At 46.0% G+C, this 144,179-nt stretch overlaps 1 protein-coding gene and 2 pseudogenes across 2 annotated transcripts; 2 read left to right on the top strand and 1 right to left on the bottom strand.

Moving 5' to 3' along the window:
* Window positions 1–316: 316 nt before the first annotated feature.
* On the top strand, window positions 317–3,204 carry LOC147970542 (uncharacterized; annotated as a pseudogene).
* A 21,613-nt stretch (window positions 3,205–24,817) lies between these two features.
* On the bottom strand, window positions 24,818–38,386 carry LOC125508119 (disease resistance protein RGA5-like; annotated as a pseudogene). The gene is made up of 4 exons (XR_015604097.1): window positions 38,114–38,386; window positions 35,960–36,859; window positions 26,607–28,614; window positions 24,818–24,997 (listed from the first exon to the last, which is right to left on the bottom strand). The product of XR_015604097.1 is annotated as a disease resistance protein RGA5-like (transcript).
* A 1,822-nt stretch (window positions 38,387–40,208) lies between these two features.
* LOC147970541 (protein FAR1-RELATED SEQUENCE 5-like) lies at window positions 40,209–114,242 on the top strand. Its single transcript, XM_087523477.1, has 7 exons — window positions 40,209–40,769; window positions 58,988–59,227; window positions 80,155–80,300; window positions 80,581–80,829; window positions 80,930–81,028; window positions 113,635–113,790; window positions 114,174–114,242. Exons 1-7 carry the CDS (start codon window positions 40,244–40,246, stop codon window positions 114,240–114,242), a joined length of 1,485 nt encoding a protein of 494 aa, XP_087379603.1. The 5' UTR covers window positions 40,209–40,243.
* Window positions 114,243–144,179: the final 29,937 nt, after the last annotated feature.

Below are 144,179 nucleotides of genomic sequence, written 5' to 3'. Positions count from 1 at the left end.
AGGGGGTGGGCGCCCCCACCCTTGTGGCTAGGGTGTGGGCCCCCTGCTACTGATTCTTTCGCCAATATTTTTTATTAATTCCAAAACAACGTCAGTCCAGGTTAGTTCCATTCAAATCATGCAAGTTAGAGTCCAAAACAAGGGCAAAAGAGTTTGGAAAAGTAGATACGTTGGAGACGTATCAGCGACCGAGAAGAAGCTAGCGCTCGAAGAGAAGAGGGCCTTGATTGAAGAGAAGAAGGCAATAATTAAGGAGAAGAAGGCTGGGCTCGAATAAAAGAAGGTGAAGATCATAGCCGATGCGGAGGACGCCAAGATGTTGTCCTTGAAGGTGGAGTCTTTGGATGCCGACGGAAGAATGATCGTGCAAGTCGTCCGCTACAATATGTTGCAGCGACAGAAAGATGAGCTGGAGGCGGCGGAGAAGGAGGCGAAGGCTACATACACGGCAGCGATGACACCTTGAGCATGGAGGAGGCTCGGATCGCCGGTCCTGCAGGACAAAAAATCTCAATTTTGTGCATGGACTGTCGGGCTGAAATTCTTCCATGATCCGGGTCGGGCATGTAAAAAACTTAAACATATTTGCCTCTTTTTGGTTGTGGTCGGGCATGTGATCCTACGCGCTCTATGGATCAAATAAGATTTGAGTTCCAATTTTTCTTTTACTAACGGACATATACATTGGATTGCCGGCTCCCGCATCAATGTTAGCAGACTGATCCCCTATTCGCGGACAGATGCCGAAGCAAATTTGTGGGTCATCGTTGAACATGCCCTGATAACCGGATTGTGATCGGGCATGTGATCCGGCGCACGCTATGGAACAGACAAGATTTGAATTTCAAATTGTCTTTTACTCATGGACATATACATGGTAGCATTGGATGGCCAGCTCCCGCATCAATGTTAGTGGACTAATCCCTTGTCCGCCGACGGATGCCGAAGCAAATTTGCGGGTCATCATTGAACATGCCCTGATAACCGGATTGTGATCGTGCATGTGATCCAGTGCGCGCTATGGATCAAACAAGATTTGAATTTCAAATTGACAGACATATACATGATAACATTGGATGGCCGGCTCATGTGTCAATGGTAACGGACTGATCTCCTGTCCGCGGACAGATGCCGAAGCAAATTTGTTGGTCATCGTTAAACATGCCCCTGATAACCGGATTCGAACAAGCAGAGCTATGGCATGCTTGCCAAGCCAAGGTTGTTGCATCATTGCAGAATAAAAGGAACCAAGTGAAACAGAAAAGCAGCGGGTTTTCTGCGTTGCGCAAATCATCGTGTTCTTGAGTGTTAGCAGTTGCTAGTCTAGGATGCATGGCCATGCACGTCATGCACATCCTCCACCTCTCACAGGTCGCCTCGCCTCCCACTCTCTCTCATGCGCTACGGCGCCCTGTACATGTACGGCTCCTATATATTGAGATCAATGCAATGAGAGCACCACAAGGTGCATTTTCCCTCGCGTACATGGTATCAGAGGCCAGTTCAGGTCCCTCTTCCGCTGCCTCTCTCTAACTGCACCCCATGGTGAACCCCACCCCACCTCCTCCTCCACCTCCTCCACCTCCCCCACCTCCTCCTTCCTCGCACGTCACCGGCGGTGCGCCGGCCACGCCTGCTACCCCAGTTCGCCCTTCTCCCGTGAGCCAGTCCCTGCTCACCCCATCCGTGTTCTCTCGCGGCACTGTCGGGCATCCGCTCTTCGTCCCGGACCCCGGTGCCTCCACCTCCTCGGCACCACCGCTGCAGTCCCCGCTTGCGGCGGTGTTCATCAACCAACATGTGCCGCTGGTGCTCTCCCTCAACCCCCCCAACTTCTCCCAATGGCGAACCTTGTCTGAGGTCATGTTCCAGAAGTACGACGTCCAGGAGCATCTCGCCGGAGCGCAGCGCGCCGCGGACCCTGCATGGGCTCAGGACGATGCACACATCGTCTCGTGGCTCTACAACAGGGTGAGCCCCAACATCTTTGGGCTCATCCATCGCCGCGGCGCCACCGCTGCTGAAGTCTGGTCCGCCATCTGCATCCTCTTCCTCGAGAACGCGGAGCATCAGATCGTCTTCCTCTCCACCGACTACCGTCGCATCGAGCAGGGATCCTCCTCCATCGTTGCCTACTTCGCGCGCCTCAAGGAGTGCGCCGATCTCCTCGCCGACCTCGGCACGGCCGTCTCCGATCGTGATCAGGTGCTGAACATGTTTCGCGGACTGTACTCGCGTTTCTGCTATGCCATTCCCATCCTCACCATGGAGACACCATTCCCCACCTTCCTCCGGTGTCACGCCTTATTCATGCTTGAGGAAAGCCGTTAGACGGATGAGCACCCCACTGAGACTGCCCTCCACGCGGCTCGTGTGCCGGCACAGCCCAACCACGGTGGGGGCAGCGGCAACAACTCCAACGGGCGCGACAACAACAACCACGATGGGCGTGGCCGGGGCAGAGGCCGGTCCAGCGGGTCGGGCGGCGGCTAGTCCTCCAACTCCGGCGGGGGCGCCGCTGCGCCTCGGCCTCCTGCACCAGCGCCTTGGACCGGCATGGTTCACGCATGGCCGATGCCCTGCCGTTCGCACGCTCCTGGTTCGGGCATTCTTGGCCCGCGCCCAAGCGGGGTCCAGCCCTTCGCCAGCGCCGCGTCCCACTACGCCGAGGTACCCAGCTCTGCTCCACCCATCATCTGGCACCCCGGTGTCGTCCCCGCACACCCCCTGTACGAAGCTCCTACCGGTGCTCCCACTGGCGCTCCCGCCGGCAGTCCCGTGGGCGACGTTCCACCCAACTCCACTGGCGGCGCTGCGTGGGACCAGACTGCGCTGGTCTACGCTCTCAACAACATGCATGCTCAGCAGGGGCAGGCAGGCGCGTCTAGTGCCGAGTGGTACCTGGACACCGGCGCCACCCCGCACATGGCCGCATCGTCAGGTATACTCACCTCCTCCCAGCCCTGTTTCTCTTCTGGCATTACTGTTGGCGATGGATCAACGCTCGCAGTCACGCACTCAGGTCATCACTCCATCCCCACCACCACCATGCCCCTCTCCCTCAACAACGTCCTAGTTTCTCCTTACCTCATCAAAAATCTCATTTCTGTCAAAACCCTAACTCATGATAACCCTATTAACGTGGAATTTGATGAAATTGGTTGTGCTATCAAGGATCGAAGAACGAAGACGGTGATACTCTGATGTGATTCGCTGAACGATCTCTATCCTCTAACCGTGACACCAACCCAACACCAAGCCTTGCTCGTTGTCTCCCATGACACATGGCATCGCCTCCTCGGGCATCTCGGCAATGATGCTCTAGATCACACCCTCAAGTGCTCCCACATTCGTACTTCCGATGTATCCTGCCCCACATGTAATGCTTGTCGCTTAGGAAAAAGTGTGTGTATGCCATTTAGCACATCCGATCATGTCTCTTATTTTCCCTTTCAGCTTGTACATTGTGACGTGTGGACCTCTCCCGTTATGAGCATTTCTGGTTGTCAGTGTTGGGGAACATAGTAATTTCAAAAAAAAAATCCTATGCACACGCAAGATCATGGTGATGCACAGCAACAAGAGGGGAGAGTGTTGTCCACGTACCCTCGTAGACCGAAAGCGGAAGCGTTGGCACAACGCGGTTGATGTAGTCGTACGTCTTCACGATCCGACCGATCCAAGTACCGAACGCACGGCACCTCCGAGTTCAGCACACGTTCAGCTCGATGACGTCCCGTGAACTCCGATCCAGCAGAGCTCCACGGGAGAGTTCCGTCAGCACGACGGCGTGATGACGGTGATGATGTTGCTACCGACGCAGGGCTTCGCCTAAGCACCGCTACGATATGACTGAGGTGGAATATGGTGGAGGAGAGCACCGCACACGGCTGGGAGAGATCAACAGATAAACTTGTGTGTCTAGAGGTGCCCCCCTGCCCCCGTATATAAAGGAGCAAGGGGGAGGCCGGCCGGCCCTCTATGCGCGCGCCAGGAGGAGGAGTCCTCCTCCAAGTAGGAGTAGGACTCCCCTTTCCTACTCCTACTAGGAGGACGAAAGGAAGGAGAAGAAGGAGAAGGAAGGAGAGGGAGGAAAAGGAGGAAAGGGGGGGGCGGCCCCCTAGTCCAATTCAGTTTGGGCTAGGGGGACCGCGCGCCCTGCCTCCTCTCTTCCACCACTTGGCCCATGAGGCCCATTACTTCTTCCTGTATTCCCGTAACTCCCCGGTACCCCCGAAAATACCCGAATCATTCGGAACCTTTCCGATGTCCGAATATAGTCGTCCAATATATCGATCTTTACGTCTCGACCATTTCGAGACTCCTCGTCATGTCCCCGATCTCATCCGGGACTCTGAACTACCTTCGGTACATCAAATCACATAAACTCATAATACAATCCACACCGAAACTTTAAGCGTGCGGACCCTACGGGTTCGAGAACTATGTAGACATGACCGAGACACGTCTCCGGCCAATAACCAATAGCGGAACCTGGATGCTCATATTGGCTCCCACATATTCTACGAAGATCTTTATCGGTCAAACTGCATAACAACATACGGTGTTCCCTTTGTCTTCGGTATGTTACTTGCCCGAGATTCGATCATTGGTATCTCAATACCTAGTTCAATCTCGTTACTGGCAAGTCTCTTTACTCGTTCCGTAATACATCATCCCGCAACTAACTCATTAGTTGCAATGCTTGCAAGGCTTTAAGTGATGTGCATTACCGAGAGGGCCCAGAGATACCTCTCCGACAATCGGAGTGACAAATCCTAATCTCGAAATACGCCAACCCAACAAGTACCTTTGGAGACACCTGTAGAGCACCTTTATAATCACCCAGTTACATTGTGACATTTGGTAGCACACAAAGTGTTCCTCCGATAAACGGGAGTTGCATAATCTCATAGTCATAGGAACATGTATAATTCATGAAGAAATCAATAGCAACAAACTAAATGATCAAGTGCTATGCTAACGGAATGGGTCAAGTCAATCACATCATTCTCTAATGGTGTGACCCCGTTAATCAAATGACAACTCATGTCTATGGCTAGGAAACTTAACCATCTTTGATTCAACGAGCTAGTCAAGTAGAGGCATACTAGTGACACTCTGTTTGTCTATGTATTCACAAATGTATTATGTTTCCGGTTAATACAATTCTAGCATCAATAATAAACATTTATCATGAAATAAGGAAATAAATAATAACTTCATTATTGCCTCTAGGGCATATTTCCTTCAGTCTCCCACTTGCACTAGAGTCAACAATCTAGTTCACATCGCCATGTGATTTAATACCAATAGTGCACATCACCATGTGATTAACACCCATAGTTCACATCGACATGTGACCAACACCCAAAGGGTTTACTAGAGTCAATAATCTAGTTCACATCGCTATGTGATTAACACCCAAGAGTACTAAGGTGTGATCATGTTTTGCTTGCGAGAGAAGTTTAGTCAACGAGTCTGCCACATTCAGATCCGTAAGTATTTTGCAAATTTCTATGTCAACAATGCTCTGCATGGAGCTACTCTAGCTAATTGCTCCCACTTCAATACGTATCCAGATTGAGACTTTGAGTCATCTGGATCAGTGTCAAAACTTGCATTGACGTAACCTTTTACGACGAACCTTTTGTCACCTCCATAATCGAGAAACATATCCTTATTCCACTAAGGATAATTTTGACCAATGTCCAGTGATCTACTCCTACATCACTATTGTACACCCTTGCCAAACTCAGGGCAGGGTATACAATAGGTCTGGTACACAGCATGGCATACTTTATAGAACCTATGGCTGAGGCATAGGGAATGACTTTCATTCTCTCTCTATCTTCTGTCGTGGTCGGGTTTTGAGTCTTACTCAAGTTCACACCTTTGTAACACAGGCAAGAACACCTTCTTTGACTGTTCCATTCTGAACTACTTCAAAATCTTGTCAAGGTATGTACTCATTGAAAAACTTATCAAGCGTCTTGATCTATCTCTATAGATCTTGATGCTCAATATGTAAGCAGCTTCACCGAGGTCTTTCTTTGAAAAAATCCTTTCAAACATTCCTTTATGCTTTGCAAAATAAATCTACATTATCTCCGATTAACAAAATGTCATACACATATACTTATCAGAAATGTTGTAGTGCTCCCACTCGCTTTCTTATAAATACAGGCTTCACCGCAAGTCTGTATAAAACTATATGCTTTGATAAACTTATCAAAGCGTATATTCCAACTCCGAGATGCTTGCACCAGTCCATAGATGGATCGCTGGAGCTTGCATATTTTGTTAGCACCTTTAGGATTGACAAAACCTTCTGGTTGCATCGTATACAACTCTTCTTTAATAAATCCATTAAGGAATGTAGTTTTGTTTATCCATTTGCCAGATTTCATAAAATGCGGCAATTGCTAACATGATTCGGACAGACTTAAGCATAGATACGAGTGAGAAACTCTCATCGTAGTCAACACCTGAACTTGTCGATAACCTTTTTGCGAAAATTCTAGCTTTGTAGATGGTAACACTACTATCAGCATACGTCTTCCTCTTGAAGATCCATTTAATCTCAATGGCTCGCCGATCATTTGGCAAGTCAATCAAAGTCCATACTTTGCTCTCATACATGGATCTCATCTCAGATTTCATGGCCTCAAGCCATTTCGCGGAATCTGGGCTCATCATCGCTTCCTCATAGTTCGTAGGTTCATCATGGTCAAGTAACATGACCTCCAGAACAGGATTACCATACCACTCTGGTGTGGATCTCACTCTGGTTTACCTATGAGGTTCGGTAGTAACTTGATCTGAAGTTACATGATCATCATCATTAGCTTCCTCACTAATTGGTGTAGTAGTCACAGGAACAAATTTCTGTGATGAACTACTTTCCAATAAGGGAGCAGGTACAGTTACCTCATCAAGTTCTACTTTCCTCCCACTCACTTCTTTCGAGAGAAACTCCTTCTCTAGAAAGGATCCATTCTCAGCAACGAATATCTTGCCTTCGGATCTGTGATAGAAGGTGTACCCAACACTTTCTTTTGGGTATCCTATGACGCACTTCTCCGATTTGGGTTTGAGCTTATCAGGTTGCACGATCTCGCAAAGAAAACAGGAATAATTTCAACTTCACAACATCATTGTGCACATCTTTTTTCTTTTGCATATCACATAATTCCACGAATGTGTTAAGATGGGACACGGCATTGAGTACCGGAAAATTGATCTTTCATAACAAGATTCAACAAAGCGATATTAATATCACAAGACTCCGCACTAGTGGCGGGAGGAGCAATCAGAGTGCTAATAAAATCATTTTTGTTGGTATTGGAGAAATCACAGAACTTGGTGTTCTCTTGAGTCATTGTGACTACGCAACAAGATTGCACTTAAAAACAGATCTCACGAGAAAACGGCGAACGAAAAAGAGGGCGAATAAAATGACAATTTTTTGTGAAGTGGGTATCCTATGAAGACGCACTTCTCCGATTTGGGTTTGAGCTTATCAGGTTGAAACTTTTTCACATAAGCATTGCAACCTCAAACTTTAAGAACGACAACTTAGGTTTCTCGCCAAACCACAGTTCATACGGTGTCATCTCAACGGATTTAGATGGTGCCCTATTTAACGTGAATGTAGCTGTCTCTAATGCATAACCCCAAAACGATAGTGGTAATCGATAAGAGACATCATATATCGCACCATATCTAATAAAGCACGATTACGACGTTCAGACACACCATTACACTGTGGTGTTCCAGGTGGCGTGAGTAGTGAAACTATTTCACATTGTTTTAACTGAAGGCCAAACTCGTAACTCAAATATTTTACTTCTCCGATCATATCGTAGAAACTTTTATTTTTGTTACGATGATTCTCCACTTCACTCTGAAATTCTTTGAACTTTTCAAATATTCTAGACTTGTGTTTCATCAAGTAGATATACTCATATCTGCTCAAATTATCTGTGAAGATCAGAAAATAATGATACTTGCCGTGAGCCTTAACACTCATCGGACCGCATACATCAGTATGTATTATTTCCAATAAGTCAGTTGCTCGCTCCATTGTTCCGGAGAACGGAGTCTTAGTCATCTTGCCCATGAGGCATGGTTCGCAAGCATCAAGTGATTCATAATCAAGTGATTCCAAAATTCCATCAGCATGGAGTTTCTTCATGCGCTTTACACCAATATGACCTAAACGGCAGTGCCACAAATAAGTTGCACTGTCATTATTAATTTTGCATCTTTTGGTTTCAATATTATGAATATGTGTATCACTATGATCGAGATCCAACGAACCATTTTCATTGGGTGTGTAACCATATAAGGTTTTATTCATGTAAACAGAACAACAATTTATTCTCTTACTTAAATGAATAACCGTATTGCAATAAACATGATCAAATCATATTCATGCTCAACGCAAACACCAAATAACACTTATTTAGGTTCAACACTAATCCCGAAAGTATAGGGAGTGTGCGATGATGATCATATCAATCTTGGAACCACTTCCAACACACATCGTCACTTCACCCTTAACTAGTCTCTGTTCATTCTGCAACTCCCGTTTCGAGTTACTACTCTTAGCAACTGAATCAGTATTAAATACCGAGGGGTTGCTACGAACACTAGTAAAATACACATCAATAATCTGTATATCAAATATACCTTTGTTCACTTTGCCATCCTTCTTATCCGCCAAATACTTGGGGCAGTTCCGCTTCCAGTGACCAGTCCCTTTGCAGTAGAAGCACTTAGTCTCAGGCTTAGGACCAAACTTGGGCTTCTTCACTTGAGCAGCAACTTGCTTGCCGTTCTTCTTGAAGTTCCCCTTCTTCCCTTTGCCCTTTTCTTGAAACTAGTGGTCTTGTCTACCATCAACACTTGATATTTTTCTTGATTTCTACCTTCGTCGATTTCAGCATTACGAAGAGCTTGGGAATCGTTTCCGTTATCCCTTGCATATCATAGTTCATCACGAAGTTCTACTAACTTGGTGATGGTGACTAGAGAATTCTGTCAATCACTATCTTATCTGGAAGATTAATTCCCACTTTATTCAAGCGATTGTAGTACCCAGACAATCTGAGTACATGCTCACTGCTTGAGCTATTCTCCTCCATCTTTTTAGCTATATAACTTGTTGGAGACTTCATATCTCTCAACTCGGGTATTTTCTTGAAATATTAACTTCAACTCCTGGAACATCTCATATGGTCCATGACATTCAAAACGTCTTTGAAGTCCCGATTCTAAGCCGTTAAGCATGGTGCACTAAACTATCAAGTAGTCATCATATTGAGCTAGCCAAACGTTCATAACATCTGCATCTACTCCTGCAATAGGTCTGTCACCTAGCGGTGCATCAAAGACATAATTCTTCTGTGCAGCAATGAGGATAGTCCTCAGATCACGGATCCAATCCGCATCATTGCTACTAACTTTTTTCAACATAATTTTTCTCTAGGAACACAATAAACTGGGAGCAACATCGCGAGCTATTGATCTACAACATAGATATGCTAATACTACCAGGACTAAGTTCATGATAAATTAAAGTTCAATTAATCATATTACTTAAGAACTCCCACTTAGATAGACATCCCTCTAATCATCTAAGTGATCACGTGATCCAAATCAACTAAACCATAACCGATCATCACATGAAATGGAGTAGCTTTCAATGGTGAACATCATTATGTTGATCATATCTACTATATGATTCACGCTCGACCTTTTGGTCTCAGTGTTCCGAGGCCATATCTACATATGCTAGGCTTGTCAAGTTTAACCTGAGTATTCTACGTGTGCAAAACTGGCTTGCACCCGTTGTAGATGGACGTAGAGCTTATCACACCCTATCATCACGTGGTGTCTAGGCACGACGAACTTTGGCAACGGTGCATACTCAGGGAGAACACTTTTATCTTGAAATTTAGTGAGAGATCATCTTATAATGCTACCGTCATAACTAAGCAAAGTAAGACGTATAAAAGATAAGCATCTCATGCAATCAAAATATGTGATATGATATGGCCATCATCATCTTGTGCCTTTGATCTCTATCTCCAAAGCATCGCCATGATCTCCATCGTCACCGGCATGACACCATGATCTCCATCATCTTGATATATATCAATGTGTCGTCACATGGTCGTCTCGCCAACTATTGCTCTTGCAACTATTGCTATCACATAGCGATAAAGTAAAGCAATTATTTGGTGCTTGCATCTTATGCAATAGAGAGACAACGATGAGGCTTTTGCCAGTTGCCGATAACTTCAACAAAACATGATCATCTCATACAAGAGCTTATATATCATCACGTCTTGACCATATCACATCACAACATGCCCTGCAAAAACAAGTTAGACATCCTCTACTTTGTTGTTGCAAGTTTTACGTGGCTGCTACTGGGCTTAGCAAGAACCATTCTTACCTACGCATCAAAACCACAACGATAGTTTGTCAAGTTGGTGCTGTTTTAACCTTCGCAAGGACCGGGCGTAGCCACACTAGGTTCAACTAAAGTTGGAGAAACTGACACCCGCCAACCACCTGTGTGCAAAGTACGTCGATAGAACCAGTCTCGCGTAAGCGTACGTGTAATGTCGGTCCGGGCCGCTTCATCCAACAATACCGCCGAACCAAAGTATGACATGCTGGTAAGCAGTCTGACTTATATCGCCCACAACTCACTTGTGTTCTACTCGTGCATATGACATCTACGCATAAAACCTGGCTCTGATACCACTGTTGGGGAACGTAGTAATTTCAAAAAAAATTCCTATGCACACGCAAGATCATGGTGATGCACAACAATGAGAGGGGAGAGTGTTGTCCATGTACCCTCGTAGACCGAAAGCGGAAGCGTTGGCACAACGTGGTTGATGTAGTCGTACGTCTTCACGATCCAACCGATCCAAGTACCGAACGCACGACACCTCCGAGTTCAGCACACGTTCAGCTCAATGACGTCCCACGAACTCCGATCCAGCAGAGCTTCACGGGAGAGTTCTGTCAGCACAACGGTGTGATGACGGTGATGATGTTGCTACCAATGCAGGGCTTCGCCTAAGCACCGCTACGATATGACCGAGGTGGGATATGGTGGAGGGGGGCACCGCACACGGCTGGGAGAGATCAACAGATCAACTTGTGTGTCTAGAGGTGCCCCCAGCCCCCGTATATAAAGGAGCAAGGGGGGAGGCCGGCCGGCCCTCTATGGGCGCGCCAGGAGGAGGAGGAGTCCTCCTAGTAGGAGTAGGACTCCCCTTTCCTACTCCTACTAGGAGGAGGAAAGGAAGGAGGAGAAGGAGAAGGAAGGAGAGGGAGGAAAAGGAGGAAAGGGGGGCCGGCCCCCTAGTCCAATCCGGCTTGGGCTAGGGGGCCCGCGCGCCCTGCCTCCTCTCTTCCACCACTTGGCCCATGAGGCCCATTACTTCTTCCTCGTATTCCCGTAACTCCCTGGTACCCCCGAAAATACCCGAATCACTCAGAACCTTTCTGATGTCCGAATATAGTCGTCCAATATATCGATATTTACGTCTCGACCATTTTGAGACTCCTCGTCATGTCCCCGATCTCATCCGGGACTCTGAACTACCTTCAGTACATCAAATCACATAAACTCATAATACAATCCTCACCGAAACTTTAAGCATGCAGACCCTACGGGTTCGAGAACTATGTAGACATGACCGAGACACGTCTCCGGCCAATAACCTATAGCGGAACCTGGATGCTCATATTGGCTCCCACATATTCTACGAAGATCTTTATCAGTCAAACCGCATAACAACATACGTTGTTCCCTTTGTCATCGGTATGTTACTTGCCCGAGATTCGATCGTCGGTATCTCAATACCTAGTTCAATCTCGTTACTGGCAAGTCTCTTTACTCGTACCATAATACATCATCCCGCAACTAACTCATTAGTTGCAATGCTTGCAAGGCTTTAAGTGATGTGCATTACCGAGAGGGCCCAAAGATACCTCTCCGACAATCGGAGTGACAAATCCTAATCTCGAAATACGCCAACCCAGCAAGTACCTTTGGAGACACCTGTAGAGCACCTTTATAATCACCCAGTTACGTTGTGACGTTTGGTAGCACACAAAGTGTTCCTCCGGTAAACGGGAGTTGCATAATCTCATAGTCATAGGAACATGTATAAGTCATGAAGAAAGCAATAGCAACAAACTAAACGATCAAGTGCTATGCTAATGGAATGGGTCAAGTCAATCACATAATTCTCTATTGATGTGACCCCGTTAATCAAATGACAACTCATGTCTATGGCTAGGAAACTTAACCATCTTTGATTCAACGAGCTAGTCAAGTAGAGGCATACTAGTGACACTCTGTTTGTCTATGTATTCACAAATGTATTATGTTTCCGGTTAATACAATTCTAGCATGAATAATAAACATTTATCATGAAATAAGGAAATAAATAATAACTTTATTATTGCCTCTAGGGCATATTTCCTTCAGTCAGTACTATCTTGTTGTCGTGGATGATTACAGCCATTTCACCTGTACATTCCCCCTGCGTCATAAGTCCGAGGTCCTGCCCACTCTGCGCAACTTCACTAGTTTCGTCCATACCCAATTTCATCTACCCATCCTCGCCATCCAGACGGACAATGGCAAGGAATTTGACAACCTAGCATCTCGTGAGCTCTTCTCCTCACTAGGGATAGCCCAAAGTTTGTCCTGCCCTTACACTTCTCCACAGAATGGACGCGCCGAAAGAATACTACGCACACTCAATGACACTACACGCTCCATGCCCATTCATGCATCCATGTCGTTCACATATTGGGCGGAAGCTCTACAAACTACCACCTCTCCTAAACAGGTGCCCTTGTCGCCCACGACACAATCACAGCCCCTTCTTTCTTCTATATGGCATCGACCCTAACTACACTGCTCTTAGGATTTTCGGATGCCTTTGTTACCCAAACCTTAGCGCCACCACTCTGCATAAGCTAGCCCCGCGATCAGCTGCATGTGTCTTCCTTGGGTACTCACCCAATCACAAAGGGTATCGATGTCTGAACCGTGACACAGGAAAAGTGATCGTCTCTCGCCATGTGGTATTCGATGAAAATTAGTACCCGTTCTCCCAGCCTATACCCACACCTAACCCAGACCCTCCCGAGCTACACTACCAGCCACACATGCCGCAACAGCCCCGGTCTACCCTCCCTCGCATGCCCCACAACCCAAACCCTACCATAGCGACACCTGTAGACCACGCTCCCATGGCCATCGATCACATGCCCGCTGATCCCGCTCCCATGGCAACAGATCCTGCGGAAGCAGCAGCGCCTCCACCCAGTCCCGAACTGCCTGCCATAGCAGCCTCTCCCGCTGCCGCATCCGGTCCATGCTCACCTGCCAACCCATCGCCTCCGCCCACCCGTGCCAAACCCCCCCCCCCCTCCAGCGGCCAGCCCCTATACCCACACACACCATGGTCACCTGAGCACAGGTGGGCAAGTTTATTCCCAACCCTAAATATAACCAAGCCCTGACCACATCCACTACCGATTCCGCCGTCTCCCCCATCCCCAAGACCGTGCATGCTGCGTTGCACGACCCCCATTAGCTAGCTGCAATGCAGATGGAGTACAGGGCACTGATGGATAACTGGACGTGGAGCCTCGTCCCACGTCCACCGGGCACCAACATCGTCACCGGCAAGTGGTTGTTTCGCCACAAACTCAAGGCCGACGGCACGCTGGAACGGTACAAGGCGCGATGGGTCGTTCGTTGATTCTCGCAACGGCCTGGCGTGGACTTCAACGAGACATTCTCCCCCATCGTCAAGGCAGCCACCATCCGCGTCGTCCTCACCATCGCCCCCGCTCGCAAGTGGCCCGTTCACCAGATGGACGTGAACAACTCATGTAACGCCCCGAGTCCGATGTGCCAGGTGTCTTCCAGTTATTCGATGTTGTTGCCTTGTCATTTGTTTGCGTGTCATGCATTTCATATCATGTCATATTGTGCATCGCATTTGCATACGTGTTCGTCTCATGCATCCGAGCATTTTCCCCGTTGTCCGTTTCTCAATCTGGTACTCCTATGTCCTCCGGCGCCCCCTTTTGCCTCTTTTCATGTGCGGGTCTAAAACATCCTCGGATTGGACCGAGATTTTCCAAGAGGCCTTGGTATACCACCGGTAGACCGCCTGTCAAGTTTCGTGCCACTTGGAGTCCGTTTGATACTCCAACGGTTAACTGGGTAACCGTAAAGGCCTCATGTGTGTTGCAGCCCAACACCCCTCCAAAGTGGCCCAATAACCCATCCAAACCCCCTCCATCCTCTCGACCGTTCGATCACGATCGCGTGGCCGAAAACCGCACCTCATTTGGACTCTCCTAGCTCCCTCTACCTATAAATATGTGCTCTCCTGCGAAATTTTCGCGGATGAACCCTAGATCCCACCTCCTCGCGCCGACGGACACGTCCGCCCTCACACCGGACATGTCCGCGCCGCCGTCCCCGACGAATCCGCCGCCGCCACGTTGCCCTCTCTCTCCTCCCACCGCGCCAGACCCACCGGGCCCGGATCGGGCCCGCGGGGCCCATCCGGTCGCCGGCGCTGCCCCGCGCCTGCCCGTCTCCCACCGTCGTCGCGCTTCTCCGCTCGCCGCCACCACTGCTTCAGCTCACCGGCCGCCGCCTCCTCACCGAGCTCCGTGACTCCGCGCCGCCCTATGGAGCTCCGCCGACGACCCCGCGCCCAGATCCGGAGTTCCACCACCGGACCCAGCCTCCTGCCGCGGCCGACATGCCCCGCTGTCGCCGGAGCACTGACGTGCGCCGCCGCCGCCGAGCGGGATCGGGAGGAGCCCGATCCGCACCTCCCCGCTCGCTCGCCCGCGTGGGCCGGCTCACCTCCTCCGCCGCAGCGAGGCCTGCCAAGCCTCTCCATCTACTGGGCCGAGCCCATGGGTGAGCGCCACTATTCCCTGCCCTGTGCGACATATAGTCTTCCGACGCTCACTTTCGGTCATTTTTTTCACCAAGTCCTTAGATCCTCATATATTATGCTTCTGTTCATCATGCCATAACTTCATGTGTGGTGCTCTGTTTTGTGCGCGCAATATATCGAAATGTTCATCTGGTTGTGCTCTTCATTTTGTTCCATTGTGCCATGCTTGTTTGAGTCCATCTTGATGCCCAAATTGCTGTTGCAAGAGTGCTTCATAATGTTAGGTGCTGATTCTTATCAGATTATGAGCATTTGTCATTTTTGCCATGATTATTGTGTGGTGCATATGGCTATGAGCTCCACATGTGTTTTGGGCTATGCCATGCCATCTTTACATGGGTGTATGCCATGTATTTTTTATCAATGTGATGAGTAGCACATGCATGCAAAGTAGCTCTCGTAATATTGTTGATTTCATGGACTTAGAATTTCACTAAGTCTTTGCTCTGCTGTTAATTTTATGCCATGTATTCATGTTGCTACAGAGTGATCCATGCTTCTTTTGAGTATGTTCAGTAAGGTTGATTTTGACATATGGTTGTGCTCTATCCATCCATGCCCTTGTTTGCAATTATGGAGTGCCCTAGCATGACTCAATCTTGCTCTACTTTTGCTATAAAATGTTCCTGGCAGATTGTTTACATGTTAATCAATTCTGCCAAGGTTGTTGTAGTTGATCCATGTATGCTATGAGATTGTTCTTGCCATGGTTAGCTTCTTGATCATGTCTTCTTGCTGGGGGTATGCTTAGTTTGTCATGCAAGGCCTTGTGTTGAGTGCATCGAGCTCGCAAACGTGCCTTCATAATTCTGTTTTTGCCATGTCTAGTTTTCTGCTAAGTCTGAATCTATTAACGAAACTTGCTATGTTTACATGAGTGCCATAATATCTTATGATCCTTTTTGGCTTATGGTCAGTAAGGGACTTTTGTCATATGCTTTGAGTAGATTCATGCCATGCCTTGTATTTCTATGATCTGATCCTGTAGCATGTTGTTATCTTGCTCTAAACATTGCTTCCTGATGTTAATTCCTGACATGTTATTTTCACTAAGTCTGTGATGTTGATATATTTTGCCCTTTTTCCATGCTTGTTTGAACCTGCTATTGTGTGAATTAGCCATAGCTCAGTGTTCATCTTTTGTCAAGCATCTTGAGTATATCACTGCCATGTGCTTTGTTGCTATGTTAGAGTGCAGTAGCTTAGTTTCTTGTTGCATTTTAGATGACATCGTGCTGTTAATCGCAGAATTGTGCCATTATTGTTTTGCTTGCCTTTTGCAAACCGTGCATCCGATTTTGATGATATTTATATCGATTTCGATCGAAATCAACTCATCTTTCCAGCGACGCTCTTGGTTTGCCAAGTTGAGGCCTGGTTCAATCTTTTCCTTCCGGAGCACGCATATGCATTGCTTATCACATCCCGCATATCATGCCATGTTTTGCATCATGTTGCTTGCGCATTGCACTGTGGTTGATTGTGGTTTCCTTTGCTCATGTTCTTGCCTTGGGTAGATCTGGGAGACGAGTTCGTGATCGAGGAACCCGTTGAGTACGCTTACGAGGATCAAGCTTACGTCAACTCGGAGAACTTTGCAGGCAAGATGACCATACCCTCGAAATCACTTCTATCTTTGCTTCCTAATTGTTCGCTCTATTGCTATGTCGCGATACCTACCAGTTGCTATATCATGCCTCCCATATTGCCATGTCAAGCCTCTAACCCTCCTTTCCTAGCAAACCGTTGTTTAGCTATGTTACCGCTTTGCTCAGCCCCTCTTATAGTGTTGCTAGTTGCAGGTGAAGTTGAAGTTTGTTCCATGTTTGGAACATGGTTATGTTGGGATATCATAATATCTCTTATTTTAATTAATGCACCTATATACTTGGTAAAGGGTGGAAGGCTCGGCCTTATGCCTGGTGTTTTGTTCCACTCTTGTCGCCCTAGTTTCCGTCATACCGGTGTTATGTTCCTTGATTTTGCGTTCCTTACGCGGTTGGGTTATAATGGGAACCCCTTGACAGTTCGCCTTGAATAAAACTCTTTCAGCAAGGCCCAACCTTGGTTTTACCATTTGCCACCTAAGCCTTTTTCCCTTGGGTTCTGCAGACTCAAGGGTCATCTTTATTTTAAACCCCCGGGCCAGTGCTCCTCTGAGTGTTGGTCCAAACTAGAGCCCCTTGCAGCGCCACCTCGGGGAAACTTGAGGGTTGGTTTTAGTTGTACGGATTGCTTATCAGGTGTGCCCTGAGAATGAGATATGTGCAGCTCCTATCGGGATTTGTCGGCACATTCGGGCAGCTTTGCTGGTCTTGTTTTACCATTGTCGAAATGTCTTGTAACCGGGATTCCGAGTCTGATTGGGTCGTCCTGGGAGAAGGAATATCCTTCACTGACCCTGAGAGATTGTGATGGGCTAAGTTGGGACACCCCTGCAGGGTTTTGAACTTTCGAAAGCCGTGCCCGCGGTTATGGGCAGATGGGAATTTGTTAATATCCGGTTGTAGAAAACCTGACACTTAACTTAATTTAAAATGCATCAACCGCGTGTGTAGCCATGATGGTCTCTTTCCGGCGGAGTCCGGGAAGTGAACACGGTTTTGGAGTTATGTTTGAATGTAAGTAGTTTCAGGATCACATCTTGATCACTTCTAGTTCACGACCGTGCTTTGCTCCTCTTCTCGCTCTCAATTGCATAAGTTAGCCACCATATATGCTAGTGCTTGCTGCAGCTCTACCTCACTACCTTTTCCTACCCATAAGCTTAAATAGTCTTGATCACGAGGGTTTGATATTGTTGAGTCCCCGTGACTCACAGATTACTTCCAAAACCAGTTGTAGGTGCCGATGATACCAGTGCAGGTGACGCAACCCAACTCGAGTGGGAGCCCGATGAAGATCTTGATCGTAGTCTTGTTTTGATTCCAGTTGATCAGTAGTGGAGCCCAGTCGGGGCGATCGGGGATCTTTTGCATTAGGGGTTGTCTTTCTTTATTTGGTTTCGTAGTCGGACCTTGATTGTATCTGGATGATGTAATGCTATATTTATGTATTGTGTAAAGTGGCGATTGTAAGCCAATTCTTTATCCCTTTCTTATTCAGTACATGAGATGTGTAAAGATTACCCCTCTTGCGGCATGCCTACAATGCGGTTATGCCTCTAAGTCGTGCTCCAACACGTGGGAGATATAGCCGCATCGTGGGTGTTACAACGCCTTCCTCCATGGACGCCTCGCCGAGCGCGTCTACTGCCAGCAGCCGGCCAGGTTCGTCGACGACAACCGCCCTGTGAAAGTGCAACTATCCCTAGGTGGTTTTGGTAATTCATAACAACATATAGCTCATTGAGCTAATGCTATTCCAAGATGACTATTTCAGGAAAGCTCAATGATTGGCATGGCGTGGATGTGAAAGTGGAACCCTCAAAATGCTAAGGACAAAGGATTGGCTCAAGCTTAAAGCTCAAGACTCTTCATTTTACATTTTAGTGATCCAAGATCACATTGAGTCCATAGGAAAAGCCAATACTATCAAGGAGGGATGAGGTGTTGCTTAATGAGCCTCTTGCTTCATGTGCTTAATGATATGCTCCAAAACCCTCAACTACTTTCCCATATCCACATATGACCTAAACCCTAAGCCAAACTCGGTCATACCGATTCTTTCTATCCGGCGCCACCGAGTTTCACTTGTCATAAGCCACTGCCAAACCCTAGCAATTCGGTTCTACCGATAGGGATCTCGGTCTCACCGAGATGGGATTGCAAACTCTCTGTTTCCCTTTCGTAACTTTTCGGTCTCACCGAAAGAGCGAATCGGTCCCACCGAGATTGCAATGTAAACTCTTTGTTTCCCTTTTGTAACTTTTCGGTCTCACCGAAAGAGCAAATCGGTCCCACCGAGTTTGCCTGACCAACTCTCTGGTTAGCTTATTACCAAACTCGGTCTCACCGAGATTACGTTATGCCCAAACCCTAACCATATCGGTCCTACCGAGTTGCATGTCAGTCCCACCGAAAATCTCTAACGGTCACTAGGTTTACCTTTTCGGTCCGACCGAGTTTGTTGATTCGGTCCCACCGAGATTGGAAAATTGTGTGTAACGGTTGGATTTTGTGTGGAGGCTATATATACCCCTCCACCTCCTCTTCATTCGTGGAGAGAGCCATCAGAACACATACACAATTCCAACTCATATGTTCTGAGAGAGAACTACCTACTCATGTGTTGAGGCCAAGATATTCCATTCCTACCATATGAATCTTGATCTCTAGCTTTCCCCAAGTTGCTTTCCACTCAAACCTTCTTTCCACCAGATCCAAATCCTATGAGAGAGAGTTGAGTGTTGGGGAGACTATCATTTGAAGCACAAGATCAAGGAGTTCATTACCTACACACTATTTGTTACTTCTTGGAGAGTGGTGTCTCCTAGATTGGCTAGGTGTTACTTGGGAGCCTCCGACAAGATTGTGGAGTTGAACCAAGGAGTTTGTAAGGGTAAGGAGATCGCCTACTTCGTGAAGATCTACCGCTAGTGAGGCAAGTCCTTCGTGGGCGATGGCCATGGTGGGATAGACAAGGTTGCTTCTTCGTGGACCCTTCGTTGGTGGAGCCCTCCGTGGACTCGCACAACCATTACCCTTCGTGGGTGGAGCCCTCCGTGGACTCGCGCAACCGTTACCCTTCGTGGGTTGAAGTCTCCATCAACGTGGATGTAGGATAGCACCACCTATCCGAACCACGGGAAAAACATACGTGTCTCCAATTGCGTTTGAATTCTCCAAACCCTTCCCTTTACATTCTTGCAAGTTGCATGCTTTACTTTCCGCTGCCAATATACTCTTTGCATGCTTGCTTGAATTGTGTGATAATTGCTTGACTTGTCCTACAATAGCTAAAATCTGCCAAGAACTAAAATTGGGAAAAGGTTAAGTTTTTATTTGGTAAAGTAGTCTAATCACCCCCCCTCTAGACATATTTTCGATCCTACACCCTGACCACGTGTGCCTCCTCGACAAGTCCCTCTACGGCTTGAAGCAGGCATCACGCGCCTGGTTCGCGCGGTTCGCCGTGTTCGTTCATGGGATTGGCTTCATTGACTCCCACTCGGATCCATCCCTCTTCATCCTCCACGGTAACGCGGGCACGACCTACCTTCTCCTCTACGTCGACGACATCGTGCTCACTACGTCCACGCCCGCGCTCCTTCACCGCCTTCAGCAGCTCCTGTTTGCGGAATTCTCGATGAAGGACCTTGGCCCCCTCCACTACTTCCTCGACATTGTTGTCACCAGGATGGCCGATGCTTCTTCCTCTCCCAATGCAAGTATGCTGAGGAGCTACTGGAACGCGCCAACATGACGCACTGCAAGCCGGTCGCCATGTGATCGACACCCACTCCAAGCTGTCTGCCACAGACGGCGAGCCGGTTCAGGACGCCTCCGAGTACCGCAGCTTGGCCGGCGCGCTCCAGTACATGACCATGACGCGGCCCGACATCGCCTATGCCATTCAGCAATGTTGTCTGGCCATGCACTCTCCGCGCGCCCCACACCTCACGCAGGTCAAGCGCATCCTGCGCTACCTTTGAGGCACCGCAGAGCACGGACTCCAGCTGCACCCGTCATCGTCGCTCACGCTCACCGCGTACTCGGACACGGACTGGGCGGGTTGCCCAGACACTAGGCGTTCCACTTCTGGCTATGCCGTCTACCTCGGCGACTCCTTGGTCTCTTGGTCCTCAAAACGCCAAGTCACGGTCTCGCGCTCCAGCGCGGAAGCAGAATACCGCGGCGTCGCCAACACCGTCGTTGAATGCTGCTGGCTCCGACAACTCCTTGGTGAGCTGCACATCGCCCTGCCCAAGGCCACCATCGTCTTCTGCGACAATATTTCGTCCGTCTACATGGCTGCCAATCCCGTCCATCATCGACGCACGAAACATATCGAGCTCGACATCCACTTCGTACGAGAGAATGTCGCCCTCGGTCACCTCCGCGTTCTGCATGTGCCAACCAAGCACCAATTCGCTGATGTACTGACGAAGGGGCTCCCAGTGCCGGCGTTTCAAGACTTCTGGTCCAGCTTATGCATCCGGCCATCGGATGCTTCAGCTGCGGCGGGGTGTTAGCAGTTGCTAGTCTAGGCTGCATGGCCATGCACGTCATGCATATCCTCCACCTCTCACATGTCGCCTCGCCTCCCTCTCTCTCTCATGCGCTACGGCGCCATGTACATGTACGGCTCCTATATATTGAGATCAATGCAACGAGAGCACCACAAGGTGCATTTTCCCTCGCATACATTGAGTTCGTCAGGGCGAGAGAGAGCGCGCGCACAAGCTGGGCCGCAGGCTGACACTACACTCACACCATTGACACTTACAAGCGTACCCCACTGCTAACACAAGACCTCTTCGAGATATCTCTTTTTTTTTTTGAAAGGTCTTCGCAATATCTCTTGGACGGGGATGGGGGTCGAGCTGACTTGCGGGTCCGGCCTGCCAGCTCACCAGTCGTTGCTTCACCCTGAATGGTGCCATGCACTTGCACTGGTTCAGCTTCGTCAGTCTGCTTCAGCTTACGCTTCTCTTCTTCAGAGTGTTGCGTTTGGGGCGTGACACTCGGCAAGGATCTCATCACTGAGGCAACCTCGGTTCATACCTGGATGCTCAAGCATTGCCAGAGAGAGAAGCGCTCTGCTGTAGCGGCGCTGCCAGACAACAGAATAGAAGATCTGCAGCACGGCCTGAGCAATCAGATCATTTGGGAATTGCTGATTGTCTGGAGGAAGACCCTGACATCAAGGGTGTAGCTTTTGGCCGGAGGTCCATGATTCAATCACCTCGAAATTCACTTTGTTCCTTTGCTTCCTTCTGCTAGACCGACTGTAAAGTTACCTGTCAGGACAGCAATTGTTGAATCATCCGGAAAGGAAACAAGGCGTGCCAAATCAATTAAATATGAGGACAAGGGCATTTGGTCCATATTTTTTTTAGAGCAAAAGGGCACGCAGCCCCGGTTCCATTGCAAGCAACGAAACCAGTGTGACAAGCATTCACCAATACAGCCCGCGGAGCACAGCACACCAAGCTGTCTCAGCAAGAAACACAAAACTATCCTGGAGCTGAACTACACCAAGCTAACATAGAAAGCAACCCTCAAGTCTACTGGAACAAAAGAAAAAAATTAAAAGGTACACAGGGGGGGTTTACATCTTGTGCTCTCTCTATTCAAAACAGAAAGAGAGTAGTAGCATCAGCATCAATCTTCTTTTTTCAGTTTCGCCCCCACGTGCAGCTTGAAAGGATCAACCGGGGTCTGGCCACATCAGCATATGAGGATCTCTGGCAAGCTTCTCGAGGTTTTTCACCACAGCAGAGACCTGGATTTTTGCATCGTTTGAGAACAGAACCTCCCATGCTGCTAGCTCCATAGCCACCTGTCTCCATATTTTCTGCATTCCAGACCACACAGAGCGATTGAAACACAGGTTATTCCTGATTTTCCAAAGAGACCACATAACAGCTGCATGTAAAGCATTCACAACTGCATGTTTCTTATTGGAAACCCACCAAACCGCAAGTTTCTCAATATCAGAGACCTTGCCAACTCCTGACATGTCTCCAATAACTCTCTAGAGTTCAATCGACACTACACATTCAAAAAATAAATGCTGGCAAGATTCTGGCTCAGAGCAAAACATGCAGGTCATGTCAGGGACATGCTGCCTTTTAACAAGATTATCTCTGGTTAAAATCTTGTTATTAGAGACCAGCCAAAGGAAAATTTGTACTCTAGGGACAATCTTCAGCTTCCACACATACTGTGTATGGACGGGGAGGATTCCCCTAAAGTTCACAATGTTGTAAAAAGATTTAACTGAATATTGCCCATTTGCACTGTACTTCCATACTGGAGTATCCTCACAATCTTTAAAGGTAATAGTACTAGCAATAGAGACAAGGTCCATCCAGTCAGAGATTTGATCACCCCCTAGACACCTCCTAAAGGTGATCTTAAGATCAATCCCATCCCAGATTTTATATATAGAAATGTTATGATCATTAGCCAAAGAATATAGATCCCAAAATTGAGTGGATAGTGGCGCATTACCAAACCACTCATCCTCCCAAAAACGAATCTTCTTGCCATTCCCCACAACCCAGGAGTACCCCAACTTAGAGGCTTTAATGGCCCATAAAATACCTTTCCAGAGAGGGGAGGCCCCATTGCTGGAGCAAGCAAAAATATTTGGTTTACTAGTGCTGTACTTGTCATCAATAATAAGTTTCTAAATCTTATTATCTCCAGAAAAGTATCTTTTAGCCCAAGAAGCAAGGAGGCATAAGTTCATATCAGCAATATTAGTAACACCAAGACCACCATGTTCCTTCTTAAGGGCAACAGTCCCCCATGAAGTAAGGTGGTATTTATGATGGCCTTCATAATCATCCCAGAAGCAATTAGCTAGCTGCGAGTTAATGAGAGTGGTTGCCCATTTTGGGAGTTTAATTACCCCCACCAAATAGGCAGGGATGCTAGCCAAATTAGATTGGACTAGCACACGTCTCTTACCTATGGATAAGAGACGTCCCCTCCACCCTGAGGCTTTCTTAAGAATCTTATCTACCAGGGGTTGTAGATCTTCTCTCTTCAACTTAGCATAATGAAGAGGAGCACCTAAATATTTAATTGGGAACACACCTAATCTACACCCCAAAGTTTGGGCAAAAAGTTGGGCCTCATCCCCATCTACATTTATGGGAACCAAGTCACATTTGTGAAAGTTAATTCTCATGCCAGACATTTGCTCAAAACATGACAGGAGCCATTTGAGATTTTTGGCATGATCTAAATTCTTGCTCATGAAAAGAAGAGTATCATCTGCATACTGCATACTGATGACCCCAAAAGGTTTGGTGTTTGGGAAAACACCAGAAATCAAATTATACCTGGCTGCTTCAACTAACATTCTAGTGAATGCATCAGCAACCACATTGAAAAGTAAAGGGGAAATAGGATCACCCTGTTTCACCCCTTTACCTGTGATAAAGAAGTCACTATTGGTGTCATTAACTCTGACACCAATAGATCCATTAACTATTAGAGTTCTAATTCTCTCAATCCATTTAGGGCTAAAGCCTCTACTGGATAACACTTCAAAAAGGAAATCTCTATTTATCATGTCATAAGCTTTCTCATAGTCAAGTTTGAAAACAAAACCAGGAAGTTTAGAGGAGGCCAAAGAGTGCACAATCTCATGAGCAGCAACTATGCTCTCCATAATGAACCTCCCTTTCATAAAGGCAGTTTGGTTTTGTAAGATAATATCATCACACACTGGACCAAACCTATTTGTACAGCATTTAGAAAAAAAATTAAAACTACAATTAGTCATGGCAAGAGGTCTAAATCTTTCTAGTCTAACAGCATTTGGTTCTTTAGGAACCAAAGTAAGAAGGGAGAAATTAAGCCTATATAAATCAAGCTCCCCTTTTTCCCAGTCTGCAAAAAGAGCAAGCAAGTCTGGCTTAATCAAATCCCAAAAGTGCTGATAAAATAAAAAGGAGAAGCCATCTGGGCCTGGGGCCCCTTCAGCATAAGAGCCAAAGACAGCAGCCTTGATTTCTTCCTCAGAAAAAGGAGCATCAAGTTTTTCATTATGAGCCCTGGAAACTATCCCATCCTCTCCCCAAAACCCTTTTTTGAGGTGAATATTAAGTTTGGGGGTAAAGCCAAATAGTTTTTTATAGAACTGAACAGTAAGGTCAAGTATACCTTTGGGGTCTTCAACAGGTCCATCCTCTCCTTCCAGCATTGCAATCTGTTTTTTCCTTCTTTTTTGGTTTGCAACAGCTTGAAAGTATCCTGTATTTAGCTCCCCCTCCAGTACTTCTCTCTCTCTAGATCTTTGTCTGGCCTTAATTTCTTCCCTCCTCCATATGTTCTGCAGCTCACCTGAAATATTTTTCATTTTTTCTTTAGAAGCAGGGAATAAAGGTTGAGTTTCAGCCATAATATCCAAACAATTATATTCAGCAACCAAGGATTGCTTCTGCCTATTCTTGGTAACTTCTATATTAATACTCCAGCCCTTAAGGACTTTCCTCATCAATCTAGTTTTAAACTGCCAAATATCAATGGCTTTGGTATGCAAACACTTGGTGTTCCAGGTTTTATGGACAAGTTCATCAAAACCCTCCGCACCAATCCACCACTTTTCAAATCTAAACATCCTATGCTTAGCAACAGGTATACCACCAGAATCCAGCAACAAAGGTGTATGATCACTAGCAACCCTAGGTAATGCCTTAAGATGTACTGCAGGGAACATAGCTTCCCAGTCGGTGGTTACAAAAACTCTATCCAGAGTTGCCATGATCATATCCTCCTGATTGTTACCCCAGGTAAACCTCCTACCAATATTACTAATCTCTATTAGACTGAATTTATTTATCCAGTCATTGAACAGATCAGCCCAGTGGTGATTAATAGCACCAGCGGATTTCTCAGCCGCATTTCTGATGAGGTTAAAATCTCCACCTATAATGGTAGGACCATCCCACCCATCTGCTACACTATGTAATTCATTAATAAAATCAAGCTTGCCCTCATCATATGCAGAACCATAAACATAGAATAAGTCTCCATTATTTATGGTTATTTCTGCATCTGAGAAGACAGGAAACACAAAAACTATGGATGTCACAAGATAGGATCTCAAATGTATCATCCTTAAGACCTATTAGGATGCCTCCAGCTGTATCAACTGCAGGCAGCCATTTCCAAAAGAATTCATTCCTGGAATCTAATGAAAATGCGGGCACGAATATGACAGTGGTATTGACAAGTGTTTATGCTGAGATGCTCATAGTGGCATTCTTTGAAGCATGCAGAAGTTGGAATGGCATTTATCAAATTAAACCATTAAATGTCAGTGGTATTGACAAGTGTTTATGCTCAGATGGTCATAGTAGCATTCTTTGAAGCATGCAGAAGTTGGAGTGGCATTTATCAAATTAAACCATTAAATGTCTGTATTACTAGATATTAGTAATACAGGCAACTGAAACTGTTGAAATGCTCATTCAATTTCTAGTGTTTAAACTAAGAGCCTTCTTTTATTCATTCTTAGGAGCATCATGGTTTTGGTTTACTTTCTATGCATCATATGAAACAAGAAAATGGAAGTGTAGGATTGGGTGGACTAGGCCGGGAAAATTCCTTCCCATGCTCGTCAGAACATTGGTTGGATGGAACACCTCCAGTCTATAATGGGTGATGTTCCTACCAGATTTGTCCTTTTTAGATATAACTACACACATGCCAGTATGCACGGTGGCATCGGTGAACATAGGACAAAATGCTGGTACTGAACTAGACTCCTAGACTGACCCACTAAGCTCAGTGATCTAAATATGCAAGTTTGGAGTTCAGAGACATACTTGAACCAGCAGTATGTGTTCAGTGATCCATATGTATTTTGCAATGTGTTCAGTGATCCATGTGTAATTTGCTCCAAGGAAAATTACAAAAAATATGCAGCCTAAGGGAGGCAAAAGAAAACCTGAAAATTTGTCAGATGAGTTGTGTGCTTGTCTGGATCTCCTCTTCAGCCCTCCCTTGGTCCTCCTCCACCATATTTTCATCACCCCATATTCGGATTTCCAGTGTGGGGGTGGTTCGGAAGGAGAGTAACTGTGCCCCTGATGGCTTCCTCCGATGCCTCCACCTCCCGAACCGTGGCACCACCGCAAATGATCTTCACGGTAACATGCATAAGGGAAGAGAGGTGCTGGATGCCAAAATCAAGATCTTTGCCTGCGTCTAATGGAACCTCCAGCTTCTCAAGACTCGGCATGGCCCCAGCTTCAAATATCAGTCCTTTGCCATTGCTCCAGCAGGTGAAGCGGAAATCCTTCAGACATATGAACATGTTGCTGCTTATAACGAGTCTTTGTTTTTGAGCAGATGATTCTGATGACAAACACAGAAGCAGCAAAGCAGGTAACCCTCCAAGGATCTCTAATGCCTCCTCTTCTACAGGGTTAATATTGATATCTAGGTACGAGAGGTTGTCAAGTGACGCGATCCAAACTGGAACTCTGGGAAAGAAATAGTACGCGTCCATCTGAAATTTCTGGAGGAGACGAGGGGATGGGAACCAAGAATCCAGCAAGAAATCTATGGAATAACCATACATTTCTTTTAGAGGAATGGAATAACCATAGTCACTCTTAATGCATAGAGACCGAAGGTTGAGTCTACCCAGTTTACAGAGTGATGAGACCAAGTTCTCCACAAAAATTTCTTTGTTACCGTGTGTATCGATGATGCACCAGCGCAGCCCAAGAATCCTCAATTTAGTCAGGCTGCCCAGTTCCAGCAAAGAAGATGCCAAACTGTCCCACTTGACTTTGATCTCTCTTAGCTCCTGTAGAGCATGCAGATTCCCAATTCCTTCAGGTAATTCAAGATTATTGACACGCAAACATGTCATATTTTGCAGTTGAACAATGCTTTTGGGCAATTTTCGTATCTTTGTCCATCTTATATCCAGAGTCTGCAAATGCTGTAGGTCTCCTAATTGCTCAGGGAATGCAGAAATGCTTCTAACATCGAGCCGCAAATATTTCAACTGACAAAGAGTCCTTACATGTTCAATAAAACTGCTTTCCATGTCCTCACCATTTTCTATATCAAGTACTCGCAGAACTCTAAACTTCGAAAGAGGAGGCATCTGTTCAGCATACCCAAATATACTGAGCGACCGGCAATGAGAAATGATCGCTGTTGATGGAACTGCGATGTGCTCTTGGGAATAACACAGAGATAGTCTACGAATCTTATGTTGTAGCACTAATTTCTGATTTTGGCCACCAAAGAAGGTAACAAAATTTTCTTCAATTGACTTGGATATAAGAAGATCAAGAATCATATCATGGACTCGGCATGAATAAACTCGACCATCATATTGAATTCTCACAGGTTGAACCATACTCCTATTGATAAGGTCACTGAAATACCCATCTCCTATCTCCTCCAAATCTTGTCCACCCTCTGTATTAATAAATCCTTCAGCAATCCACCTCCTTATCAATTGATCCCTCTTAATCTCACAGTCTTCTGGAAATATACTCAGTCCTCTGAGGGATAATATTTTTCTCATTTCTTCTACACCGGGATCTTTTTCCAGTGTCGAACCGATTGAGTTATATACCCTCTCCCATTCTTCATTTGTACTAGCTTTATTAGCCAGCAAGCTAGCCACTGTAATAATCGCCAAGGGTGAACCACCACATTTCTTCAATATCTCCGGGGAGACTTCTTCCAACTTAGGAGGGCACATATCTCCCGAGCCAAATATACGTTTCAAAAATAAACTCTTAGAGTTGGCTTCAGTAAGAGGCATTATTTCATAGACATGATCATGCTGAGGAGAGCAACATAATTTGGCTATAGTAATACTGCGAGTTGTTGTCATTATTTTGCTCCCAACATCATTTGGAAACAAAGCACACTTGATAATCTTCCATGCTTGATTACTCCAAATATCATCAATGATGACGAAATACCTACAATAGGAAAATTCAAATGCCTACTCCATAAAAGCTATTATAAATGAAGAAGTGTTAACAACATAAAAATGGCAAACCTCCTGAATGCCAAATGATAAAGCTTGTAGGATAATTTCCAGAGCAATTAAATAGGAGTATAAACTATAAAGTGAGAACATTGCAGTAGCTGTACCCTTTAATTCCTTGATGAACAGATATATTGAAAGGGAGTTTCCCAAGGCTGGGCATGGATATAGTGAAACAGAGGAGGATGCAATAACTAAGTAAGGAAAAATGCTTCTGTGCTACACAAAGAACGTGAGCTTCAGGAATCATGCTCTCTTTTTTTGCGAGTTGAACCAGGATTGTACAATTATCAGATAATTGGGTACTGGATCACTTCTATTTTATATGTCACTAACGATAATTATCCCCTAAAGTTCTACCGTAGAAACAAGTGAAAAAGCGAAGTTCCTAAATCCCCCTGAAACCAAAACCAGAATAATCATAAACAGAATGAAATATGATCGCCTGCTCAGTATATCTGCCTTTCTCTACAAGCAGAAAAACATTTTTCTATTCTATATTTAATTTAAATTGAACAACAGTAGAAACTAATAGAATGTGTTATATATGTACACCCAGCAAATCAAACAAGTGTTTAAGCAATTGGCGCCGTGTTGCCCGCCCACTGTCCTTGGGTGGGCTGGGAGTCCATGACCTGGAGCGCACGGGCCTTTCGCTCCGTGTCCGTTGGCTCTGGTTCAGCCGCACCGACGATCGCCGCGCTTGGAGTGGTTTGGACCTGCAGTTTTCCGCTGAGGAGCGCGCCTTCTTCTTTGCTAGCACTTACACTGTCCTTGGCAACGGTCAGACCACGAAGTTCTGGGAGGACAGATGGATTGGAGGACGCTCTGTCCGTGAAATCGCGCCTCTCCTGCACTCATGCATTCCCAAAAGGAGAAGGAAGGCCACGACGGTGGCCGACGGCTTGCCGGGGCACCTTTGGGCGCGAGACATCCACGAAGTTGTGGGCATTCACGAAATCGGCCAGTACATCTTGCTATGGCGCTTGATCGAGAGCACAACGTGTTATACTCATAGGATCAACTAGGCTAGGGTTTCGGAGTAGATTGAACTATCTATGATCTGTTTGCGCGTATACCTTAGCGTTCCGGCCATAGCTGGTCCTTCGATGAAGGTCTGTGCACGGGCAGCGACGGTCGGTGTAGAGGTCGACGGTGAAGTGCGTGAGTGGCGGCGGTGGAGCTTCCCATCGCTTCAGTGCCTCCCTCTGGATCGGATAGGGTTAGGAGTGGGGAACAGTGGCGGTGACGAACCTCGTACCCTGTGCCCCTGGTCCCCACCTCCTCTTTATAGCACTGCGCGATAGGGGCCCACCAGCCTTGCTTGGGCTGGACGCCCCCGATCAGGGCGTGGGTCAAGGGCCCAATGAGCCGTTGGGCCCATTGGTGGAGAGATCAACCTAACATTCTCCCCCTTGATCTCATCATATACTTTTAACTTTTATACTTTGAAATAACTCTTTTCAAAGTACTCGTTCCATCACAGATTTGCATGTAGAGCATGTCTCATCATCACGGTTCATTTCCGATAGAATCAACACCTACAACACACTCCTCTGTTTTGAAACAGATTCTTTAACCTTGGGCCCTTTTATTGTCCGGAAATGTTAGACTATACCATAAAACCCATGTCGATTGTGTGTTCTCCGAACACACTGGGCGGTAAGCCTTTAATAAGCAGATCTGCAAATACTTGTCTGTTGCTTTCATGCTCCAAGCATTTCAACATAATTCCGGACTTTCTCCTTAACAACGTATAACTTTGTGTCAATGTGTTTGGCATCAACACTTGACTCGTTGTCATAGGAGCGAAAGACTTAAAATAGTTATCGCTGTTGTCAACCATTATCAACTCCGGGTACAGGTCTCCTTAACCATTTTGCCTGTCCCTCAGCCTCATATCAAGCTATAAAATATCTTTGCATCACATTGATGATAATTGTTTCATTCTTTGGAGCTTTTCCACACAAAAATCTCCAAGTATGAAAGTTAGCGACAATTGTGGATTTCGCTATACATTTCACAAGTCCTGTCTTTGTACTCACAATCTTTTGAGAGCACTTATTTCTTTCAGCATGAGGCTGATATCTTTGACTCCATTCCAGTGATCTATACATGGACTGGACATTGCCAAAACAATCCGGATACATGAACTGTGTCAGGGTAATATATGAGCTTCCAATAACTGAAGCATATGGTACCATATCCGTTTTGAATCTTTTGGAACACCATAGTTTCCAGTTCCATTACCCTTGACTATAAGAACAGGCGTAGGTTTTTTCGCATGCATACTTCAGAGACCCCTCTTAGCATGTCCATGCGACATCCCTAATACCCCTTTTATTCTTTTCTTCGTGAATCTCGATACTTATAACGAGAGACACTACCGAGAACATTCTTTTGAACTTTGAGGACAAGAACTTATTTTCTCCTCCTGCAGTAGATTGACATCACCACTGGCAAGTAGGATGTCATCCACATGCACAGAATAAGGAAATGAATTTCCCATTCTATAACTTTGCACGAATACAATTGTCCTCACATTTTCTTTAACCCAAAATTACATATGATTCTTTCAACTTTAAATGTCACTGTCTAGAGACTTGCTCTAGTCCATAAAAGCACTTCTTGAAGCAGCATCCCTTGCGTTCTTTACTTTCATCTGATGTAACTCAGATCATGATGTCGATCATGATGTGGCACTTAACACTCATTGTAATATATTTCCTTTGGAGTCACATTGACCTTGTAGACCCTTTACAGCCTACTGTTTTGGCTCCATTGGAAATTACTTATGAGTCTCAAAGGCTCGGTTGAACACTTTAAATGAGGTGGGATCAACCTCCATTTGAATTTCACTAACATGGACTTTGTAGTAATCAGAAATATCTGATTATCTCATTCCTTAAGACCATCTGTGTCTCAGGTACTAGCACTTCTTTCATATGGGGTTGTTGTTGCTCTGTCTTTGCCAAGAGGCAAATAAATTCTATAGTCTTTGGTATTTTCATACCATGCTCCCCCAGATTACTCCATCTTCACTAAAATGGGGTATCTTTAAACTTTATTATTTGGGTTTATTCTGTTAAAACTTTCTTTTTGGCACTTTTAAGCACCGTCTTAGTATTCCTTAGTCAGCTGTCGAAACTATAAAAGATCCAGGAATACAACTATTTCTTTTCTTTAGGGGTATTACTTATGACCGTCGTACTCCCCCGGACGATCACATTCTTCATTAATGGATAATGTGCATCACATTATCTAAAGTATAGGGGAGTTTCATCATTCTTAATTTATCTAATATTTCTTTCTCCCCCTCGAAATGTGGCAAGAAATTTTCTGCCACAATTTCGAAAAACATTCATAACTTTTGTGAATTGAGAAAACTTCAATTGACTATTTCATCCATCTGATTACTTCATGTGAAATGAAGTTATCTGTTAACTGATAGGGGAGTACTTTTTCCTCATTAGTACTTTTGCAAGTCACACTTGCATATCAATCTTATCTTTAGGTTCGTCTCTAACTTTTATTCTTTTTGGATTTATTGAGTCCTTAATGACCGTTACACATAAAGTGTACGGTCAATACTAGGAAAGCATAATGACTACTCCATACTTTTTCTCTCGGAGTGGGACACATTAAACACACATGAGTCATCATATCTTTCTCCTGTCATACAAGATAAGTCTTTTGCCAAAATTTCTCCTGGCATATAGGATTTTCGACATAATACTATGTCAACTTTACCTAGTTACACTGGTATTTTCCCAGACTTTTCCCCGCCATGCGGGTTTAATCATAATCATCTTTTCCCGCTATGCGGGTAATTCCTTGTAAGGGACATAAATGCCAGAATTGGCTCTTTTGACTGCATATTCAATCATCAAATTCAGAATAAATCCGAATGCTCTTTGACACACATGCTTGATCTGACGTTGATCAAAATTAAACACACATGTTGCTTGTTTCATTTCAAATCATGTTGAATGAAAAATCTTCTTCATAGAGAGTACATGAAAGACATTCGTCAACCAAGACTCTCAATGATCTATCTCTTTTATTTTCTTGGATTAATATCCAAGAATTCTTTTCTTTTGAAGCCATTCTTTAGAGAGAACATACTCCCTCACGTTATGACCTTTCTTGGTCATCTTTCGGGTCACAAGTACCCAGTCATTCGCTTTCACTAATGAAAGCATGTAAAACTTTTAGTCTGAGAAAAACTTAACCAATAATCAACAATAATGAGCATAAAAATAACCCTACGTTGGTCTGGTTAAAAAATATGCACATTAAACCTTTTAAAACTTCCTTTGTATACTCTAAATCATCGTTGTGGTAGAATTAGAATAAAACATCATCCTTCAACATTAATTCCATATCACCGTTGGGCGGAAATGGAAATAATGCATATAACTCACAAACAATGTGATGATAATATTTCTATTAAACAACTTTGCTAAGAAATAATCATCATCATCAACTTTATTGCAGCGGAAACAAGAAATAAACATTTCTCTAGTTCAAGAGCATTTCTTTATCTTTAATTGTTCTCTGAAAATTGATCACTTTCATACAAAATTTATCAGAGATGTAAGCTTTGAACAATTATGGTACTGTTATCATCAACGTTGGTCAGAAAATAACAATACCATATTTCAACTTTAAAACAAATATCTTTCTTTTGTCATAGCGGAAACTATCTGAATCTGATTTCACCCACAGGGGAAAAACATTGCTAAAGTTCTTCCAATTAATTTTTTTTCCGTTGGTTCCAATTTAATTTGAAGATAAAACTTTTACTTTGCAGCAGAAAACATGAATAAAATTCAAGAACTTTTATTCTTTACAGAAACTTTTCTTTGACCAAATAAAAATTCATGAACTTTATTATTTCCTTTATAAAATTCATGAACTTTTCTTTATCTGAAAAGTTTTTATTTTCATTTTCAGAAACACTTTCTGTTTACTTTTCTATATTTTCTCGGCCCAGCGTGCGAGGCAGTGGCCTCGACCCGGCGCTAGCTGCCGTTGGCCACGGCCCAGCGCTAGCTGCTGCTGGCCTGCTCCTTTTCCAGCCCACAAATCGGCAGCAAGCCGCGCCAGCTCGGCCCACTAGCCCGGTGCCTGCTAGGGTTTGTAACTGGCCATCGGATCAGATCCGACGGTCACCCGCGCCGATCGGCTGGCCAAAAATGGCTCCAGTGCCGTCGAGGGGAGCAAACCCTAGCTCATTCCCCCCGCGCGCGCCGCTCTCCTCCCTCTCTCGCGATTTTCTCGCCTGCACGACGGCGGCGAGCGCGAGGAGACGATGCCGTGTCCCGGCAGCTTGCCGGCGACGACGGCGAGGAGCAGCACCAGCGCGTCTAGCTCGTTCTCCCGTCTCTTTCTTTTCCGTCCCATGCCACCTAGTAGAGAGAGGGAGAGAAACTGCGCCTTCCTCTGTGCGCCGCGAAACGCCCGCAGCGCGCGGATCTCGCTACCGTTCCCGTCGCGCCGCCCGGGCCGGCCACCGGCGACGACAGCGGTTCCACTGCGCTGAGCCAGCGCCACCTTTCCCTACTCTTTCCACCCACCACCACGGCACAGCCGTTGCAGCGAGAGAGAGAGAGAGAGAGAGAGACGCGGCGTGCGCGCCCCTCTCCCCTTGCTCTTCTGTTATCAGATGGCAGCGGCTCGGGAGCACGTCCCGGCCGCCGGCGGCGGTTGCCATCGGGTCGCGCGAGCCCTTCCCTCTCCCTCTTTTTCTTTCTCTGACAAAGAAGGAACGAGCGCGATGCACCGTCCTCTGTCGCTTGCAGTGCCAAATGGCGTGGTTTGCCTGCGCCATTGCCGATCCCTTCGCCGGTGACGCGTTCCCCTTGCGGTGAGCGCGCCGCCGTCGAATGGTTTGGCCGTGGTGCCTTCTTTATCCCCTTGTTGGGGTTCTTTCTTTGTTTTGGATTCGATCCGATCTGTCAAGGGTAGGGTTCGTTTCTTCTTCTAGATGCCTCGATGGTCGATGCACATCTAGATCGAGAGGAACGGCGCAACACAGCGGCGACACTTTCTTTTCATTGATTTCCTTTTATTTGCTTTGGTTTAATCTCTACCCGAAAACCGATGCCTTTCCTTGCCTCTGATACCAATGTTATACTCATAGGATCGACTAGGCTAGGGTTTCGGAGTAGATTGAACTATCTATGATCTGTTTGCGCGTATACCTTAGCGTTCCGGCCATAGCTGGTCCTTCGATGAAGGTCTGCGCACGGGCAGCGACGGTCGGTGTAGAGGTCAACGGTGAAGTGCGTGAGTGGCGGCGGTGGAGCTTCCCATCGCTTCGGTGCCTCCCTCTGGATCGGATAGGGTTAGGAGTGGGGAACAGTGGCGATGACGAACCTCGTACCCTGTGCCCCTGGTCCCCACCTCCTCTTTATAGCACTGCGCGATAGGGGCCCACCAGCCTTGCTTGGGCCGGACGCCCCTGATCAGGGCGTGGGTCAAGGGCCCAATGAGCCGTTGGGCCCATTGGTGGAGAGATCAACCTAACACAACGCTCTCCGACGCGCCTGACCAGCTCGTGTGGAAGTGGACGGTGTCGGGCATCTACACCGCTAAATCTGCATACGCCGCTTCCTTCCACGGCTCGATGACCTGCGGCAACTGGAGGCTCACATGGAAGAGTTGGGCACCCCCCAGAGTGAAGTTCTTCCTCTGGCTTGTCAGCTTGGACCGATGTTGGACGGCGGACCGCCTCGCCCGGCATGGACTGCAGCACCACAACAGTTGCCCTCTTTGCTGCCAGGAGCCTGAAACAATGCGCCATCTCCTCCTTGGGTGTTCCTTCTCGAGGCACGTCTGGTTCGAGATCCTCTCCTGGATGCGCATGACATGCAGACCCCCGAGCAACGAGGCTACCCTCTTTGATTGGTGGCATGATGCCCGGCAGGTCACGCCCAAGGCGATGCGCAAGGGGCTGGCATCCGCGACACTTCTTACCTCCTGGATGATCTGGAAGCACCGCAACGATTGCGTCTTCAACGACGCACGCCCTTCCATCCGGGCGCTAGTTCACGGCATCAAGGAGGAGGCCAAACTTTGGGCTACGGCAGGCGCTGGTGGACTCAGAGTAGTCTTGCCCCCGACCTGGGACGTGCACTAACTCATGTCCCCTGACTGTAATTCGCCTCCTAGGAGGACTGTAACATAAAACACTCTTTCTTTTCAATACAATGAAACGCAAAGCTTTTGCGTTTTCCCGAAAAAAGTACGATCCATCCAAAATTTATGAGTACCTTTTGTTCTTTAGAAATTCTCGGATTGCATTGATGAGCTTTTCCTCATCCCAAACATCTATGTTAGCGTACTCCTGCTGGCTGACTTGAGAGAGTATACTTCTTAGGATCTTCTTCACATCAGGCTGCTGCGACAAAGAAACAAAAGCTCGACACTGGAACTGGCCTTCCAGTTTACGGTACACCTCATTCGCAAGTGTAGTTTTACCGAGGCCCCCAGGACCCACAATAGATATCACCTTTTGCTGCTGCACCGATGCACCCACCCCCTCCATTAGGCACTTGATGAGCTCGTCTCTTGGCTTGTCAATACCGACAAGCCCGTCTGGCTCAGCATAGAGCGAAGGAAGACGAGGGTCAATGGCCCTTGAGATGCCACACTCAAAGGTGCGCTCATCGAGCTTATACCTCATACGTCGCTTGCTTGCATCTTCAACACGTGCCTTGAGCCCCTGGATTTGGCTGGATATTTGATGGCGCATCCTCGGCGCCTTGAGCTGCTGGATCACACTTTGGACAAGCCCTGCTCTCTTAGCAATGTCAGTTTGGCCAAGGCTTTTCATAAAGTCGTCTATGCAATCCTCGATGTCATAAGACATCTCCCGGACTTGGTCCCTCCATTCCTTTGTCTGCACATCAAGATCACGGTCCACCTCTGCCAGCCTCTGAAGGAGTGCGTTCATGCTGCTCAGCTCATCTTTCATGAATTCCACCTCCCTGTGCACACCTTTCAGCTTTGAGTACTCCTCCCCAAGCAGAGTGGTGAGCTTGCCGATGACAGAGGTCATCACCCCTGCCAAGGCGCTCACCATCTGTTGGACGCTTTATGAGTGTAGTTACCAAGATGCCCAGTTTTGTAGAAAATGGCCACAACCTTCAGCGCGACAAAGCAAACACCTGCTGATATATGTATGCATCATCAGAGAGAGGTAGGTCTGTAGGTATCATACTGAATAACAACCATAACGACAATCATAACCTCATAAGCGTCAATTGCCAACCTAAATACACAAGAATGCTAGAAAAGTACATAAACCTAATTTAACAATTTAGTAAAAAAGAAAAAACACTCAATGTCACAGTCAATTCAGGATGCACATGCAAACTTTCAATATCTATTGGAATTCAACCACTCTCCAAATTACATAACTGTACTAAAGAAGTAGACATGAACTCTTGTTACATAGACACATAAATAAATGATAACCATGCTATTTATCCAATTGTACCAGATTCAGTCGAACTATTGCTAGAATAGAAGATCTAGAATTATGGGTTAAAATACCTTTGAGTCGCTACACTAACTGACTAAGTCTACTAGAACTAGAATTAGGAATCGAGTTGCATGATTCATGGAAGTTACTTTATGCCTTTTGAAAGCATCATTTCGTGCACAATACAACAAATTGTAGGGCCCCCAATTTTGGGACTCACTAAACCACCAACCCCATACAACTAAACTTGCCATCTAAAATGTTCGCAAATGCCAACCCCTCCCAGCGAACGTCGCCAGATATTGCGGTCCAATCTATATGCATTGTTCATTGCCTCCAATCCAGTCGGTCAGATGAGCCAGTATTTAGTTGTACCCGCTAGCAAATAAAGATCAGTTTGTGTCTGCATATACACACAAAAGTTGTGCTTTCTTTTTTCTTGACTGTACACAGTAGGGCAAAAGTTGTGCTTTCTTGATCATCAAGAGTAAACTAATTGGTCTGCATAGATAGTAGCAAGGTATGCATATATATTAGAGTCATCAGAGGGTTGAAGAACAGTGGAATGCAGAACTTGTCAAATTCTCCAAAGCAAGCATACCCATATCAAGTATGCATCATGAAACTTGTCGACTATGACAACTGGTTAATTAAGATTGCTTTTATTATATGAAATCGCCCTGTAAAAGAAGCAGGCTAGCAGGTAAACAGTTGCTTTTATTATTGTTGTCACCTTAATTTCAGTAAGATCTATGGTGTCAACTACGACAGTACCATGGTAGCAGATTAGCGGGTACACAATTGGTTTTATCCAGCAAGATCCATGTGAAGGAACACGCCACTTACCACACCGCGGTGCCACCACACTAATGCTTCTAAAACACCAACAAATTTCACTGCAGAAGCTGACAAGTAGAGCAGGGTACCTCACAGTCCATACCTATTCGATGGAAGTCAGGCGAGCACCGCCGCCGGCGAGATCAACAAATCCGCAGCGGCGACCGCGAGAGACCCCACTGGAGCCGAGAGCGGGAGCCGCCCGTTTCTGCGATGGGCGCAGAGGTCGTGGTGGTGGCGGCGGCGGCGGGGGGGAGCGGCGACCGTGTGGAAGCGTGGCTTTATTTTGAGGGCGGGAGTACCTGCGGCACCGTGAGAAACTGAGAAGAGCAGTGGCCGAGATTGCTGACTGATCCACGGCTCAACTAGCTCTCTAGCTTTGACTTTGATTTTTCTTATGCAAAAATTAGGCCAGCGGCATCTTAATGATTTTTCTCCAATCATGCAGGAGCTGCATGCATTATACCCCCTCTATTTTAGGTTATTTTGATTATAATTTTAACTAATAAAATAAGGACGTGGCTACCTGACACCCAAACGCCCGCTCGCAGAGCGAGCGCTCTCCCCGAAAGGAAGGGCCAGCCGCGCGGCCCCGTCAAGACAGCCCAGGAAAGGAAACGCGCCCCCCACGCACCCGATCGAGCGTCTTGGTCCTCTCGCCAGCGCCTCGCGTGTTTCTCCCAGCCCGCGACTGGTCTCCTCGCCCACCCCTGCTCTGGTCTCACGCAACCTCTTTCCCTCCTCTTACTTGAAGACCAAGAATACGCAGGGGACCCTTCCTCATCCCTGCTTGTCCTTTCTTCCTTCAAAACAGATCTGGAGAATAAGGGACAGGTTGCCTTCCCCATTAATGGCGTCTTGAGGAAGAAGAAACACATACAGAGACCCCTCCTTCCTCCTCCTTTCTTCCTGGAGATCAGATCTGGAGAACGAAAAAGAGAGCCTACCTCCCCCCAAATAGGTAAGCACCTGCTCCCCCAGCCCTCTCTCCTCTTTGGTCTTCGATCATGTATTGCTTGCTCAGCCACCCCAGCTGTGCCAGTTTTGAAACATCAACTGGTTTTTTTTGCTTTGGTGAAAAACCAAGAGCACCTGGTCGACTGCTTTTAGGCAACCCTACTGTATGCATGGGGCAACTGCATATAATGCATTGTGTGCCTTGATGTACAACTGTAGTAAGACAAAAAGCAACACTAGATGAAAAAAAGGACAACTCAAGTACCAAAACTGGACAACTTCAGTGTTTGTTAGCAGATAAAGGGTGCAACTACTCAACTGTTTTGTGCCAAAAACCCTAGGAAAACCTCATTGTATGCATGCAGCAACCGGGGGGTAATGAACTGTGTCGATTAAAACAACATATGACCAGAAAATGGGCACTCTAGTATAAAAAATGGGTAATTGATGTGCTGTTTAGCAGACAGATGGTACAAACCCAGCCAACCCCTAAAAAATATTGTTTCTGTAAACATGAAGCAACAATATTGTATTCATTGAGACAATTGTATGCAAAAAATATCAATGTGCAGGACCATTGCGCAGCTTTGGGCATCATAGCTGTGAAAAAAGTCTAGAGTTGCCTTTATAAGGACTATAGAACTGGCCAACTCTATTTTTAAACACATGCAAAACTCCTATGCTGATTTAAGGTGCATTTTGCATCAGCCAAAATAAAAAACACATGAAGTATATAAGCATAAAAACTCATGTTAGAACAATAGTAGTAGCATGCGTGTGCTAAAAACACAATTTTTGCGTTTCACTATCGTTCTCGCCGAGACACAAACGAAAAAAACCCACATTCATGTACTTTGCTACATTGCAGATGGTTCTCACTAAAAAAAGAGTATAAACTACACCAAATATAGGTCTTCTGCCCCCTGGTAAGCTCTCCGTCAGATGCACCTTCTTTCCATCATCAAACATTGTGATTTTCTGCTACTGAAAAAAGGAGCAAAAAATGTAAAACATTGTGATTTGCCGCTATATATGGGTGTCATACTGCTAGAAACATAAAAGGTAGAAGAAAAAAAAGAAACATAAACTTTTTGACAATAATGAATAGATAAGTTGCCTCTGTTTAACTCTATAGTTTCCCAAACAACTGCTTGTAGTTGGTCCTTTTATTCTGGAACTAATGTCTGCAACAGATGATGCAATGTGATGGGCTAACACATAGTTTGTTGCAGGTTTATGTGGTGACAAAAAAAGACAATTAGTAGCTGGAAAAAAGATGATTGATCTGAATGAACCGTCACTTGACGTAGAATCCGTCAACATTTCAGTTGAGTTGGGTACACCCTTCTTACATGCAGGTTATGAGCAGGAGGATCACCATTTGGAGGAGGGGGTTGGTGAGTCCCCTGACCCTAACATTGGCTCTAATAGTACTCATGTCCCGAACAATCATGTCCCTGCTCCCCCACCTATGGTTGCTCTTGCTAATGCTTTAGTTGATGAGACACATGAGTTGGAAGACGAAGAAGCTGGGTCACAGCCACATCAACCTTATGTTGGCATGCGCTTCGACACATTAGTCGATGCGAGGGAACACTACAATCGCTACGCTTTGATGGTGGGGTTTTCAATCAAGTCGAATACGTCTTACAGGTCAGCCTACACGGGCATGCTTGAAAAACAACAATTCTGGTGTAACAAGTTCCGCAAGTCGGTGGAGAGGGTTGGGGTCTCGTATGTTGTCTCGTCGAGCAAAAACACTACATGCCTGAGCTCACTTGAACAAGATGGTGAAGAGGATGGCGAAGAACTGTAACACCCCGGATGTAACTTGCCATATTTGTAACTCCGACTCTGCCATTTTCGGCTTTAAGTTATGAGATTCCCTTCGTGGTTGGGTTTTGTCTTCGTTTTGCATTTTGTTCATGTCATGCATTTCATATCATGTCATCATGTGCATCTCTTTTGCATACGTGTCCGTCTCATGCATCCGAGCTTTTTCCCCGTTGTCTGTTTTGCAATCTGACACTCCTACATGCACCGTCGTTCCCCTTTTCCTCTTTTCATGAGCGGGTGTTAAACTTTCTCGGGATGGACCGAGATTTTCCAAGCGGCCTTGGTACACCACCGGTAGACCGTCTGTCAAGTTCCGTTCCATTTGGAGTCCGTTTGATGCTCCAACGGTTAACCGGGGAACCGCAAAGGCCTCGTGTGTGTTACAGCCCAACACCCCCTCCAAAACGGCCCAATAACCCTTCCAAACCTCTTCCATGTCCTCCGCCGTCGGATCACGATCGCGTGGGCGAAAACTACACCCCATTTGGACACTCCTACCTCCTCCTACCTATATATATGTGCTCCTCGTCCAAATTCCGGGTCCAAAACCCTAATTTTCGTCCCCCGCCGCCACCGGACGTGTCCGTCCGGGCCGGACACCCGCGCCGCCGCCCGAACAAACCAGGAGCCGCCACGCGTCCCCGCGCCGCCCCACTTCGACGCGGCCCGCGGGACCCAGATCCGGCCCCCGCGGCCCGTTGACCGTGCCCCGCAGCCCGGCTGCGCCCCGCGCCGCTCCTCCAGTGCGCCGCCGCCGCGCGCCCGACCACCGCCATCGTCGCCGGCCACCATCTCCGGTGAGCGCCACGCCAGAGCTCCGCCGCCGCGGACCCCGCGCCGCACCTCCCCGGATTCGGCCGGAACCCCCTCTCCTTCCCCAACTCCGGCAACTCCCTCCTCCACTCCGGCCTCGTCTCCACCACCGCGACCTCCAACTCCAGCGGGTTGCTCCGGCCATCTTCGTTTTCCGCGTCAGATCCAAACCTAGATCTAGAAGGTTGACCCCGAAATAATCCTAAGTCATTTATTTTTGCATTCTGATGCCCTGTTCGTGATGCCATAACTTCTTGCATGTAGCTCCATTTTGTGCGTGCAATATGTCGAAATGTTCATCATGATGTGCTCTTCATTTTGTTCCATTGTGGCATGCTTGTTTGAGTCCATATTTATGCCCTAATCACTGATGCAAGAGTGCTATAAATTGTTAGGTGCTGATTCTTATCAGTTTAGGGTGATTTGTCATTTTTGTTACATTTGTTGTGTGCTTCATATGGGCATGAGCTCTACATGTGTTTTGATCTATGCCATGATTGAAGGAAATATGCCCTAGAGGCAATAATAAAGTTATTATTTATTTCCTTATTTCATGATAAATGTTTATTATTCATGCTAGAATTGTATTATCCGGAAACATAATACTTGTGTGAATACATAGACAAACTAAACGTCACTAGTATGCCTCTACTTGACTAGCTCGTTAATCAGAGATGGTTATGTTTCCTAACCATAGACATGTGTTGTCATTTGATTAACGGGATCACATTATTAGGAGAATGATGTGATTGACATGACCCATTCCATTAGCTTAGCACCCGATCGTTTAGTATGTTGCTATTGCTTTCTTCATGACTTATACATGTTCCTATGACTATGAGATTATGCAACTCCCGTTTGCCGGAGGAACACTTTGTGTGCTACCAAACGTCACAACGTAACTGGGTGATTATAAAGAAGCTCTACAGGTGTCTCCAAAGGTAAATGTTGGGTTGGCGTATTTCGAGATTAGGATTTGTCACTCCGATTGTCGGAGAGGTATCTCTGGGCCCTCTCGGTAATGCACATCACATAAGCCTTGCAAGCATTGCAACTAATGAGTTAGTTGCGAGATGATGTATTACGAAACGAGTAAAGAGACTTGCCGGTAACGAGATTGAACTAGGTATTGAGATACCGATGATCGAATCTCGGGCAAGTAACATACCGATGACAAAGGGAACAACGTATGTTGTTATGTGGTCTGACCGATAAAGATCTTCATAGAATATGTGGGAGCCAATATGAGCATCCAGGTTCCGCTATTGGTTATTGACCGGAGACGTGTCTCGGTCATGTCTACATTGTTCTCGAACCCGTAGGGTCCGCACGCTTAAGGTTTCGATGACAGTTATATTATGAGTTTACGAGTTTTGATGTACCGAAGGAGTTCGGAGTCCCGGATGAGATCGGGGACATGACGAGGAGTCTCGAAATGGTCGAGACGTAAGGATCGATATATTGGACGACTATATTCGGACATCGGAAAGCTTCCGAGTGATTCAGGTATTTTCGGAGGTATCGAGGAGTTACGGGAATACGAGGAAGAAGCAATGGGCCTTAATGGGCCTTAGTGGGAAGAACCAGGAGGTGGCGCGCGCCCCTCCCAAGCCCAGTCCGAATTGGACAAGGGGTTTGGGGCGCGGCCCCTCTCTCCCTTCCTTCCCCTCTTCCCCCCTTTCCCCCTTCTCCTAGTTGGACTAGGAAAGGTGGAAACCTACTCCAACTAGGAGTAGGAATCCTACTCCTCCTTGGCGCGCCCACAAGGGCCGGCCGGCCTCCCCCTTGCTCCTTTATATACGGGGGCAGGGGGCACCCCATAGACACACAAGTTGATCCTCGTGATCGTTTTCTTAGCCGTGTGCGGTGCCCCCTTCCACCATATACCTCGATAATATTGTAGTGGTGCTTAGGCGAAGCCCTGCGATAGTTGAACATCAAGATCGTCACCACGCCGTCGTGCTGACAGAACTCTTCCCCGACGCTTTGCTGGATCGGAGTCTGGGGATCGTCATCGAGCTGAACGTGTGCTAGAACTCGAAGGTGCCGTAGTTTCGGTGCTTGATCGGTCGGGCCGTGAAGACGTACGACTACATCAACCGCGTTGTCATAACGCTTCCGCTGTCGGTCTACAAGGGTACGTAGATCACACTCTTCCCTCGTTGCTATGCATCACCATGATCTTGCGTGTGCGTAGGAAAATTTTGAAATTACTACGTTCCCCAACAGTGGCATCCGAGCCTAGGTTTTATGTGTTGATGTTATATGCACGAGTAGAACACAAGTGAGTTGTGGGCGATATAAGTCATACTACTTACCAGCATGTCATACTTTGGTTCGGCGGTATTGTTGGACGAAGCGGCCTGGACCGACATTACGCGTACGCTTACGCGAGACCGGTTCTCCTGATGTGCTTTGCACAAAGGTGGCTAGCAGGTGTCAGTTTCTCTAACTTTAGTTGAACCGAGTGTGGCTACGTCCGGTCCTTGCGAAGGTTAAAACAGCACCAACTTGACAAACTATCGTTGTGGTTTTGATGCGTAGGTAAGATTGGTTCTTGCTTAAGCCCGTAGCAGCCACGTAAAACTTGCAACAACAAAGTAGAGGACGTCTAACTTGTTTTTGCAGGGCATGTTGTGATGTGATATGGTCAAGACATGAAACTAAAATTTTATTGTATGAGATGATCATGTTTTGTAACCAAGTTATCAGCAACTGGCAGGAGCCATATGGTTGTCGCTTTATTGTATGCAATGCAATTGCGCTGTAATGCTTTGCTTTATCACTAAGCGGTAGCGATAGTCGTGGAAGCATAAGATTGGCGAGACGACAACGATGCCACGATGGTGATCAAGGTGTTGCGCCGGTGACGATGGTGATCACGACGGTGCTTCAAAGATGGAGATCACAAGCACAAGATGATGGCCATATCATATCACTTATATTGATTGCATGTGATGTTTATCTTTTATGCATCTTATCTTGCTTTGATTGACGGTAGCATTTTAAGATGATCTCTCACCAATTATCAAGAAGTGTTCTCCCTGAGTATGCACCGTTGCGAAAGTTCTTCGTGCTGAGACACCACGTGATGATCGGGTGTGATAGGCTCTACGTTCAAATACAACGGGTGCAAAACAGTTGCACACGCGGAATACTCAGGTTATACTTGACAAGCCAAGAATATACAGATATGGCCTCGGAACACGGAGATCGAAAGGTCGAGCGTGAATCATATAGTAGATATGATCAACATAGTGATGTTCACCAATGGAACTACTCCATCTCACGTGATGATCGGACATGGTTTAGTTGATTTGGATCACGTGATCACTTAGAGGATTAGAGAGATGTCTATCTAAGTGGGAGTTCTTAAAGTAATATGATTAATTGAACTTAAATTTATCATGAACTTAGTCCTGGTAGTATTTTGTAAATCATGTTGTAGATCAATAGCTCGCGTTGTTGCTTCCCTGTGTTTATTTTGATATGTTCCTAGAGAAAATTGTATTGAAAGATGTTAGTAGCAATGATGCGGATTGGATCCGTGATCTGAGGTTTATCCTCATTGCTGCACAGAAGAATTATGTCCTTGATGCACCGCTAGGTGACAGACCTATTGCAGGAGCAGATGCAGACGTTATGAACGTTTGGCTAGCTCAATATGATGACTACTTGATAGTTTAGTGCACCATGCTTAACGGCTTAGAATCGGGACTTCAAAGACGTTTTGAACGTCATGGAACATATGAGATGTTCGAGGAGTTGAAGTTAATATTTCAAGCAAATACCCGAGTTGTGAGATATGAAGTTTCCAACAAGTTCTATAGCTAAAAGATGGAGGAGAATCGCTCAACTAGTGAGCATGTGCTCTGATTGTCTGGGTACTACAATTGCTTGAATCAAGTGGGAGTTAATCTTCCAGATAAAATAGTGATTAACAGAATTCTCTAGTCACCATCACTAAGTTAGTAGAACTTCGTGATGAACTATGATATGCAAGGGATAACGGAAACGATTCCCAAGCTCTTCGTAGTGCTGAAATTGACGAAGGTAGAAATCGAGAAAAACATCAAGTGTTGATGGTAGACAAGACCACTAGTTTTAAGAAAAGGGCAGAGGGAAGAAGGGGAAGTTCAAGAAGAACAGCAAGCAAGTTGCTGCTCAAGTGAAGAAGCCCAAGTCTGGTCCTAAGCCTGAGACTAAGTGCTTCTACTGTAAAGGGAGTGGTCACTGGAAGCGGAACTACCCCAAGTGATTGGCGGATAAGAAGGATGGCAAAGTGAACATAAGTATATTTGATATACATGTTATTGATGTGTACTTTACTAGTGTTTATAGCAACCCCTCAGTATTTGATACTAGTTCAGTTGCTAAGATTAGTAGCTCGAAACGGGGGTTGCAGAATAAACAGAGACTAGTTAAGGGTGAAGTGACGATGTGTGTTGGAAGTAGTTCCAAGATTGATATGATCATCAACGCACACTCCCTATAATTTCGGGATTAGTGTTGAACCTAAATAAGTGTTATTTGGTGTTTGCGTTGAGCATTAATATGATTTGATCATGTTTATTGTAATACAATTATTCATTTAAGTAAGAGAATAAATTGTTGTTCTGCTTACATGAATAAAACCTTATATGGTTACACACCCAATGAAAATGGATCATTGGATCTCGATCGTAGTGATACACATATTCATAATATTGAAACCAAAAAGATACAAAGTTAATAATGATAGTGCAACTTATTTGTGGCACTGCCGTTTAGGTCATATTGGTGTAAAGCGCATGAAGAAACTCCATGCTGATGGGATTTTGGAATCACTTGATTGTGAATCACTTGGTGCTTGCGAACCATGCCTTATGGACAAGATGACTAAAGACTCCGTTCTCTGGAACAATGGAGCGAGCAACATATTTGTTGGAAATCATACATACTGATGTATGTGGTCCGATGAATATTAAAGCTCGTGACAAGTATCATTATTTTCTGACCTTCACAGATGATTTAAGCAGATATGAGTATATCTACTTGATGAAACATAAGTCTGAAAAGTTCAAAGTATTTCAGAGTGAAGTAGAAAATCATCATGACAAGAAAATAAAGTTTCTACGATCTGATCGCAGAGACGAATATTTGAGTTACGAGTTTGGTCTTCAATTAAAACAATGTGGAATAGTTTCACAAACTCATGCCACCTGGAACACCACAGCATAATGGTGTGTCCGAACGTCATAACCGCACTTTATTGGATATAGTACAATCTATGATGTTTCTTACCGATTTACCAATATCATTTTGGGATCATGCATTAGAGACAGCTGCATTCACGTTAAAAAAATGGGGCACCATCTAAGTCCGTTGAGACGACACAATCTGAACTGTGGTTTGGCAAGAAACCAAAGTTGTCATTTCTTAAAGTATGGATTGTGATGCTTATATGAAAAAGTTTCATCTTGATAAGCTCAAACCCAAATCGGAGAAATATGTCTTCATAGGATACCCAAAGGAGACTATTGGGTACACCTTCTATCACAGATCCGAAGGCAAGACATTCGTTGCTAAGAATGGATCCTTTCTAGAGAAGGAGTTTCTCTCGAAAGAAGTGAGTGGGAGGAAAGTAGAAAACTTGATAAGGTAATTGTACCTTCTCCCTTATTGGAAAGTAGTTCATCACAGAAATCTGTTCTTGTGACTACTACACCAATTAGTGAGGAAGCTAATGATGATGATCATGTAACTTCAGATCAAGTTACTACCGAATCTCATAGGTAAACCAGAGTGAGATCCGCACCAGAGTGGTACGGTAATCCTGTTCTGGAAGTCATGTTACTAGACCATGACGAACTTGCGAACTATGAGGAAGTGATGATGAGCCCAGATTCCGCGAAATGGTTTGAGGCCATGAAATCTGAGATATGATCCATGTATGAGAACAAAGTATGGACTTTGATGGATTTGCTCGATGATCGGCAAGCCATAGAAAATAAATGGATCTTCAAGAGGAAGACGGACGCTGATAGTAGTGTTACTATCTACAAAGCTAGACTTGTCGAAAAAGGTTTTTGACAAAGTTCAAGGTGTTGACTACAATGAAATTTTCTCACTCGTAGCGATGCTTAAGTCTGTCCCAATCATGTTAGCAATTGCCACATTTTTATGAAATCTGGCAAATGGATAAACAAAACTACATTCCTTAATGGATTTAAAGAAGAGTTGTATATGATGCAACCAGAAGGTTTTGTCAATCCTAAGGAGCTAACAAAATATGCAAGCTCCAGCGATCCATCTATGGACTGGTGCAAGCATCTCGGAGTTGGAATATACATTTTGATAAGTTGATCAAAGCATATAGTTTTATACAGACTTGCGGTGAAGCCTATATTTACAAGAAAGTGAGTGGGAGCACATTTTTGATAAGTATATGTGAATGACATATTGTTGATCGGAAATAATGTAGAATTATTCTGCAAAGCATAAAGGAGTGTTTTGAAAGAAGTTTTTCAAAGAAAGACCTCGGTGAAGCTGCTTACATATTGAGCATCAAGATCTATAGAGATAGATCAAGACGCTTGATAAGTTTTTTCAATGAGTACATACCTTGTCAAGATTTTGAAGTAGTTCAAAATGGAACAGTCAAAGAAAGAGTTCTTGCCTGTGTAACAAGGTGTGAAATTGAGTAAGACTCAAAGCCCGACCACGGCAGAAGATAGAAGGAGAATGAAAGTCATTCCCTATGGCTCAATCATAGGTTCTATAAAGTATGCCATGTTGTGTACCTATTATATACCCTACACTGTTTTTGGCAAGGGAGTACAATAGTGATCTAGGAGTAGATCACTGGACAGCGGTCAAAATTATCCTTAGTGGAATAAGGAAATATTTCTCAATTATGGTGGTGACAAAAGGTTCGTCGTAAAGAGTTACGTCGATGCAAGCTTTGACACAGATCTGGATGACTCTAAGTCTCGATCTAGATACATATTGAAAGTGGGAGCAATTAGCTAGAGTAGATCCATGCAGAGCATTGTTGACATAGATATTTGCAAAATACTTACGGATCTGAATATGACAGACCCGTTGACTAAAATTATCTCACAAGCAAAACATGATCACACCTTAGTACTCTTTGGGTGTTAATCACATAGCGATGTGAACTAGATTACTGACTCTAGTAAACCTTTTGGGTGTTGGTCACATTTCAATGTGAACTATGGGTGTTAATCACATAAAGATGTGAACTATTGATGTTAGATCACATGGCGATGTGAACTAGATTATTGACTCTAGTGCAAGTGGGAGACTGAAAGAAATATGCCCTAGAGGCAATAATAAAGTTATTATTTATTTCCTTATTTCATGATAAATGTTTATTATTCATGCTAGAATTGTATTATCCGGAAACATAATACTTGTGTGAATACATAGACAAACTAAACGTCACTAGTATGCCCCTACTGGACTAGCTCATTAATCAAAGATGGTTATGTTTCCTAACCATAGACATGTGTTGTCATTTGATTAACGGGATCACATTATTAGGAGAATGATGTGACTGACATGACCCATTCCATTAGCTTAGCACCCGATCGTTTAGTATGTTGCTATTGCTTTCTTCATGACTTATACATGTTCCTATGACTATGAGATTATGCAACTCCCGTTTGCCGGAGGAACACTTTGTGTGCTACCAAACGTCACAACGTAACTGGGTGATTATAAAGCAGGTGTCTCCAAAGGTAAATGTTGGGTTGGCGTATTTCGAGATTAGGATTTGTCACACCGATTGTCGGAGAGGTATCTCTGGGCCCTCTCGGTAATGCACATCACATAAGCCTTGCAAGCATTGCAACTAATGAGTTAGTTGCGAGATGATGTATTACGAAACGAGTAAAGAGACTTGCCGGTAATGAGATTGAACTAGGTATTGAGATACCGACGATCGAATCTCGGGCAAGTAACATACCGATGACAAAGGGAACAACGTATGTTGTTATGCGGTCTGACCGATAAAGATCTTCGTAGAATATGTGGGAGCCAATATGAGCATCCAGGTTCCACTATTGGTTATTGACCGGAGACGTGTCTCGGTCATGTCTACATTGTTCTCGAACCCGTAGGGTCCGCACGCTTAAGGTTTCGATGACAGTTATATTATGAGTTTATGAGTTTTGATGTACCGAAGGAGTTCGGAGTCCCGGATGAGATCGGGTACATGACGAGGAGTCTCGAAATGGTCGAGACATAAAGATCGATATATTGGACGACTATATTCGGACATCGGAAAGGTTCCGAATGATTCGGGTATTTTCGGAGGTACCGGGGAGTTACGGGAATACGAGGAAGAAGCAATGGGCCTTAATGGGCCTTAGTGGGAAGAACCAGGAGGTGGCGCGCGCCCCTCCCAAGCCCAGTCCGAATTGGACAAGGGGTTTGGGGCGCGGCCCCTCTCTCCCTTCCTTGGGAGCTCCTAACCGGCGCCTTCAGCGCCGGTTTCGCGTTCTGGCGCTGAAGCGTCGCGCTACTGGGCCGGCCTAGGTGAGCTTCGACTGAACAGTAACCACGACGCGAAAAAAGTGAACGTGAAGAAAAAGCGCGATAGCTAGGTTTCGAACTCAGGATCTTAGTCCTTTTTCTCCAAAACCTAACGCGAGAACCACTAGACCAAACAGGTTCTGTTGTTTTGTTACTAGGAATAAGTTATACTTAACCGTTATTTAGTGAAACATTAACTAAATCTGAAAATTAGTTGAAAAGTTCATTGATTTTGAAAAAACAAGTTCATCAATTTAGAAAACTAGTTCACCATTTTTTAAAAGTTCACAAAATTTTAAAACCTTTCATCGATTTTGAAAAAAAGTTCAGCGGTTTTGAAAAAAGTTCATAGAATTTTAAAAAAAGTTCATCAATTTAAAAAAAAGTTCATGGAATTTGAAAAAAGTTCATCAAAATTAGAAAAAGTTCATTGAATTTCAAAAAAGTTCATCGGATTTGAAAAACGTTCATTGATTTGAAAAAATAGTTCATTGATTTAAAAAAAAGTTCATGGAATTTGAAATAAAATGTTCATCGAATTAGAGAAATGTTCATCAAATGGAAAAAGTTCATTGAATTTGGAAAAATTTCATCAGATTTAAAAAATAGTTCATCGGATTTGAGAAAATAGTTCACCAAATTTGAAAAAAATTCATCAATTTTGATAAAAATTCATTGAACTTGAAAAAAGTTCATCGAATTTGAAAAAAAGTTTACGAATTTGATAAAAAGTTTGCGCGTTTAAGGAAAGAAAAAAAGAAAAGGAAATGAGAAAAGAAAAATGAAAAAAGAACAAGAAAAAAACACCCAGAAACTGACCAGCGAACGACCTAGATAAAGATTAAAATAATGGAAAGAATGTATTATGCACAAGCTGGTCGTTATCCTGGTGGTTAGTGCGCTGCACTCTCAATCGCTCGATCAAAGGTTCGATACCTCGTTTACGCACCTTAGTTTTTTTGCCTCGAATAATATTACTCAGAAACGGGCCGGCCCAGGCGGCGCAGGGGTGTGCGCCCGTTTGCGCCGTTGCCTGTAACGGGCGCCGTTTAAGAAATGCCCCCTTTCTTCCCCCCTTTCCCCCCTTCTCCTAGTTGGACTAGGAAAGGTGGAAACCTACTCCAACTACGAGTAGGAATCCTACTCCTCCTTGGCGCGCCCACAAGGGCCGGCCGGCCTCCCCCTTGCTCCTTTATATACGGGGGCAGGGGGCACCCCATAGACACACAAGTTGATCCTCGTGATCGTTTTCTTAGCCGTGTGCGGTGCCCCCTTCCACCATATACCTCGATAATATTGTAGTGGTGCTTAGGCGAAGCCCTGCGATAGTTGAACATCAAGATCGTCACCACGCCGTCGTGCTGACAGAACTCTTCCCCGACGCTTTGCTGGATCGGAGTCCGGGGATCGTCATCGAGCTGAACGTGTGCTAGAACTCGGAGGTGCCATAGTTTCGGTGCTTGATCGGTCGGGCCGTGAAGACGTACGTGTCACACCCTGCATTTTGTAACACTTCATTTGCATTATTAAAGCATGAAAATTTGGACCAACAAAAACTTTTGCATTATTTGGCTTTTATTTGGAGTTGGTTTTCTCTCTGTGTTTTCAAGTGCTCTTTAAAGTCAACACAACTCCACCTTCTATACTTCATCTCCTTGCCCCAAACTTCTGCCCAATGATCATGCCATGTGTATAGAGCAATATAGTATTTTCTTACAAAAATAATTTGGCCAAAAAGTATTTTTCAAAAATTAGTTTTCCAAAAACCCCTGGATTGAGGTTTGCACTGCAAGTACCTGATTTGGGGTATGAAAAATATTTAAAAAGGTATATTTGAAACCTATTAGATATAGGATTCCCATAAAACCCAAAAATATAATTTTAAAAGTCATTTTCCTATTTTATTTAAAGGCTTTTTCTTAAGGCCATAAATGGTCTTTAATAGGGAAAAATTATTTTATTGATTCAAAAATATTTGACAAAAATCAGGGAAACTCAGTGGGCATATATTTCCCATATATAAGAGTTTCAACACATGGTCATGTTCAAAATATTTGACAAAACCTCCCAAAACCATTTCTGCTCATTTCAAGGATTTGAAATATTTCTACAGGAAATATTTCCATAAAAATCCAAGAAAAATCCAGCAAGTCACAAATGCATATTGTGATGATCTTGAAAAGCCTCAGTTCAATCAAGGTCATTTTGGTCCACCAAAATGCCCCATAACCCTTTCTGTTCAGAACCTAATTTGAGCAAGTTTGTACTACCAACTTTCTCTCCTTGACCTCAACTTTTGTGAGCATGTTCAAATCCCCAAATTATGACACTACACCAAGTGGTGCATCAAGGAGAATGGAATTGCATGACTAGATCTTGGAAAACCCATTTCTGTTGATTTCTAGGGTTTACCAAAGTTACACTGGCAACTTTTCCCAAATGAGCTCAAATTTGGTGGCACACCCAATTTCTAAGTGTCATTCCATCCTGTTAAGTATCATGGCTATTGGAGTTCATTTTCTTTCCCAAACCAACAACAAACACCTTCTGCCATTTTTCCAAAAACACCATTTTGACCACTAAAACTATTCTCCTTGAGCTCAACTTTTTACCACAGCCCCTCCTAGACCTCCTCTACCTCCAGTAACAATGGCTGCACCTCAGTTCAATGATGGAGGGGTGAAACCACTTCATTTACCCCTCTGGACAGCCCCTGTACCCCTCTTCTTCACCTCCCTCCTCACTCCAGTGGCCAACCATGGCATCCAATGCTTCCTCCCCTTTCTTTACTACTCCCTAGCACTACTGGACACAAGTGGCCGCGCCCACTTCCCCTTTTTTTATGCCATGGCATGCCATTTGGGCGCTCTGGAGCGCGCTACAGTGCGCTCCCGCACTGTAGCCGCCCCCTTCCAACCGCCTCCGGCCACCTCGGGCCTCCCCAGCGCGCCCGATGATGCGCCTCAATGTCTGCAACACGCCACGGTGCTGTCCCCTTCCTCTCTCCTCCTCCCCGCGCCTCCGCGCTAGCAAACAGAGGCCGCCCAAGCGCGCCAATGGTGCGGCTCACACGCGCACGTCTCTGACCCCTCCCCGCTCTCTCCCTTAGCTCCCCTCGGCGTAGTCCACGCCCAGGAACACCCCAGACATGGCGCCAGCTCCTCCCGAGCCCTGTGGCAACGAGCAGGACCTCGCCGGCGCACGGGTCTACGGTGAGCCGTGGCTTGCCTACTTAAAGGCCTCCCCGAGCCCCCCTCTCCTCACCACTTGCTCTCTCACTCCCCTAAACACCCCCCTACACCACTCACCCCTCTCCAGACAAGCCCGAGCTCGAGAATCGAGCTCGAGCTCCGCCGCCTCGGGTCGCCGTCGATCCCACGATACAGGCCTCCCCTGCTCCTCCTCTGCCTCGGTCTGGAACCCCCGAGCACGCCTGACCATTTCCCCCTTCTTCCCCGCCTCTTTCGCAGTCGGAAACGGCTGGAGCCGTCGACGCTCGAAGCTCCTCCGCCGCGAACCTCGTCGCCGGCGAACCAGGCCACCCCGGCGACCACCTCCACCTCCATCCGAATGGCGGATCCTCCCTGAGCACAACGGTACCACCCACGCACCCTCCCGTGCCCTGTATCGACGCTGGCGAGCTCGTCGTCGCCCCTGTACAGAGGTAGACGATGACGGCCGTGGGCCCTGACCGTCAGTCTCACGCCCTGATGGGTGGGACCCACCCGTCAGGTTTAAACACGCACGCGCGCACCGGTTCACTGCATCGGCTGAAGGCGTATTTCGCCTTTACGCCTTCGACATGGCAGCCTCGCGTGGGCTGAAACCCATCTGGGCCTGCTGCACTGTGGCCCTTCTGGCCTAGTTGCACAGTGCTGCTTCTCCTTTTTCTTTTTTTGGATACTTGCAAAAATTCCACAGGATTAAATATTAACCCAAATGCAACAATTCGAGTTCCTAAAATCTTGTAAAAATCCCACCTATTTAATGGTGCAACTTTCATTCAAATCCAACCCACTTTTATGTATTGTTCAAATTTAAATTCAAATTTGAGTAGTTTAATCTCTGTTTGGAAATCCATATCCCCTCTTATACAACTCCAAATCCAAAACTAGGAATTTTCCCCTTCTTAGTTTTCAACCTAGTATTTAACAAAAATAAGTTGACATTTTTCTGAGCACTTTGGTTTTTCTGTTTTATTATTGCCTTATTTTTCTTGTTATTATTTTGCGACGATAGATTGCGTTGCAGACGAAGGAGTTGGACTAGAAGACTTTGAAGACCCAGAAGACTTTGTTGAGCCAGGCAAGCAGCCCTTTGACCATGTCTACGAAACCCTTTTTATGCATTTCATATAGCACCTTATTATTGTTGCATCAGAATCATGATGAGAGGGTAGCCACTTTGGTGGGTTGCCTTCATTTCCTCCTTGTTGATACTTGCATAGTGCATGACCCTACCTCCTTATGAGGGTTATGCCGGTGGGAATAGATAGGATGCTAAGTAGTGCTACGCAAAAGGGACGGGTATATGCATGGTGATGGAGACAAAGTATTTTCAAAAGGACTTTCCGAAAACCCCGTCGGGTGCCACTTATGCCCGAGGGAGATAATGAGATGGGTAACCACTTGATGACGAAGTGGTGTACCGAGGCAAGGGTGTGTGTTGTTTTCGAAAACGGATTAGATTTAAGATTTGTCGACTGTCCCAACCTTACATGCGCAACCACTCTACCCTTATATGGGAAAGGGCATTATTGATTACCTAGGCCGATACTAGCTTGGAGCCCACATTACTAGTGAAGGGAGAGTTGTTGGTGCGCTCTCTCGGGACGGGTCGTGCCAGGTAGGGCGGCCATGACTGTTTTCACAGGGCACCGGATACACCGTTGTGTCCCCTCTCGGATGTTACGATCTCGAGTGAGTCTCGTATGATGTATATCGAGAGGATACGGAACAACGAGTGGACTCCTTGTTAGTGTCGTCTAGGGAAAGATAGTGATCGGGTGCTTACCCCGGGTACTTGAGGTACCGCGGGTCGTGGATGACACGGAAGTTCCCCGGATCTTGTGGGTAAAGTGTGCAACCTCTACAGAGTGTAAAACTATTCGAATAGCCGTGTCCACGGTCAAGGACAGTTGGGCGGTGCTGCTTAAACTACGTCCACGTGTTTACAAACCAGTGTGTGTGTTGGATAAGTGGGAAGAACTACTTGGGTCAAGTCAAGGACTTGACATGATTGAGTTGGGTTGGTGCCCACTCTATTTATGTTGATATCTGTAACCCGTCCTCATGGTTACTTAAATTCTCCTGATGCATGTCTTACACGTTGTTGAACTTGTCATTGCACTCAAAACTAGCTTTCCGCAAAAATTTACCTATATCATGCATTGTTGTATCTTGGACCAAAACATGGGTTGCTTGCGAGTACATTCAAAGTACTCATTGGCTTGCCACTGGTTATTTAATTGGCCAGGCATGGAAGAACAGGAGTTCGAAGAAAAGTTCTTTGAAGACAAACATGCGAACTAGGACGCTTCCCAGTCAGAATGCCTGTAGGGTTAAGGCAGATGGCATGGGTTCTACTTATCAACGAAGATTTCCGCTGCTTGTGTTTCATTCGATGTTCATCCCTTAAGGCTTTATCAATGTAAGACTTGACCATAATGGTCATAATTTGTGTAAGACGGTATGTATGGATGTAAGACTCTTGTTATTCAGCTTCTGTGTGTTCAGTGAGCATTGATCTCTGGGATCACTGTACACGTGCATTCGGTGATCTCGACTTATGAGTCAGGGTCCCCACAGTACGACTACATCAACCGCATTGTCATAATGCTTCCGCTGTCGGTCTACAAGGGTACGTAGATCACACTCTTCCCTCGTTGCTATGCATCACCATGATCTTGCGTGTGCGTAGGAAATTTTTGAAATTACTACGTTCCCCAACAATGACATCTTTACAGGGGTGCTTGCCATGTATTTTTGTGATCAATGTGGTGACTAGCACAAGCATGCAAAGTAGCCTTCATGATATTGCTGATTTCAGGGACTTAGGATTTTGCTAAGTCATTTCCCTGTTGTTATGTTTATGTCATGTAACCATGATGCTACAGTGAGATCCATGCTAGTTTTAAGTTGCTTCAGTAAGGATGTTTTGGACATATGGTTGTGCTCTATCCATCCATGCCCCTGTTTGCAATTATGGAGTGCCCTAGCATGTCTTAATCTTGCTCTACGTTTGCTATAAAATGTTCCTGGCAGATTGTTTACATGTTAATCAATTTTGCCATGGTTGTTGTAGTTGATCCATGCATGCTATGAACTCGCTCTTGCCATGGTTAGCTTCATGAACATGTATTCTTGCTGTTAGTATGCTTATCTTGTCATGTAATGCCTTGTGGTGAGTGAATCAAGCTTGCAAAGATGCCTTCATAACTCTGTTTATGCCATGCTCTGTTTTCTGCTAAGTCTGAAACTATTAATAAAACTTGCTATGTTTACATGGGTGCCATCATATCTTCTGTGCCTTATTGGCTCATGATCAGTAAGGGATTTTTGTTCTATGCTTCGAGTAGATTCATGCCATGCCTTTGTTTACTATGATAAGTTCCTGTAGCATGTTGTTCGCTTGCTCTAAACATGGCTTCCTGATGTTATTTTCCTGACATGTTAGTATTTTCACTAAGTCTGTAATGCTGATATCTTTTGCACTTTTGCCATGCTTGTTTGAACCTGCTCTTCTGTGTTTTAGCCATAGCTCAGTGTTCATATTTTGTCAAGCATCTTGAGTAGATCACTTCCATGTGATTTGTTGTTATGTTGGAGTGTAGTAGCTTAGTTTCTTGTTGCATTCTAGTTGGCATTGTGATGTTAATCGCAGAATTGTGCCATTCTTGTTTCGCTTGCCATTTGCAAACCGTGCATCCGATTCCGGCGATCTTTATATCGATTTCGACCGAAATCATCTCATCTTTCCAGCGGCACACTTGGTTTGCCAAGTTAATGCTTGGTTCAAACTTTCCCTTCCGAAGCACGCATATGCATTGCATATCACATCCCGCATGTCATGCCATGTTTTGCATCATGTTGCTTGTGCATTGCACCGTGATTGATTGTTGGTCCTTTTGCTTGTGTTCTTGCTTTGGGTAGAGCCGGGAGAGGAGTACGTGATCGAGGAACCTATTGAGTACGCTTACGAGGATCAAGCTTTCGTTAACTCTGAGAACTTTGCAGGCAAGATGACCATACCCTCGAAATCACTTCTATCTTTGCTTGCTAGTTGTTCTCTCTATTGCTATGCCGCGTTACCTACCACTTGCTATATCATGCCTCCCATATTGCCATGTCAAGCCTCTAACCCACCTTTCCTAGCAAACCGTTGTTTGGCTATGTTACCGCTTTGCTCAGCCCCTCTTATAGCGTTGCTAGTTGCAGGTGAAGTTGAAGTTTGTTCCTTGTTGGAACATGGATATTGTTGGGATATCACTATTATCTCTTATTTACTTTAATGCATCTATATACTTGGTAAAGAGTGGAAGGCTCGGCCTTATGCCTGGTGTTTTGTTCCACTCTTGCCGCCCTAGTTTCCGTCATACCGGTGTTATGTTCCTTGATTTTGCGTTCCTTACGTGGTTGGGTGTTATGGGAACCCCTTGACAGTTCGCCTTGAATAAAACTCCTCCACCAAGGCCCAACCTTGGTTTTACCATTTGCCACCTAAGCCTTTTTCCCTTGGGTTCCGCGGACTCAAGGGTCATCTTTATTTTAAACCCCCGGGCCAGTGCTCCTCTGAGTGTTGGTCCAACTTGTCAGTCGTCGGTGGCCACCAGGGGCAACTCTGGGTTGGCCTACCGGAAGCTTGGACAATCCGGTGTGCACTGAGAACGAGATATGTGCAGCTCCTATCGGGATTTGTCGGCACATTCGGGCGGCTTTGCTGGTCTTGTTTTACCATTGTCGAAATGTCCTATAACCGGGATTCCGAGTCTGATCGGGTCTTCCTGGGAGAAGGAATATCCTTCGTTGACCGTGAGAGCTTGTGATGGGATAAGTTGGGACACCCCTGCAGGGTTTTGAACTTTCGAAAGTCGTGCCCGCGGTTATGGGCAGATGGGAATTTTTTAATATCCGGTTGTAGAAAACTTGACACTTAACTTAATTAAAATGAATCAACCGCGTGTGTAGCCATGGTGGTCTCTTTTCGACGGAGTCCGGGAAGAGAACACGGTCTCATGTTATGCTTGAACGTAAGTAGCTTCAGGATCACTTCTTGATCTTTATTAGCTTCTCGACCGTGCTTTGCTTCTCTTCTCGCTCTCTTTTGCGTAAGTTAGCCACCATATATGCTAGTGCTTGCTGCAGCTCCACCTCATTACCCTTTCCTACCCTTAAGCTTAAATAGTCTTGATCGCGAGGGTGTGAGATTGCTGAGTCCCCGTGACTCACAGATACTTCCAAACAGATGCAGGTGCCGATGATGCCAGTGCAGGGGACGCGACCGAACTCAAGTGGGAGTTCGACGAGGATTCGGGCCGTTACTATGTGTCTTTTCCGGATGATCTGTAGAGGAGCCCAGTTGGGTCGATCGGGAATCTAGCAATTGGGGTTGTCTTTCTTTATTTTGGTTCCGTAGTCGGACCTTGATTGTATTCTGGATGATGTATGATATATTTATGTATTGTGTGAAGTGGCGATTGTAAGCCAACTCTTTTCCCTTTCTTATTCAGTACATGGGATGTGTAAAGATTACCCCTCTTGTGACATGCCTACCATGCGGTTATGCCTCTAAGTCGTGCCCCGACACGTGGGAGATATAGCCGCATCGTGGGTGTTACAAGAACACACTTACAAAAAGAAGAGGAAGCGAGATACTATAAAGCAAACAAAATTCCCTGCTAAGATGGTGGTGAAGCTTATAGATGGCGGATGGGAGGTTATCACTTTTGTTGTAGATCACAACCACCCACTGATTGACAAGCCATCACTTTTGGAATACCTCCGTTCTCACCAAGGCATCCCGCCTGAAGAGAAAAAAATTCTGACTCTCCTTAACGACTGCAACTTGACATCAGGTACAACAAAAAAACTGCCCACACCACCCCCTTCTCATTAAATTAATCTTTGCTACTGGAGAAGTGTTGCTTATTCCTGCCTCAAGTACTTGGATTTCTTTTCTATCCTAGTATAAACTGCTTAGGATTCATCAGTGATCCTAATCAGAAAAACCTGGTGAGGGAGTCCTGGATTAGGGGGTCTCCGGACAGCCGGATTATATCCTTTGGCCGGACTGTTGGACTATGAAGATACAAGATTGAAGACTTCGTGTCATGTCCGGATGGGACTCTACTTGGCATGGAAGGCAAGCTAGACAATACGGATATGTATATCTCCTCCTTTATAACCGACCTTGTGTAACCCTAGCCCCCTCCGGTGTCTATATAAACCGGAGGGTTTTAGTCCGTAGGACAACATACAATCATACCATAGGCTAGCTTCTAGGGTTTAGCCTCTCTGATCTCGTGGTAGATCTACTCTTGTACTACCCATATCATCAATATTAATCAAGCAGGACGTAGGGTTTTACCTCCATCAAGAGGGCCCGAACCTAGGTAAAACATCGTGTCCCCTGCCTCCTGTTACCATCCGCCTTAGACGCACAGTTCGGGACCCCCTACCCGAGATCCGCCGTTTTTGACACCGACATTGGTGCTTTCATTGAGAGTTCCTCTGTGCCGTCGCCAGAAGGAAGGATGTCTCGTCTCATCTTTAAAGACGGTACTACTGTTGGGGGGAGCTTTGGCTATCGGCCAAACTCTCCGGCTAGGCGGTTTCATCATGACCGCCTGTTCGGCTGCCACACCGACGATGACTTCTCGGGTCACCGAAAACAACCTCCACGTCAAATCGGCACTCGCCGAACAAATGGATCTAACGGAGCTCGCCTCCTTAAACGAGCTCTTGGATCACATCGCCGCCTTGGGAGTCGCTACGGACTATGGTCGGATTGGGCTTAAACCCAATCAAAGGGAGATTAACTCTCCACCGGTCACCCATCATATTGCAGTGGTGGAGGAACAATGCGGCGACCTTTCCTCTATCTTGAGGACCAACTATGTCCGGATTCCCGAGCTCTCCGAGCCGGACGCCCGTTCACGGGAGGACAACATCCAATCCCTGAACTTAGAGTCAGGCAGCGGGCCAGGATTATCAGGTAACACCTCGGAACCGGAACTTCCAAAATTGGAAACTCCTTGGCCCCTGGATCCCAGATTAGGTAAGGGTTCGGATTCAACTCCACCCACCCACCCAAACATAAGCGATCTTTCCCACATCAAGCAAGAGCCCCAGGAAACAATATATCACTATTGGGCCAGATTCCTCCTTGCGATGAACAAGGTTAAGGACTGTCGCGAGGAAGACACAATCCTATTTTTCTGCAATAATTGCACGGACAAGGGAATCCTTAACGCCATAAATCGCCATGAGATAACACACTTCGCTGACTTGGCGTCCATAGTACGAAAGTACTGTGCGATGGAAAGTGCCTGGAAAACCGAAACAAGCTTTTGGGATAACCTGGCCCTGAATACAAACCCAGTCTGCAATAAAAGGGTGCATGATCACAATACATCCGGGTCAACTACCAAAAAGCAAAAACCCTCTACAGGGCATGGAACCGTACTGGAGGGATGGCTCAAAGGACCCTGCAAAATTCATAGTACAACGGATACAATACCAACGCGCAGCCTTAGAGCATGTTGGATACTTCGACAGGTGGCCAAAAGTGGTGAGGATCTTCTTATCCCAAATACCATAGAGCACCATCCCATGGATAACAATACGGTGTTAACAGTCTTCGAGACCTTTGCGTCAAATAATAGGCGCAAGCGAACATTCCGCGGCATGGCCGAAATCTTCCACGTAGCAACAATAAATCCATGGAGTGACATGGCTGTTACCTTCAATGCCAGTGACGAACCTAAATTCCGAACAACCCGAGAACCAGCCGCACTGGTCCTTAGTCTAATCGTGGACGGCTTTCGACTCACCAAAGTACTCATGGACGGCGGCAGCGGATTAAACCTCATCTATGAGAAAACTCTTCAAAAGATGGAAATAGACTGGAACCGCATTGAGCAAAGTAGCACAACCTTTAGAGGAATCATCCCCAGTCGGGAAGCACGCTGTGCTGGGAAAATCACACTAGATGTGTTATTCGGCACGTCGGATAATTACAGGTCCGAAGAAATTACATTCCAAGTGGCCCCGTTTAGCAGTGGTTACCACGCTCTTCTAGGATGGGAGGCGTTCACAATCTTCCAAGTTGTACCCCATTACGGGTACATGAAGCTCAAAATGCCCGAGCCCAACGGAATCATCACTCTCGCCAATGATCCAGACACAGCACTCCGCGCCAAAAACAAAACAGCCGCATTGGCCCTCGAGGCATTATCCGAAGCCCTCTCGGCCGAGGAATTAACCATGCTACGCTCCACAGTGGACAGGGACGACGTGATACTCGACAAAAGATCCAAGTACACCTCTTTTAAACCAGTGGATGAAATAGTCAAATTCCAAGTCCACCGAACGGACCCGGCCAAAATACCCGATACCGAACTCTCTAACACAATCGGAGGCTCCGCCACCAAAATAACACCTTCAACCCACGAAATAATGGCCATTATTGCCCCGTGGACAGAACCATTCCTGGCCTACCTAACTAGACAGGAACTTCCGGAGGACCAAAATGAGGCACGTTGCATAGTGCGGCGATCCAAGGCCTACAGGGTCCATGAGGGAGAATTGTACAAAAAAAAGCACTACCGGAGTCCTTTAAAGGTGCATCTCCGAAGAGGAAGGGCGGAATCTTTTGGCAGAAATTCACGCCGGACTCGGCGGTCATCACGCCGCAGCCCGAGCTCTTGTAAGCAAGGCCTTCCGTACAGGATTCTATTGGCCAACGGCCCTGGCAGATGCACAGGACTTGGTCCAATGCTGCGCCGGTTGCCAGCTCTTTGCAAATCAAAGCCACATGCCACCCACCGCCCTCCGAACAATCCCCATTACATGGCCCTTTGCGGTCTGGGGGTTGACATGGTTGGACCCCTTAAAGGGGGAACCCACAAGAAAAAATACTTATTGTTCATGGTGGATAAATTCACCAAATGGATAGAGGCCAAACCTGTTAAAACAGCCGAATCCGGACCAGTGATAAACTTCATATCCGGGGTTGTACACCGTTATGGCGCCCGCCACAGCATCATCACTGATAATGGCACGAACTTCACGGCCGACGAGGTAAAACTCTGGTGCAGCAAAATGGGCAACAAGCTCGATTATGCCCCAGTCTATCACCCACAAACCAACGGTCAAGTCGAGCAAGCAAACGGTCTTATAATGAGCGGCATTAAACCCAGATTAGTGCGTTCCTTAACAGAGTCTAACACGCACTGGGTAGAGGAGCTCGACTCCGTACTCTGGGGGCTGCGGACCACGCCGAATCGTAGTACCGGATATACACCCTTCTTTATGGTGTACGGCGCAGAGGCAGTCTTGCCCTGTGACATAATTCATGACTCACCTCGAGTGCGCATGTATGAAGAAAGAGAAGCCGAGCTCGATCGGCAGGACAGTCTGGACACCCTGGAGGAGGAGCGCGACGTAGCCAAAGCCCGTTCCGCATTTTATCAGCAACAGGCTCGCAGATACCAAAGCAGAGAAGTACGGGCCAAAACTTATAACGTTGGCGAACTAGTTCTACGCCTGCCAGATAAGAAAAAGAACAAGCTCGAGCCCAAATGGGAAGGTCCCTTCATTATTGACCAAGTTCTGACCGATGGAGTGTACCGACTGCGGGATGCATCGACTAGTCGACTCGAGCCGAACCCATGGAACGCGGCCAGGCTCCGAAGATTGTACGCCTAGCACCGGACTCTAAGTTAGTCCCCTCCCTTTGTCCATTTTTCGCAAATGCATTATCTGTCTTGTTTCTCTTTCTTTCTTTCTTTTATTATTTTTCTAGGCCTTCAAGGGTCACCTTGTGCCTCGCCTGCACATTACAGATGCGCTAGCCGCACTCTTCATACCTGGGGGCTTCTTTCACAGAAGCTTAAATTATTTATCTGGGCCTCATGTCCCACACATGTGTTATACTTCCGCATGTACCTTTTTTCACCATTATATGCATCGATATGACTTAAGTTTTGGCCAAGCTGGGTTGCCTGGCTCTTGTATTTATGCCCTACATTCCCGTTAATTCGGCTAGGGCATAAGGGGAGCACCTCTGCGATTGTTACTGCCGGGTCAGTCAGATGTGTACCTCAGACTGGGTGAAGCCGAAAGCTTGCGTTCTTAAGGGAATATTCAGTCGATGAACAAAAGATGATTTTTATTTATTGTCCATATCTTCCCCCAGATGTTTTTCCACGTTTCCTATCGCAGTCCGGACATGCACTTTAGGGCATGCTTACCCAGGGAAAGGAACCCTTAACAGAACTATTCTCCCTGGAAGATGTTTCTTACTACCCATGTAATATAACATAACTAGTTGGCCACTTGTCTGATAAAGCACTAATGACCCCTACGCCTGGTCTCCACGCATACCCCGGTTCTTATATAACTGAGCGGGTATTCGGATACACTCTGGACTATTGGGCCCGGAGGTTGAAGCGAAAAGGTCCGCAACGACAAATGATCTACAATCCAGCTAGAAGGCATTATACATGTCACTTTAATTACATAGTCATGCAGACTGACTAAATTCCTCTTCTATACCATCCAACAGGCGGTCTAGCTTACAATCCTGTTGAGAATACTTTGCGGCTAATTCTACTTGCCCATAAACTAAGCTAACGGGGACCTCTTTTCCGTCGGGCCCCACAGGTCCGACTTCGGCCATGTGATTTGGGTCTGCCTTGGTATACCGCGTCTTCACCATGGCCCAGGCTTCTTTGGCACCCTGTCAGCAGGCTGATATCTTCCATAATCAGAAGCGCCGCCGTGCTCCCTTGAGCTTCTCCGCAAGCTCGGCAATGCCCTCTGGGAGGGAGACGGACGGCCACAAGGCCTGGGCAACACCCTGCATCACCTGCCGAACTTGTTCGTGCAGATGTGACAGCTCGGATAGAAGATCCCGCAGACCCGGGCATTTCCTCCGCGGGACGACCCATCAGCATACCTACAGACATAACGCTGTTAGTTGACTTCTTCGCCGAACTCCTTTAAAAGGATTCGTTCAAGCACTTACTGAAAATGCCGCGCCGAAGCCGCTTATTCTCCTTCTTGCAGTCTGCAAGCTGCCCACGAACGTCTTTTAGTTCCACGCTCAGCTTAATATTGGCATCTTGGAGATTGTTTTTCTCTCGCCTAACTTCAGTCAGCACGCGTTTGCCAACCTCTAGCTGTCGCATAACATGCTGGACCTCTGGATTCTCTCCGGATTCATCTGCAACATCTGTTGTTAGATCTGCAGCCACGCCGCACACTATATGGTAACCATCATTCTTTAAAGTAAATGTTACCAGTGGGAGGCTTTTTTTGTTCCTGCAATGCGGCAACAGCGGCCCGCAGTTGGGTCTTGCATTCCTCCAGCTCCTGGGACAGCCTAGTATTCTTCTCTGTAAGAACCTGCACAATAAAGATGATCCTTAAATCAGTTCTGCTAACTGTTTCAAGTCTCAGGGGCTACTGATACATATAAATCACCAGATTCACTCACCCGTACATCCTTTACATACTGATCCGTGGCTCTGGCTAGACCATCTTGAGCGGCACGGAGGTACGCCTCTCCAGAATTGAAGGCATCAAATGCCTCTAGTGAGAAACAAGCGTCATGGAGTACGGCCCGGCATCGCCTATGATTCATGGCGCTTTCCACTTCTGAGTTAGTAGCGGATAATCTATCCGCATCCTCTGTAGGGGGATTATCCGGCACCTGCCCCATATCAGCTTCTGCCTCTATGTCCGGTCCTGGCGCCCGACTGGTGGAGGCGTGATCGGTAACATCGCCGGACATATTTCGGCGAGCGTTTTTTCTATTAAAGAAACACGGGTGTCATTACATTTTGAGAAAGATGACAAACAAGGAGCGGGGTTTTTATACCTTTGCACTGGCGTCTCCGTCCTAACCGCCTTCCTTTTTGGCCTACCCGGCCTCGGCGCCTCTGGTTGGCGAGTTGCTGCGGGTTCGGCAGGGCGTCCCGAATGCCTTCCCTGTAAAAAATGCCATGCGTATATGGTGGGTGAAGTTTTTAAAAGGGGATCCTAGTTTTTGGAGTTAGGATTTTTTTTGGTTTTTCTTACTTGCGATGCAGGGAGCAGTCTGGGGTAGTCGGCCGTAATGGCCACCATGGCATCGTCGCAGCTTAACTGATAGAACTGACGGTCTATCAGCTCCATGGAGATAACCGAATCTTCTTCAAGTCTGGAGTCGAGGGCTCGGTCAGGGTCCTCTGGTTGTGGAGAAGGGCTGCAGACCTCCTTTATGGCTTTTCGCAGTTCCTGCCGCAAAGGGGCAAGGTGAATATTTACGACAAAGAATGCGGGAAAAATGGGAGTAGGGAAATATAACTTACCCACCTTGGAGGATTGTACATGGAGAATCCATCCCGTGGCTTGATGCGGGTGAACTCCTCTTCCTCACCCTTGAACAATTCGGACAGAGTTTTCGCTAGAGTGGCAACATTGTCCGGACCCTTACGCCCGTAGCGGGTGGCGTCATCCGCCCCATTATAACACCACAAGGGGTGCCCACGATATTGAAGTGGCTGCACTCCCCGCATTATGCAAATCGACATAACTTCGATTATTGTCAATCCTGATTGAGCCAGTTGAAAGGATCGATATGGTTGACTAGAGGGGGGGGGGTGAATAGGCAGCTAGCAATTTTTAACTTTTCTTTATCAAATTAAACTTTGCATCAAAGTAGGTTGTCTAGATGTGCAACTAGGTGAGCAACCTATATGATGCAACAACAACAAGCATACAAGCAAGCAAGAGAAGTAACACTAAAGAGCTTGCACAAGTAAAGGTAAGAGATAACCAAGAGTGGATCCAGTGAAGACGAGGATGTGTTACCGAAGTTCCTTCCTTTTGAGGGGAAGTACGTCTCCATTAGAGCGGTGTGGAGGCATAATGCTCCCCAAGAAGCCACTAGGGCCACCGTATTCTCCTCACGCCCTCACACAATGTGAGATGCCGTGATTCCACTATTGGTGCCCTTGAAGGCGGCGACCGAACCTTTACAAACAAGGTTGGGGCAATCTCCACAACTTAATCGGAGGCTCCCAACAAAACCACGAAGCTTCACCACAATGGACTATGGCTCCGTGGTGACCTCAACCGTCTAGGGTGCTCAAACACCCAAGAGTAACAAGATCCACTAGGGATGAGTGGGGGAATCGAAAAACCCTTGGTGGAAGTGTAGATCGGGGCCTTCTCAACCACTCCCGAGCAAATCAACAAGTTTGATTGGCTAGAGAGATAGATCGGGCGAAAATGGAGCTTGGAGAATTTAATGGAGCTTGAGCATTAATGGATCTTGAGGGGGAAGAGGTAGGTCAAAAGGAAGAAGGGGACCCCCTTTTATAGTGGGGGCAACAATCCAACCATTGCCCCCACCAACCAGCCCCGCACAGGGCGGTACTACCGCTAAGAGGGGGCGGTACTACCGCTAGGTCAGCAGTACTGCCGCTCCAGCCAGCGGTACTGCCCCGCAGAGAAGACTAGTAGGGAATAGGACCCAGCGCGGTACTACCGCGGTGGTAAGGGCGGTACTACCGCTCCTGAAACGGTACTACCGCCTCTACAACCGCAACTAGTGCCGCAAAACCCGACCCGAGAAAAAGAGCCCTCGAGTCAAGGCGGTAGGAGCCAGACAGCCCAGCGGTACTACGGCAGCAGGGTCACGGGCGGTACTACCGCTGCGGAGCGGTACTGCCGCTTGTGACCCTTCGGCGGTACTACCGCTGGGACACAGAAGAGGGAGAGGATCTCTCCAAAGAGGCTGAGGATGAGGCGGTGGTGCCAGGCACCCCAGCGATACTATTGCTGTGGAGTCACGGGCGGTACTACCGCTGTGGAGCGGTACTGCTGCTTGTGGCTCCTCAGCGGTACTACCACTAGGTTGCGCGGTACTACCGCTGGAACCCAGACATGACATAGAAAAGAGGAGAGATCTCTTCTATGAAGTGGAAGAGCTCGGAGGGTGAGAAGCTGATGTGTACGTGTTGATTCCACCCATGCAATACCCCAGCGGACCCCCTCTTGATAGTACGGTGCCCTCTACGCAACTAGTCCACCGAGAGAGAAACGAAGGAGCTACACCGTCTTGAATGACACTCCGAAGGGAAGAAAATGTCTCGTGCCAGGGATGAATCTGTGAACTACTCAAAGCACATGATTAGTCCGCAAACATGTTATCATCAATCACCAAAACTACCTTGAGAGAGATATGCCTCAACAATCTCCCCCTTTTTGGTGGATTGATGACAACAAGGGATTTGCACAAGGAAAAGATATAAACGTAAGAAAACTAAGAACTACAAAATATAGAGGGGCTCCCCCAGAATGTGTGCACCTAGAAAGAGGAGCAAAAGGAAAGCAAGACACACACATCCAGATCAACACTCCCCCTATATTTTATAGTCCAACAATTCTAAGCACAAGATATATGAGAGAAGAGTATATAACAGGACAAGCATGCAACTCATAATATACTACAGCATTGAATAGACATAAGTAATAAGGTAGCGATAGAGAGCATATGTCTCACAGCATATGTCTAAAACTTAGGTCTCACGGGCACCAAACCAAACCAAACAAAGACACCAAGAGAACACACAAGAAAACACAATACGACAAACTCAAAGCACGGCAACACAAATCCCTACACTCTCTCCCCCTTTGGCAGCAAGACACCAAAAAGGGAAAAGAGCGATGCTACGACTCCAGGTGATGGCAAGCTGAGGATCTCGAACATCACATCTCAGCGTGATCGTCTGCATCTCCGTCATTGGTCGAAAACTGCTCGGCGTCGGAGTCGGTCCAAGGGCAATGCTGATGAATCCACTCCTCCTCTTCAGTGATCCGACCCTCAGATCCACTGGCAATTGTCGCTCCCATCTGACGCATGAGCTCCTTGTGGCGCACCCTGGCATGCTTCTCCGCCACATGTGTCAAGTACTGACCATGAGACTCCATGTAGAAAAGCTTCTTCATCTTGTGTTTAAGCTTCTTCGCCCACGAAGGTTCTGCACTAGAGGGCCCAAAGTCCTCCTCGTGATCATCAGTCGCAGCCCCACCCTCGGTCTCCATGGCATCAGCATTAGCCACAGCAGACGGCCCCCCGGTTTGAGGCGTTGGGGTGACCCAATTGTCCTTCTTCCTCAGACGCTTGATCTCATGGGAAACCAAGTCCCCAGTTTCCAGCATCACTCTGGGATAGATCTGTGCCCAGGCCCTCTCAATGAGCCTCATGATGAATGGACCATATATCGGGCACTTGCACTCAGACACGACAGAGAGAAGTTCAGACCACATGACATGAGAAATATCCAGGCTCTCTCCAGTGTTTGCTTCCTTCTCATGCTGACCGAAAAGGAGCATGTCCACAAGATAAGAGTGGACCACATCTAGATTCCCGATGCGAGGGAAGAGAGTCTCACGGAAGATACGATGAAGAATGTCCAGATACAGAGACAGCTCATAGGTTTTCTTCTTAGTCACTGGGTTAACTTTCACAGTGCAGTAGGGCCAGAGGGCTTGCTTGTGAGTGGACGTAGCATTGCGGTGAGGGCGGAAACCGACTGGAGTCTCAAGCCCGTGATCCACCACATCAAGTAACTCCATGAAAGCCTTTCACTTGACGGAAAGTAGCTTGCCATTGGTCATCCATGTCAGAGTTCTATCGACATCCGTCCCAATATGAACGGTGGCAAAGAATTGAGCCACCAAATCTGCATCGAAATCCTTGTTGAATTGCATGATCCTGAGAATGTTCAGCTGAGTGCACATCTGAAGGGCTTTGCCAAAGTACTCCGGGTCCTTCTCCATAGCATCAGTGTTAATGGAGCAAACATCAACAAAGAGATTCTTCTTGGCCTTGATCACATCAAAATAGATGGCAAACTGAAATCGGTTCCAGAACGGGCGGTTGACCAAAGTGGGTTCTTGGTCCATCTCATAGGGATTGCGGCGACGCCTTTCCCAAAACTCCTTGTTGGTCATCTCAGTCACGGTCTTCCCTTTTGGCTTGGTGGCGGATCTCTTCGACTGCCGAGGAGGTGGAGGAACACTTGCGGATGCACCTGCTGGATGCGGTTGGGTGCTAGAGGAACCACCGGCTGGCTCAGAGGTGCGGTAGCATTTTGATGTAGCACGCCCGGGGTTGATACGGCGAGCTTGATGCTCAGGATGATCATCACCTGGAGCCAAACACAAGAACACGCAAAACAACCAGAAAAGAACGAGCATAAGCCAACAAACACACCAAAAAGGATCAAAGAAAAGGCAGGAATATGATGGAACTTGGCAGGCAGCGGTAGTACCGTGACATGCTCGCGGTAATACCGCCCAAGCAGTAGTACCACTCCAAAGAGAGCGGTAGTACCGCTCGAGGTCAAGCGGTAGTACCGCTCGAGGCGGGGAAACAACAGTTTCTTACTACCGTGGTCAGATCTGGCACTACAGGCCTGCCAAATTCAAAAATATCCCTACCAAACTCTAATCAAGATAGTATAGTTGCCTTCTCCAACATACTCACACCTAGATTTAGCCAAAAATCTAGAGATGCAACCACCATTGCCCCTAAGAACAAGATCTGAAAAACGAGACAAAAGGAGAGAAGGAACGGGGGCAATACCGGCATCCATGGCAAGAGAACGAGGTGGGGATCGACTCCACCGAAGGAAGTGGAGAGGGACGCCCCGGAGACAGAGATCCGCCGGAGCCCTCCCGCGGCGAGAGGAGGCTGGAGAGAGGAAGAGGAAAGAGGGGGCAAAGCAAATGGGTATGGGGGAGAAGAAACCTCCCCCTGCCCCGATATAACCCCCTGGTCCCGTCCCTCAGCGGTAGTACCGCGCTGGGGGGCGGTAGTATCGCTTATAAGCGGTAGTACCGCGCACCACCAGCGGTAGTACCGCCCAGTACGCCACGGCAACCGAACAACACGGCTTAGCTCGAGGAAATAAAAAAAACAAAACGGCAAGAAAAGAGAGCACACCAGCAAACGACCAAGACACACCTCTTCAACAGAGGGCGGTGGCCGAGGCCACCTATGTTTGAGTCAAGAGGTATGGCGCCGCGAAGATTTTAACCTTGGGCCCATGACCAAAACTCGTCTTTGAAACACAAGTACCATCAACAATGGCTAAAGTGAAAGACTTGATTCAATTTATGCATAATGGGGGGAGGGAGAGTTCATTGAGAGAACAACACTCCCCCTATGACCATGGCTACACCTAAACTAGACAACAAATTGAGCGTGGTGGGGTGTGCAAGGGTTCAAGCCACATTGCTCGAATCAATGATATTTAGCTCATGCCTTAACTCGCCAAATCTTGCTTCATCCAAGGGCTTCATGAAAATATCTGCAAGGTTGTCATGAGTGTTGACATAGTTGAGCTCGATCTCTCCTCGCCTAATGTGATCCCGGATGAAGTGATACCGAATCTCAATATGCTTCGTCTTGAAGTGTTGCACCGGGTTGAGAGAGATCTTGATGGCACTTTCATTGTCACACCAAAGAGGCACTTCGTCACAAGTGAAACCGTAATCCTTTAAAGTTTGCGTCATCCATAGGAGTTGTGCACAACAACTACCGGCTGCAACATACTCCGCCTCGGTGGACGAGAGAGACACACAACTTTGCTTTTTGGAAGACCAACTTACCAAATAGCAACCAAGGAATTGGCACCCTCCGGAAGTGGACTTCCTATCCACTTTGTCTCCCGCCCAATCGAAATCCGAGTACCCTACAAGCTTGAAGTTTGATCCTCTTGGGTACCATAAGCCAAAGTTTGGGGTATGAGCCAAATATCAAAAGATTTGTTTGACCGCCACATAGTGACTTTCCTTAGGTGCGGCTTGAAACCGTGCACAAATTCCCACACTCAACATGATATCCGGTCTAGATGCACAAAGGTAAAGCAAGGATCCAATCATGGAGCGATATACCTTTTGATCCACCACTTTACCATTGGGATCTAAGTCAAGTTGGCACTTGGTGGGCATTGGAGTGGAAGCCTGCTTGACGTCACTTAACTTGAATCTCTTGAGCATGTCTTGAGTGTATTTGGATTGATTGATGAAGGTTCCTTCTCTTCTTTGCTTCACTTCGAACCCTAGAAAGAACTTCAACTCTCCCATGGAGGACATCTCGAACTTTGAGGTCATGAGAGCGGCAAATTCCTCATTGAAAGCTTTGTTAGGTGAACCAAAGATAATATCATCAACATATAATTGGCACACAAACAACTCCCCTTTGACCTTCTTAGTAAAAAGAGTGGGGTCGATTAGCCCAACTTCAAAACCACGGTCTTGTAACAACTCGGTAAGGTGGTCATACCACGCACGTGGGGCTTGTTTAAGGCCATAGAGTGCCTTATCGAGTTGATACACATGATCGGGAAAGTAGGGATCCTCGAACCCGGGGAGTTGCTTGACGTAAACCAATTCATTAATAGGACCATTAAGAAAAGCACTCTTCACATCCATTTGTTGTAACTTCAAGTTATGATGAGAAGCATATGCAATCAACATGCGAATGGATTCAAGACAAGCAACGGGAGCAAAGGTTTCACCGTAGTCGATACCCTTGACTTGGGAGTAGCCTTGTGCTACCAAACAAGCCTTGTTGCGAATGGTAATCCCATGGGCATCTTGCTTGTTCTTAAATATCCACTTGGTTCCAATGACATTGTGATTCCCGGTCGGTCTTGGCACCAATCTCCACACTTTGTTGCGCTCAAAGTTGTTGAGTTCTTCATGCATGGCATTGAGCCAATCCGGATCTTCTAGCGCCTCATAGACCTTGTGGGGTTCCACACAAGAGACAAACGCGTGATGCTCACAATAATTTGCTAATTGTCTACGAGTGCTTACCCCCTTTCTTAAGCTTCCAAGCACATTCGTCATGAGATGATCCTTGGTGGAGAGCTTGTAAGCAACCTTGGCGGCACGACGCTCTAATTCCTCCTCGGGGGTGAGACGAGGAGTGGTCACTTGATCATCTTGAGCGTCGTCTTGGGCTTGTTCTTATTCTTGAACTTGCTCGGAGGAGAGAACTTGACCTTGGGCATCACTTGATGGGTCAACACCGTATTGAGCGTGATCTTGCCCTTGTTCATGTTCTTGAGGATGAGGGCCTTCATGTTGTTCTTCAGAAGCGTGTGGGCCTTGGGTTGGTGATGGCTCCACTTGAGTGGAGCTTTGTCCTTCTCCTTCGGCCACAAGGGGTTCCTCAATGGGTAGGATAAAGTCAACACCCATTCTTCTTATGGCTTGGGGAGGAATTTCATCACCTACATCACAAGTGCCACTTTGCTCCACTTGGGAGCTGTTATTCTCATCAAACTCCACGTTACACGTCTCCTTAATAAGTCCCGTGGATTTATTGAGGACACGGTAAGCATGAGAGTTTGTAGCATAACCAAAAAATATGCCCTCATAAGCTCTAGCCTCAAATTTAGACAACCGAACACCTTTCTTGAGAATGGAACACTTACACCTGAATACCCGGAAGTACTTGAGGTTGGGCTTGTTACCGGTGAGTATCTCATATGGAGTCTTGTTCAAGCCCTTGCGGAGGTAGAGCCGATTGGATGCATGACACGCGGTGTTGATGGCTTCGGCCCAAAAGTTGTACGGAGACTTGAACTCCGCCATCATGGTCCTTGCCGCATCCATCAACGTCCGGTTCTTCCTCTCCGCAACACCATTTTGTTGAGGGGTGTAGGGTGCGGAATATTGATGCTTGATTCCCTCATCACTAAGAAACTCATCCAAGGTGTAGTTCTTGAACTCGGTGCCGTTGTCACTTCTTATTGTCAAGATCTTTGCATTGTGTTGACGTTGTGCTTCATTTGCAAAGTCAATGATGGTTTGTTGGGTCTCGCTCTTCCTCTTGAAGAAATACACCCACGTGTACCTTGAGTAGTCATCCACAATCACCAAGCAATACTTCCTACCTCCAAGACTATCGAAGGATGGAGGCCCAAAGAGATCCATGTGAAGGAGCTCCAAAGGCCTCTTTGAATAAATGATAGTCGTGGGAGGGTGAGCCTTCTCATGTAGCTTTCCTTCGATACAAGCACTGCAAACACGATCTTTAGCAAAACTAACATTCGTTAGTCCACGAAAATGGTCCCCCTTGAGGAGACTTTGCAAAGATCTCATACTGACATGGGCTAAATGGCGATGCCAAAGCCATCCCACATCAACTTTAGCCATTAGGCACGTCGCGGTCTTAGTGGGTCGCTCCGAAAAGTTAATCACATATAGGCCGTTCTCGACATGCCCAACAAAGGCTACTTTAAGAGTCTTGCTCCACAAGAGGGCCACGGTATCGATATCAAAGAAAGTGGCAAAGCCCATGATTGCAAGTTGACGAACGGAAAGTAAATTGTATGCAAGGGACTCAATAAGCATGACCTTCTCGATCGTGAGATCATGAGAGATGACCACCTTGCCAAGTCCCAATACCTTAGAAGATGAGGCGTCACCCCACTTGACATTGGTGGGCATAGATGGAACCTTGTGCACGTCCACCACCAAGTCCTTGCTTCCGGTCATATGATTTGTAGCTCCGCTATCGAGCAACCATGATCCCCCACCGGAAGCAAACACCTACGAGAGATCAATGCTTGGTTTTAGGTACCCATCTTGTAATGGGTCCTTTGATGTTAGTAACAAGGGTCTTTGGAACCCAAATAGACCATTCAATGTATTCATGAAGAGAACCAACAAATTTGGCATAAACATGCCCATCACTAGCACGACATAACACATAAGAAGGATTAAAATTGCCGGCTTTGTTGGGAGGGGTGACATTGCCCTTCTTGACATTGTTCTTCTTCTTCTCCTCGGAGGCACTCTCTCCCTCCTTCACAAAGGTTTGCATGAGAGGAGGAGGTCGTTTGGTCTTGTCATTCTTCTTATTGTTCTTGGAGTCGGGCACGTACCCAACCCCTTCCTTGGCCACAACTCCCTTTTGGTTGATCAAGAGATCGTTGAGGTTCTTCTTGTCTTGTATGCAAGTCGCAAGACCTCTCTCAAGTTGCCCCTTTAGCTTAGCGTTCTCCTCAACGAGATGCACATGCTCACAACACGGGTTAGTAGCATTTGCATTATCAATTAACATCATACGAGGGAAAGTGGTTTTTTCCTTGGTTAGCTTTACTTGAAGTTGATCATGAGACTCTTTGAGGCTAGCATGAGCACCCTTCAAGACCTTGTGAGCCTTGTCAAGTAGATCAAACTCCTCTTTGAGTCTAGCAAGATCAACCTCAAGTTAGGCCTTCTCGGAGTTTAGCACATGAGAAACAATGAGGACATGATCATAATCTTTCTTTAACTTAGCATGATCAACGTTGTGTGACTCCTCAAGAGCCAAACGAAGACCACTCTCTTCCTCAATAGCATTGGAAAGATCCAAAATCTCATCGGCATAGTCACGACTATGCCCTTCCATCTTAGTGATGGTGTCTTCGTGAGCCTCGATCATGTCATTGGCTTCACCAAGTTGTTCCAAGAGAGCAACAAAGTGCTTCTTGGATTTTCCCTTGAGTTTGCCCATAAAGGCCTCAAACTCATTAGCCTCCACATTAGCTCCCTCAAGTTCATTAATGCTATCCATCGGAGAAGGATGATTGATGATGGTAGTTTTGATGTTGGAGGTTACCTTGTTGGTGGCTTTAGCCATGAGGCACTTGGCGGTGATGCTCTCATTGGGTGAGTCGAAGAGAGACACTCGTGATGTTATTGCAATGGCAACGGAGGCCATGGCAACCGACTCATCACCTTCATCATCGTCATCATCCTCATTGTACTCTTCTTGTACCACCAATGCCTTGAGAGGAGTCTTCTTGGTGAAGTTGCTCTTGTTGGGGAACGACTTGGCCTTGTCCTTTCGGATGAGCTTGCCACCATTGTCTTCCCTCTTCTCATACGGGCACTCCGCAACAAAATGACTCACGTTGCCGCAATTGTAGCAAGTCCTTACACGTTGCTTGCTCTTCGTGCCACTTGAGTTCTTTTTGCTAAAGTTTGGCCTTGAGTTTTTCTTGCTCCAAAATTGCCTTGAAGCAAGTGCCATGTGTTCATGATACGCATACTTCGTATCTTCGGGGTTGCTCTCCTCTTCTTCCTCTTCTTCTTCTTCAACAGTGAGCTGGGCCTTCAATGCAAGGTTAGGCTTCTTTGCCCGTTGAGAACGGAGCACCGCATTGTCGGCGGTCTTGTCCAAAATGTTCATGGCCACAAACTCATCCAACACTTCGCTTGAGGTCAAAGTGTGGAAGTCCGGTCTTTGACGAATGACGGAGGACATGGCCTTGTGGTAGGGCATCATTGCCTTGAGGAATTTGCGCTTGATCCAATTGTCATCCGTGTCCTTGCTCCCGTGATCTCGTAGTGAGACCGCGAGTTCGGTTACTCTCCGATAAAGCTCACGAGGTTCTTCATCTTCTTTCATAGCAAACTCATCGGCCTCATCTTGCACCACTTCATAGTTGGAGCGTTGAATGCTTGTGCTTCCCCGGTAGAGAGAGACAACACAATGCCATGCATCTTTGGCCAAGGCGAAGGGACAAAGATGAGGTAGGTCTTCGGGTGGAATTGCATCTTGAATGATGAAGAGAGCATTCTCATTGAATTGATTATCCGCGGCTTCTCTAGGAGTGAAGTTGCTTGGATCATGCGGATAGAAACCTTCTTCAATGATTCTCCAAAGGTTAGTGTTCACATGATTTAAATGACGTTTAAAACGGTAAACCCAAGAATCAAAGTCCTCATTTTTCACAATCTTAGGGGGAGGACCGGCATGATTCAAATGAGTAGAAGGAACCGGTCCACCATAAACAAGTGGTGGTTCCACATGAGCAAAGATGCCGGTGCCATTTTTACCTCTAGAAGAAGGAGCCTTTTCACTACTAGATTCCCCCTTGTCGGGGATAGCATCCGTCACCTTGTCGGTGGGGTCACCCACTTTCAACGGTGCGGTGGATAGTTTAATCCCCTCAAGAAATTTAGTAAACATGCTTTCAACCTCGGTCATCATGGAGGTTTTCAATGTCTCTAAGGCCACATTGAACTCCTCACGAGAGACCGAGGTTCCCCCATCGCCCGTAGACAAGATCGGATTCACACCGGAGTGTTCCTCCACACCGTCTACGGTATCAACCATACTCTTTGGACGGTAAAGTCCTTAATAAAGAGACGAGTCTCTGATACCAATTGAAAGGATCGATATGGTTGACTAGAGGGGGGGGTGAATAGGCAACTACCAATTTTTAACTTTTCTTTATCAAATTAAACTTTGCATCAAAGTAGGTTGTCTAGATGTGCAACTAGGTGAGCAACCTATATGATGCAACAACAACAAGCATACAAGCAAGCAAGAGAAGTAACACTAAAGAGCTTGCACAAGTAAAGGTAAGAGATAACCAAGAGTGGATCCGGTGAAGACGAGGATGTGTTACCGAAGTTCCTTCCTTTTGAGGGGAAGTACGTCTCCGTTAGAACGGTGTGGAGGCACAATGCTCCCCAAGAAGCTACTAGGGCCACCGTATTCTCCTCACGCCCTCACACAATGCGAGATGCCGTGATTCCACTATTGGTGCCCTTGAAGGCGGTGACTGAACCTTTACAAACAAGGTTGGGGCAATCTCCACAACTTAATCGGAGGCTCCCAACAAAACCACGAAGCTTCACCACAATGGACTATGGCTCCGTGGTGACCTCAACCGTCTAGGGTGCTCAAACACCCAAGAGTAACAAGATCCGCTAGGGATGAGTGGGGGAATCGAAAAACCCTTGGTGGAAGTGTAGATCGGGGCCTTCTCAACCACTCCCAAGCAAATCAACAAGTTTGATTGGCTAGAGAGATAGATCGGCGAAAATGGAGCTTGAGCATTAATGGAGCTTGAGGGGGAAGAGGTAGGTCAAAAGGAAGAAGGGGATCCCCTTTTATAGTGGGGGCAACAATCCAACCGTTTCCCCCACGAACCAGCCCCGCACAGGGTGGTACTACCGCTAAGAGGGGGCGGTACTACCGCTAGGTCAGCGGTACTGCCGCGCAGAGAAGACTAGTAGGGAATAGGACCCAGCACGGTACTACCGCGATGGTAAGGGCGGTACTACCGCTCCTGAAATGGTACTACCGTCTCTACAACCGCAACTAGTGCCGCAAAACCCGACACGAGAAAAAGAGCCCTCGAGTCGAGGCGGTAGGAGCCAGACAGCCAGCGGTACTACGGCAGCGGGGTCAAGGGCGGTACTACCGCTGCGGAGCGGTACTGCCGCTTGTGACCCTTCGGCGGTACTACCGCTGGTAGTGCAGTACTACCGTTGGGACACAGAAGAGAGAGAGGATCTCTCCAAAGAGGCTGAGGACGAGGCGGTGGTGCCAGGCACCCCAGCGGTACTACTGATGTGGAGTCACGGGTGGTACTACCGCTGCGGAGCGGTACTGCCGCTTGTGGCTCCTCAGCGGTACTACCGCTGGGTTGCGCGGTACTGCCGCTTGTGGCTCCTCAGCGGTACTACCGCTGGGTTGCGCGGTACTACCGCTGGAACCCAGACAGGACATAGAAAATAGGAGAGATCTCTTCTATGAAGTGGAAGAGCTCGGAGGGTGAGAAGCTGATGGGTACGTGTTGATTCCACCCATGCAATACCCCAGCGGATCCCCTCTTGATAGTACGGTACCCTCTACGCAACTAGTCCACCGAGAGAGAAACGAAAGAGCTACACCGTCTTGAATGACACTCCGAAGGGAATAAAACGTCTCGTGCCAGGGATGAATCTGTGAACTACTCAAAGCACATGATTAGTCCGCAAACATGTTGTCATCAATCACCAAAACTACCTTGAGAGAGATATGCCTCAACACCAGTGCTTTGATCCGGTTCATCAGATAGAGGACTTCCCTGTTGTCTTCCGCCTGGGGGCTCCGTGGGTGCCAATTTCGGTGCTTCTTCAGAGGAGCATTGTTGAACTCAGGAAGACCCCACCGAACAGGGTCCGGAAGGGGAACGTCCTCCATATAAAACCATTCTGAAGGCCAGTCTTCGGACGACTTCTTCGGGGTACCGGACAGGTATCCGGTATCGGCAATGCGCCATATTTCGGCTCCACCCACTTGATAAAGTGATTCCCTTTGTGTGTGAGGGACCAGGCAAAATAGCCTTTTCCACAGCTCGAAGTGAGCCTCGCAGCCCAAGAACAACTCACAAAGAGCAACATAGCCGGCGATATCTAGAATGGAGGCAGGGGTGAGATTGTGTAATTGGAGGCCGTAGAACTCCAGGAGCCCGGGGAGAAACAGATGAATTGGAAATCCGAGTCCCCTTAGTAAATAAGGAACAAGGCAAACCCGTTCCCCCATGGAGGGACAGGGAAAGCTCTCTGCTTGCTCCCCGCCATTGTAGGTGGCAAGCCCGGCTCGAACGGGCACCATATACGACGGAGGGAGAAATCCCTTAGTCTGCAGTTCGACTAATCGACTGTGCGGGACTGAACACCTCTCCCAATCACCAGGCTTAGGGCTACGGGGGCGGGAGGAGGAGCTGGGGAGGTCGGCCATGCTGGAATGGATCTTTCCGAAACATGCTCTGATGGATTCTCACCGGGGGAGGATGGTATGGATTGGATCTAAGAATCCCCGTCCCTTTAATAGACAATTTATTTATTTGGCTAGGGGGCGAATGTAAAAACGCCCCTGGCGCCTCGTATTCATTCGACGCGTGGGAGATAGCCCTTATTGGGCATAGAAGCCAAGAGGTCCGAACATTTATGGGACCGGACACTGCTTACAAACACTTGAAAATTGGAGAAGAACCCGCCTTGCAATGCCGAAGACAATACTGCGCGCCGGACTCATCGTCATTGAAGCCTGATTCGGGGGCTACTTAGGGAGTCCTGGATTAGGGGGTCTCCGGACAGCCGGATTATATCCTTTGGCCGGACTGTTGGACTATGAAGATACAAGATTGAAGACTTCATCTTGTGTCCGGATGGGACTCTACTTGGCATGGAAGGCAAGCTAGACAATACGGATATGTATATCTCCTCCTTTGTAACCGACCTTGTGTAACCCTAGCCCCCTCCGATGTCTATATAAACCGGAGGGTTTTAGTCCGTAGGACAACATACAATCATACCATAGGCTAGCTTCTAGGGTTTAGCCTCTCTGATCTCATGGTAGATCTACTCTTGTACTACCCATATCATCAATATTAATCAAGCAGGACGTAGGGTTTTACCTCCATCAAGAGGGCCCGAACCTGGGTAAAACATCGTGTCCCCTGCCTCCTGTTACCATCCGCCTTAGACGCACAGTTCGGGACCCCCTACCCAAGATCCGCCGGTTTTGACACCGACACCTGGCAACTTCAACAGTATACTAATGCAACCATGTTTATTTTTTATGCAACATTGATAATAAAAAAAGTAGGACCCAACAAAAAAAACTTTGTGTTACTTATTCCTGCCTCATGTACTTGGATTTCTTTTTCTAACCTAGTATAAATTGTTTAGGATTCATGGGCGACCCTGATCAGAAAAACCTGACAACTTGAACAGTAAACCAAGGCAACTATGTTCATTTTTTATGCAACTCTGATAATAAAAAAAAGCATGACCCAAGCAAAAAGACTTTGTGAAAAAACCTAGTCTTGTTCTACTTATGCATAAGTGTTGCTTTATGTTCTCTAGAAAAACAAGTTGCTCGCTACATTGTGGTTAGTTTTTCCTGAAACACAAGTTTTTTTTTGATTTCTGCCAGGAAAGATGATGATGATAATGTCATCATACTACGGCTTGGAGTTAATTGTCCCGTGCATGACTAAAGCCATCCATAACCATTGTTCAAAGCTGAATGCCCCAACTAAGGACATTGACATTGAAGAAACACTCAACTACTTTTGCAAGGTGATGGAAAACGACCCGGGATTCTTCTTTAAATGCAAGACAGATGCAGAAGGCGGGACAGAAAACTTGTTTTGGGTGGATGGTGCAGCACGAAAAGCTTACACGTTCGGCTTATCATGATTGCGTATCATTTGATGCAACTTATCTCACAAACATGTACAGTATGCCGTTTTCCCCCTTCATTGGCATCAACAGGCATGGGCAGACAATTATGCTTGGATGTGGATTTGTGCGGCAGGAACTAGCCTCAAGTTATGACTGGTTGTTTGATGCTTTCTAGGAGGCAATGGATGGGTTGGCTCCGGACAACATCATCACGGACCAGGATGTTGCTTTGGCACAAGCAATCAAGAGGAAGTTCTCGACAACGATTCACCGTTGTTGCCGTTGGCATATAATGAAGAAAGCACAAGAGAAGCTTGGCCCTGTGTTGGCTAGGAACCCGGATTTGGTCAAAGACTTCAATGAATGCATTGACTTCAGTTTCACCCCAACTAAATTTGAAAGGATGGGCTGCGCTTTTGTTGAAGTATGAAGGTCTTATGCATGGCCAATTTGAGAAACTCTATGAATACCGGGCTACATGGGTGCCGTGTTACTTCAAATTCAGGTTCTTCCCTTTCCTTCAGTTGACACAATGCAGTGAAGGGTTCAACGCTGTCTTGAAGCGCTATGTGAACCCACACAAGTCAATTCTCAACTTCATCAAGCAATACGAGAAGATTCAGGTACACATACTCGTGAGGGAGGGCGGGAACGACTACAGGACAGAGCATATAGATGCACAAAGATGGTCGTATTTCCCCATTGAGAGGCATGCCTACAAGGCATACACTAGGGACATCTATGTAAAATTTAGAACTGAGTTTCAGATGATTGGCCAGTACGATGTGCACCCCACTGGAATCAACTTGATACATAAGAAGTTCCAGGGTATGGCTCAAGGAAGTATCTAGTCAAAGTGAGGCCAGAACTAGCAATCTATGATTGTGAATGTTTCAAGTGGCATACAGACGACCTACTTTGTTGCCATGTCTTGATAATCTTCATGCACCTTGGCGTTAATGAGATACCTACACACACTGGTGCGCGTCGGTCCTAAACAAACGGTTTTTAACCCCTTTCCGCGACGGCATTTGGAACCGTCGCCAAGTGAGTGTGGGCGATGGGGGGGTCCTTCCCATACGACCTAGAAACCGTCGGGGATAGGGAGCCTTGATGCATACCGTTGTCCCTATATAATCGTTTCTGATATCCCTAATATACCAAATACTTCATCCTTGCTACTCGTTTGTGCTCGCATTTCCATCGCAGTCGGAGTTTTGTGGTTCTGCCTAAAACCAGGAAGATTCCAGGCATAGGAGTTTTCCAGGCAGATTCTAGGCACATGAGTTTTACGATGCCTAGCACATCACAAATAGTTCATGATTATAATCCGTGTACGATAGGTAGACAATCACACACATTTAGTTTTCCCGCATCGTATGTGATAGTGTCTGTCACACACGCTTTGCAAATGGCAATTGTGTGCATGCTTGCACACGTTTCCTCTCTGTGAACCATCTCGGATTATGGTGTATATCGCAAACATTTGTGTTTTACCAACCGTGTGTGCCGTAATGACCTACACAACGTAATTTCACCCTAATTTAATTGCTGCTATTTAAAATTGTACCTAATTTAAACTTGAAAGTAGGCTATAACTTTATTCATATCCATCAGGTTCAAACAACCAATGCATTATTCGATTCACAGGTACATATGTTTAAGAATTACATAAGCACCAAATAAAGAATGATGTACCAGGGTTCTATACTTGTACTATTACAGATGGTAAAGAAAGAGGCGACAGACATTCCAGTTGCTGAACAAGGTGAAGCGGAATGGCCCTATTGTGCTCTCCTGGATGCAGAAGGCATGTAGGACTCTAGTCCAACCCCTTGTGATGGCCGCCCGCCAATCATATAGTTTGAGAGGTAATCTTGAGTAAACTGCTTCAGGATCCACTGTAAAAGAAAAAAGCTTCAGATATTGTCATCTAACACAACTCATTACGAGCAGTAAAAAGAAGGCTACAGGGTTCTTACTTACCATCCTGCAGTTCACTGTTGTCTTGTATAAAGTGTAAACAAATAGTTCGATTGACATCTTTTGACCCATTTTAATAACAATCTTTATCAGTTTCCTCACTTGATGCCGGTTCATGAATATCTCATTGCCCCATACACAGAAAGGGTCGAAGTGTGGATCTTTGGCAATGATATATGTACCTAAAAGCACCAAGTTAATATTAGAAGCTAAACAACAATTGAAAAATGAAGTAGTACAACACTCCATCCATCCCATTATATAAGATTTTATTACATGTATATCTAGACATCATCAGAACATTAAGGTAACACTCTTCCTTGTTGCTATGTAGCCTGGGATTGCATATTTAGTCATTCAGTACAATGCATGTTGCTAAACAACAATTGAAAAACGAAAAGGCATGTTAACTGCAACATCCTTAACAGCAACCAAATATCGTAATTCATAGTGGTATTGTTGAAACTATTGATACGTCTCCGACGTACCTACTTTTTCAAACACTTTTGACCTTGTTTTGGACTCTAACTTGCATGATTTAAATCTTATATTTACTAATTGGAGGCACCTTTCTTGACCTCTCATTAATCCACATCATCAAAATTAATTAAACCGTTATATCGTAAAATTTACGATCAGGATAAAAGGAAAAGTTGTGTAACGCAGATGATGCCGTCCTTTAGAAAAGATGCATCTGACACGTCTAAGTCTAACATCAGTTGAAAAAAACTAGGAAAGACTCACGTACAAAACAAAAAGGAAACCTCACGTAAAAAACCAAGTCCTATAGAAAAATCCATCTGACACGTAGCCTGACATACGAAGTAACAAACAAGGAAATCCCGACGTAGGAAAATAAGGTAAGTCTCTACAATCAACAAAAACAAGGAAATTCTCCACCCGTTCCCACAAATTAAGAAGGAAAGCTCCCGAAATTTCATGACATATCATTAATCCACCTCATCAAAACTAATTAATACACATATAAAAAATTATTTAATCAATTAGATCGTCTCACGTAAAATTTAAGATCAAGATTGAAGAAACTTCCCTACCGCAGATTATCACGTTCGGTAGAAAAATATATCACATAAAAATAAAATAAAAAACATGGAAATCCCCACACGCAAGAAAAAAACAAGGAAGTTATCATGTAAGAACCAGAATTTGTGTGTTAAGAAAAAAAAGAACCACAGTTTGTACCATCAGGAAGGAGTCCACGTCCGTTTCAACAAAAAAAAGGGAAGACTCCACACCCGTTTCAAAAAAAGGGGGGAAACAGTCCACGTCACAACCACAATTTGTAGCGTCAATAAAGAGTCCACGATTGTTTCAACAAAAAAGGAAAGAGTCCACGTCCTAATTCCCCACCTAAAGAAAGGGTCCACGTCCCTATTCCCAAAAAAATCATTGACGTACATGTTCCATGAAAAAAAGGCACGTACAAGTAAATATTGTTTGAGCATCGTGTTACAAAAAAAAAGACAATGCCTGCTCACAAAAAAAAATTGTGTGTTAATGCTCAGAAAAAATCAATCCTACCTTACGAAATAAATTCACAGTCAATTATTTTAATATGTGAAAGCACCTATTGTAAAAAAACGTTAAATCACCTAATTAAAACTAGACCGAATCTATTTGTTTAATATATGTAAAATCACATAATTGTAACATTATTAGAGAAATGTACATCAAATTTCATGGACAGAAAAATCATACATGAACATAAAACTACAACATTTCGTTTCCTTTAAAAAGTCACGCACGCATGTGTCAAAAGAAAAGATGAACAACTCCCCTTTAAAAGAAGTACAACGGAGTTTAAAAAAAGGTACATCGTCGAGTAAAAAAAATACAACGTCCTATCATATTCTCCCACAAGCACGTTTTCTTTCTTGAAAGCCACCCGTATGTCTCCTCTACTCTCCTGGTATAATTCCTTTCAAAAAAAACTCTTCTGATTGATTTCAAATGGAAAGAAAGAAAAAGGTATCAGCATGTTGCTGCAAAAATCCTTCTTCAGTCAGCCGCCCATCCCGATGGCTCATTATTTAGAGTCCCTACCGTAGCTCTTCCTAATCCTCTGCCTTGCCGCGTCGTCTATTCTTTAGATCATCGACACCACCTTTACTGTTCCATCAACCTCCGGAATCAATCTAAAAGGAGCTATAGTCCAATCCGTCATCTCCTACTGTGATCATGTTTCCCTCAACCTTGGAAAACATGATTGTCATCACCCATTGAACATAGATGGTCGTCTCTGTAAAAGTATAGATTTTGCACCATCCAGAGTACTACTCCTGATAAGTGGTCCTCTAGGGAAGTATGAAATAACCTAAGTACATGCGTACATCGTTCTTTAACATCCACGAGGCATGCCGATTGCAAAGTCGATTGATATATGCCTCAGTTACGTCTTGGAGCATGAAAGCCGAAGCGAGGAGAATCAAGGCACATGAGATGTTTCTTATAGATAATCATACATTTTACTAATTTACAGTTAAATAGTTTTTTGGCCTAAAATTTGGGATATCAAATTTTCTTCGAATTAACATAATTTTCATGATGCGACTTTAAAAAAATTGGGTTGTACATTTATTATTTTTTCTATGAAGTAATATAGCGCCACCAATAAGTCTTTATCTTATGCTGGACTTATAACTAGCAGAGATGTGTTTTTCTGAAACATTTGTAAGGTATTCCATGAGAATATTACGCTGAGTAACGTGTCACAAAGATCTCATGCACATGCAGACTATATATGCCATGTACAAATGTGTCATAGATATATAATAACCTTTTTTCTCTCAATTCTTTTATAAAAACATATCTACAATATATTTTCTAAACATCCTGCATATTATCAATTAGTAACTGAATGATGTCCAATATTATTGATCTTCGCAAATTTCATCAGGCCATTTCACATTTGGTTTACAGATTATTATTTTTCATTTGTTGAGTCTACTTTTGAACCGCACGCTCCTTTAAGATTATGAAACACATAAGGATATGGGAATCATATATTTTGCAAACTCTTTGGAGAAATGTTATTCCTATTCATTCAAACGCTGCAGACTATTACATCTCCCCAAATATTGGAATGGGTATCCCCAATAAGAATTCAAATTTGTATCATAAAATAAAATAGTTCTATCTTTAACACAAATATAAGTTGCCACATATATATTTCGATATGAAATGCATACGAATTAGCTAGGCCGTGCGGATGCACGGGTTGACGACTAGTGTAACTAACCCAGACTGACGCTGTTTTCAGCAGAATTGACATGGTGTTATTTTTGTGCAGAAATATAAGTTCTCGGAATGACCTAAAAATCAACGGAGACACGTTTTGGAATTAATAGAAAATACCGGCGAAAGAATCAACACCAGGGGGCCCACACCCTGTCCACAAGGGTGCAGGGCGCCCCCCCGGGGCGCACCCCCTGCCTCGTGGGCCCCCTGAGGCTCCACCGATGTCAACTCCAATTCTATATATTCACGTTCGGGGAGAAAAAAATGGGAGAGAAGGATTCATCGTGTTTTACGATATGGAGCTGCTGCCAAGCCCTAATCTCTCTCGGGAGGGCTGATCTGGAGTCCGTTCGGGGCTCCGGAGAGGGGAATCCGTCGCCATCGTCATCATCAACCTTCCTCCATCACCAATTTCATAATGCTCACCGCCGTGCGTGAGTAATTCCATCGTAGGCTTGCTAGACAGTGATGGGCTGGATGAGATTTATCATGTAATCGAGTTAGTTTTGTTAGGGTTTGATCCCTAGTATCTGTCGGATTTCGGGTTCCGGCAGACCCTTGAGGTTCGAACACTGGGGTGCGCGCGGAGATTTCGCCTCCTACCTACCCGCACCCCTCCACCTTGCTAAGATCTAAGCTATGGAAAGAACAACACAAGAGACACATGGTTTATACTGGTTTGGGCCACCGTTGTGGTGTAATACCCTACTCCAGTGTGTGGTGCGGTGGATTGCCTCTTGGGCTAATGATGATGAACAATATAAGGAAGAACAGCCTCGCGAGGGTCTGTTCTTGGCTGGGGCGATGAACTGCTGGGAGGAGTTCAGTCACCCTTCTCTCTCTCTCTCTCTCTCTCTCTCGGATTTCGATCCCTCCTCCTACTATGGTGGCTAGTCCTATTTATAGAGGCCCTGGTCCTCTTCCCAAATATCGAGTGGGAAGGGAGCCAACAATGGCGGGCTAATTTGAAAGCGGACAGCTAGTACCAGCTATCCTGACAAAAGTAGTCTTCGCCTGCACAAAGCTCTGGTGGTGACGCCGTCTTGGGCTCCAGGATGACCTCCGTCTTGCAGTCCTCCTGGTCTTGGTCTTGTTGCACCGAAATGGCAACCTTTGCCTGATGCCTCGGTACTCCGCGGCTGCGCTTGCCCCCTTTGCACCAAAGGGGAAAGGAGGACACTGCGCGGGCTGGCACCCGCCTGGCGCCCTTGGTCGTCATGGCTTGCGTCACGGGCACCTCGTGAGGTACCCCGCCTTGATCTCTCCGCCTCCTCGCGAGCCAGCCTGATGAGGCTGTGCCTGAGGAAGCTCCGCATCGTCCGCCCCGCGAGGCTTGGCCCCTCGCGAGGGTCTTGGGTCTGTGTTGGTGAAGATGGGCCGTGCTGGCCCCCCCTTTAAGCCACGCCGCAGGCCGCAGGCAAGAAAGTCTGGGGACCCCCGTTCCCAGAACGCCGACAGTAGCCCCCGGGCCCAAGGCGCGCCCGGACTTGGCCGTGCAGGGAGGCGGAAGGGCAAGAGCGAAGCGCCGCGGGCCCTAACAGCCTGCGGCCTTGGGCGCCGCGTGGCGGTTGATTGGACGTGGGCGCCTCCACTTCCCCATGGCGCCTCGGCAACTGCGCGGACTGGACAAGTCCCTACATGCAAAGTGGGTCATGATTACCTACGATCATGGATGTCGGTGGTTGGCCTTCGCCGGCCATAAGTACGGAATAGCGCGCGCCCTTCCAGTCCATCCCTCCTTGCTTCTCCTTCTTCCCGGTTCTTGCTCCGTCTTGCTGCGATGGCTCCGATCCGCCGATTCTCGATGGCAGAGAAGGGGAAGGCTCCCCGAGAGGAACCAGACCCGCTCCCGCCGAAGAAACGGCTCGTCCTCCGTGGCCCGGACAAGGGGGCCCATCAGGTGGTGTCGAGGCCTTGGTGCGAGCGGGCACCGCCGGGGTTCCCGCTTCCCTTGTACGCCCACATCGAGGGCCCTGAAGGAGCTGATGCTGATCGCCACGGACTGCGCCGCCGTCGGCGCCGACGAGTCACGAAGGTGTGGGTCGTCCCCCCTGGGGTCCACACCGAGGGCTCCTCCCGAGAGTGCGTGCTCCACGTCGCCATGCCTCCTCAGTCTTGGATTCGCCTTCCTCCCTTCTTCGCCTCCATCGTCCCGCAGGGAGAACTCCTGGAGCTTTGGCTGCAGCACGCCGGCTGTTGCACCCTCGCGACCGAGGCAGAGGCCGCGGTCATTGCCTCGGGCGAGGTCTTCATGACTCGGGGCTGGAGCGAAATCGCCTGGGTTTGCAGGACAAGAGGCGCCCTCGCGATCCACTTGGAGTACGATGGTGCTTCGGTGATGTTCTTCAAGGTCTTCAATGCGAACGGGCGCCGGCTGGAGTGCTGCCCCGGGAGAGGTGGCCAGGACCCTGCTGCGGCGAGGACTGGGCCCGCCAACCGCTCCCTTGGCGGCTCCTCAGGCGGTGGAAGCATCGGAGGTTCCAGCGACTCCGACGAGCTCTTCGCGACTCCGGAGACGAGCGACGACAGCTACGAGCCCCCGAGCCGGCGCCGCTCCTGGAGCAGGGCGGGCTCGTCAGGCCGCCGTCGACTCTGATCTGGATGGGGTTGGCGCCGGTGCTTGATGGCCCACTGTTGATGATGGCGTCTTTTGCAGGGGCGCGCGTAGTTAGTGTCCCTTTAGGATCTGTTCCCTGCGAGGAATCAAAGACGCGTCCCGTGGGGGCTTGTAAGGTGCCTGTGATCCTGTTCTGTTAATATAACCCTTGTCGTAGAATTGTGCGAGTTGCTCATTCCGTCTTAGCTCAGTCCTCCCTTTCGAACCTCACGAGGGCTTGGTGCTCTGCGCCGACAGGTCCTAGTCCCAAGGCTGTTTCAGCCGTCGCTGGTATGCCAGGTCACGATGCCGTGATCAAGGCCAGGAGGTGAGCGACCCGGAGTCCGGTAAGAGCCCCTGAGTCGCGATGCTCAGGAGGTCCCCTTTGGCGCTCAAGCAGCCGTCGTTCGGTGAGAAAGGAGAGCGGCGTCGCTAACACAGGATTGCATTAGGTGCGGGGATGGTGCCACGGTAGCTGGCGCTTCCGGGTAGTGACTTATCTCGAGAATCAGGAGCCGCTCTCTGGTGTGTCGCCGGGTCCGTGCATCGGCAGGCGCGAGGTTGCTCGGCGAGGTCCTTGTGTGTCCCTCCCCTCTCGCCCTTGCTCCCCTTTCTGCTCTACGTCCTCGGGTCCCGGCCCTCGAGCGAGTCTCAGCCGTTGCTGGTATGCCAGGTCGCGATGCCGTGGACAAGGCCAGAGGGTGAGGGCTGAAGAGCCAGTAGGAGCCCTGAGTTGCGATGCTCAGGCACCCCCCTTTAACGTGCAAGCGGTTCACGCGGATGAGAGTGAAGGAGACACCGCAAGGGCCTCGCCTGACGCAGCTCCTTTAAGAGATCCTGATGACGTTGAGGACGAAGGAGTGTTGGTGTAGCAGACTCGGTGGGCAGCGGAAGCCGATCCTCACGAGCCCCCGGGCCCAGGGGCCTCGAGAGGCTCCGGAGGTGCTGGCGGCTCCTCGCGGACCATCTCCACCTCCGCCAGGGCTGCGGAACGCCTGGCCTCCCGTGCCTCCGTGGCGCCCCTCATGAGGCGCTGGTGCGTGGCAGCCGCGTTCGGCAAGCCGTAAGGCATGCGAACGTAGCTGTGGGGTGGACCTTCGCAGCGCCCCACTCGCGAGGGCCAGAGGCGCTCCAGGGAGGCGACTCGGTTGAGCCCTGGTATGTCGATGCAGACGCGCGGCCCACCATCCTCGCCTGGATGGGGAGCCACTGCTGGTAGGCGGCGGCCGCCTTTCATGACTCTTGACTCCTGCAACTCCTGAATGGCCATGCTGACGAACTCCTACGGGTCTGGCTTTCCTTGCCTTGCTCCTTCTTGAGGGAAACGTGCTTCGAAACACGCCTCCATGTGGTGCCCAAGCGCCTCCCTCATGACCCTAGCTAGGTCGGCGGCCCTCCAGGGGAGAGCCCCCGAGCCCTGCCTGAGGAGGGCGCCGGGCGCGCTTTCCTATGCGATGGAAGGAGGTTCCTCCTGGGCAGGCACGGGCCCAGAGGGGCCTGCCTCCTGAGGGGCCGGGCCGGACGATGTCTTCTTCTTCTTGGGGGCGGTCTCGGGAAGCCTCTTGCTTCCGCGATTCGGGTCTTCTAGTGACGCGGCCTGAAAGGCTCGTTCCAGGGAACACACCGCGTCCTTCTCTTCACAGGGCACCGTGATGACTCCGCCACTTCCTGGCATCTATAGGACGTTGTAGCCGTGGTGAGTTACAGCCATGAACTTGGCCAGCGCCGGGTACCCAAGGATGGCGTTGTACGGCAGGCGAATGTGAGCGACGTCGAAGTCAATGAGCTCGGTGCGGTAGTTGTCGCGTGCCCCGAAGGTGACAGGGAGGCGGACCTGCCCAATCGGGACCGTGGAGCCGTCGGTGATTCCGGAGAAAGGCTTGGTTGGCTGAAGTTGCTGTAGGGCACTTGGAGATTGTTGAATGTTTCCACGGACAGGACGTTGAGCCCTGCCCCGCCATCGATGAGGGTCTTGGTGACCACCACGTTGCTGATGATTGGGGAACAAAGCATCGGGAGGACTCCGGCTGTAGCCGCACACTTGAGCTGATCTGCTGAGCTGAACGTGATGGCGCACGCCGACCACCTGAGAGGGCGCGTGGCTTCGAGCCTGGGGAGGACTGCATTCACTTCGCGGGCGAACTGCTTGAAGATGCGCTGAGAGGCTGGGGCTTGAGCCCCGCCTAGGATGCAGGCGATCACGCGTGGCTCCTGGAAGCCCCCAGCCCCCTCGTCCTGGTGGCAGTCCTCATTTCTCCTTGGCTGTGGCGGTAGCGGAGGGAGGCCTGCATTGCCTTGCGGGCGATCCTCGCGAGGCTGATCCCTCCAGTCTCCCTCGCGAGGCGGGTCTTGCCAGCGATCCTCGCGAGGTTGATCGCACCACCCTTGGCGCGGGCCACGGTCTTCCTAGTGTCCTGCGTTCCTTCCTCCTCCTCGACCGTAGCCCCGATCACCGCGGTCGAGGCGACGGCCGATCCTTCCTTCTCGCACGGCTCAGAGCTCTTGACATTCGTTGGTGTTGTGGGTGTGGAGGTCGTGGTACACACAATACCGGCTGCCCCTGGAAGGTTCGGGCTGATCTCTGCCCCGCTTGGTGTCTGGTTCTGCTGCGAGCACGGCAGCCCCCTTGCGCTTCACATCCTTGGCCTTGGGCTTCTTCTCTTCTGGGTCTGCGGCAGGTAGCTCGAGGAGGGAGAGACGCCCTTCCTCAGCCCTGGCGCACTTGGTTGCCAAGTTGAACAGCTCCAAGGAAGTGCACAGGTCTTCATGCATCGCCAGCTCCTCCTTCATCTTGACATCGCGCACGCCGTCGGAGAAGGCTGAGATGATGGCCTCCTCAGTCACCTTGGGAATCTTGAGGCGCGCATTGTTGAAGCGCTGGATGTACTTCTGCAGGGTCTCCCCGGGTTGTTGCTTGATGAGGCGCATGTCGCTCACGGCGGGTGGCCGGTCGCGAGTACCTTGGAAGTTGGCGATGAAGCGGGTGCGCATCTCGTCCCAGGAGGAGATCGTGCCTGGAGCCAGGTTCAGGAGCCAGGTGCGGGCCCCGTCCTTGAGCGCCATGGGAAACCAGTTCTCCATGACCTTCTCGTCTCCGTTGGCGGCTTCGATGCCCAGCTCGTAGAGCTGGAGGAACTCCGCAGGGTCGGCCGTGCCGTCGTAACGAGGAGGCAGGTCTGGCTTAAACTTGCCTGGCCACGCGACGCTGCGTAGCTCGGTGGTGAAGGCGCGGCAGCCTGTTGTGGCCACGGGAGGCCTTGGGTGACGGAGAGCTTAGTCTTGCATGTCCCCATGCACTGCAGCTGGGAGCAGCGCGGGGTCTTGACGTGCGGGAGCAGGAGCATGGTCACGACGTGCTGGAGCAGGGAGCGCCCGGGCAGCTTCTTGCTGGCGAGGGACTTCTTGGCAGCTCTGCTCTTGCCGCGCTGGCACCTGACGGAGCGGGTTCCGCCCAGGGGCCACACGCCTTGGAGCCATGGCGTCTTCCTAAGGAGGAGGCGGCCGGGGCGCCGCCGGAGCTTCGTCGCCTGCGCGGGGCGGGATGCGGTGCAGCGGAGCAGACGGCGCAGGAGAGCCCCCTGCGGCGCGGACGAGCTTGGCGACGCGGTCGAGCCATTCTTCGTAGACATCATCGACGGGACGGTAGCGCAGGAGCTCATTTGCCGCGATGAGCGCAACTCGAGCCTCCATGGGTGCGCGGAGCGCGCGGGACCAAGAACCAGCCAGGGTGAGCGAGGGAGTTGTGGTGCGGCCGTCTTGCTGCACGGACGGATGCTGAGACGATGCTTGCTGCTCGTCCCCCGCCGGGCCGGTGGCGGCGTTGATAGCAGGTGACGGGGAACGGCGAGGACGCGTGCCGACAGGGGCCGTCTGGGCGACGCGGGAAGCGAGAGCGGCCCGGCGCTCGCCGCGGGCCCGACGAGCGTCAGACATGGGCGCGATGGTCGGAGGAGAAAAGGGTGGTGGAAGACGAATTCCGACGCACCCCTACCTGGCGCGCCAAATGTCGGATTTCGGGTTCCGGCAGACCCTTGAGGTTCGAACACTGGGGTGCGCACGGAGATTTTGCCTCCTACCTACCTGCACCCCTCCACCTTGCTAAGATCTAAGCTATGGAAAGAACAACACAAGAGACACAGGGTTTATACTGGTTCGGGCCACCGTTGTGGTGTAATACCCTACTCCAGTGTGTGGTGTGGTGGATTGCCTCTTGGGCTGATGATGATGAACAATACAAGGAAGAACAGCCTCGCGAGGGTCTGTTCTTGGCTGGGGCAATGAACTGCTGGGAGGAGTTCAGTCACCCTTCTCTCTCTCTCTCTCTCGGATTTCAATCCCTCCTCCTACTATGGTGGCTAGTCCTATTTATAGAGGCCCTGGTCCTCTTCCCAAATATCAAGCGGGAAGGGAGCCAACAATGGTGGGCTAATTTGAAAGGGGACAGCTAGTACCAGCTATCCTGACAAAAGTAGTCTTCGCCTGCACAAAGCTCTGGTGGTGACGCCGTCTTGGGCTCCACGATGACCTCCGTCTTGCAGTCCTCCTGGTCTTGGTCTTGTTGCACCGAAATGGCAACCTTTGCCTGATGCCTCGGTACTCCACGGCTGCGCTTGCCCCCTTTGCACCAAAGGGGAAAGGAGGACACTGCACGGGCTGGCACCCGCCTGGCGCCCTTGGTCGTCATGGCTTGCGTCACGGGCACCTCGTGAGGTACCCCGCCTTGATCTCTCCACCTCCTCGCGAGCCATCTTGATGAGGCCGTGCCTGAGGAAGCTCCGCGTTGTCTGCCCCGCGAGGCTTGGCCCCTCGCGAGGGTCTTGGGTCTGTGTTGGTGAAGATGGGCCGTGCTGGGCCCTCCTTTGAGCCACGCCGCAGGCCGCAGGCAGGCAAGTCTGCGGACCCCCGTTCCCAGAACACCGACAGTATCCATTATGTTCTAAGATTGATGTTGCTATGACTTTGCTATGCTTAATGCTTGTCACTAGGGCCTGAGTGCCATGATTTCAGATATGAACCTATTATGTTTTCATGAATATATGTGAGTTCTTGATCCTATTTTGCAAGTCAATAGTCACCAACTATGTGTTATGATCCGGTAACCCCGAAGTGACAAAAATCGGGACCACTCCCGGTGATGACCATAGCTTGAGAAGTTCATGTATTCACTAAGTGTTAATGCTTTGGTCCGGTACAATATTAAAAGGAGGCCTTAATATCCCTTAGTTTCCAATAGAACCCCACTGCCACGGGAGGGTAGGAAAAAAGATGTCATGCAAGTTCTTTTCCATAAGCACGTATGACTATATTCGGAATACATGCCTACATTACATTGATGAACTGGAGCTAGTTCTGTGTCACCCTATGTTATAACTGTTGCATGAGGAATCACATCCGACATAATTATCCATCACTGATCCATTGCCTACGAGCTTTTCACATATTGATCTTTGCTTAGTTACTTTTCCGTTGCTACTGTTACAATCACTACAAAAACTACTACTGTTACTTTTGCCACTGTTACCGCTACTTCTATATTACTTTGCTACTAAATACTTTGCTGCAGATATTAAGTCTTTCAGGTGCGGTTGAATTGACAACTCAACTGTTAACACTTGAGAATATTCTTTGGCTCCCCTTTGTCGAATCAATAAATTTGGGTTGAATACTCTACCCTCGAAAACTGTTGCGATCCCCTGTACTTGTGGGCTATCAAGACTATTTTCTGGCGCCGTTTCCGGGGAGCATAGCTCTATTCTTTGAGTCACTTGGGATTTATATCTGTTGATCACTATGAGGAACTTGAAAGATGAAAGAACCAAGATTTTTCCCTCAACTACAAGGGGAGGTAAATAACTGCCATCTAGCTCTGCACTTGATTCACCTTCTGTTTTGAGTAAACTTGCGACACCTATGATATCTACTACACAACCTTCTTCTTGTAGACATTGTTGGGCCTCCAAGTGCAGAGGTTTGTAGGAAAGCAATAAATTTCCCTCAAGTGGATGACCTAAGGTTTATCAATCCGTGGGAGGCGTAGGATGAAGATGGTCTCTCTCAAGCAACCCTGCAACCAAATAACAAAGAGTCTCTTGTGTCCCCAACACACCCAATACAATGGTAAACTGTATAGGTGCACTAGTTCGGCGAAGAGATGGTGATACAATTGCAATATGGATGGTAGATAAAGGTTTTTGTAATCTGAAAATATAAAAACAGCAAGGTAACTAATGATAAAAGTGAGCACAAACGGTATTGCAATGCTAGGAAACAAGGCATAGGGTTCATACTTTCACTAGTGCAAGTTCTCTCAACAATAATAACATAATTGGATCATATAACTACCCCTCAACATGCAACAAAGTGTCACTCAAAAGTCACTAATAGCAGAGAACAAACGAAGAGATTATTGTAGGGTACGAAACCACCTCAAAGTTATTCTTTCCGATCAATCCGATGGGCTATTCCTATAAGTGTCACAAACAGCCCTAGAGTTCGTAGTAAAATAACACCTTAAGACGCAAATCAACCAAAACCCTAATGTCACCTAGATACTCCAATGTCACCTCAAGTATCCGTGGGTATGATTATATGATATGCATCACACAATCTCAGATTCATCTATTCAACCAACACAAAGAACTTCAAAGAGTGCCCCAAAGTTTCTACCAGAGAGTCAAGACGAAAATGTGTGCCAACCCATATGCATAAGTTCACGAGGTCATGGAACTCGCAAGTTGATCACCAAAACATACATAAGTGGATCACGTGAATATCCCATTGTCACCACAGATAAGCACATGCAAAACATACATCAAGTGTTCTCAAATCCTTAGAGACTCAATCCGATAAGATAACTTCAAAGGGAAAACTCAATCCATTACAAGAGAGTAGAGGGGGAGAAACATCATAAGATCCAACTATAATAGCAAAGCTCACGATACATCAAGATTGTTCCGAATCAAGAACACAAGAGAGAGAGAGATCAAACACATAGCTACTGGTACATACCCTCAGCCCCAAGGGAGAACTAGTCTCTCCTCGTCATGGAGAGCGTCGGGATGATGAAGATGGCCACCGGAGAGGGATTTCCCCCTCCGACAGGGTGCCGGAACGGGTCTAGATTGGTTTTCGTTGGCTAAGGAGGCTTCTGGCGGCGGAACTCCCGATCTAGGTTTATTTCTGGGGGTTTCTGTATTTATAGGAATTTTTGGCGTAGGTCTCATGTCAGGGGGGTCTCCGAGTCGTGCACGAGGGTGGAGGGTGCGCCCTACCCCCTGGGCTCGCCCTCCTATCTCGTGGATGGCTCGGGACTCTTCTGGCCCAACTATTTTACTCCAGGGGCCTCTTTTGGTCCATAAAAAATCATCAAAAATTGGCACGTCAATTGGACTCCGTTTGGTATTCCTTTTCTATAAAATTCAAAAACAAGGAAAAAACAGAAATTGGCACTGGGCTCTAGGTTAATAGGTTAGTCCCAAAAATCATATAAAATAGCATACAAATGCATATAAAACATCCAAGGTTGATAATATAATAGCATGGAACAATTAAAAATTATAGATCCGTTGGAGACGTATCAAGCATCCCCAAGCTTAATTCCTGCTCGTCCTCGAGTAGGTAAATGATAAAAACAGAATTTTTGATGTGGAATGCTACCTAACATATTTATCCATGTAATTCTCTTTATTGTGGCAAGAATATTCAGATCCGAAAGATTCAAGACAAAAGTTTAATATTGACATAAAAATAATAATACTTCAAGCATACTAACAAACTAATCATGTCTTCTCAAAATAACATGGCCAAAGAAAGCTATCCCTACAAAATCAAATAGTTTGGCTATGCTCTATCTTCATCACAAAAAATATTTAAATCATGCACAACCCCGATGACAAGCCAAACAATTGTTTCATACTTTTGATGTTCTCAAACTTTTCAATCTTCACGCAATACATGAGCGTGAGCCATGGACATAGCACTATAAGTGGAATAGAATGGTGGTTGTGGAGAAGAAAAAAAGGAGAAGATAGTCTCACATCAACTAGGCGTATCAACGGGCTATGGAGATGCCCATCAATAGATATCAATGTGAGTAAGTAGGGATTGCCATGCAACGGATGCACTAGAGCTATAAGTGTATGAAAGCTCAAAAAGAAACTAAGTGGGTGTGCATCCAACTCGCTTGCTCACGAAGACCTAGGGCATTTTGAGGAAGCCCATCATTGTAATATACAAGCCAAGTTCTATAACGAAAGATTCCCACTAGTATATGAAAGTGACAACATAGGAGACTCTCTATCATGAAGATCATGGTGCTACTTTGAAGCACAAGTGTGGCAAAAGGATAGTAGCATTGCCCCTTCTCTCTTTTTCTCTCATTTTTTTTTCTTGTTTTTTTGGGCCTTCTCTTTTTATGGCCTTTCTATTTTTTTATTTCCTCACATGGGACAATGCTCTAATAATGAAGATAATCACACTTTTATTTACTTACAACTCAATAATTACAACTCGATACTTAGTACAAAATATGACTCTATATGAATGCCTCCGGCGGTGTACCGGGATGTGCAATGACTCATGAGTGACATGTATGAAAGAATTATGAACGGTGGCTTTGCCACAAATACGATGTCAAGTACATGATCATGCAAAGCAATATGACAATGATGAAGCGTGTCATAATAAACGGAATGGTGGAAAGTTGCATAGCAATATATCTCAGAATGGCTATGGAAATGCCATAATAGGTAGGTATGGTGGCTGTTTTGAGGAAGGTATATGGCGGATGTATGATACCGGCTAAAGGTGCGCGGTATTAGTGAGGCTAGCAATGGCGGAAGGGTGAGAGTGCGTATAATCCATGGACTCAACATTAGTCATAATGAACTCACATACTTATTGCAAAAATCTATTAGTTATTGAAACGAAGTAATACGCGCATGCTTCTAGGGGGATAGATTTGTAGGAAAAGACCATCGCTCGTCCCCGACCGCCACTCATAAAGAAGACAATCAATAAATAAATCATGATCCGACTTCATCACATAACGGTTCACCATACGTGCATGCTACGGGAATCACAAACTTTAACACAAGTATCTCTCAAATTCACAACTACTCAGCTAGCACGACTCTAATATCACCATCTTCATATCTCAAAACAATCATCAAGTATCAAACTTCTCATAGTATTCAATGCACTTTATATGAAAGTTTTTATTATACCCATCATGGATGCCTATTATATTAGGACTAATTTCATAACCAAAGAAAATTACCATTCTGTTCTAAAAGACTCTGAAAATAATATAAGTGAAGCATGAGAGATCAATAATTTCTATAAAATAAAACCACCACCATGCTCTAAAAAGATATAAGTGAAGCACTAGAGAAAATGACAAACTACGCCAAAAGATATAAGTGAAGATCAATGAGTAGTCGAATAATTATGCAACAATGTGAAGACTCTCTAACATTTAAGAATTTCAGATCTTGGTATTTTATTCAAACAGCAAGCAAAACAAAATAAAATAAAATGACGCCCCAAGAAAAACACATATCATGTGGTGAATAAAAATATAGCTCCAAGTAAAGCTACCGATAGACGAAGACGAAAGAGGGGATGCCTTCCGGGGCATCCCCAAGCTTAGGCTTTTGGTTGTCCTTGAATTTTACCTTGGGGTGCCTTGGGATTCCCCAAGATTAGGCTCTTTCCACTCTTTATTCCATAGTCCATCGAATCTTTACCCAAACTTGAAAACTTCACAATACAAAACTTAACAGAAAACTCATAAGCTCCGTTAGTATAAGAAAATAAATCACCACTTAGGTTCTGTTTTGAACTCATTCTAAATTCATATTGGTGTATTATCTACTGTATTCCAACTTCTCTATGGTTCATACCCACCGATACTACTCATAGATTCATCAAAATAAGCAAACGACACAATGAAAAACAGAATATGTCAAAAACAGAACAGTCTGTAGGAATCTGGAGGTTTCGAATACTTATGTCAATCCAAAAATTCTGAAATAAATTGGTGGACCTGAGGAATTTCTCTATTAATCATCTGCAAAAAGAATCAACCTAAACGCACTCTCCAGAAAAAATGGCAGCTAATCTCGTGAGCGCAAAAGTTTCTGTTTTTTACAGCAAGATCACAAAGACTTCACCCAAGTCTTCCCAAAGGTTCTACTTGGCACAAACACTAATTAAAACATAAAACCACATCTAAACAGAGGCTATATAAATTATTTATTACTAAACATGAACAAAAATTAAAGAACAAAAATGAAGTTGGGTTGCCTCCCTACAGGCACTTACGTTTAACGCCCCTAGCTAGGCATGATGATTTCAATGCTGCTCACATAAAGGATAAGAATTGAAACATAAAGAGAGCATCATGAAGAATATGACTAGCACATTTAAGTCTAACCCACTTACTATGCATAGGAATTTTGTGATTAAACAACTTATGGGAACAATAATCAACTTGCATAGGAAGGTAAAACAAGGATAAATTCAAGATTTTAAGCACATAGAGAGGAAACTTGATATTATTGCAATTCCTACAAGCATATGTTCCTCCCTCATAATAATTACATGTAGGATCATAAGAAATTTCAACAATATAGCTATCACAAAACATATTCTTAACACGATCCACATGTATGCAAAGTTGACACTCTTCCTAAATAGTGGGATTAACATTAACTGAAGTCATGACCTCTCCAAACCCACTTTCATAATTATCACAATAAGATTCAACACCCTCCAAAATAGTGGGATCATTACTTCCTAAATTTGACACTCTTACAAACCCACGTTCATCAATATAATCATCATAAATAGGAGGCATGCTATCATCAAAATAAATTTGCTCATCAAAACTTGGGGGACAAAAAATATCATCTTCGTCAAACATAGCATCCCCAAGCTTGTGGCTTTGCATATCATTAGCATCATGGATATTCAAAGAACTCATACTAAAAACTTTGCAATCATGCTCATCATCCAAACATTTAGTGCCAAACATTTTAATACATTCTTCTTCTAACACTTTGGCACAATTGTCAGAATCCTTATTTTCACGAAAGACAGTAAAAAGATGAAGCATATGAGGTACCCTTAATTCCATTTTTTTGTAGTTTTCTTTTATAGACTAAACTAGTGATAAAATAAGAAACAAAACGATTCGATTGCAAGATCTAAAGATATACCTTCAAGCTCTAACCTCCCCAGCAACGGCGCCATAAAAGAGCTTGATGTCTACTACACAACCTTCTTCTTGTAGACGTTGTTGGTCCTCCAAGTGTAGAGGTTTGTAGGACAACATCAAATTTCCCTCAAGTGGATGACCTAAGGTTTATCAATCCGTGGGAGGCGTAGGATGAAGATGGTCTCTCTCAAGCAACCATGCAACCAAATAACAAAGAGTCTCTTGTGTCCCCAACACACCCAAGACAATGGTAAATTGTATAGGTGCACTAGTTCGGCGAAGAGATGGTGATACAAGTACAATATGGATGGTAGATAAAGGTTTTTGTAATCTGAAAATATAAAAAACAGAAAGGTAACTAATGATAAAAGTGAGCACAAACAGTATTGCAATGCTAGGAAACAAGGCCTAGGGTTCATACTTTCACTAGTGCAAGTTCTCTCAACAATAATAACATAATTGGATCATATAACTATCCCTCAACATGCAACAAAGAGTCACTCCAAAGTCACTAATAGCAGAGAACAAATGAAGAGATTATTGTAGGGTACGAAAGCACCTCAAAGTTATTCTTTCCGATCAATCTATTGGGCTATTCCTATAAGTGTCACAAACAACCCTAGAGTTCGTAGTAAAATAACACCTTAAGACGCAAATCAATCAAAACCCTAATGTCACCTAGATACTCCAATGTCACCTCAAGTATCCATGGGTATGATTATACGATATGCATCACACAATCTCAGATTCATCTATTCAACCAACACAAAGAACTTCAAAGAGTTCCCCAAAGTTTCTACCGGAGAGTCAAGATGAAAACGTGTGCCAACCCCTATGCATAAGTTCACAAGGTCACGGAACTCGCAAGTTGATCACCAAAACATACATCAAGTGGATCACGTGAATATCCCATTGTCACCACAGATAAGCACATGCAAAACATACATCAAGTGTTCTCAAATCCTTAAAGACTCAATCCGATAAGATAACTTCAAAGGGAAAACTCAATCCATTACAAGAGAGTAGAGGGGGAGAAACATCATAAGATCCAACTATAATAACAAAGCTCGCGATACATCAAGATCATTCCGAATCAAGAACACGAGAGAGAGAGAGAGATCAAACACATAGCTACTGGTACATACCCCCAGCCCCAAGGGAGAACTACTCCCTCCTTGTCATGGAGAGTGCCGAGATGATGAAGATGGCCACCGAAGAGGGATTCCCCCCTCCGGCAGGGTGCCAGAACGGGTCTAGATTGGTTTTCGATGGCTACGGAGGCTTCTGGCGGCAGAACTCCCGATCTAGGTTTATTTTTGGGGGTTTATGTATTTATAGGAATTTTTGGCGTAGGTCTCACGTCAGGGGGTCTCCGAGTCGTCCATGAGGGTGGAGGGCGCGCCCTACGCTCCTGGGCTCGCCCTCCTATCTCGTGGATGGCTCGAGACTCTTCTGGCCCAACTATTTTACTTCAGGGGCTTCTTTTGGTCCATAAAAAATCATCAAAAATTGGCATGCCAATTGGACTCCGTTTGGTATTCCTTTTCTATAAAACTCAAAATCAAGGAAAAACACAAACTGGCACTGGGCTCTAGGTTAATAGGTTAGTCCGAAAAATCATATAAAATAGCATATAAATGCATATAAAACATCCAAGGTTGATAATATAATAGCATGGAACAATCAAAAATTATAGATCCGTTGGAGACGTATCAACCTACACCTGCTATTGATTCTGATATGTCGCATGTTATTGATGATGCCACTTCTGCTATGCATGATGCTTATGATGGAACTACTTCTATGCTTGATAATACTGTGCCATTAGGTGAATTTATTGATGAACAACTTGCTAGGGTTAGAGAGAATGAAATTATTGAAACTGATAATATTGATGAAAGTGATGATGAAGATTCTCCCCCTAGATATGAATTACGTGATGTGCCTGAGGGTTATTGTTGGTGTCAAAACCGGCGGATCTCGGGTAGGGGGTCCCAAACTGTGTGTCTAGGCGGATGGTAATAGGAGGCAGGGGACACAATGTTTTACCCAGATTGGGGCCCTCTTGATGGAGGTAAAACCCTACGTCCTACTTGATTAATATTGATGATATGGGTAGTAGAAGAGTAGATCTACCATGAGATCAGAGAGGCTAAACCCTAGAAGCTAGCCTATGGTATGATTGTTGTTCGTCCTATGGACTAAAACCCTCCGGTTTATATAGACACCGGAGAGGGCTAGGGTTACACAGAGTCGGTTACAATGGTAGGAGATCTATATATCCGTATCGCCAAGCTTGCCTTCCACGCCAAGGAAAGTCCCTTCCGGACACGGGACGAAGTCTTCAATCTTGTATCTTCATAGTCCAGGAGTCCAGCCAAAGGTATAGTCTGGCTATCCGGACACCCCCTAATCCAGGACTCCCTCAGTAGCCCCTGAACCGGGCTTCAATGACGACGAGTCCGGTGCGCAGATTGTCTTCGGCATTGCAAGGCGGGTTCCTCCTCCAAGTACTTCATAGAAGATTTGAACATAAAGGTAGTGTCCGGCTCTACAAAATAAGTTTCCACATATTGCCATAGAGAGAATGATATTTACACAAATCTAATCTGCTGACGTATTCCGTAGCGTGACATCACACCACGGCCAAGTCTTTATTCGAATCGTTTTACTGCCCCACCTCAGCGCGTTTAGCGAGGCGGTTTCCCTGGCACGTCTTGTCAAAGCAGAGATCGTGTCCCCTTATTCCAGGATTCTCATCAATACGGGTGTGGGTAACCCAACCGTACCAGTTGGTATGTTTTCTCGATCAAAGGCGAGTCCCAAACGGTCACGGGGAAGGCCCTTGGTATTCAACCTCTTATAAAGAGACCAAGGCCTTACTCCTTTCTTTCAATCTCAAACGAGTTCGCCCTTCGTCTCGAGTTCCAACACCCAAGGCTCCAGATTTTAGGCGCTTCGGACCTTCGACAATGTCCGGTTCCGACCTTCGAGGCCGATGGATGCCCTCCTCCGTCATGGAGGAGGACATGTTGAAGTTGAGAGGGGCCAGGTTCTTGACCGGCGAAATCTCGCATAGGCTGCCTACTCAAGGGCAGGTCATTCCCACTCCCAAGCCTGGTGAGAGTGTGGTGTTCATGTCTCACTTCCTTCGGGGGCTAGACTTCCCGACGGATCCCTTCGTGAGGGGGCTCATGTTTTATTATGGGCTGGAATTTCACGACTTAGCTCCGGAGTCCATCCTCCATATTTCCTCATTCATCGTCGTGTGTGAAGCCTTCCTCCGTATTACTCCTCACTTCGGACTATGGCTCAAGACCTTCAAAGTAGAGCCGAAGATGATCGAGGGACGACACGTGGAGTGCGGAGGTGCTTTTATAAGCAAGAATGCTGGTGCTCCATGGCCCGAGGGCTCTTTTCAAGGAGGGTCCAGCTTATGGCAACGAGAGTGGTTTTATATCACAGCTCCCAGGAGCACCAAGTGGGTGGCACTGCCTGCTTTCCGCTCGGGTCCCCCGCCATGACTGGCGTCATGGGTCAATAAGGGGCTGGACTGGGGGCCGGCAAAGGACGTGCCCCTGTTGCAGGGCCGCATCCGAGATCTCCTAGAAAGAGACATCAGTCTGGTCGTGGTGACGCATGTTATGTTAATTCGCCGAGTTCTGCCCTGCAAACGTCGCCCCCTTCGCCTGTGGGAGTTCAACCCGGAGGGACCACGAGTTGTCCAACATTTTCTTGGCATGACGCCCATGGAGATGTACAAATTGTTCTTCGGACCACAAGTAGTGTGTCCGGATTCTACGGAGGACGCAGGTCTGAGCTGCAATCGTCCGGATACTCAAGTAAGTAGCCTTGTGCCCGGACTCGCTATCCGTATATTTATCATAAAATTGCCCCTAAAAGAGTTGTCCTTCAAACAGGAGTGGATAGCGAAAGCAAAGCTAATCAGGTGTCCGGCCCCCCTCCCCGAGACCACGCCGGGTCCCGTGCTAGTCAGGATGTTGGAGGTTGTGCCTTCGGAGGAAAGCGAGGGAGGGGACAAGGAAGCTACAACCTCCTCAAAGAAGGTTGTCCGGAAGGGAGGAATCAAAAATTCCTCTCCTCAGGGGAAGAAGAGGACCGCCTCTGACGACCCAGAGACCATGGCCTCAAAGCGGGGGAAGAAATCTTCGTCAGAGGGTCCTACACCGGGGGATACTTCGGCGAATTATGCCCTCAAGGGGATCAGCCCTCCACCGAGCCATAAGTAGAGAGGAGTTTTATTTTTAAGAAACGAGAGAAATCCTTGCTTTATATCTGAGAAAAGTAATCGGAATTTTACCTTGTAGCTCAGACCTTAGACCTTCTCAGCAGAGCTCGTCTTCGGGGGATCTTCTTCCGGAGATGATGGAGAGCGGAACGCCTCCCCCTGCCGTACCGCCTTGTGAGGCGGGCAACCCTGAGGTATTGTCGCGGAGGGTTTCTCCGAATCCGGCAGGGCCGGAAGGTAGTCATATGGCCCCCCAAAGCCCTCTGCGTCCGGCCTTCGAAAAGGGCCATCGGACGAGTCCGGCACCGTCTGGTGCGCGGTCGGAGGAGCTGAAGGATCTGCTAGGGCGAGCATCTATCTCAGAGGAGCACTGTGCATTGATGGGTACGGTGATTGAGAGGATTTCATCCGTGGAGAGCGGATTGCACGAGGCCGTCAGGAGTTTACTGACAGGTTTTGAGGTACGCGAAATAATGTACCCTTTTTGGACAGTTGCGCATAAATAAGATGCGCCCTGTGTAGATAGTAGCCCCTGAGACTCTGTGCGTTGTCAAAAGTGACGGCGCGCGGAGGATCATAATCCCAGGTCTAATATGCCGCCTTCATACGTAGGTGGTGAAGTGTCCGGTGGCCAGCCGGACTGATAAATTTGCCGAACTAAAGCGGTAACTTGACGTGGCAGATGCCGACATCGCGCTTGTCAACAAGCGGCTTGATGAGGCACAAGGTATGCAATTCCTCCGTAGACGCCTGGTAAGGAGGAGCTTTATGCCAGTATCTTACAATGTGTGCGCTTGATGCAGATGGTGCTGATGCCATGGAGAATCTTCGGGCGGAACTGGCCCGAGCCAAAGAGCAAGCCAGGAAAAGTGATGCGGCTACCGGAAAGGCAATTGAAGAGCTGAAAGCCGAACAGGATGCTCACTGCCGAAGCAAGAAGGAAATGGCCGAGATGGCTGTGAAGCTGAAGGGCGCTGCTGACCGTTGCAAGCTTCTTGAAAAAGAAGATCAGGCGGAACAGACGGACTTGGAGAAGGCCGTTGCCAATGCCAAGGATGCTCGCTCTGCGATGAGAGCTATGAAGGAGGAGCTGCGTCAGACCGGAGAGATCGCGGCTAGAAAGCCCTTTATGCTGCGGAGGAAGTTCTGTGATCCTAAACATGCTCCGTTGGGCCGGATGTGGAGTACGGCGGACACCTATCTGGATTTGGCGGCGAGTGCCGCAGATGCGGCTGAACACTTCCGAGATCAAGAAGATCGCGAAGTGGAAAAGCTCTTTTGGTCGCAGTTCCACAATCCAGAGCGTCCACTGTCATTAGCCGATCGTTTGGCCGAATGGGCTGAGCTAAATAGGTTGTCTGGACTCGCCATGAAGTATGTCATGAGTTATCTGTGGCCAGAGAGGCCAGAGCCGACAAGTTATTTCAACTTGGTGCAGCAGTTCCTTGGTGCGGCGCCGCATATCAATGCGATGAAGAGGTCAGCGTGCATAGAGGGTGCGCGGATGGCTCTTGCCCATGTCAAGACATACTGGGCGGAAATGGAAGCCACCGCTGTTGCATCCCCAGACTCGGGTGGAAGCCGAGTACCTGCCGAGCACTATTTTCAGGAAGTTCTGCAAGGCGCTTGTTTAATAGAGACGCAGTGCTCGAAGGATACTATATTCGAATAGCATATATTATTGTAAAAAAATATTGTGATAAATTGTAGAAACTTTTTTATACTTGTGCCTGCAAGTATTATAACACCTCCTGTGCGGCCGTTAACATATATGTATATATAATCTGAAAGATGGCAGTCGTCGGCTTCAGCCCCCACGCATATAATGCGGGGGTGTTCGCAGAAGGCGCATTTTCACAGTTGATCCAACGTCTTGGTCCTACAAAGGAGGTGATAGCGCAGCGAACTAGGCAATCGGACTATGATGCTTTATCACTTTCACTTAGCCATAGGAGTTTGACAGTGAGGCTACTTATATAGCCCCTGGTGGCACCTGCGCTCGCCCGAACTCGGGACGCGTATGTGCCTGGCCGGGAAACGGCCCTTCGTTAATGCAGAGGAATCCTAAAGATTCCGGTAAGTCATCGAGTGGTTGACCAGTCTCACGCTATATCATGACAGTCAGTTTTCGGCTTTCTCTAATGAGGTGCTCGCCTGGCCGAACCGGGGCACAATCGCAGTAGTTCTCCTGGCGCCGCCTTAGCCGATAGAGCGGAACGTAAGGCAGCAAAACACAGGAGCTGGGCAAACCCAACATTTGACCAAAGACATGATTCGGAGCTGATGCATATAAGGCCAAACTCGCGACGCTGAGCACTCCCTAAGGTATTCGGTCTTTATGAGGGCGGGTGGGATAACGCCCTTAGTAATAAGCCCCTAGTGTCCAGGTACGCGCAAAACTCTGACGTGGCCACAGGCCAAAACGCCATCCTCCTCCTTGGTTATACCAAGAAACCAGGGGATGTGTATCAACAAGAGACAGTAAAAAAGGTTTACACAGGGTCTTAATCTGAAAAGAATCCTTGGAATGGGTCCCTGCTGCACGTCTGCGCCTATGTCTCCGTTGTGCCGTATCCTGGACGGGCGTAGCATGGTGTTCATCTGTAAAAGAGAGGAACTTAGGTAAAGAAAGATCGTGCCGAACATGAGTTATATTAAATAAACAAAGTATAAATTGAAATGGGTAAAATTGACCTTTATTGTCTCTTGTTTTATATGCGCGGAGCCCCTAGTACAGGGGTATACGACTATTAAGCCTTTATCAATTGTATGTTTATGCCGGACTCGTCTAGCCGTGTCCGTGGTCTTGACGACCTGTTTAGGTGCTTTGGCTGGTGAAGCCGCTTTATTGTGGGGCTATCGAGGCAGCCGCACTGTCTTTCACGCAGAAGGAACACTCAATGTTTTCCCTTTAATGAGATGATGCCTCGTGGACCGGGCATCTTAAGCGTAAGAGATGCATAATGCGGTATTGCATTAAAGCGGGCGAAAGCTTCGCGCCCCAGCATTGCTTGATAGCTACTTGAGAATGGGGCGATGTGGAAAGTTAGCTGTTCGCGACGGAAGTTATCGGGGGAGCCGAACATAACTTCTAGCCGGAGAGAACCCATACAACGGGCATCCGGGCTTGGCGTGACCCCTTGAAAGGAGGTTTTGCTATGGCGTATTTTTGTTGGGTCTATCCCCATGTTGCGGATTGTGTCCTGGTATAACAGGTTTAGACCATTGCCGCCGTCCATCAGGACATTTGTAAAGTGGAGTCCGCCGATTATTGGATCTAATGCCAAGGCAGTCCAGCCTACGTTCCGGATACTTCTAGAGTAATCCTGATGGTCGAAGGTGATCGGTTTTAACAACCATTGGCGAGATTCCTTTGGGATAGGCCGTATGGTGCGTATCTCTGTTGGCGCCATTCTATTCGTCATGTGAAGTAAGTTTACTGTTTTGACTTCTTGTGGGAAATCCTTGTGTTTCCTGGTGCTCTACTTGTGGGGTTCGTCATCGTCCTCACTTGGTGTGTCGAGCCCCTTGTGTTCGGCGTTGAGTTTGCCGGATTGCATGAAAACCCAACAGTCTCTGTGGGTATGGGTCGCAGGCTTCCCGGGAGTACTGTGTATTTGACATATCTTGTCCAAGATTTTGTTTAAGTTGGATAGCTCATCCCCGTTATCCTTGATGGGCGGCTTTCTCTGATTCTGCTGCGAGCTTTTGAATCCGGTGTTGACCGCCGTGCTCTTTGGGCTGTTTCTCTTATTCCGGCACTGGTCCTTGCTGCGTCGGGGTTTTCCGTTTCCATCCCTAACTTCGGATGTACTTGGGTTGCTGGTGCTACATCTTGCCAACCAGCTGTCCTCTCCTGCACAAAAGAGGGTCATGAGGCCTGTTAATGCGGCCATTGTTCTTGGCTTTTCTTGGCCGAGGTGTCTGGCGAGCCATTTGTCTCGAACATTATGCTTAAAAGCTGCTAGGGCTTCGGCGTCCGGCAGTCGACTATCTGATTCTTTTTAGTAAGAAATCTGTTCCAGAATTTCTGGGCTGACTCTCTGGGCTGCTGAGTTATGTGACTGAGATCGTCTGCATCCGGAGGGCGGACATAGGTCCCTTGAAAATTTGCCCGGAAAGCATCCTCAAGCTCTTCCCAACTTCCAATGGTGTTTTCGGGAAGGCTTTTGAGCCAATGCCGGGCTGGCCCTTTAAGCTTGAGGGGTAAGTATTTTATGGCATGGAGGTCATCTCCTCTGGCCATGTGTATGTGGAGGATATAATCCTCGATCCAGACCCCAGGGTCTGTTGTTCCATTGTACGCCTCTATGTTTATGGGCTTGAATCCCGCTGGAAACTCATGGTCCAGCACCTCATCGGTGAAACATAGGGGGTGGGCGGCACCCCTGTATTTGGGTGTGCCGTGATGTTCGGATATTTGTTGTGTTGCATTGCTTACTAGAGCTTGCTTTCTTGGCCTGTAGATAGATCTGGCTGGGCCATCTTTTTGATGCGGATCCTTTGGTGGATCGCGTGCCGACTTGTGTGCGGCGCCGCTTGCCGCTCCATGCTGGCCATGCGGTCGTCTATCCGACCGGGTGGCTTTCCTACTTTTTGAATGCGAGGGCTCTAAGGCCTCCTTGTCAAATTCAGGCAGTAGCTTTCTCTTTGGATTCCTTTTTGTGCGGCGACTGCCGCCATATTTTTCTGCGGTGCTGTGTATTTTGCTCCATCTGATTCTGAGTGCATCTTCCGCAGTTTTGAGCTTCCGCTTCTGCTTTTTCCAGCATAAGGTCGTCCGGACTGTCGTTTTCGCCAGGGACGGGGTGTTCGGTTTGTTTATCCAAGTTGCCCTGTTCGGACGGTTGCTCGAAGGCATGTTTGTCGTCCGCCGGCTCGTCCTGCTCTATGGCTGGGTCTGTATGGCTACTGTCTCTGTCGAGGCGGGGCTTGGAGCGGCGCTTACGTCGCCACTTTGATTGCTTTTCGGGTGAACGATCCCTCATTGCATCCCCGTGTTCCTCGTCGTCGCTTCCTTTGGGTGTGTCCACCATGTATACATCATGAGATGAGGTGGCTGTCCAGTGCCTTATAGGCGTTGGTTCATGTTCATCTCCTACATCGTCGTCCATACCGTCGATGTCTTTGGAGTTGAAGTCGAGCACATTGTTTGAATTATCGATAGTGGCTACGAAGTGGGTGGTGGATGGGCTTTGAATTTCTTCATCATCCGCATCCCAACCTTGCTGACCATAGTCCGGCCAAGGCTCTCCTGATAAAGAGAGAGACTTTAGTGAATTCAGAATATCGCCGAAGGGCGAGTGCTGAAAGATGTCTGCGGCGGTGAACTCCATGATCTGCACCCAATCGGGTTCGATCGGTAGGGGCGCGGAGGGCTCGGAGTTTGGAGAGGAGTTCGGCTCCTTGGAGTCACAGGCTTCGCAGAGAATAGGGCTGGTGTTCGGCTCGATCGCCGTAGAGATTGCAGCCCCCGAGGCGGTGTCCAACTACCCATCCTTGATTAGCGCAGTTGGCTCCGAATTAAGGGTCAGAGCTGGTGCGGGTGCGGCCTCCAGGGCGCTGTTCGGCGGCAGAGCTGGATCATGCCCATCGTGACAGTGCGGCGCGCTCGGCTGTGGCTCGAATCCGTTGAAGATCAAGTCTCCGCGGATGTCGACCGTGTAGTTGAAACTTCCAAATCTGACCTGATGGCCAGGGGCGTAGCTTTCGATCTGCTCCAGATGACCAAGCGAATTGGCCCGCAGTGCAAAGCCGCCGAATACGAAGATCTGTCCGGGGAGAAAAGTCTCACCCTGGATCGCATCGCTGTTGATGACCGGAGAAGCCATCGGGCCTAAAAGTGACGACACAGAGGAACTCTCAATGAAAGCACCAATGTCGGTGTCAAAACCGGCGGATCTCGGGTAGGGGGTCCCGAACTGTGCGTCTAGGCGGATGGTAACAGGAGGCAGGGGACACAATGTTTTACCCAGGTTCGGGCCCTCTTGATGGAGGTAAAACCCTACGTCCTGCTTGATTAATATTGATGATATGGGTAGTACAAGAGTAGATCTACCACGAGATCAGAGAGGCTAAACCCTAGAAGCTAGCCTATGGTATGATTGTTGTTCGTCCTACGGACTAAAACCCTTCGGTTTATATAGACACCGGAGAGGGCTAGGGTTACACAGAGTCGGTTACAATGGTAGGAGATCTACATATCCGTATCACCAAGCTTGCCTTCCACGCCAAGGAAAGTCCCTTCCGGACACGGGACGAAGTCTTCAATCTTGTATCTTCATAGTCCAGGAGTCCGGCCAAAGGTATAGTCCGGCTATCCGGACACCCCCTAATCCAGGACTCCCTCAGTTATGTTATGGATGAAGAAACTGCTAGAGATCTTTTAGCTTGCAAAGATAGATATGATCTTAAGAAAATGTTGGCTAAGATGAAAGAAAAATCTTTGAATGCTAGAATGAAATATGACCCTGCTTTTTCTACTTCACCTATCTGTATTTCTGATAAGGATTATGATTTCTCTGTCGATCCTGAGTTAATTACTTTGGTTAAATTCGATCCTTTTTATGTCTATGAATCTGAAACTGTTGTGGCACATCTTACTAAATTAAATAATATAGCCACCCTATTCAATAATGAGGAAAAAATTCGTTACTACTATATCCTTAAGTTATTTCTGCTCTCATTAAAGGGTGATGCTAAAACATGGTTTATTCTTGATCCTGGTTGTGTGCGTAGTCCCTAGGATATGATTTATTACTTCTCTGCTAAATATTTCCCCGCTCATAAGAAACAAGCTACCTTAAGGGAAATATATAATTTTGTGCAAATTGAAGAAGAGAGTCTCCCACAAGCTTGGGGGAGGCTTCTCCGACTACTAAATGCTTTGCCCGATCATCCTTTCAAGAAAAATGAAATACCTAATATCTTTTATAATGCACTAACCGATGCTTCGAGAGACCACCTGGATATTTGTGCTGGTTGTGTTTTCAGGGAAAGAACTGTTGATCAAGCTGAATTGCTATTGAATAATATGTTGAGTAATGATAATGATTGGACACTTCCTGATCCAACTCCTAAGCCAACTCCGAAGAAAAGGGGTATTCTATTTCTCAGTCCTGAAGATATGCAAGAGGCAAAGAAATCTATGAAAGAAAAGGGTATTAAAGCCGAAGATGTTAAGAATTTACCACCTATTGAAGAAATACATGGTCTTGATAACCCGACACAGGTAGTAAAGGTAAATTCTCTCTATAGATTTGATAAAGGTGAATTCCCATCTACTAAGTTTGCTAGCCAATGCTTGGATGAGTTTGATAATTTTATTGTTAAACAAGAAAACTTCAATGCTTATGTTGGTAGACAATTGAAAAATAATGCTTATATGATTGAACACTTGAGTGATTATATGTCTAGAGTTAAAGGTGAACTTAAACTTATTAGTAAACATGCTTCTATGGTTACCACTTGTCATGGAATTTTACGGCAGATGTCCTAGCGAAAGGACTTAGTCGTAGGGCCATCGCAACAAGGAAGCTTAAAGGGGTTAATCGGGACAAAGGACACGAGAGGTTTATACTGGTTCGGCCCCTTACGGTGAAGGTAAGGCCTAGTCCAGTTCATGTTGTATTGCTAGGTTTCGATGACCAAGGAGCGAATCCCCTTGCTTGGCTATCGATCTGTTGTTTCTTGTCCTAAGCCGCCGCCGGGTCATCCCCTTATATATACGGGTTGACGCCTGGCGGCCTACAGAGTCCTGGCCGGCTCATAAAACGTATCCGGCTCGGTGACTTCTTTTATATGCCTTTTTTACAAGTCTTTCTTTACATATGGCGGTTTACAATATTGGGCCTTAAGCCGCCTCTGGGCATAGGCCTTCTACAAGTCTTAATAAACTATCACCTTGAACGTTTACTGGGCTTCTTCTCGTAACCCGCCATTGGGGTTGACCCGGCCCCTCCTGGGCGGGTCATACCTGGTAGCTATATCCCCAACATTAGGCCCCAGGTTGACTTGAACTTTGTTCTTTGTCAATCTTCAACACTTAGACGAAATCCATCTCCCTCTCTCTATAAAAACTCTGTAACCCGCCATGAAGTCATCTCCTGAAAACACAAAAGCCTACTATGACATCATCTTCAACGGATCTTTATCTTTTAATGTCTTCCGAGAATGGAGGCGTCCATTTAGCTGGATAATCATTATTCTGGTCTTCCTCAATTTTCGCGCCTGCCTGTTCACTTATCCCCTTATAAATAGGCTCGGTCGGTCCTTCCCCTTTCTTCTTCTTCCTTCCATCTTCTCGCCACCTCTCTGCCTCTCGAGCTCCGCTGTCGCCATAGCGCTCACCGTCGCCCTCAACGTCGGCCGCTGCATCACCCTGAGCTCGTCCCGAGAACCGCGGCGACCCTTCGCAAAAGCTCTGCATTCGTAAGTTCCTACCTTTCCGCGCCCTTAGATCTGTTTAGGGTTACGAGTTCATCGACGTTCTTCGCCGTTCATCACAGACCTCCTTGTAGTTTCTTCTCCACCCTCTTTTAATCCAGAAGAAAAGTAGAACTTATGCGGTAGTAGTTTTACACCCATTTTAGATGCTAGCAGATCCTTTTCCTTTGCACAGATACCTTCTTAGAGCTGATGAACTTCTCCGTGTTCGTTCTGTAGGTCTGAATTTATTTTTCTTTTCTGACCCATTTTGATTCAGAATAATAGCAATAGCTTGGGAAATCTGTTTGTCTCAACACTTAGCCAATTCTATTTCTGGCTTCCTTCGAATGTCTTTAGTCACGGCGGCTTATCACGCCGGCTCACTTACCCTTTATATGTCATTAGCCCTTACTTAAGCCGCCATTACTCATTTCTGTCATTATCATTTAACTTCTATTTCACCATTGAATTGAACCGTCATATTGCTTTCCTTTCAGTTTGTCCTTTGCTCATCATGCCGTCAAAAGCACCAATAGTCTGCAACTGGGTCCCCTCCATAGTAACTGAAGATAACTTGAAAGAGTTTGTCACCATTGGATTTTTGCCAGATAAAAACATTATGTCTTATCGTGCTCCTAACCCGGATGAGGAACGGCCTAATCCCAAAGATGGTGAAGTTATTGTCTTCACTGACCATATGAATCGGGGTTTTTCACCACCCGACTCAAAGTTCTTCAGAGACATTCTTCATTTTTTCAAACTTCACCCTCAAGATCTTGGACCCAATTCCATATCCAACATCTGCAATTTTCAAGTTCTTTGTGAGGTGTATCTTCAAGAAGAGCTGACTGTGGAACTCTTCACAGAGTACTTTTATTTGAACCGCCAGAATGAGTGTACCAATGGCCCTAGCTTGGAACTCGGTGGAATCTCCATTCAGCGCCGACAGGGCACCGTCTTTCCCTTAATAGTATTACCGAGTCATCCCAAAGATTGGAATCAGACCTGGTTCTATTGCCAAGATACATCACCAGCCAATGAAAAACCACTGCCGGGTTTCGCCCGGATCGTCTGGATTCCAAGTTTGTGCTCCCTGATAAGCCTACTACTGCTGAATGCAAGAAGCTTATTCCATCTATTAAAAGGATTAATGCCTTATTGGGGAATGGCTTAACCGGAGTTGACTTGATCCGTTGTTGGATCTCGTGGCGGGTCATCCCTCTAAGTCACCGATCCAAATTGATGTTTGAATATGGCGGAGGCCCAGATGACTCTCTGCGTCACAGCTCTATACAACTAACTGAAGAAGACATTGTTGCAATGTCAACCATCCTTGTGAACGGCAAATATGAAGACTGTAGGAAGGTTGGGTTAAACCCCTTCTGCAAACTTAACCCGACACCAGAGGTGAAAAACCCCTAAATTCTTTCTCTTTTTGTGTTTTCCTCAGTAGTTTTAAATACTTGCATGACCTTTTATCATGTTTATTTGTTTACAGGCCAAATCCGACTTCTGGAAGGCCAAGTATGACCATGAAGCTGCCAAGAAGGCTAGAGCCGCTGCCATAGCCGCCAGGAAGACGACCCGGAGGTCCAACAAGAAGAGGAGCACTGCTTCGGACCTGTTAAAGCTTGATGATGTTACTGAGTCGAAGGTAGCCCTTGACTCCCTTGGCCAGTTTTTTTATAACCTTATTGACACTGACTATTGCCAGGATGACACGGGGGCCAGCCAGGCCGTAGGAGAAGAGGTAACTATTTCCTCTGACTCAGCCCATTTGCCAAGACAAAAACTTCGACTGGTAACCCAGAAAGTAATGTTTTCGCACCCTTTGGCTTATTTGGACCCTCATTTTCTTTTGAAAAAGTAGCAACATGAGAGCCACCGTCAGGCCCGGAATAATGACTACGATGAACCGCCTTACGTTTTACAACAAACTCCTCGAAAACGCCAGAATGAGGTTTCTTTCCTCTTTGTCTTTTGCTTTCATTAATGGATCTATTCCCTTGAATTACTAACTTTATTTTGCCTTTGCAGGAGGTTTCTCGCTCTTCTGGCGACTCATCTCAGACTCAATTTCTGGCTTTCAAGACCACCCCTGGGTAAGGAAAAATTATCTTTCCTCTGTATCCTTAAAAACTGCATCCTTATACTAACTGTCACATAAAACCTTTCTTAGCGGCCAAGCCAAATCCAAGAAGGCCAAGGTGATTAAACTGTCAGAACACCCGAAGGTTCCTGCACTGAACCGGCCATGCCGACTCCTCCCTCTGAAACTAAAGCACCTGAAGACCCGACTGTTCATACTCAATTGGATCCTCCTGAGTTGTCAGCCGATGAGATCACCCTTAATCCGACTATCACCGAACCATCTAGTTTAGCTAACCCGCCAACAACTTCTGATACTGACGTGTTGATTACTGGTTGCCGGTTTGTTGAATCGGGGACCCCCACCATATTAGCTCGGCATACTGCTAAGCAAGAAGCTTTGGAGAGACAGAAAGTGTGTTTTGATATCTCCCATTGTGCTCACCTGAATGTCAATGATGTGCTATCCGGCTATCTCAGTCATGTGCACTCCAGCCATGACTCAGAAATCGAGATGGTTAAACAATTGCAGCTACAATATGAGGTATGTTCTCCGGTTCACTTATACTCTGCCAGCCCCCAAGTCTTCAGATAATGAACCTGAATGATCTGTAGACTTTATAATGTAGGTTGATACTTTCGTGGAATTGTCATGGCAGATGTCCTAGCGAAAGGACTTAGTCGTAGGGCCATCACAACAAGGAAGCTTAAAGGGGTTAATCGGGACAAAGGACACGAGAGGTTTATACTAGTTCGGCCCCTTATGGTGAAGGTCAGGCCTAGTCCAGTTGATGTTGTATTGCTAGGTTTCGATGACCAAGGAGCGAATCCGCTTGCTTGGCTATCAATCTGTTGTTTCTTGTCCTAAGCCACCGCCGGGTCGTCCCCTTATATATACGGGTTGATGCCTGGCGGCCTAGAGAGTCCCAGCCGGCACATAAAATGTATCCGGCTCGGTGGCTTCTTTTACATGCCTTTCTTTACAAGTCTTTCTTTACATATGGCGGTTTACAATATTGGGCCTTAAGCCACCTCTGGGCTTAGGCCTTCTACAAGTCTTAATAAACTATCACCTTGAACGTTTACTGGGCTTCTTCTCGTAACCCGCCATTGGGGTTGACCCGGCCCCTCCTGGGCGGGTCATACATGGTAGCTATATCCCCAACACCACTCAAGTAGAACAAGTGCTTAAAGCACAAGATGATTTTCTCAATGAATTAAATAATAAGAAAAATGATAATGCTGTTAGAGTTGTGACTAGAGGGGGTAAAATGACTCAGGAACCTCTGTATCCCGAGGGCCACCCTAAGAGAGTTGAGCAAGATTCTTAGAGAACAAATGTTGATGCACCTAGTCCTTCTAAAAAGATGAAAAATAAAAATGATAGGACTTTGGATGATTCTAGTGAACCTGTTGTTGACACACCTGAGAATCCCAATGATATTTCTAATTTCTGATGCTGAAACACAATCTAGTAATGAACATGAACCTAGTGATAATGTTAATGATGATGTTCATGTTGATGCTCAACGTAGCAATAACAATGATGTAGAGATTGAACCTGTTGTTGATCTTGATAACCCACCATCAAAGAATCAACATTATGATAAGAGAGACTTTGTTGCTAGGAAGCACGGTAAAGAAAGAGAACCATGGGTTCAGAAACCCATGCCTTTCCCTCCTAAACCATCCAGGAAAAAGGATGATGAGGATTTTGAGTGCTTTGCTGAAATGATTAGACCTGTCTTTTTGCATATGCGTTTGACTCATATGCTTAAAATGAATCCTTATGCTAAGTATATGAAAGATATTGTTACAAGTAAAAGAAAGATACCGGAAGCTGAAATTTGCACCATGCTTGGAATACCAAAGAATCTAGGAGATCCAGGAGTACCAACTATACCATGCTCCATTAAAAGAAACTATGTTAAAACTGCTTTATGTGATCTTGGAGCTGGTGTTAGTGTTATGCCTCTCTCTTTATATCATAGACTTGATTTGAATAAGTTGACACCTACTGAAATATCTTTGCAAATGGCTGATGAATCAACTGCTATAACTGTTGGTATTTGTGAGGATGTGCTTGTTGTGGTTGCAAACGTTACTATTTTAGTGGACTTTGTTATTCTTGATATTCCCGAGGACGACTGTATGTCGATTATCCTTGGTAGACCCTTTTTGAATACTGCAGGGGCTGTTATTGATTGCAACAAAGGCAATGTCACTTTTCATGTTAATGGTAATGAGCATATGGTACACTTTTCGAGGAAACAACCTCTAGTTAACAGTATCAATTCTATTGGAAAATTTTCAACAATCACTATTGGAGGTTTTGAATTCCCTCTTCCTACTGTCAAGAAGAAATGATATTCTTATTGTTGGGGACATGCATATCCCCGTTGAGGTTACTTAGTGTTATTCGAAAATTGTCTGGTTTCATGTTATTCGGAAAGAGTTCGTTACAAGACTTGATCAACCTTGTTAGTGGATTCCTTTTGATGAGCATGAGATGGATGAAGTTAGAAAGAACAACTATCTGTACCCTTCTTTTACTTTTTGTTATTTAGATTAAATAAAGCAAAAATAGTATTTTCTGTCTGTTTTCTGAATTATCCTTGCAATAGAAATACCCCAAAAATAAAAGTTCTCCAAATGTCCTGAAAATGATATATGATTTGTTGTAGAATATTTTAGAATTATTGGCACTGAGAACACACCTGGGGGCCACACCACCTGGCCACGAGGGTCCAGGGCACGCCCACCCCCTGGGGCGCGCCCCCTACCTCGTGGACCCCCTCCACTTATTCCAGCACCCACACACTTTGTCTTCCTCCAGAAAAAATCATCCCATAGCTTAAACCCGTGTTCTAGCTCATCTTGCTGCCATTGTCGATCTCGTTGCTCAAAGCTCCATTCACAAAACTGCTTTGGGGGATTGTTCTTCGGTATGTGACTCCTCCAATGGTCCAATTAGTTTTTGTTCTAGTGCTTTATTTATTGCAAATTTTTGCTGCTTAGGTGACCCTGTTCTTGAGCTTGCATGTCAAATTTATGTGGTCAAAAGTAGTTTTAATGGATGATATGTCCTCTAGGCACTTGTAGGAGTAGTTGCTATCAATCTTGTTGAGTTTGATTCACTTTTATTTTGAGTCACTAAAAATTTCAGAAATTTTTCAGAGGAAGAAAAATGTTTAGGAAAATGTACCAAGGTGGTTCCTCAAGGAAGCAAGGACCAAGGCTTTCGATGCGTGAGTAGGACGATGAAGCACCAGGGGAAGCTCAAGTGCGGCCTTGTGAATGGCCGTCAGAGGAGTTTATGGTCCAGGAAGGCATCAAGGATGAAGTTGACGCATATGTGCGTAATGCTGATCTTGAGGACTTCGTGTCAGATAAGTGCTGGCAGTACCGCTACCTAACTGATTCCTTTTTGAGAAGGTTTAAATTTACATCCTCGCGCAATTCTCACACTGTTTTATTTGATCTTTATGATAAATCATATACCATTGACCTAGAAGATTTTAATATTGCTTGTAAACTCCCGCAGTGGGGCAATGTTAGTGAACCTCGCAAATCTGAATATAAAGACGTTCTTGCTAGTATTACTGCGGGGGAATCTAGAGAAATCACACAAGCTACCATAGGGAGCATTCATTTCCCTTCCGTACATTATTTTGCTATCTTTATTGGTAGATGCATTAACGGTAAAGATGAGGCTTGTCACATGTGCGTTCCAGATCTTAGTGTACTCAAGAGTGCGGTATTAGGTGATAAACAATATAACTTGGGGGCCATTGTTGCACGAAGGTTGCATCACAACAGTATAAGTGGAGATTTCTTTGGTGGAATTTATGCAACTCGTGTAGCTAATTATCTTAATATACCCATACATGGAAATGATATGGAGTTGTCTCCTACTTACCTAGATTATGATGCTATGGTTCGCCATCAGTTTCTTGAGAGGAATGAACAGTTCCTCCAGTACCGACTAATCTTTGACAGATGGCACACTGTCCATGTTGCCCTCCCCGCTCCTACTTTCTTTGACTTTCAGGCAAAAAGGAGATATGTTATAACCAGGGAGGAAGGGAACGAATATGAAAGGAGGACGGAGGCAGCTCGCCTCCAAGCTGCAGCTCGTCAGGCAGTGGCTGCTGCATCTCAGTACGACCCCAACTACAACTTTGGATATCCGCCAGGCCAGCAGTGGCCATAGACCAACTTAGGCCAAAAGCCTAAGCTTGGGGGAGTATGTATTTCTCACCGACATTACATTCATGTTCACACACTCATTCTAGTTATCGGTGCTCATACTTTTTCATTGTACTATCCATGCTAGTTTATTTTATTTTCTAAGCCTTCTTCTTGTGTGTTTGAAAAACCTTAATAAAAACCAAAAAATTAGTTGTAACTTTTAGCTATTTTACTTTCCATGCTTGTAGTAGTAGTAACTAAAAGAAAACCCAAAAAAGATTTCTTGTTCTTCTTTTGCTTGTTGGGAGCTTTCCCGTGTAAATAGTTTTATTTCTTTTCTTGTTCTTTGGGGGTCGAGAGGAGAAGACTATCATGAAAATGTTGAGTGGCTCTCATATGAATTATTGTTGATCTAACCAAGAGCCCATATTACCTTGTCTTCTCCCTTGTATTAAATGCTTGCAGATTCCTTCTTAGTCCAATGCACGTGCACTGTTATTATTATCCACATGGTTCGGCCGTGCAAGTGAAAGGCAATAATGACGATATATGATGGACCGATTGAGATGAGAGAAGCTGGTATGAACCTGACCTATCTTGTTTTTGTAAATATGAGTAGTTCATCGTTCCTGATTCAGCCTATTATGAATGAAACATGTTTGCAATGACAATTAGAGATTATAGTTGCTCTTGCCATGCTTAATTAGCTAGGAGTTTATAATGGTTTACCTTGTGTGCCAACAGGCTATTAAAATAGTTGTGATGTGGTATGTTAGGGTGGTATCCTCCTTTGAACGACTCGAGTGGCTTGACTTGGCACATGTTCACGCATGTAGTTGAAACAAAATCAACATAGCCTCACGATATTTATGTTCATGGTTAATTATACCCTACTCATGCTTGCACTCAGTGTTGATTAATTTTAATGCATGTTCATGACTGTTGTGGCTCTCTAGTTGGTCGCTTCCTAGTCTTTTTCTAGCCTTCACTCGTACTAAGCGGGAATACTGCTTGTGCATCCACTTCCATAAACCCCAAAGTTATTCCATATGAGTCCACCATACCTTCCTATAAGCGGTATCTACCCGCCTTTCCAAGTAAATTTGTATGTACCAAACTCTAAACCTTCAAATGAAATTCTGTTTTGTATGCTCGAATAGCTCATGTATCAACTAGGGTTGTCTATATCTTCCATGCTAGGTGGTTATTCTCAAGATGAGTGGACCCCACTCATCATTCATGAGAAAATGGCTGGTAACCGGGGTGCCCAGTCCCATGCTTAAATTAAAATAATTGCAAACAAAACTCCCCCAGGATTGTTGTTAGTTGGAGGCACCCGTTGTTTCGGACAAGCCATGGATTGATGTTTGTTGGTGTTGGGGGAGTATAAACTTTACCATTTTATTTGGGAACCGCCTATAATGTGTGTAGCATGGAAGATATCGAGATCTCTTTGTTGTTATGTTGACAATGAAAGTATGCCACTCAAAATATTATTTATCTTTGTTTCAAAACTCGAGCTCTGGCACCTCTACAAATCCCTGCTTCCCTCTGCGAAGGGACTATCTATTTACTTTTATGTTGAGTCATCATCCTATTATTAAAAAGCACCAGTTGGAGAGCACCGCTATCATGCACTAAAAAAAAAGACACATCCATGACATTTTGGGCTGAATGAATTTTTTTCTGTCATACTTATGACACTTCTATGATGATAATTGTGACAAAACCTGGTATCATCATAGATCTGGTGGGCTCCTACTTCTACGACAAAAAATCATGATAGAAAATGGGCTTTTCGTCCTGGGCGGGCCGGAGACGCAGTTGCATGACATTCTTTGGGCCTTCCATGACGGAAAAAACTGTGGTAGAAGCGAGGGCGCGGAAAATATCGGGGAGTTCCCGGTACGGTGGGTGGTTGGGGGCCGAGCGATGTGCATTTCTCTCATACGTACGCACGTGTGTGCGAGGCGTTGTGCTCTAAGTGAACCCGAGCGAGGCATTGGGCTCTAACTGAACCCGAGCGATTGCACTGCAGGCTACGTGTTACTAAACCCGAGCGGTCAATCGATGGCTGTTAACTGAACCCGATCGAGCAATTCCTTCGCTACCGCTACTAACTGAAGCCGATCGATGCTGCCTCTGGATGAACAGTGAGCGTTGTTGGGGGGTTTGGATGAACAGTTCCCGGTAGGGGTTGGATGAACAGGAACCCTTGGTAGTAGAGGCCGTTGTCGCTGGACGAACAGTACCCCGATCAATCGAGCCGGTGGATGAGCAGGACCCCGTGGAGGTTTGGATGAACAGGACCCCGTGGAGGGCTAGTTGAACAGTAGTCGGTGGAGGGCTGGTTGAACAGTAGCCGGTGGAGGGCTGGATGAACAGTAGCCCGTGGAGGGGTGGTTGAACAGGACCCCGTGGAGAGGGCTGGTTGAAAAGTAGCCGGTGGAGGCTGGATGAATAGGAGCCCGTGGATGAACAGTTGCAGGTGGAGGCTGGAGGAGGTCGACGGTGGATGAATAGTAGCCCGTGGAGGCTGGAGGAGGTCGACGGTGGAGATGAACAATATCCCGTCGAGTCCTGTTTTGTGGTACGCCACACCCCTCCTGATGAGCAGGACCCCCGTTTCGACCGTAGCGCTCCAACACAAGTCCGTTTCCTCCGTTTTACGGTACGCCACACCCCTCCTGGTCAACAGGACCCCGTTTCAACCGTAGGAGGTCCAACAGTAGTCCGTTTCCTCCGTTTTGCGGTACGCCAGACCCCTCCCAATGAACAGGATCCTGTTTCGACCATGGACGGTCGAACACAAGGCCGTTTCCTCCGTTCTGCGGTACGCCAGGCCTTGTTTCCATCGGCTGTTCCGTCCAAGCCGGTTGGCTCCCGATGAATAGCAGCGTTCCGTTGCGTCCCGATGAACAAGACGCATTCCGTTGCCTCCCCATGAACATGATGATGGCGCAGCTTCTCCGTTCTGACCCAGCCATGTAGATGAGCCCTGGCCGTACGCATGTGCGAGTAGGCATTCGAGACCCCGCCCGTATGTACGTACGTGGCTGTATTTTCTTTCTTGCACCCTGGCCGCTGTACGTATGTGTACATGCTACGTGCGCGCCTCTACTACGACACGTGCACGCCTCTACTACGACACGTGCATGCCTCTACTACGACACGTGCACGCCTCTACATCGAACATTATGTACGTACATGTTCGCGACCAGAATGACAAAGCTACGTACGCTTCGACCAGGTGGGTCCCGACTATTAGGCACTTCCTTGCGTGCGAAGATGTAGCTGGTGGGTCCCAGCAGTCAGGGGGGCGAATCAATTTTTTGCCCGTAATATGGACGCACTTCCTTGCGTGCGAAGATGTAGCTGGTGGGTCCCAGCAGTCAGGGGGGAAACATTTTTTTTGCGAAATACGGTGGCCCGTTCGGTGAGTCCCTGCTGTCAGGTGGAGTAATAATTATTTCCCGCGTAATAAGGAGGCACTTCCTTGCTGCGGCCATGGACCCAACTGTCAGCCTCTCCACGTATAGTACTCTTCCGATGGAAGTCGGTCGTTGACCACATTGACCACGTCGCGCCGAGAGCACCAAGGCGGTGGACGACGATGAGGCCTAGGAAGGGGACGACGCGGAGCCGGGGAAGACGCGAAAGTGGATGCCCACGCGAAGAGGAGTACGATGGTTCACTGGTTCGGCTGTGGTGTGAGGATGCCGTCGCCGCAGGGCCTGGCCAGCGGTGGGAGTGGTAGGGGGAGGCGAGGCCTTCGTGGCAGCACAGCCGACCACGGGAGGCAGGAGCAGGCGACACGACCGGCGCTGCTTTGGGCGGCTAGAGCAAGAAGACCAAAGGTTGAAGAATCACAACGGCCGTTGGATGGACATCGTACGGTCACTGTAGCTAGAATCGTTTATATTGACTAAGTTGACAAAACCCTTGGTACGCGTCAACTTAGTAGGCCCACAGGTCAGCTTCTGAAACGGTGCGCCCCAGATGTCAGGGGGAGGAATCATTTTTTGGGCGGGCGAAGCTAGAATATCTGAGATTGAAGAAGAAGCACAACATCCGTTGGATGGACATCCAACGACCACTTCTGCTAGAACCGTGTGTTTACTATAAGTCGACAGAGCCTTGCATACGTGTCAACTATTTTTTTTGAGGGGGTGCATTAACTTAGTAGGCCCACAAGTGTGTGGCAGATAACTTATAGCCCATTTGAGATTTGTAAGAATGTACACCCCATTTTTGAATTCTAATGGAATTTACTACAACCCATTTTCTAGCTAGGACAACGATTAATAATTTCAACAAACCGTTCAAAACAGGATTCAATAAAATTTCCCACATTTTCATGGGATCCAAAAAATTTTTATCCCGAAATTTCTAGTGAGATTAAATACAATTTCAATATAAATTTGTATTACGTAAAATCCAATGAAACATTACGCGCGCAACAATTAATGAAATTAATATTCTCAAAATCCAGAAATAATATTTTATAAAGTAATTACATGTTTGGTGCATTTTTTATAGTTACTGCCCACTTTTTATAATTATATCCCATTTATTATTTCTTAAAGCCCATTTTTTTGTTAAGCCTAATGCATTCCTCCTAGGAAAGATTTGCAGCCCAGCGGGGCGGAGAATAACAAGTTGACCTTGCCTGGGTATTTCTAAAAAAAAGTATAGCTGGGCTAGCCATTTTCAGCTTGAAAAAAATTAATATCTGTGCTGGATATCTGGCCTGGATTAGACGGGCCACAACCCGCCCAGTTAATACCCTGCTCTCCTCTGAAAAACAACGAAAACATCACTCAAGAAAAACTCCGCAGTGCTCGCACCTCAAAAAGACAAATACTGCTCGAGCTGCTTGGTCCCAGCTGTCGGCCGCTCCTTGTGAATTCTCTCGTTTATTGACTACATAGGTTGACAATGGTGTGGGACTGTGATGTCAGGAAACCAGGAGGAAGCAAAAAATATTACAGTTGTATATAATAAGGAGGCACTTGCGTACGTGCGGCTATGGCCCTGGTGGGTCCCCACCGTAATCCTCTCCAAGTAAAGTCATCTCCTCATTCCTCATGCTGTTGACCATGTTGAGAACACGAGACGGCGGCATCACGGAGAGCGCAACAACTCGAAGGATGACGGAAAGGGCCTTGCGGGCCCTACGGATGGTCTGATACAGCGCCCGCTCCTCATTCGGGAAGCCAGGATCATAGGGCCACATGTCCACGACGGCATTGTCGTTCGCTTGTTCACCGGTGCTTATTGAGGAGGCGGAGGTTGCAGCACATGTCCTTCTACGCTGGTAGCTCTTCCGCCATTATGGCGTCGAAGTGGGCCGCACCTGCTCAATGGTGAACACGACATGAACCGGCTTGGACAGTGGCGCCGCCTCCTGATACGTCTCCAACGTATCTACTTTTCCAAACACTTTTGCCCTTATGTTGGACTCTAAATTGCATGATTTGAATGGAACTAACCCGGACTGACGCTGTTTTCAGCAGAATTACCATGGTGTTATTTATGTGCAGGAGCAAACGTTCTCGGAATGACCTGAAACTTCACGGAGACGCTTTTCAGAAAATAAGAAAAATACCTGCCAAAGATGAAGGCCAGGGGGGCCACCACCTTGCCACGAGGGTGGGGGCGCGCCCCCTACCTCGTGGGCCCCCTGTTGCCTCTCCGACTCCAACTCCACCTCCATATATTGAGTTTCGGGGAGAGAAAAATCAGGGAGAAGAAATCATCGCGTTTTACGATACGGAGCCGCCGCCAAGCCCTAAAACCTCACGGGAGGGCTGATCTGGAGTCCGTTCGGGGCTCCGGAGAGGGGAATCCGTCGCCATCGTCATTATCAACCATCCTCCATCACCAATTTCATGATGCTCACGCCGTGTGTGAGTAATTCCATCGTAGGCTTGCTGGACGGTGATGGGTTGGATGGGATCTATCATGTAATCGAGTTAGTTTTGTTAGGGTTTGATCCCTAGTGTCCACTATGGTTTGAGATTGATGTTGCTATGACTTTGCTATGCTTAATGCTTGTCACTAGGGCCCGAGTGCCATGATTTCAGATCTGAACCTATTATGTTTTCATCAATATATGAGTGTTCTTGATCCTATCTTGCAAGTCTATAGTCACCTATTACGTGTTATGATCCATTAACCTCGAAGTGACAATAATCGGGATACTTACTGGTGATGACCGTAGTTTGAGGAGTTCATGTATTCACTATGTGTTAAATATCCCTTAGTTTCCGTAAGGACCCCACTGCCACGGGAGGGTAGGACAAAAGATGTCATGCAAGTTCTTTTCCATAAGCACATATGACTATATTCGGAATACATGCCTACATTATATCAATGAACTGGAGCTAGTTCTGTGTCACCCTAGGTTATGACTGTTACATGATGAACCACATCCGGCATAATTCTCCATCACCGATCCATTGCCTACGAGCTTTCCACATACTGTTCTTCGCTTATTTACTTTTCCGTTGCTATTGCTATCATCACTACAAAATACCAAAAACATTACTTTTACTACCGTTACCTTTTGCTACCGATATCACCACTATCATATTACTTTGCTACTAAACACTTTGCTACAGATATTAAGTTTCTAGGTGTGGTTGAATTGACAACTCAGCTGCTAATACTCAAGAGTATTCTTTGGCTCCCCTTGTGTCGAATCAATAAATTTGGGTTGAATACTCTACCCTCGAAAACTGTTGCGATCCCCTATACTTGTGGGTTATCAAGACTATTTTCTGGTGCCGTTGCCGGGGAGCATAGCTCTATTCTTTGAGTCACTTGGGATATTTATCTGCTTATCATTATGAAGAACTTGAGAGATCCAAAAACTAAGATCGATCCCTCAACTACGAGGGGAGGTAAGGAACTGCCATCTAGCTCTGCACTTGATTCACCTTCTGTTTTGAGTAATCTTGGGACACCTACACCATCTTCTGCTATTCGTTCTGATATGTCGCATGTTATTGATGATGCCACTTCTTGTATGCATGATACTTGTGATGAAACTACCTCTATGCCTGATACTACTATGCTACTTAGTGCTTTTCTTGATGAACAACTTGCTAGGGCTAGATAGATTGAAAATATTGAATCTGATGATACTGATGAAACTGATGATGAAGAACCACTTGCCATTCCTAAGGTTATGTTTTTGATCAAGATGCTTCTTTAGCTATTTTAGCTTGCAGAAATAGAACTGAACTTAAAAAATTATTAGCTAAATGGAGTAAGCAATCCCTAAATGCTAGAATGAAACCTGACCCTGCTTTTGCTACTTCACCTATCTTTGTTACTGATAAGGATTATGAATTCTCTGTTGATCCTGATATAATTACTTTGGTTGAATCTGATCCTTTTCATGGCTATGAATCTGAAACTGTTGTGGCACATCTTACTAAACTGAATGATATAGCCACCTTATTAACTAAAGATGAGAGAATGATAACCCACAAGTATAGGGGATCAATTGTAGCCTCTTTCGATAAGTAAGAGTGTCGAACCCAACGAGGAGCTAAAGGTAGAACAAATATTCCCTCAAGTTCTATCGACCACCAATACAACTCTACGCACACTTGACATTCACTTTACCGGAAACAAGTATGAAACTAGAAGTACTTTGTAGGTGTTTTTGGGTAAGCTTGCAAGAAAGTAAAGAGCACGTAAATAAAAGCTAGGGGCTGTTTAGATAAAGACACAACTAAATTAGTTTTAGTAAAGAGCTTTTGTCAACAAGAAGGTTATTTGTCCCTAGGCAATCGATAACTAGACCGGTAATCATTATTGCAATTTTATTTGAGGGAGAGGCATAAGCTAACATACTCTCTCTACTTGGATCATATGCACTTATGATTGGAACTCTAGCAAGCATCCGCAACTACTAAAGATTCATTAAGATAAAACCCAACCATAGCATTAAAGTATCAAGTCCCCTTTATCCCATACGCAAATAACCTACTTACTCGGGTCTGTGCTTCTGTCACTCACGCCACCCACCATAAGCAAATCATAAGCATATTGCAAACCCTACAGCGGGAATCCCTCACACTTGCGTGACACGGAGAGAACCATAGGACAGCACCAATAATAAAACATACAACTCAAACCAATCACGATCATCAAATAGCCATTAGGACAAAACAGATCTACTCAAACATCATAGGATAGCCATACATCATTGGGAAATAATATATAGCGTTGGGCACCATTTTTAAGTAGAGATTACAGCTGGTAAGAGAGAGGTTACACCGCTGCATAGAGGGGGGAAGAGTTGGCGGTGAAGGTGGTGAAGTTGTTGGTGAAGATGACGGTGATGATGATGGCCCCCGGTGGCACCCCGGTGCCACCGGAAGCGAGGGGGAGAGAGCCCCCCTCTTTCTTCTTCTTCCTTGACCTCCTCCCTAGATGGGAGAAGGGTTTCCCCTCTAGTCCATGGCCTCCATGGTGTGGGAGGGGCGAGAGCCCCTCCGAGATTGGATCTATCTCTCTGTCTCTCTCTGTTTCTGCGTTCTTCCCTTGCTCTGTTTCACCGTTTCGTATATATATGGAGATCCGTAACTCCGATTGGCCTGAAACTTTGCCGTGATTTTTTTTCCGAATATTAGCTTTCTTGCGGCAAAAGAAGAGCGTCAACCGCCTTACGGTGGGCTCACGAGGGTAGGGGGCGCGCCCTAAGGGGGGGTGCCCCCTGCCTCGTGACCACCTCGGGCACTGGTCCGCGTTGATTTTCCTTCCAACTTTTCCATATTTTCCAAAAATAAGCTCCGTCCGTTTTTATCCTGTTTGGACTCCGTTTGATATGGATATTCCGCGAAACCAAAAACATGCAACAGACAGGAACTGGCACTGGGCACTGGATCAATATGTTAGTGCCAAAAATAATATAAAAAGTTTCCAAAAGTATATGAAAGTTCGATAATATTGGCATGGAACAATCAAAAATTATAGATACGACGGAGACGTATCAGCATCCCCAACCTTAATTCCTGCTCATCCTCGAGTAGGTAAATGATAAAACAGATAATTTTGATGTGGAATGCTACCTAGCATAATCTTGATCATATGTCTAATCATGGCATGAATATTAAGACACGAGTGGTTCAAAGCAATAGTCTATCATTTGACATAAAAACAATAATATTTCAAGCATACCAACCAAGCAATTATGTCTTATTGAAATAGCATAGCCAAAGAAAGATCATCCCTACAAAATCATATAGTCTGGCTATGCTCCATCTTCACCACACAAATCATTCACATCATGCACAACCCCAATGACAAGCCAAGCAATTGTTTCATACTTTTGACGTTCTCAAACCTTTTCAACTTTCACGCAATACATGAGCGTGAGCCATGGACATAGCACTATAGGTGGAATAGAATATGATGGTGGGGGTTATGTGGAGAAGACAAAAAAGGAGAAAGTCTCACATCAACTAGGCGTATCAACGGGCTATGGAGATGCCCATTAATAGATATCAATGTGAGGAGTAGGGATTGCCATGCAACGGATGCACCAGAGCTATAAGTATATGAAAGCTCAAACTGAAACTAAGTGGGTGTGCATCCAACTTTCTTGCTCATGAAGACCTAGGGCATTTGAGGAAGCCCATCGTTGGAATATACAAGCCAAGTTCTATAACGAAAATTCCCACTAGTATACGAAAGTGATAACTCAAGAGACTCTCTATATGAAGAACATAGTGCTACTTTGAAGCACAAGTGTGGCAAAAGGATAGTAACATTGCCCCTTTTTCTTTTTCTTTTTCTTTTTTTGCGGCTTCTTTGTCCCCCTTTTTTTATTTAGGCTTCTTTGGCCTCTTTTTTTTGGGCAATGCTCTAATAATGATGATCATCACACTTTTATTTACTTACAACTCAATATTACAACTCTATATCTAGAACGAAGATATGACTCTATATGAATGCCTCCGGCGGTGTACCGGGATGTGCAATGATCTAGCATAGCAATGAAATCAAAAAACGGACAAGCCATGAAAACATCATTCTAGCTATCTTACGATCATGCAAAACAATATGACAATAAATGCTGAAGTCATGTATATGATGATGATGGAAGTTGCATGGCAATATATCTCGGAATGGCTATGGAAATGCCATGATAGGTAGGTATGGTGGCTGTTTTGAGGAAGATATAATGAGGCTTATGTGTGACAGAGCGTATCATATCATGGGGTTTGGATGCACTGGAGAAGTTCGCACCAACTCTCGAGGTGAGAAAGGGCAATGCACGGTACCAAAGAGGCTAGCAATGATGGAAGGGTGAGAGTGCGTATAATCCATGGACTCAACATTAGTCATAAAGAACTCACATACTTATTGCAAAAATCTATTAGTCATCAAAACAAAGTACTATGCGCATGCTCCTAGGGGGATAGATTGGTAGGAAAAGACCATCGCTCGTCCCCGACTGCCACTCATAAGGAAGACAATCAATAAACACCTCATGCTCCGACTTCGTTACATAACGGTTCACCATACGTGCATGCTACGTGACTTGCAAACCTCAACACAAGTATTTCTCAATTTCACAATTACTCGACTAGCATGACTCTAATATCACCATCTTTATATTGCAAAACTATTGCAAGGAATCAAACATATCATATTCAGCGATCTACAAGTTTATGTAGGATTTTATGACTAACCATGTGAATGACCAGTTCCTGTCATCTCTCTAAATAGATATAAGTGAAGCAAGAGAGTTTAATTCTTTCTACAAAATATATTCCCACGCTCTAACAAGTATAAGTGAAGCAAAAGAACATTCTACAAATGGCGGTTGTCTATGTAAAGAGAAACACATGATATAAGTGAAGCACATGAAGCATTCTATAAAGCCATACTCAAAAGATATAAGTGAAGTGCAAAGAGCATTCTATAAATCAACCAAGGACTATATCATACCAGCATGGTGCATAAAATAAAAATGAAAACTAAATGCAAAAGACGCTCCAAGATTGCACATATCGCATGAACGAAACGAATCCGAAAACATACCGATACTTGTTGAAGAAAGAGGGGATGCCTTCCCAGCATCCCCAAGCTTAGACGCTTGAGTCTCCTTGAATATTTACTTGGGGTGCCTCGGGCATCCCCAAGCTTGAGCTCTTGCCTCTCTTCCTTCTTCTCACATCGAAACCTTCTCAATCATCGAACACTTCATCCACACAAAACTTCAACAGAAAACTCGGTAATATCCGTTCGTATAATAAAGAAAATCACTACTCTAAGTACTATTGCAAACCAATTCATATTTTTTTGCATTGTTTCTAATGTAATATAACTTTTTCATGGCTTAATCCACTGATATAAATTGATAGTTTCATCAAAACAAGCAAACTATGCATCAAAAACAGAATCTGTCTAAAACAGAACAATCTGTAATAATCTGAACATTCACCATACTTCTGATACATTAAAAATTCTTCCAAAATTAGGAAAAATAATTTTTTTTATAGAAAGACATTGCAAAAAGAATCATAACCATTTGACGTTCCAGCTAAAAATGTAAAATCGCGCACTACAGCCAAAGTTTCTGTCCTGCACCGTACAAACCATCAAGCAAATGTAAACATCCTAAAGGCAAACCTTGGCACATTATTTTTATAATACAATGGAATTGTACAAGGGGATAATTATTTTTGTTGAAAAGTTTCTGTAATCAAGATTCACAAAGTTTCTGTGAGCATGAACAAAGTTCAAGGCTAGCTCCCACTTCAACAATGCTTGTCTTTCTCACTTTCACTTTTCTTTTTGAAAAAGCTTTGGGCTCCCCTATTTATTTTTGTTGTTTTTAAACTATATGAAAGCACTCAACAGAAATAAATGACTCTCTAAAACTTCCGGGTTGTCTCCCTGGCAGCGCTTTCTTTAAAGCCGTTAAGCTAAGCATATAGTGCTCAAGTAATGGATCCACTCGGATCCCAAGGTATTTCAAAGCCAATTTTAATTAACAATGATTTGTAATTTAGTGGTGAGCACAAGGTAACATATATCATGTAATGACGAAGTCTAACTCTCTTTCTATGCATCGGCATGTCATAAAAGAACAATTCATGCACACCTAGTAAAGGCCAATCCATAGTATAAACAGTTTCTTGCAATTTTATCATGTTAGAAACATAGAGAGGTGGAGATATAGTTCCTCTCTCATAATAATTACAAGTAGGAGCAGCAAGCACATGCATATTATATCTATCAAAATCATCATGTGCAACGGTAGAAGGCAACCCATCAATGTAATCCTTAATAAGTGCAAACTTCTCCGATATAGTGTAATCGGGAGAATTCAAAAAGATAATAGGACTATCATGCGTGGGTGCAATAGCAACAATTTCATGTTTAACAAAAGGAACTATAGCAAGTTCATCTCCATAAGCATAATTCATATTGGCATCTTGGCCACAAGCATAATTCATATTGGCATCTTGGCCACAAGTATAGCAAGCATCATCAAAAAGGGATATTTTAAAAGAATCAACGGGATCATAACAGTCATCATAGCAAGCATCCTTCAGTAAGCACAAAGGGGAATTAAACAATGTATGAGTTGAAGAGTTACTCTCATTAGAAAGTGGGCACGGGTGATCAATCCTCTCTTCCTCCTTTTGTTCTTCGCTCTCCTCCTCATCTTTTTCATCCAATGAGCTCACAGTTTCATCAATTTCTTCTTCCATAGACTCCTGCAAAATATTAGTCTCTTCTTGGGCAGCTGAGTACTCCTCAATATATTGTTTAACATAGGCATTAGAAGCCTAATTCTCATAACAATATTCAAGTATGGCAAAATTTTCAGATTTGTAAAGAGTAGCATCATACTTTTCAATCAAAGAAGCAATTTCGTAAGCACCCTTAAAAGCAACAAATTCTTCAGTTTGTTGAACATCATAGTAACTATAAAAACCTTTAGCATACGAAGATACGATTCCATTATCACTAAACTCACATTGGTAGGGAAGGTGTTTCTTAGGGTTTTCAGAACAACAAGTAAAATCATAATAATAGCATAAATTCCAAGCATAGCATTGCATAGTATTAATTTGATGCTGTAAAAGTTTCCCTTTTTGAGATATATGGTGTCGCACATAACAAGCATGCTCATCTAAAGATTTGCCCTCAACTAAGCTAGTTGGGGTTTCAGCACGAGCACATAGGGATCGAAGATGATCCAAGTAATAAGCTTCAGCAGTGTGATAGATTTTGATTGGTTCTTCAACCATTGGTTCAGTAGGTACAACTATTTTTTTTGGTATTTTGCGTTTCCTACCCATAACTAAAGATATAAAACAACTAAGAACAGCAAATAAAAGTTACTCAGTGATAAAGCAAACAAGCACACATGAGAATATTCACCCCACGCTATTGCTCCCCGGCAACGGCGCCAGAAAAAGGTCTTGATAACCCACAAGTATAGGGGATCAATTGTAGCCTCTTTCGATAAGTAAGAGTGTCGAACCCAACGAGGAGCTAAAGGTAGAACAAATATTCCCTCAAGTTCTATCGACCACCGATACAACTCTACGCGCACTTGACGTTCGCTTTACCGGAAACAAGTATGAAACTAGAAGTACTTTGTAGGTGTTTTTGGGTAAGCTTGCAAGAAAGTAAAGAGCACGTAAATAAAAGCTAGGGGCTGTTTAGATAAAGACACAACTAAATTAGTTTTAGTAAAGAGCTTTTGTCAACAAGAAGGTTATTTGTCCCTAGGCAATCGATAACTAGACCGGTAATCATTATTGCAATTTTATTTGAGGGAGAGGCATAAGCTAACATACTCTCTCTACTTGGATCATATGCACTTATGATTGGAACTCTAGCAAGCATCCGCAACTACTAAAGATTCATTAAGATAAAACCCAACCATAGCATTAAAGTATCAAGTCCCCTTTATCCCATACGCAAATAACCTACTTACTCGGGTCTGTGCTTCTGTCACTCACGCCACCCACCATAAGCAAATCATAAGCATATTGCAAACCCTACAGCGGGAATCCCTCACACTTGCGTGACACGGAGAGCACCATAGGACAGCACCAATAATAAAACATACAACTCAAACCAATCACGATCATCAAATAGCCATGAGGACAAAACAGATCTACTCAAACATCATAGGATAGCCATACATCATTGGGAAATAATATATAGCGTTGGGCACCATTTTTAAGTAGAGATTACAGCTGGTAAGAGAGAGGTTACACCACTGCATAGAGGGGGGAAGAGTTGGCGGTGAAGGCGGTGAAGTTGTTGGTGAAGATGACGGTGATGATGATGGCCCCCGGTGGCACTCCGGTGCCACCGGAAGCGAGGGGGAGAGAGCCCCCCTCTTTCTTCTTCTTCCTTGACCTCCTCCCTAGATGGGAGAAGGGTTTCCCCTCTGGTCCATGGCCTCCATGGTGTGGGAGGGGCGAGAGCCCCTCCGAGATTGGATCTATCTCTCTGTCTCTCTTTGTTTCTGCGTTCTTCCCTTGCTCTATTTCACCGTTTCGTATATATATGGAGATTCGTAACTCCGATTGGCCTGAAACCTTTGCCGTGATTTTTTTCCGAATATTAGCTTTCTTGCGGCGAAAGAAGAGCGTAAACTGCCTTATTGTGGGCTCACAAGGGTTGGGGGCGCGCCCTAAGGGGGGGGCACGCCCCCCTGCCTCGTTACAACCTCGGGCACTAGTTCGCGTTGATTTTCCTTCCAAATTTTCCATATTTTCCAAAAATAAGCTCCGTCCGTTTTTATCCCATTTGGACTCCGTTTGATATGGATATTCTGCGAAACCAAAAACATGCAACAGATAGGAACTGGCACTGGGCACTGGATCAATATGTTAGTCCCAAAAATAATATAAAAAGTTGCCAAAAAGTATATGAAAGTTCGATAATATTGGCATGGAACAATCAAAAATTATAGATGCGACGGAGACGTATCAGAGAACTCACTACTTTTGTATCCTTAAAATATTTCCGTTCTCATTAAAGGGTGATGCTAAGATATGGTTTAATTTTCTTGATCCTGGTTGTGTGCGTAGTCCCCATGATATGATTTATTACTTCTCTGCTAAATATTTCCCTGCTCATAAGAAACAAGCTGCTTTAAGGGATATATATAATTTTGTGCAAATTGAAGAAGAGAGTCTCCCACAAGCTTGGAGGAGGCTTATCCAATTACTTAATGCTTTGCCTGATCATCCTCTTAAGAAAAATGAAATACTTGATATCTTTTATAATGGACTAACCGATGCCTGCAGAGACTACCTGGATAGTTGTGCTGGTTCTGTTTTCAGGGAAAGAACACCGGATGAAGCTGAAATTCTATTGAATAATATGTTGACAAATGAAAATAATTGGACACCTCCGGAGCCAATTCCTGATCCTATTCCTAAACCAACTCCGAAGAAGAGGGGTATTCTATTTCTCAGTCCTGAAGATATGCAAGAGGCAAAGAAATCTAGGAAAGAAAAGGGTATTAAAGCTGAAGATGTTAAGAATTTACCTCCTATTGAAGAAATACATGGTCTTAATTTACCGCCTGTTGAAGAAACATATAATCTTAATACTTTACCTATTGAAGAAACTCATGGTCTTAATAACCTGACACAGGTAGTAAAGGTAAATTCTCTCTATAGATATGATAAAGGTGTAATCCCATTTACTAAGTTTGCTAGCCCATGCTTAGATGAGTTTGATAAATTTATGGCTAAGCAAGAAGACTTTAATGCTTATTTTGGTAGACAATTAAAAAATAATTCAAATATGCTTGAACACTTGGGTGATTATATGGCTAATGTTAAAGGTGAACTTAAACTTATTAGTAAACATGCTTCTATGGTTACCACTCAAGTAGAACAAGTACTTAAAGCTCAAAATGATTTGCTCAATGAATTGAATAGTAAAGATAATGATTATGCTGTTAGAGTGGCTACTAGAACTGGTAGAACGACTCAGGAACCTTTGTATCCTGAAGGCCACCCTAAGAGAATTGAGCAAGATTCTCAGAGAAATAATATAGATGGACCCAGTTCTTCTAAAAGGAAGAAAAAGAAAAATGATAAGACTTTGCATGCTTCTAGTGATCCTATTGTTGAAACACCTGAGAATCCAAATGGTATTTCTATTTCTGATGCTAAAACTCAATCTGGTAATGAACCTGAAACTAATGATAATGTTAATAATAATGTTCATGATGATGCTCAACCTAGTAATGATAATGATATAGAAATTGAACCTGCTGTTGATCTTGATAACCCACAATCAAAGAATCAACGTTATGATAAGAAAGACTTTGTTGCTAGGTAACATGGTAAAGAAAGAGAGCCTTGGGTTCAGAAACCCATGCCTTTTCCTCCCAAACCATCCAAGAAAAATGATGATGAAGATTTTGAGCGCTTTGCTGAAATGGTTAGACCTATCTTTTTGCGTATGCGATTAACTGATATGCTCAAAACCAATCCTTATGCTAAGTACATGAAGGATATTATTACAAATAAAAGAAAGATACTGGAAGCTGAAATTTCCACCATGCTTGCTAATTATACTTTTAAGGGTGGAATACCAAAGAAACTTGGAGATCCAGGAGTACCCACTATACCATGCTCCATTAAAAGAAACTATGTTAAAACTGCTTTATGTGATCTTGGAGCCGGTGTTAGTGTTATGCCTCTCTCTTTATATCGTAGACTTGATTTGAATAAGTTGACACCTACTGAAATATCTTTGCAAATGGCTGATAAATCAACTGCTATACCTGTCGGTATTTGTGAGGATGTGCCTGTTATAGTTGCAAATGTTACTATTTTAACGGACTTTGTTATTCTTGATATTCCCAAGGACGATAGTATGTCTATTATTCTTGGAAGACCCTTTTTGAATACTGCAGGGGTTGTTATTGATTGCACTAAAGGCAATGTCACTTTTCATGTTAATGGTAATGAGCACACGGTACACTTTCCGAGGAAACAACCTCAAGTTCATAGTATCAACTCTATTGGAAAAATTCCATCGATTATATTTGGAGGTTTTGAATTTCCTCTTCCTACTGTCAAGAAGAAATATGATATTCTTATTATTGGGGATGCGCATATCCCTGTTGAGGTAACATAGTGTTATTCGAATTTTCTCCGCTTTCATGTTATTCGGAATGAGTTCGTTAACAAGACTTGATCAACCTTGTTAGTGGATTCCTTTTTATGACCATGAGATGGATGAAACTAGAAGGCACAACCTTCTGTACCCCACTTTTACTTTCTGTTATTTATATTAAATAAAATAAAAATAAATATTTGTCTGTCTATTATTTGATTATCCATGCAATATAAAAATACCTCGAAAATAAAAGTTCTCCAAATGCCCTGAAAATTTAATATGATTTTTTCTAGAATATTTGAGGATTTATGGAACCGAGAACACACCAGGGGGGCCAACCACCTGCCCACGAGGGTGGAGGGCACGCCCCCTGCCTCATGGGCCCAAGGTGGCCCTACTCCACTTATCCTTTCACCCATACACTCCTTCTTCCTCCCCCAAACACGAATAACCAGCTCAAACCCGAGTCCAAGCTTGTTTTGCTGCCATTTTCGATCTCCTTGCTCAAACCTCCTCACAAAACTGCTTGGGGAGATTGTTCCTTGGTATGTGACTCCTCCATTGGTCCAATTAGTTCTTGTTCTAGTGCTTTATTCATTGCAAATTTTTGCTGCTTAGGTGACCCTGTTCTTGAGCTTGCATGTCAAATTTATATGGTCAAAAGTAGTTTTGATGCATGATATAGGCCCTAGGCACTTGTAGGAGTAGTTACTATCAATATTATTGAGTTTGATTTACTTTTATTTTGAAGTTACTAAAAATTTTCAGAATTTTTTAGAGGAAGAAAAATGCTTAGGAAAATGTTCCAAGGTGGTTCTTCAAGGAAGCAAGGACCCAGGCTTGCAATGCGTGATGCTGACGAAGAGCCACCAAGAGACGCTCCAGTGCGTCCTTGTGAGTGGCCTTCTGAAAATTTTATGGATTGAGCGGGAATAAAAGAAGAATTCAACGCATATTTGCGTAACACCGATCTCGTGAGCTTCGAGGAAGAGAAGTGCAGTCAGTATCATAATCTCACTAGTTCCTTTGTGAGGAGGTTTGAATTTTCAACTTCACGTAATTCTCCAACTGTCCTATTTGATCTTTATGATAAATCTTATACCATGGACTTAGAGGATTTTACCACTGCTTGCAAACTTCCACAATGGGGTAGTATAAGGGATCCTTGCAAATCTGAATTTAGAGATTTTCTTGCTAATATAACTATGGGAGAATCTAGAGATATTACACAAGCTACCATAGGGAGCATTCACTTTCCTGCTATACATTATTTTTCTCTCTTCATAGGTAGATGCATAAATGGTAAAGATGAGGCATGTCACATGTGTGTCCCTGACCTCAGTATTCTTAGGAGTGCTATGATAGGAGACAAATCTTATAATTTGGGAGCTTTCCCGTGTAAATAGTTTTATTTCTTTTCTTTTCTTTGGGGGTCGATAGGAGAAGACCATGATATAATTGTTGAAGTGGCTCTTATATGCATTATTGTTGATCTGGCAAAAGAGCCCATATTGCCTTGTCTTCTCCTGTTTATTGAATGCCTGCAGATTCCAGCTTAGTCCAATGCACGTGCACTATTATTATTATTCACATCGTTCGGTCGTGCAAGTGAAGGGCAATTATGATGATATATGATGGACTGGCTGAGATGAGAAAAGCTGGTATGAACTCGACCTCTTTTTTTTGTAAATATGATTAGTTCATCGTTCCTGATTCAGCCTATTATGAATAAACATGTTTGCAATGACAATTAGAGATCATAGTTTCTTGTGCCATGCTTGATTAGCTATGAGTTATAATGATTTACCTTGCATGACAACATGCTATTAAAATGGTTATGATGTGGTATGATAGGGTGGTATCCTCCTCTAAATGATTTAAGTGACTTGACTTGGCACATGTTTACGCATGTAGTTGAAACAAAATCATAGCCTTCACGATATTTATGTTCATGGTGGATTATATCCTACTCATGCTTGCATTCGGTGTTGATAATTTTAATGCATGTTCATGACTATTGTCGCTCTCTAGCTGGTCTCTTCCCAGTCTTTTGCTAGCCTTCACCTGTACTAAGCATGAATACTGCTTGTGCATCCAATCCCTTAAACCCCAAAGTTATTCCACATGAGTCCACTACACCTACCTATATACGATATCTACTTGCCGTTCCAAGTAAATTTGTATGTGCCAAACTCTAAACCTTCAAATAAATATACTGTTTTGTATGCTCGAATAGCTCATGTATCAACTAGGGATGTCTGTATCTTCCATGTTAGGCGGGTTATTCTCAAGAGGAGTGGACTCCGCCCCTCACTCACGAGATAAATGGCTGGTCACCGGGATGCCCAGTCCCATGCTTTATGCAAACTAAATCAAAATAATTGCAAACAAAACTCCCCCTGGGACTCTTGTTAGTTGGAGGCACTCGTTGTTTCGAGCAAGCCATGGATTGATTCTTGTGGTGGAAGGGGGAGTATAAACTTTACCATTCTGTTTGGGAACCGCCTATAATGTGTGTAGCATGGAAGATATCGCCATCTCTTGGTTGTTATGTTGACAATGAAAGTATACCGCTCAAAATATTATTCACCTCTGTTTCAAAACCGAGCTCTGGCACCTCTACAAATCCATGCTTCCCTCTGCGAAGGGCCTATCTATTTACTTTTATGCTGAGTCATCATCCTCTTATTTAAAAGCTCCAGTTGGAGAGCACTGCTGTCATTTGCATTCATTATTGTTAGTTTACATTGAGTATGACTTGACTGGATCTCTTTTACCATGAATTACAATGTCTAGTCAGTCCTTGGTCTTTAAAGGTCCTCTGCATTTATGTTTTGCGGTCTCAGAAAGGGCTAGCGAGATACCATCCTGTTATATCATATTATGATTGTTTTGAGAAAGTGTTGTCATCCGAGTTTTATTATTATGGCTCGCTAGTTGATTATGCTATTGATATGAGTAAACTTGAGACCTATGCGTTATTGCAAATGTGGTTAGTTATAATCTTTGCTTAAAACTTGAATGCTGGCTTTACATATTTACAACAATAAGAGCAAACAGAGTTTGTAAATGTTTTTCTTTATCACTTTCAGTTTGTCAACTGAATTGCTTGAGACAAGCAAAGGTTTAAGCTTGGGGGAGTTGATACGTCTCCAACATATCTACTTTTCCAAACACTTTTGCCCTTGTTTTGGACTCCTAACTTGCATGATTTGAATGGAACTAACCCAGACTGACGCTGTTTTCAACAGAATTACCATGGTGTTATTTATGTGCAGGAGCAAACATTCTCGGAATGACCTGAAACTTCACGGAGACACTTTTCAGAAAATAAGAAAAATACCTGCCAAAGATGAAGGCCAGGGGGGGCCACCACCTTGCCACGAGGGTGGGGGCGCGCCTGCCCCCCTAGGGCACGCCCCCTACCTCGTGAGCCCCCTGTTGCCTCTCCGACTCCAACTCCACCTCCATATATTGAGTTTCAGGGAGAAAAAAAATCAGGAAGAAGAAATCATCACGTTTTACGATACGGAGCCGCCGCCAAGCCCTAAAACCTCTCGGGAGGGCTAATCTGGAGTCCGTTCGGGGCTCCGGAGAGGGGAATCCGTCACCATCGTCATCATCAACCATCCTCCATCACCAATTTCATGATGCTCACCGCCGTGCGTGAGTAATTCCATCGTAGGCTTGCTGGACGGTGATGGGTTGGATGGGATCTATCATGTAATCGAGTTAGTTTTGTTAGGGTTTGATCCCTAGTGTCCACTATGTTCTGAGATTGATGTTGCTATGACTTTGCTATGCTTAATGCTTGTCACTAGGGCCCGAGTGCCATGATTTCAGATCTGAACCTATTATGTTTTCATCAATATATGAGTGTTCTTAATCCTATCTTGCAAGTCTATAGTCACCTATTATGTGTTATGATCCGTTAACCCCGAAGTGACAATAATCGGGATACTTACCGGTGATGACCATAGTTTGAGGAGTTCATGTATTCACTATGTGTTAATGCTTTGTTCCGGTTCTCTATTAAAAGGAGGCCTTAATACCCCTTAGTTTCTGTAAGGACCCCGCTGCCATGGGAGGGTAGGACAAAAGATGTCATGCAAGTTCTTTTCCATAAGCACGTATGACTATATTTGGAATACATGCCTACATTATATCAATGAACTGGAGCTAGTTCTGTGTCACCCTAGGTTATGACTGTTACATGATGAACCGCATCCGGCATAATTCTCCATCACCGATCCATTGCCTACGAGCTTTCCACATACTGTTCTTCGCTTATTCACTTTTCCATTGCTATTGCTATCATCACTACAAAATACCAAAAACATTACTTTTACTACTATTACCTTTTGCTACCGTTATCACCACTATCATATTACTTTGCTACTAAACACTTTGCTGCAGATATTAAGTTTCCAGGTGTGGTTGAATTGACAACTCAGCTGCTAATACTCAAGAGTATTCTTTGGCTCCCCTTGTGTCGAATCAATAAATTTGGGTTGAATACTCTACCCTCGAAAACTGTTGCGATCCCCTATACTTGTGGGTTATCAGCTCCTGGTCGGAAGCTATATCCATCGTCTGATTGTCGTCGGTCAACTCGGCGAGCTCGCTGGCGAGCCAGCATGTCCGGCCGCTGGACCGACCCACTGCCAAGCATGAGTCTAACTGCCCTGGCCCACCCAGACCGCCTCCCTCGCCCACGCGCTTTCTGCCCAAAATGGTCAGCGCCACCCGCCACGCTTCCTGGTGTAGGCGATTGCTCCGCCTTCAAACGACACAAGTGCCATCCGTCCGTCTGCCGCCCACATTAATGATACGCGGTTGCCGAGGCGGCTACTCTGGCGCCACACATCTGTCCCTCCGCCGCCCGCCATTGCTATATAAACTGCTGCGCCGGCCAGAGCCACAGTCATCCGCCTCCGTTCCCTTTCTCCTGTCCACACAACTACTGCCCACCATGGCTTCCTCGCGCTCCAGCGCTCTTCGGGACGGGCGGACGACGGACCACAAGGAGATGGCAGCCATTGCCGCCGACTGCCTGGCCGGCAGGCAGCCGAAGGACGACGATGTCCCAATGGAGAACATGGTAGTCGACGATCCAGCGCCAATCCCCTCCTCCGCGCCATCCTTGCCGGTGCATTGCACCATGACCATCGGCGAGGCCCGTGCCCAATACATGGACACGGTGAGGCAGAAGCGTGAGGAGCAGTTCCGGGAGGTGCAGGTCGACGCCGCCTACAACCACCATCTCCTCTAGGAGCACCTGTAGGTGGAGGAGTAGATTGCCGCAGAGCGGGCGGAGCAGGAGGCGCTGCTTGACTCATACCGCTCCGCCCGTGAGGGCCGCCTCGAGCGCTAGCGGTACCGCATGCGGGTGGCGGAGGCTGCGGCCGCCTACAAAGAGGGCGATGAAGTGGGTGAGGTGCTGTTTGGCGAGACCAAGGACGAGGCAGAGGACAATGTCGGCTCCGACGAGTCCCTGCTCCGCTAGCGTCAATGAGGCCCTGCTCCGCCAAGGCCCAGTGGCGCCAACAACGAGGCAGAGGACACCGTCGGCTCCGCCGAGGCCTCGCCCTGCCGGCACCGAGGTGGAGGCCCTACTCCGCCGAGGCCCCGCGGCGCCAACAACGTGGCAGAGGACACCGCCAGCTCCACCGAGGCCCCGCCCGCCGGCACAAAGGCGGAGGCCCAATTCCGCCAAGGCCCCGCCCCACCAACAACGAGCCAGAGGACACCGCCGGCTCAGCCGAGGCCCCACCCTGTCGGCAAGAAGGGGGTGGATTTCCCCCGCTCTGCCGAGGTGCCACCCCGCCGGCAAAGAGACAGAGGACATCGCCGGCTCCGTCGAGGCCCCGCCCTGCTGCCAATGAGGCCGCGCCATGCAAAAAACAAGGAAGAGTAGAACACGGTAGGTCACCACCGCTCGGGTCCAAGTAAGGCCACTGCTGCTACCCTCCGGTTGAAGCCAAGCTAGGCGGGTTGACCATTGACGGCTGATTAGCTTCTTGGCGGCGACGTGGAGTCAGAGAGCTATGTTGGAGAAGGACGTTGCTTCAGTTACTTCACTACAGGTGCAGTTGGGTCACTGGCATGTGGGCCCAAGAGGCAGCTGGCCACATGTAAGTGACGCAACTGCACCTGCTGTTATGTTACTGAAGCTCAGTCCGCTGAAGAAGAAGCTTCTGTTCGGCTCAGCCGGACACGGGTGCTACGGTTAACTAATTATACGTCAAGCGCACCCCTTTTTAGTTGAAGAATGTATGAAATGTAATGAAATCCAGCATGTTTATATGAAATCTGGCAGTGTATGAATGAATTTAGTTCGATTTGTTTGAATTCTTGTATCACTAGCATTGGGTGAACATGCAAAACAATACGTACTAGCATTATTCCCAAGGTGATCACCTCGTTTGCAACAGTTTCACATGTACTCCCTCTGGTCCTTTTTAGTCTGCATATTAGTTTTGTCTGAATTCAAAGTTTCTCTACTTTGACCAATCTTATAGAAAAAGTATCAACATTCACAATGTAAAATCAACTGACTTGAAAGAAATCTAATATGCGAAGTAAAAAGGAATAGAGGTAGTACAAGATAGCGTTCCTATACATTGCAATCAACACACAGGCCTGGCAATTCATAGAGAACATTCAAAACAATCGATGATTATGCATCTCAACGATTCACATGTCAGAGCCAATATTTACTTCACAACTAAGGAGTAAAGAAAAATCGATTGATGCTGCTAACAGGAAAGGGCATCCCATTCGAAAATATCAAACACATGTCTTCTTGCTAACATAATGAGCAAAGTTTGACAAGGTTGTCCCATTCCAAAATGTCAAATGCGTGTTGTTTGCGTACATCAATGAGCAAACTTTGACAAGGTTTTCCCATTCCAAAATATCAAATGCCTACAATTGTGGAATGGGTAGGGTTTGCCATCAGTTCGGACATTGACATGGCTCCTCATGCTAAATAAACTAGCTATTCTTGATTGTGCAGTTCCACCAAAATCAACCAAATTCATCCGTAGCTTGTATGATTTTGCCTTTATATGTTGCAACACCTTGAACATATCGGCACCTCCTTTCTTGTGGTGGAAATGAATGATTCGAGAATATTTCATGTATTCGTGAACATTTTGTGCAGTTCCCATTGAAATCAAGCTGAGCACCCCTGTTTGCATAAATACAAAAAAGTGATTAGTATAAAGAAAATTGTACTATGAATTGACAGTTTAAACAGTCAACCTACATGATCCATGCAGAGCACACATTTAAAAAAATGGAACTCACTGGAAGGAATCGTAAAACAACATTGTACTGGCCATCACAACAACAAAGATGGAGATTCGTGAGTCCTTTTGAGCTGAAGTTAGTTTGTTCTTGTGGGGAATAATGTAACTATCCTTCAACTGCTCCCTTCTTAAGAAGAGAGGCTTGGCTTCTTTATCCTGGCATAATCGGAACTACGCACTTCACGTACTCCATATTCTTCTTCAGAGGAGGATGATCCTGTTCTGCAAAGACATGAGAACAACTAAATGCTAGCATCCCTGTTTGCTCGAAAAAGGAAAGGAAATATTTAAAACAACACAATTGAAGCACTTCTCAAGGACAATACCACTTTCTCATGACAGTAGTATCTAAACAGTAGCACAACACCAATAGAGATGACAAATCTCAATCATATGGATGAAATCCGTGGGCGAGTTCCAACCTTTGTCAGGAGGCTTATTGTGTAGAGCATACAGATCAAGCACTTCTTCGGAACCATCTGTTGCTATCTACTATGGTTGCCATGCTTACTATATACTCCTCGATTAGTTTAATGTTTCCAACATCTTCTTATGCAGTTCCACTAAAATATATGGTATCTTCAAAGAAGATCCCTGTTTGCACAAGTAGAGATAATTACATATTACATTAAGAGTGGCATCAAATGAGTGGCAAAACAATTGCTCGTTCCAGCCGTAGCAATAAATTAAGATGCAAAACTATATCATTACTTGTGTCATCACAGTTCCAGTGCTTCATTACAGCACCGGGAGTTGATTTTTGTTTCTCTTCTGCTTGTTCTTCCCCTTCATCACTTGGTTCAATAATAGACAAGCTTCGCCTTCAATGCAAGATTTAGCATGTCAATTAGGGAGCACAAGTATAGCACTAAACAACGACGTTAATTTTCAGATGAAAGTGGCAAAATACAGGCCAACAGTTGTGAAATATCCTTATCTTACCTCAATGGGATATTACAGTGCACATATAGATTGGAAGTCTTGTCTCCATTTGTGCAGTTCCCTAAAATCAAGCAACATTAGCGTATAAGTAGCACAACATATGAAATCACACTGCACAATCATGTGAAAGAAGGCTAGTACTGACCTCTCATGACGTGGAATTCAAACAACTCACAAGAAGAAGATCTGAACCAAATTTGCCAACACGGATAGGAAGTAAGATCTCCTCTTGTGTAGTTCCACTAAGATCAAGCAATCAAGCAACGTTGTCGGTTTGACATTTTGCTTGAACTGCACAAAACACTCTTAAAAGAAAAGTGTTTTGTGTAGTGCAACAAAAGGTCACAATAGCAACCAGGTGAAGTAG

The sequence above is a fragment of the Triticum urartu genome, chromosome 5A (assembly GCF_056163025.1).
Source record: "Triticum urartu cultivar PI428250 chromosome 5A, HENAU_Tu73, whole genome shotgun sequence".
NCBI classification, from domain to species: Eukaryota; Viridiplantae; Streptophyta; class Magnoliopsida; order Poales; family Poaceae; genus Triticum; species Triticum urartu.
Note: the sequence above shows the minus strand (reverse complement) of the source record. Positions and strands in the feature narration are given on the sequence as shown.

Bases quoted from the DNA above. Each gene is read 5' to 3' on its own strand.
- LOC147970541 (XM_087523477.1), top strand. From the start codon at position 40,244: ATGATTGATCTGAATGAACCGTCACTTGACGTAGAATCCGTCAACATT. The intron at 59,228-80,154 runs GTACAACAAAAA...GATTTCTGCCAG, and splicing joins CGACTGCAACTTGACATCAG to GAAAGATGATGATGATAATG. The intron at 80,301-80,580 runs GTGATGGAAAAC...GATGCTTTCTAG, and splicing joins CACTCAACTACTTTTGCAAG to GAGGCAATGGATGGGTTGGC.